A 125,964-nucleotide genomic window follows, 5' to 3' on the forward strand; every position below is an offset into this window, starting at 1 on the left:
GGGTTTCACTCCAACCCTGTTCCTGGAGTACTACCGTCCTGTAGGGTTTCACTCCAACCCTGTTCCTGGAGTACTACCGTCCTGTAGGGTTTCACTCCAACCCTGTTCCTGTAGTACTACCGTCCTGTAGGGTTTCACTCCAACCCTGTTCCTGGAGTACTACCGTCCTGTAGGGTTTCACTCCAACCCTGTTCCTGGAGTACTACCGTCCTGTAGGGTTTCACTCCAACCCTGTTCCTGGAGTACTACTGTCCTGTAGGGTTTCACTCCAACCCTGTTCCTGGAGTACTACCGTCCTGTAGGGTTTCACTCCAACCCTGTTCCTGGAGTACTACCGTCCTGTAGGGTTTCACTCCAACCCTGTTCCTGTAGTACTATCGTCCTGTAGGGTTTCACTCCAACCCTGTTCCTGTAGTACTACCGTCCTGTAGGGTTTCACTCCAACCCTGTTCCTGTAGTACTACCGTCCTGTAGGGTTTCACTCCAACCCTGTTCCTGGAGTACTATCGTCCTGTAGGGTTTCACTCCAACCCTGTTCCTGTAGTACTACCGTCCTGTAGGGTTTCACTCCAACCCTGTTCCTGTAGTACTACCGTCCTGTAGGGTTTCACTCCAACCCTGTTCCTGGAGTACTACCGTCCTGTAGGGTTTCACTCCAACCCTGTTCCTGGAGTACTACCGTCCTGTAGGGTTTCACTCCAACCCTGTTCCTGGAGTACTACCGTCCTGTAGGGTTTCACTCCAACCCTGTTCCTGGAGTACTACCGTCCTGTAGGGTTTCACTCCAACCCTGTTCCTGGAGTACTACCGTCCTGTAGGGTTTCACTCCAACCCTGTTCCTGTAGTACTACCGTCCTGTAGGGTTTCACTCCAACCCTGTTCCTGTAGTACTACTGTCCTGTAGGGTTTCACTCCAACCCTGTTCCTGTAGTACTACCCTCCTGTAGGGTTTCACTCCAACCCTGTTCCTGGAGTACTACCGTCCTGTAGGGTTTCACTCCAACCCTGTTCCTGGAGTACTACCGTCCTGTAGGGTTTCACTCCAACCCTGTTCCTGGAGTACTACCGTCCTGTAGGGTTTCACTCCAACCCTGTTCCTGGAGTACTACCGTCCTGTAGGGTTTCACTGCAACCCTGTTCCTGGAGTACTACCGTCCTGTAGGGTTTCACTCCAACCCTGTTCCTGGAGTACTACCGTCCTGTAGGGTTTCACTCCAACCCTGTTCCTGGAGTACTACCGTCCTGTAGGGTTTCACTCCAACCCTGTTCCTGGAGTACTACCGTCCTGTAGGGTTTCACTCCAACCCTGTTCCTGGAGTACTACCGTCCTGTAGGGTTTCACTCCAACCCTGTTCCTGGAGTACTACCGTCCAGTAGGGTTTCACTCCAACCCTGTTCCTGGAGTACTACCGTCCAGTAGGGTTTCACTCCAACCCTGTTCCTGGAGTACTACCGTCCTGTAGGGTTTCACTCCAACCCTGTTCCTGGAGTACTACCGTCCTGTAGGGTTTAACTCCAACCCTGTTCCTGGAGTACTACCGTCCTGTAGGGTTTCACTCCAACCCTGTTCCTGGAGTACTACCGTCCTGTAGGGTTTCACTCCAACCCTGTTCCTGGAGTACTACCGTCCTGTAGGGTTTCACTCCAACCCTGTTCCTGGAGTACTACCGTCCTGTAGGGTTTCACTCCAACCCTGTTCCTGGAGTACTACCGTCCTGTAGGGTTTCACTCCAACCCTGTTCCTGGAGTACTACCGTCCCGTAGGGTTTCACTCCAACCCTGTTCCTGGAGTACTACCGTCCCGTAGGGTTTCACTCCAACCCTGTTCCTGGAGTACTACCGTCCTGTAGGGTTTCACTCCAACCCTGTTCCTGTAGTACTACCGTCCTGTAGGGTTTCACTCCAACCCTGTTCCTGTAGTACTACCGTCCTGTAGGGTTTCACTCCAACCCTGTTCCTGGAGTACTACCGTCCTGTAGGGTTTCACTCCAACCCTGTTCCTGGAGTACTACCGTCCTGTAGGGTTTCACTCCAACCCTGTTCCTGGAGTACTACCGTCCTGTAGGGTTTCACTCCAACCCTGTTCCTGGAGTACTACCGTCCTGTAGGGTTTCACTCCAACCCTGTTCCTGGAGTACTACCGTCCTGTAGGGTTTCACTCCAACCCTGTTCCTGTAGTACTACCGTCCTGTAGGGTTTCACTCCAACCCTGTTCCTGTAGTACTACCGTCCTGTAGGGTTTCACTCCAACCCTGTTCCTGGAGTACTACCGTCCTGTAGGGTTTCACTCCAACCCTGTTCCTGGAGTACTACCGTCCCGTAGGGTTTCACTCCAACCCTGTTCCTGGAGTACTACCGTCCCGTAGGGTTTCACTCCAACCCTGTTCCTGGAGTACTACCGTCCCGTAGGGTTTCACTCCAACCCTGTTCCTGGAGTACTACCGTCCCGTAGGGTTTCACTCCAACCCTGTTCCTGGAGTACTACCGTCCCGTAGGGTTTCACTCCAACCCTGTTCCTGGAGTACTACCGTCCCGTAGGGTTTCACTCCAACCCTGTTCCTGGAGTACTACCGTCCCGTAGGGTTTCACTCCAACCCTGTTCCTGGAGTACTACCGTCCCGTAGGGTTTCACTCCAACCCTGTTCCTGGAGTACTACCGTCCCGTAGGGTTTCACTCCAACCCTGTTCCTGGAGTACTACCGTCCCGTAGGGTTTCACTCCAACCCTGTTCCTGGAGTACTACCGTCCCGTAGGGTTTCACTCCAACCCTGTTCCTGGAGTACTACCGTCCCGTAGGGTTTCACTCCAACCCTGTTCCTGGAGTACTACCGTCCCGTAGGGTTTCACTCCAACCCTGTTCCTGGAGTACTACCGTCCCGTAGGGTTTCACTCCAACCCTGTTCCTGGAGTACTACCGTCCCGTAGGGTTTCACTCCAACCCTGTTCCTGGAGTACTACCGTCCCGTAGGGTTTCACTCCAACCCTGTTCCTGGAGTACTACCGTCCCGTAGGGTTTCACTCCAACCCTGTTCCTGGAGTACTACCGTCCCGTAGGGTTTCACTCCAACCCTGTTCCTGGAGTACTACCGTCCTGTAGGGTTTCACTCCAACCCTGTTCCTGGAGTACTACCGTCCTGTAGGGTTTCACTCCAACCCTGTTCCTGGAGTACTACCGTCCTGTAGGGTTTCACTCCAACCCTGTTCCTGGAGTACTACCGTCCTGTAGGGTTTCACTCCAACCCTGTTCCTGGAGTACTACCGTCCTGTAGGGTTTCACTCCAACCCTGTTCCTGGAGTACTACCGTCCTGTAGGGTTTCACTCCAACCCTGTTCCTGGAGTACTACCGTCCTGTAGGGTTTCACTCCAACCCTGTTCCTGGAGTACTACCGTCCTGTAGGGTTTCACTCCAACCCTGTTCCTGGAGTACTACCGTCCTGTAGGGTTTCACTCCAACCCTGTTCCTGGAGTACTACCGTCCTGTAGGGTTTCACTCCAACCCTGTTCCTGGAGTACTACCGTCCTGTAGGGTTTCACTCCAACCCTGTTCCTGGAGTACTACCGTCCCGTAGGGTTTCACTCCAACCCTGTTCCTGGAGTACTACCGTCCCGTAGGGTTTCACTCCAACCCTGTTCCTGGAGTACTACCGTCCCGTAGGGTTTCACTCCAACCCTGTTCCTGGAGTACTACCGTCCCGTAGGGTTTCACTCCAACCCTGTTCCTGGAGTACTACCGTCCCGTAGGGTTTCACTCCAACCCTGTTCCTGGAGTACTACCGTCCCGTAGGGTTTCACTCCAACCCTGTTCCTGGAGTACTACCGTCCCGTAGGGTTTCACTCCAACCCTGTTCCTGGAGTACTACCGTCCCGTAGGGTTTCACTCCAACCCTGTTCCTGGAGTACTACCGTCCCGTAGGGTTTCACTCCAACCCTGTTCCTGGAGTACTACCGTCCCGTAGGGTTTCACTCCAACCCTGTTCCTGGAGTACTACCGTCCCGTAGGGTTTCACTCCAACCCTGTTCCTGGAGTACTACCGTCCCGTAGGGTTTCACTCCAACCCTGTTCCTGGAGTACTACCGTCCCGTAGGGTTTCACTCCAACCCTGTTCCTGGAGTACTACCGTCCCGTAGGGTTTCACTCCAACCCTGTTCCTGGAGTACTACCGTCCCGTAGGGTTTCACTCCAACCCTGTTCCTGGAGTACTACCGTCCCGTAGGGTTTCACTCCAACCCTGTTCCTGGAGTACTACCGTCCCGTAGGGTTTCACTCCAACCCTGTTCCTGGAGTACTACCGTCCCGTAGGGTTTCACTCCAACCCTGTTCCTGGAGTACTACCGTCCCGTAGGGTTTCACTCCAACCCTGTTCCTGGAGTACTACCGTCCCGTAGGGTTTCACTCCAACCCTGTTCCTGGAGTACTACCGTCCCGTAGGGTTTCACTCCAACCCTGTTCCTGGAGTACTACCGTCCCGTAGGGTTTCACTCCAACCCTGTTCCTGGAGTACTACCGTCCCGTAGGGTTTCACTCCAACCCTGTTCCTGGAGTACTACCGTCCCGTAGGGTTTCACTCCAACCCTGTTCCTGGAGTACTACCGTCCCGTAGGGTTTCACTCCAACCCTGTTCCTGGAGTACTACCGTCCCGTAGGGTTTCACTCCAACCCTGTTCCTGGAGTACTACCGTCCCGTAGGGTTTCACTCCAACCCTGTTCCTGGAGTACTACCGTCCCGTAGGGTTTCACTCCAACCCTGTTCCTGGAGTACTACCGTCCCGTAGGGTTTCACTCCAACCCTGTTCCTGGAGTACTACCGTCCCGTAGGGTTTCACTCCAACCCTGTTCCTGGAGTACTACCGTCCCGTAGGGTTTCACTCCAACCCTGTTCCTGGAGTACTACCGTCCCGTAGGGTTTCACTCCAACCCTGTTCCTGGAGTACTACCGTCCCGTAGGGTTTCACTCCAACCCTGTTCCTGGAGTACTACCGTCCCGTAGGGTTTCACTCCAACCCTGTTCCTGGAGTACTACCGTCCCGTAGGGTTTCACTCCAACCCTGTTCCTGGAGTACTACCGTCCTGTAGGGTTTAACTCCAACCCTGTTCCTGGAGTACTACCGTCCTGTAGGGTTTAACTCCAACCCCATTTGTAACCAACCCCATCCATTTTATAATCCAGCTAATTATTAGAATCAGGTGCGCTAGATTAGGGTTGGAATGTAAAACCCTACAGGATGGTAGCTCTCCAGGAACAGGGTTGGAGAGCCCTGTTATAAAATATGCATAAAATCCATCCTCCTATTACAATGTCTGCCTATGCCCACGCATTTTGTCTCAAGAAAATGTTATATTTTTAATACCCTCAAACACCAAGTTAGGCATACCTAATTTCAAAATAGTCCATAATCACTGTCAATGATGAATGCTAATTCTTGAAGTGTTACTGGTGAATCTGCATCTGCATGCCAATCGTTTGGTCTCAGTTTAATGGGAATAGCTTATGCATTTCCATCTTGTTGAATGACTGTTTCCTGATTTTAGAACAGATGGTAATAAACTATTAGCCTTCCTTGGGCAGCGCACAATTGGCCCAGCATCGTCTGGGTTTGGCCACGGTAGGCCGTCATTGAAAATAAGAATTTTTCTTAAGAACAATTTATTTAGAATTTTATTTATGTAAAATTATTGCAAATTAATTACGGTCTTTTGTTAGGAAGAAATGGTCTTCGCAACGAGCCAGGCGGCCTAAACTGCTCCATATACCCTGACTGAATGCAAGAGAAGAGTTAATATTGCCTGCTAACATGAATTTATTTGAACTAAATATGCAGGTTTAAAAAAAATATACTTCTGTGTATTGATTTTAAGCAGGGCATTGATGTTTATGGTTAAGTACATTAGTGCAACGACAGTGCTTTTTTTGCAAATGCACTTGTTAAATCATCACCCGTTTGGCGAAGTAGGCTGTGATTTGATGATAAATGAACAGGCACCGCATTGATTATATGCAACGCAGGACAAGCTAATTAAACTAGTAATATCATCCACCAGGTGTAGTTAACTAGTGATTATATTAAGATTGATTGTTTTTTATAAGATACGTTTAATGCTAGCTAGCAACTTACCTTGGCTCCTTGCTGCACTCGCGTAACAGGTGGTCAGCCTGCCACTCAGTTTCCTCGTGGACTGCAATGTAATCGGCCATAATCGGCGTCCAAAAATGCCGATTACCGATTGTTATGAAAACTTGAAATCGGGAATAACGATTTTAATCTGTCGACTTCTAGTCTCTAGTGGTGTCTCCTAACCAGCCTTGGGCCCCCAGTTGGCCATCTTAAGAGCGGGTGAGGTGGCGATGACGGGACTGGCTTCCCCTCTCACATCAAAACATACCTGCATACGAGAGACAGATGGATAGAGCGAGAGCATGATTAAGCCTTGTTTTTTTTATTCTAACATGGTCAGTCATCATAATCATCAGGAGGTGAAATGCAAAACTGACCTGGGATCATTAACTCTGGGACTACTACATCTCTGTCTGTATTTCAATGTAAAGCATCTCTTTAATAATACTTCCTGTTGACCTGACCTCTCACCTATGATCATGCTGTGCCCTCTGTCAGCCAGTTCACATGCGGGAGGGGTTCACCAACACAGTTGATATAACCTAGAGGATTTAGGGGGAGAGGGATGAAGTGAAGGAGAGAGACTGTTATTGTGTGTGTGTGTGGTCTCACCTGGTGTCCACACTAAGTGGCTACAGAGTACTTTATGCTGAAAAACAGACACACGAGGACAAATAATAGAAGATAATGTCATTATTAGACATACAGTTGAAGTTGGAAGTTTACATACACTTAGAACTCGTTTTTCAACCACTCCACAAATTTCTTGTTAACAAACTATAGTTTTGGCAAGTCGGTTAGGACATCTACTTTGTTCATGACACAAGTAATCTTTCCAAAAATTGTTTACAGACAGATTATTTCACTTATAATTCACTGTATCACAATTCCAGTGGGTCAGAAGTTTACATACACTAAGTTGACTGTGGCTTTAAACAGCTTGTAAAATTCCAGAAAATTATGTCATGGCTGTAGAAGCTTCTTATAGGCTAATTGGCATAATTTGAGTCAATTGTAGGTGTACCTGTGGATGTATTTCAAGGCCCATCTTCAAACTCTGTGCCTCTTTGCTTGACATCATGGGAACATTCAAAAGAAATCAGCCAAGACCTGACCATCTGTACAAACAATAGTACGTAAGTATAAACACCATGGGACCATGCAGCCGTCATACCGCTCAGGAAGGAGATGCGTTCTGTCTCCTAGAGATGAACGTACTTTGGTGCGAAAAGTGCAAATCAAACCGAGAACAGCAAAGGACCTTGTGAAGATGCTGGAGGAAACGGGTACAAAAGTATCTATATCCACAGTAAAACGAGTCTTATATCAACATAACCTGAAAGGCCACTCAGCAAGGAAGAAGCCACTGCTACAAAACCGCCATAAAAAAGCCAGACTACGGTTTGCAACTGCACATGGGGACAAAGATCGTACTTCTTGGAGAAATGTCCTCTGGTCTGATGAAACAAAAATGGAACTGTTTAGATAACATAATAACCATCGTTATGTTTGGAGGAAAAAGGGGGAGGCTTGCAAGCCGAAGAACACCATCCCAACCGGGAAGCATGGGGGTGTCAGCATCATGTTGTGGGGGTGCTTTGCTGCAGGAGGGACTGGTCACTTCACAAAATAGATGGCATCATGAGGCAGGAAAATGATGTGGATATATTGAAGTGATAAACTGAGTTTAAATGTATTTGGCTAAGGTTTTTAGTGCTAAGGCAAAAATAAAAATGTGCACGGGTGTTTGGACCATTCCGATATGCCTCAGCTGGTGAGTTGTCAGGTTCGCCTCTGTACTTGAAGGGTGATTATTCCAACTCTCTGTGAATTGCTGCAGATCTGCACGCAGACGAGGTAGGAACACATATCCCACACAGAAGAGGTGGATAGAATTCGACAGGTCAAGGTATACTTCTTCCTCCAAACTGTGCATGTGAGACAGGTTCCATGTACAACAAGACAGGCAGAGAGGAGAAAAAGAACACAGAGCAGTTTAATTACCTCTGGTGATGGACACTTTCGCCAGCAATAAAGCTTCCACGCCTGTTTCTTGGACAGTGAACATCTGGCAATATCTACATTTTCGACCCCTTGATCAGCTCACACTCTGAAAGTACAGAAAATATCTTATTTGTTGTAGATATGGAAACAATAACTGAGATATGACCGTTCAACCTAAAGCAGCAGATGTCATTTTCAGGACACGTCAATACAGCACAGAGAGCTGAACACCAGACTGGTATTGTGGTTGTTCATTAGGTGAAGGGAAATATGCAATACGTATATAATATACTGACCTTCCTTGAAAATCCATCTATACTGCCAAAGATGACAATGTTGACAATGTTGTATCTTGAAAAAAGTATTGGAATTAAAAGTGAAATGTTTAACCTATTATCCTGCTTTATTATTTATGTATTACCAGTTGACGAAGAACAACTCCCGTTTCATACATCATTGAAAATGTGTCTCGGAATAAAACAGTTAAAATAACTTCTTAGATTTGATGGAGACTTTATACGTCTTAGTACCTTCAATTTCTGATTTGTATCAATGTGGACGAGAGACATGGAACAGAGTATTTTTGCCGAGCAATGCAACGAAGCTGGATCATTCTGGCAATGATACCTGCACCATCTACACGCTGCAAAGACTCCCTAACTCTTGGCCATTGTACGATGGCCCATTGTTCTGAGACTTCCTTTGACCATTCTAAAGCCCGCATTGGCATCCTTGCCTTAATGGCGCTAACATTCTGGTCGAACTCTTCATCTGACATATCAGAATAGCATTCCCTGACAGACATATTGTGTTCTTTCATCCTTCTGTAAAAAAAGTTAACCCTTACACTGTCATGAAATTTGATTTATATATTGACTATGAAATAAGTAAGACATGGCCTGCGTATCAGTTCCCATAAAATAAAGTTAGATTAAATCAACTGACTATGGCGAGTGCAGGTGTTTGTAGTAAAATGCTTTTGGTTAGCTTGAGAATAATAAATGCATTATTTATCATTCTACGGTATGTATGTAATATAGTACAATGTTATGAACCGACACTGAATCGTAGGAGCTAACTACTAGCTAAAAGTTGGACGGATGAACGCCCAGTGCTGCTTACCTGAGATGCCATCATCACACAGTCCTTCTTCGTAGGTGTTGGATGGAAGAACGCCCAGTACTGCTTACCTGAGATGCCATCATCACACAGTCCTTCTTCGTAGGTGTTGGATGGAAGAACGCCCAGTGCTGCTTACCTGAGATGCCATCATCACACAGTCCTTCTTCGTAGGTGTTGGATGGAAGAACGCCCAGTACTGCTTACCTGAGATGCCATCATCACACAGTCCTTCTTCGTAGGTGTTGGATGGAAGAACAGCCAGTGCTGCTTACCTGAGATGCCATCATCACACAGTCCTTCTTCGTAGGTGTTGGACGGAAGAACAGCCAGTGCTGCTTACCTGAGATGCCATCATCACACAGTCCTTCTTCGTAGGTGTTGGATGGAAGAACGCCCAGTACTGCTTACCTGAGATGCCATCATCACACAGTCCTTCTTCGTAGGTGTTGGATGGAAGAACAGCCAGTGCTGCTTACCTGAGATGCCATCATCACACAGTCCTTCTTCGTAGGTGTTGGACGGAAGAACAGCCAGTGCTGCTTACCTGAGATGCCATCATCACACAGTCCTTCTTCGTAGGTGTTGGATGGAAGAACGCCCAGTACTGCTTACCTGAGATGCCATCATCACACAGTCCTTCTTCGTAGGTGTTGGATGGAAGAACAGCCAGTGCTGCTTACCTGAGATGCCATCATCACACAGTCCTTCTTCGTAGGTGTTGGACGGAAGAACAGCCAGTGCTGCTTACCTGAGATGCCATCATCACACAGTCCTTCTTTGTAGGTGTTGGATGGAAGAACAGCCAGTACTGCTTACCTGAGATGCCATCATCACACAGTCCTTCTTCGTAGGTGTTGGATGGAAGAACGCCCAGTGCTGCTTACCTGAGATGCCATCATCACACAGTCCTTCTTCGTAGGTGTTGGACGGAAGAACAGCCAGTGCTGCTTACCTGAGATGCCATCATCACACAGTCCTTCTTCGTAGGTGTTGGATGGAAGAACGCCCAGTGCTGCTTACCTGAGATGCCATCATCACAGTCCTTCTTCGTAGGTGTTGGATGGAAGAACGCCCAGTGCTGTTTACCTGAGATGCCATCATCACACAGTCCTTCTTCGTAGGTGTTGGATGGAAGAACGCCCAGTGCTGTTTACCTGAGATGCCATCATCACACAGTCCTTCTTCGTAGGTGTTGGATGGAAGAACGCCCAGTGCTGCTTACCTGAGATGCCATCATCACACAGTCCTTCTTCGTAGGTGTTGGATGGAAGAACGCCCAGTGCTGCTTACCTGAGATGCCATCATCACACAGTCCTTCTTCGTAGGTGTTGGATGGAAGAACGCCCAGTGCTGCTTACGTGAGATGCCATCATCACAGTCCTTCTTCGTAGGTGTTGGATGGAAGAACGCCCAGTGCTGTTTACCTGAGATGCCATCATCACACAGTCCTTCTTCGTAGGTGTTGGATGGAAGAACAGCCAGTACTGCTTACCTGAGATGCCATCATCACACAGTCCTTCTTCGTAGGTGTTGGATGGATGAATGCCCAGTGCTGCTTACCTGAGATGCCATCATCATCACACAGTCCTTCTTCGTAGGTGTTGGATGGAAGAACGCCCAGTACTGCTTACCTGAGATGCCATCATCACACAGTCCTTCTTCGTAGGTGTTGGATGGAAGAACGCCCAGTACTGCTTACCTGAGATGCCATCATCACACAGTCCTTCTTCGTAGGTGTTGGATGGAAGAACAGCCAGTGCTGCTTACCTGAGATGCCATCATCACACAGTCCTTCTTCGTAGGTGTTGGACGGAAGAACAGCCAGTGCTGCTTACCTGAGATGCCATCATCACACAGTCCTTCTTCGTAGGTGTTGGACGGAAGAACAGCCAGTGCTGCTTACCTGAGATGCCATCATCACACAGTCCTTCTTCGTAGGTGTTGGATGGAAGAACGCCCAGTGCTCCTTACCTGAGATGCCATCATCACACAGTCCTTCTTCGTAGGTGTTGGATGGAAGAACGCCCAGTGCTGCTTACCTGAGATGCCATCATCACACAGTCCTTCTTCGTAGGTGTTGGATGGAAGAACGCCCAGTACTGCTTACCTGAGATGCCATCATCACACAGTCCTTCTTCGTAGGTGTTGGATGGAAGAACAGCCAGTGCTGCTTACCTGAGATGCCATCATCACACAGTCCTTCTTCGTAGGTGTTGGACGGAAGAACAGCCAGTGCTGCTTACCTGAGATGCCATCATCACACAGTCCTTCTTCGTAGGTGTTGGATGGAAGAACAGCCAGTACTGCTTACCTGAGATGCCATCATCACACAGTCCTTCTTCGTAGGTGTTGGATGGAAGAACGCCCAGTGCTGCTTACCTGAGATGCCATCATCACAGTCCTTCTTCGTAGGTGTTGGATGGAAGAACGCCCAGTGCTGTTTACCTGAGATGCCATCATCACACAGTCCTTCTTCGTAGGTGTTGGATGGATGAATGCCCAGTGCTGCTTACCTGAGATGCCATCATCATCGCAGTCCTTCTTCGTAGGTGTTGGATGGATGAACGCCCAGTGCTGCTTACCTGAGATGCCATCATCACACAGTCCTTCTTCGTAGGTGTTGGATGGATGAATGCCCAGTGCTGCTTACCTGAGATGCCATCATCATCGCAGTCCTTCTTCGTAGGTGTTGGATGGATGAACGCCCAGTACTGCTTACTTGAGATGCCATCATCACACAGTCCTTCTTCGTAGGTGTTGGATGGATGAACGCCCAGTACTGCTTACTTGAGATGCCATCATCACAGTCCTTCTTCGTAGGTGTTGGATGGAAGAACGCCCAGTGCTGCTTACCTGAGATGCCATCATCACAGTCCTTCTTCGTAGGTGTTGGATGGAAGAACGCCCAGTGCTGTTTACCTGAGATGCCATCATCACACAGTCCTTCTTCGTAGGTGTTGGATGGAAGAACAGCCAGTACTGCTTACCTGAGATGCCATCATCACACAGTCCTTCTTCGTAGGTGTTGGATGGATGAATGCCCAGTGCTGCTTACCTGAGATGCCATCATCATCACACAGTCCTTCTTCGTAGGTGTTGGATGGAAGAACGCCCAGTACTGCTTACCTGAGATGCCATCATCACACAGTCCTTCTTCGTAGGTGTTGGATGGAAGAACAGCCAGTGCTGCTTACCTGAGATGCCATCATCACACAGTCCTTCTTCGTAGGTGTTGGACGGAAGAACAGCCAGTGCTGCTTACCTGAGATGCCATCATCACACAGTCCTTCTTCGTAGGTGTTGGATGGAAGAACGCCCAGTGCTCCTTACCTGAGATGCCATCATCACACAGTCCTTCTTCGTAGGTGTTGGATGGAAGAACGCCCAGTGCTGCTTACCTGAGATGCCATCATCACACAGTCCTTCTTCGTAGGTGTTGGATGGAAGAACGCCCAGTACTGCTTACCTGAGATGCCATCATCACACAGTCCTTCTTCGTAGGTGTTGGATGGAAGAACAGCCAGTGCTGCTTACCTGAGATGCCATCATCACACAGTCCTTCTTCGTAGGTGTTGGATGGAAGAACAGCCAGTACTGCTTACCTGAGATGCCATCATCACACAGTCCTTCTTCGTAGGTGTTGGATGGAAGAACGCCCAGTGCTGCTTACCTGAGATGCCATCATCACAGTCCTTCTTCGTAGGTGTTGGATGGAAGAACGCCCAGTGCTGTTTACCTGAGATGCCATCATCACACAGTCCTTCTTCGTAGGTGTTGGATGGATGAATGCCCAGTGCTGCTTACCTGAGATGCCATCATCATCGCAGTCCTTCTTCGTAGGTGTTGGATGGATGAACGCCCAGTGCTGCTTACCTGAGATGCCATCATCACACAGTCCTTCTTCGTAGGTGTTGGATGGATGAACGCCCAGTACTGCTTACTTGAGATGCCATCATCACACAGTCCTTCTTCGTAGGTGTTGGATGGATGAACGCCCAGTACTGCTTACTTGAGATGCCATCATCACAGTCCTTCTTCGTAGGTGTTGGATGGAAGAACGCCCAGTACTGCTTACCTGAGATGCCATCATCACACAGTCCTTCTTCGTAGGTGTTGGATGGATGAACGCCCAGTACTGCTTATGTAACGGATGTGAAATGGCTAGCTAGTTAGCGGGTACGCGCTAGTAGCGTTTCAATCAGTTACGTCACTTGCTCTGAAACCTAGATGTAGTGTTGCCCCTTGCTCTGCAAGGGCCGCGGCCTTTGTGGAGCGATGGGTAACGACGCTTCGTGGGCGACCGTTGTTGATGTGTGCAGAGGGTCCCTGGTTCGCGCCCGTTTCGGGGCAAGGGGACGGTTTAAAGTTATACTGTTACACTTACCTGAGATGCCATCATCACACAGTCCTTCTTCGTAGGTGTTGGACGGATGAACAGCCAGTGCTGCTTACCTGAGATGCCATCATCACAGTCCTTCTTCGTAGGTGTTGGCTGGAAGAACAGCCAGTGCTGCTTACCTGAGATGCCATCATCACACAGTCCTTCTTCGTAGGTGTTGGATGGAAGAACAGCCAGTGCTGCTTACCTGAGATGCCATCATCACAGTCCTTCTTCGTAGGTGTTGGATGGATGAACGCCCAGTACTGCTTACCTGAGATGCCATCATCACACAGTCCTTCTTCGTAGGTGTTCGCTGTGACTTCCTTTGTGTTGTAAAGAAAGGCTTAATAACAGTATTGGTTGTAGCCAAACTGACACAAAAAAATGGCCAAAAAGAGGTTTGTTTTGAAATAAATATTTTGAGAACAAAAAATGTTGGGGGAATAAAATGCATAAAGTTTTGCACTCTATTACAAAATATATATATATTTTTTTTTTAAACCTTGAAGCCTTGTTTTTGCTTTCAGAACAATTTTTTTTGATTGAAAATATAGTTTTGCTCTCGACAAAAAGGAAATCCATTTGTTTGTTGCAAGTTGGGGAGGGGGGCTAATAGCTGAACAATAGACTATTCAACCTTTACTAAAGAATAGTCTAATAGTCGAGCTAGATGTGAAAAAAAAACGTCCTATCACAGACCAGATTTGCCTTAAAACTTCTTATGGCTGCATCCCGCTACCGGGATCGATATGACAACAGCCAGTGAAAGTGCAGGGCGCCAAATTCAAACAACAGAAATCTCATAATTAAAATTCCTCAAACATACATGTCTTATATCATTTTAAAGTTAATCTTGTTGTTAATCCCACAAGTGTCCGATTTCAAATATGCTTTTTAGAGAAAGCACTACAAACGATTACGTTAGGTCACAAACCAAACCAAACCACAATAAGCACAGCCATTTTTCCAGCGAAATATAGCAGTCACAAAATGCAGAAATAGAGATAAAATTAATCACTAACCTTTGATTATCTTCATCAGATGACACTCATAGGACTTCATGTTACACAATACATGCATGTTTTGTTTGATAAAGTTCATATTAATATAAAAAAATCTGAGTTTATATTGGCACGTTCCAAAAACATCAAGTGATTTTGCATGGCCACATCGTTTCAACAGAAATACTCATCATAAATGTAGATGATAATACAGGTTATACACATGGAATTATAGATATACCTCTCCTTAATGCAACCGCTGTGTCAGATTTCAAAAAAACTTTACGTAAAAAGCAAATCATGCAATAATCTGAGACGGAGCTCAGAACAATAGTCAAATTAGCCGCCATGTTGGGGTCAACAGAAACCAGAAAATACATAAATGTTTCCTTACCTTTTGATGAACTTCATCAGAATGCAGTGCTAGGAATCCCAGGTCCACAATAAATGCTTGATTTGTTCGATAATGTCCGTTATTTATGTCCAATTAGCTACTTTGGTTAGCGCGTTTGGTAAACAATTCCAAAGTCACAAAGCGCGTCCACTATAACGTGATGAAATGTCCAAAAGTTCCATAACAGTCAGTAGAAACATGTCAAACGATGTACTGAATCAATCTTTAGAATGTTGTTAACATACATCTTGAATAACGTTCCAACCGGAGAATTAGATTGACTTCAGATGAGCGGTGGAACGGAGGTCCTCCTCATGTGAACGCGCATGTGAAAGCATGGTCAGCTCGTGGCAGTGATGACTAATTCCTGTCACCTTCGGCCCCCCTTCACATTAGTCATCAGACAAAGTTCTATTGACTGTTGACATCTAGTGGAAGCCGTAGGAAGTGAAAACTCATCAATATCTCGCTGTAATTTCAATGAGAGCTTGGTTGAAAATCTGCCACCTCAGAAAAAATTCAAACAGGAAGTGGAACTTCTCAGGTTTTTGCCTAACATATGAGTTCTGTTATACTCAGACATAATTCAAACAGTTTTAGAAACTTCAGAGTGTTTTCTATCCAATACTAATCATAATATGCATATATTAGCAACTGGGACTGAGGAGCAGGCCGTTTACTCTGGGCACCTTTCATCCAAGCTACTCAATACTGCCCCTGCAGCCATAAGAAGTTAACAACCAAGGGGGAGTTAGAGCACTGATTTATGTTTTTGGGTCCCAATGCACTACTGTCTCTAACTGACAATGACTGGGCAATATAAACCAAATAATAAACTGATAATTGTGTACGACTTCAAATGAAACAAGCAGGGAGCAGGTTTCGAACCCTCAACCTTCTTGCCCGAAATCGACTGCGCCAAAAGCCACAGAGACGATAGAGCGCGTCCTCGTGGTAGCTTGCTACTCAATGTCATAAAGTAATGACTTTTCAAAAAAGTTACCTTACGCGTTATGTTGGCTGACAATTTGTTAGCTACGCTGTCCTTACGAACCACATAGCTTATCAATACAGCAGTATGGACCGGTATGTTAGCTACGCTGTCCTTATGAACCACATAGCATATCATTACAGCAGTATGGACTGGTATGTTAGCTACACTGTCCTTATGAACCACATAGCATATCATTACAGCAGTATGGACCGGTATGTTAGCTACGCTGTCCTTATGAACCACATAGCATATCATTACAGCAGTATGGACCGGTATGTTAGCTAGCTACACTGTCCTTATGAACCACATAGCATATCATTACAGCAGTATGTACCGGTATGTTAGCTAGCTACACTGTCCTTATGAACCACATAGCATATCATTACAGCAGTATGGACCGGTATGTTAGCTACGCTGTCCTTACGAACCACATAGCATATCATTACAGCAGTATGTACCGGTATGTTAGCTACGCTGTCCTTATGAACCACATAGCATATCATTACAGCAGTATGGACCGGTATGTTAGCTAGCTACACTGTCCTTATGAACCACATAGCATATCATTACAGCAGTATGGACCGGTATGTTAGCTAGCTACGCTGTCCTTATGAACCACATAGCATATCATTACAGCAGTATGTACCGGTATGTTAGCTACACTGTCCTTATGAACCACATAGCATATCATTACAGCAGTATGTACCGGTATGTTAGCTACGCTGTCCTTATGAACCACATAGCATATCATCACAGCAGTATGGACCGGTATGTTAGCTACACTGTCCTTATGAACCACATAGCATATCATTACAGCAGTATGGACCGGTATGTTAGCTAGCTACGCTGTCCTTATGAACCACATAGCATATCATTACAGCAGTATGTACCGGTATGTTAGCTACACTGTCCTTATGAACCACATAGCATATCATTACAGCAGTATGGACCGGTATGTTAGCTACACTGTCCTTATGAACCACATAGCATATCATTACTGCAGTATGTACCGGTATGTTAGCTAGCTACGCTGTCCTTATGAACCACATAGCATATCATTACAGCAGTATGGACCGGTATGTTAGCTACGCTGTCCTTATGAACCACATAGCATATCATTACAGCAGTATGGACCGGTATGTTAGCTAGCTACGCTGTCCTTATGAACCACATAGCATATCATTACAGCAGTATGGACCGGTATGTTAGCTAGCTACGCTGTCCTTATGAACCACATAGCATATCATTACAGCAGTATGGACCGGTATGTTAGCTACGCTGTCCTTATGAACCACATAGCATATCATTACAGCAGTATGTACCGGTATGTTAGCTACACTGTCCTTATGAACCACATAGCATACCATTACAGCAGTATGGACCGGTATGTTAGCTAGCTACGCTGTCCTTATGAACCACATAGCATATCATTACAGCAGTATGTACCGGTATGTTAGCTAGCTACACTGTCCTTATGAACCACATAGCATATCATTACAGCAGTATGGACCGGTATGTTAGCTATCTACCTAACGTTAGTAGTTATACATCAAACTTGACAGTATATTAACTACAGGCTATCTACCTAACGTTAGTAGTTATACATCAAACTGCCAGTATATTAACTACAGGCTAACTACCTACACAACGTTTATTGACTTGATTATTCCCGTCATTCTTAGTTTAGCTAAATGGTCGTAGTGCATTCTCAATGAACATTCGGGTGCTTTTGTAAACTCGCTCTGGCTATCTACACCGATTTCAGAGCACTCTCTTCTGAGCACCAAAGAGCAGAATAATGAATTTACGAGCGCTCAACACCCGTTGAATATGGCCGGTGTCAGTAAACGTCGGCAAAAAAGCATAATTGAATTGTTTCCAGCAGCACAGTTAGTCACCAACACTCTAGATAACATAAAAACTGCCTAACCAGCTCTGCTAGGGCGAGTAAAATGGTCAGTGGTCTCATTTGTGTCGAAGTAGCTAGCAAGCTAGCCAACGTTAACTTGGGTGCTTGACTGCCATTGTAAGGCCAGAATGCTCAAATCAACCCTACAATGTGAGAGCAAAACGGTCTGAATTTACAAACTGTCAATCTGACAGCGCTCTGAATTTATGAGCGTCACGTTGCACAGCGCCATATTTTCCGTTCCATCCTTCACAAAAATACTGAACCTTTCTAATCTCATAGCGTCTACAGATTGTAAATGAAATATTTTTTTTGCTAAATAATTATTATATTATTGATTGATTGACTATGACTTTTCAAATCACCCAGTATTGCTATCTGCTGATTAGTTCTAGGTAAATGTTGTAATTCTTCAGCCATTCCTGGACCAAAAATGAGTTACATATGGACAATACCAAAATAAATTATCTAACGACTCTGCCTCCTCACAGCAAAATCTGCAGAGCTGGGAAGATTGTATCCCCCATATATATAACATTCTATTGGTTGCAAGAATTTTGTATAATTTAAATTGAAAAATTAAAAGTTTTGAATCCAGAGTTGTTTTCCGTGTCAATTCATAAACCATGTCCCATGGAATCATTACATTGAAAATCTCTAACCATCTATTTTGCAATTTTATATGGCACAGCTTTTCAATTTTTTGGTCCTTAAATGAAATTGGTATGTATTTTTATTTGTCACAATTTTCCTCAACCATTTTTGGTCTTTAATGCAGGGCTGACAGACAAGTTCCTTACTTTTTCCCCTTCCACTTGCGTCTTCCATTTTTGTGGTAATGCTGCAATTAGATGGTTGTAATTTTGGGTAGAGCAGACATTTCCATATGTCTGTGTTAGTTGCATGTGACAACTCCACCAGTCCTATTTATGATATAATTTAGAAAAATTATACTTAAAAAAATAACATTTTATCGCTAAATAAGTTTAGTTTTTTTATCAATTGGTGTATTTGAGTTAACCACAATATTTGTTGTATTATTTGTTCTGTCTTTTCAGGTGGATTAAACTGAAATTGCAACCAACTTTCTAAGGCTTGTTTAAAAAATAACAATATTTTGGAGATTTTGTTTTCAAATAACTGAAAGTGAGCAGTTGTAATCTGAATAAAGGGAAAAAGGCCATTCTTGAACATGGGGTGAGACATTCTTACTAGTTTACTGGAGAACCATTTTGGATTTAAGTACAACTTTTGTATGACTAATGCCTTTAGTGAGGGTCTAATGCTTTAATATTTAATCATTTCTGCCCTCCGAATTCATATTCGTTATATAAATATGCCCTTTTAATTTTGTCTGGCTTGCCATTCCAATGGTAAACTACACGGTGACGTACAGTCGTGGCTAAAAGTTGAGTTACACAAATATTAATTTTCAAAGTCTGCTGCCTCAGTTTGTAGGATGGCAATTTGCAAATACTCCAGAATGTTATGAAGAGTGATCAGATGAATTGCAATTAATTGCAAAGTCCCTCTTTGCCATGCAAATGAACTGAATCTCAAAAACATCTCCACTGCATTTCAGCCCTGCCACAAAAGGACCAGCTGACATGTCAGTGATTCTCTCGTTAACACGGGTGTGAGTGTTGACGAGGACAAGGCTGGAGATGATTGATTTCGAATAACAGACTGGAAGCTTCAAAAGGAGGGTGGTGCTTGGAATCATTGTTCTTCCTCTGTCAACCATGGTTACCTGCAAGGAAACACGTGCCGTTATCATTGCTTTGCACAGAAAGGGCTTCACAGGCAAGGATATTGCTGCCAGTAAGATTGCACCTAAATCAACCATTTATCGAATCATCAAGAACTTCAAGGAGAGCGGTTCAATTGTTGTGAAGAAGGCTTCAGGGCGCCCAAGAAAGTCCAGCAAGCGCCAGGACCGTCTCCAAAAGTTGATTCAGCTGCGGGATCGGGGCACCACCAGTACAGAACTTGCTCAGGAATGGCAGCAGGCAGGAGGTGTGAGTGCACGCACAGTGAGGCGAAGACTTTTGGAGGATGGCCTGGTGTCAAGAAGGGCAGCAAAGAAGCCACTTCTCTCTAGGAAAAACATCAGGGACAGACTGATATTCTGCAAAAGGTACAGGGATTGGACTGCTGAGGACTGGGGTAAAGTCATTTTCTCTGATGAATCCCCTTTCCAATTGTTTGGGGCATCCGGAAAAAAGCTTGTCCGGAGAAGACAAGGTGAGCGCTACCATCAGTCCTGTGTCATGCCAACAGTAAAGCATCCTGAGACCATTCATGTGTGGGGTTGCTTCTAAGCCAAGGGAGTGGGCTCACTCACAATTTTGCCTAAGAACACAGCCATGAATAAAGAATGGTGCCAACACATCCTCCGAGAGCAACTTCTCCCCACCATCCAGGAACTCTTTGGTGACGAACAATGCCTTTTCCAGCATGATGGAGCACCTTGCCATAAGGCAAAAGTGATAACAAAGTGGCTCGGGGAACAAAACATTGATATTTTGGGTCCATGGCCAGGAAACTCCCCAGACCTTAATCCCATTGAGAACTTGTGGTCAATCCTCAAGAGGCGGGTGGACAAACAAAAACCCACAAACTCCAAGCATTTATTATACAAGAATGGGCTGCCATCAGTCAGGATGTGGCCCAGAAGTTAATTGACAGCATGCCAGGGCGGATTGCAGAGGTCTTGAAAAAACACTGCAAATATTGACTCTTTACATAAACTTCATGTAATTGTCAATAAAAGCCTTTGACACTTATGAAATGCTTGTAATTATACTTCAGTATTCCATAGTAACATCTGACAAAAATATCTAAAGACACTGAAGCAGTAAACTTTGTGGAAATTAATAATTGTGTCATTCTCAAAACTTTTGGCCACGACTGTACAAGTTGCATTTTTCTTTAGTGATCCAATATGTAATTTGGTCATAATTTGGTTTTAATCCAAAATAGAAAACGTATCTAGATCCTCTGAGGCTGTGGAGGGATTCTAATTGTGGTTATAAAAGAAAACATGAATCATCAGCGTACAATGACACCTTAGTTTTTAAGCCCTGGATTTCTAATCCCTTAATATTATTGTTGGATCTAATTTTAACAGCTAACATTTCGATGGCAATAATAAATAGATATGACCTCTCCATCACGGTTGACAACTCCACAGTGTCGCCCTCCCAGAGTGGAAAGAACCTTGGTGTGACCCTGGACAACACCCTGTCGTTCTGTGCAAACATCAAAGTAGTGACCCGCTCCTGCAGGTTCATGCTCTATAACATCTGTAGAGTACGACCCTACCTCACACAGGAAGCAGTGACCCGCTCCTGCAGGTTCCTGCTCTATAACATCTGTAGAGTACGACCCTACCTCACACAGGAAGCAGTGACCCGCTCCTGCAGGTTCCTGCTCTATAACATCTGTAGAGTACGACCCTACCTCACACAGGAAGCAGTGACCCGCTCCTGCAGGTTCATGCTCTATAACATCTGTAGAGTACGACCCTACCTCACACAGGAAGCAGTGACCCGCTCCTGCAGGTTCATGCTCTATAACATCTGTAGAGTACGACCCTACCTCACACAGGAAGCAGTGACCCGCTCCTGCAGGTTCATGCTCTATAACATCTGTAGAGTACGACCCTACCTCACACAGGAAGGGGCGCTGGTCCTAATCCAGATACTTGTCCTCCATCCTCTGCAACTCACTGTTGGCTGGCCTCCCGGCTTGTGCCATTAAACCCTTTTGTGGAAATTCTAACCAGAAGAGACTGTAGATTCTTCAAACAACAACTTTATTATAAGATTTGCAAAAATCGAGCGGTTAACAATCCACTCAATGGTGCAGAGTTAAGAGCCAAACGAACAGAGTTGGCTCAGCTTTTATAGGAAAGTCTGACCTCTTTGTCTTATGTGGCAGTTAGCAGATGCGTGGAAACGGGTGGGGAACATAATGTATAAAAGGCGTTTAGCTTGTCTGTGCAGATTAAGATAGCTGACGTTGCCACAATTGTCTGTCCCTTCCTGCAAGTTTCCACACAGATGAGTTCCTGCAGATAGTACAAACGGGATGTCACATACTGTGGTCGCACCCTGCTCTTAACTGTACACCCAGACTTATGACTGAGTAAGACAAGCCTGCATCAGCAAAAAAAACACTAGCATATAACAATGGACAATTGTCTAAGTAAAACAGCATAGTATGTCTAAATGTAATTTTTCCACCACAACCCCTGCAACTTATCCAGAACGCAGCAGCCCGCCTGGTTTTCAACTTTCCCAAGTTTATGTCATCCCACTCCTCTCCACACTCCACTGGCTTCCAGTCGAAGCTCACATCCACTACAAGACCATGGTGCTTACCTACAGAGCAGAAAGAGGAACTGTCCCTCCCTACCTTCAGGCTATGCTTAAATCCTACACTCCAATCTGAGTACGCCGTTCTGCCACCTCGGGTCTCTTGGCCCTCCGACCCCAAGCTCTCCTCTGTCCTCGCACCCAAATGGTGGAAACTGCTTCCCTCTGAAGCTAAGACAGCAGAGTCCCTGCCCATCTTCCGAAAACATCTGAAACCCCTTCAAACAGTATCTTAAATAATCCTCCATCTGCTAAATTACTAACATTCAAATGTCTCTCTGTCTCTGTCTGCAGGTCCAGAGTGATTCCTGATGGTAGCTAAAGACTGAGAAGGCCTGACTATAACTACAACCTCTACCAGTGTCTTAACCAGCCACCTCAAACGGGTGTGTGTGACCTACCCTTCAGTGTGGGGGTGTTAGGACTATCCCTACTGCTCTGACAGCATGGCCCCAGCGGTGGGCGGTCCGGTGGGCTATACTCCTCCAGAGGGGGGCTGGGGCTGGGCGGTGGTGGTGGGAGCCTTCATCTCTATCGGCTTCTCCTATGCCTTCCCCAAGTCCATCACTGTCTTCTTCAAGGAGCTGGAGGCCACCTTTGACGCTACGCCCTCACAGGTCTCATGGATCTCCTCTATCATGCTGGCCTGCATGTACGGCGGAGGTGAGTAGAGGGGGCTGGTAGGGGAGGAATCTGATATCCCCAAAGGGGTTTCTGTTATTCTTCACTGAAACACAGAGACAGACACTGTCTTTATTAAAAACATAAAAAATACATAAAAATAGGGAGAGGGCGAGATGGGTGGGAGAGAGAGAGGGCGAGATGGGTGGGAGAGAGAGAGGGCGAGATGGGTGGGAGAGAGAGAGAGAGAGGGCGAGATGGGTGGGAGAGAGAGAGAGAGGGCGAGATGGGTGGGAGAGAGAGAGGGCGAGATGGGTGGGAGAGAGAGAGAGAGGGCGAGATGGGTGGGAGAGAGAGAGAGAGGGCGAGATGGGTGGGAGAGAGAGAGGGCGAGATGGGTGGGAGAGAGAGAGGGCGAGATGGGTGGGAGAGAGAGAGGGCGAGATGGGTGGGAGAGAGAGAGGGCGAGATGGGTGGGAGAGAGAGAGGGCGAGATGGGTGGGAGAGAGAGAGGGCGAGATGGGTGGGAGAGAGAGAGAGAGATGGGTGGGAGAGAGAGAGAGAGATGGGTGGGAGAGAGAGAGAGAGAGATGGGTGGGAGAGAGAGAGAGAGGGCGAGAGGGGGGGGAGAGAGAGAGAGAGGGCGAGATGGGTGGGAGAGAGAGAGAGAGGGCGAGATGGGTGGGAGAGAGAGAGGGTGGGAGAGAGAGAGAGAGGGCGAGATGGGTGGGAGAGAGAGAGAGAGGGCGAGATGGGTGGGAGAGAGAGAGAGAGGGCGAGATGGGTGGGAGAGAGAGAGAGAGGGCGAGATGGGTGGGAGAGAGAGAGAGAGGGCGAGATGGGTGGGAGAGAGAGAGAGAGGGCGAGATGGGTGGGAGAGAGAGAGAGAGGGCGAGATGGGTGGGAGAGAGAGAGAGTGCGAGATGGGTGGGAGAGAGAGAGAGAGAGGGCGAGATGGGTGGGAGAGAGAGAGAGAGGGCGAGATGGGTGGGAGAGAGAGAGAGAGGGCGAGATGGGTGGGAGAGAGAGAGAGAGGGCGAGATGGGTGGGAGAGAGAGAGAGAGAGATGGGTGGGAGAGAGAGAGAGAGATGGGTGGGAGAGAGAGAGAGAGATGGGTGGGAGAGAGAGAGAGAGAGATGGGTGGGAGAGAGAGAGAGAGAGATGGGTGGGAGAGAGAGAGATGGGTGGGAGAGAGAGAGAGAGAGATGGGTGGGAGAGAGAGAGATGGGTGGGAGAGAGAGAGAGATGGGTGAGAGGGCGAGATGGGTGGGAGAGAGAGAGGGCGAGATGGGTGGGGGAGAGAGAGAGGGCGAGATGGGTGGGAGAGAGAGAGGGCGAGATGGGTGGGGGAGAGAGAGAGGGCGAGATGGGTGGGAGAGAGAGAGGGCGAGATGGGTGGGGGAGAGAGAGGGCGAGATGGGTGGGGGAGAGAGAGGGCGAGATGGGTGGGGGAGAGAGAGGGCGAGATGGGTGGGGGAGAGAGAGGGCGAGATCTCAGAGAGAGGGTGTGATTGGTTCAGGGGGCTCCTCAATGTGCTTTACCCTATACACATTCTGTTCTGACCCCGTTCTGTTCTCTTTACACAAAGATGTGTACATATCACATTGTAGACTCACTCAACAGCTAGTGATCATGTGTTACAGGTGGATGGACAGGCATTATCATGTCATTTGTGTTGTGAACAGAGGAAGTCAAATAGATCTGTTCTGATATCTATATGGAGAACAGAGGAAGTCAAATAGATCTGTTCTGATATCTATAAGTAGAACAGAGGAAGTCAAATAGATCTGTTCTGATATCTATAAGTAGAACAGAGGAAGTCAAATAGATCTGTTCTGATATCTATAAGTAGAACAGAGGAAGTCAAATAGATCTGTTCTGATATCTATAAGTAGAACAGAGGAAGTCAAATAGATCTGTTCTGATATCTCAGCGTTCAACACCATAGTGCCCTCAAAGCTCATCACTAAGCTAAGGATCCTGGGACTAAACACCTCCCTCTGCAACTGGATCCTGGACTTCCTGACGGGCCGCCCCCAGGTGGTGAGGGTAGGTAACAACACGTCTGCCACACTGATCCTCAACACAGGGGCCCCTCGGGTGCGTGATCAGTCCCCTCCTGTACTCCCTGTTCACTCATGACTGCACGGCCAGGCACGACTCCAACACCATCATTAAGTTTGCCGATGACAACAGTGGTAGGCCTGATCACCGACAACGACCAGTCAGCCTATAGGGAGGAGGTCAGAGACCTGACTGTGTGGTGCAACAACCTCTCCCTCAACGTGATCAAGACAAAGGAGATGATTGTGGACTACAGGAGAAGGAGGACCGGGCACATCCCCATTAACACAGACGGGGCTGTAGTGGAGCAGGTTGAGAGCTTCAAGTTCCTTGGCGTCCACATCACCAACAAACTAACATGGTCCAAGCACACCAAGACAGTCGTGAAGAGGGCACGACAAAACCTATTACCCCTCAGGACACTGAAAAAATATTTGCCATGGGTCCTCAGATCCTCGAAAGGTTCTACAGCTGCACCATTGAGAGCATCCTGACTGGTTGTATCACCGCCTGGTACGGCAACAGCTCGGCCTCCGACTGCAAGGTACTACAGAGGGTAGTGCGTACGTCCTAGTACATCACCGGGGCCAAGCTTCCTGTCATCCAGGACCTCTATACCAGGCGGTGTCAGAGGAAGGCCCTAAAAAGACTCCAGCCACCCTAGTCATAGACTGTTCTCTCTGCTACCGCACCTCAAGCGGTACCGGAGCGCCAAGACTAGGTCCAAAAAGCTCCTAAACAGCTTCTACCCCCAAGCCATAAGACTCCTGAACAGCTAAACAAATGGCTACCCAGACTATTTGCATTGCCCCTCCCCCTCTGGAACGCTGCTGCTACTCTCTATTAACTATGCATAGGCACTTTAATAACTCTACCTACATGTACATATTACCTCAATTACCTGGACTAACTGGTGCCCCTACACATTGACATTGACTCTGCACCGGTACCCCCTGTATTATAGCCTTGCTATTGTTATTTTACTGCTGCTCTTTAATTATTTGTTAATTTTATTTTTTACTTTTTTTTAGGTGTTTTTCTTATGCATTGTTGGTTAAGGGCTTGTAAGTAAGCATTTCACTGTAAGGTCTACACCTGTTGTATTCGGCGAATGTGACAAATACAATTTGATTTGATATATAGTACCCGTCAAAAGTTTGGACACACCTACTCATTCCAAGTTTTTTCTTTTTATTATTTTCTACATTATAGAATGATAGTGAAGACATCAAAACTATGAAATAACACATATGGAATCATGTAGTAACCAAAAAAGTGTTAAACAAATCAAAATATATTTTATATTTGAGATTCTTCAAAGTAGCCACCCTTTGCCAAGAGTGTGCAAAACTGTCATTCTCTCAACCTGCTTCACAAGGTAGTCACCTGGAATGCATTTCAATGAACAGGTGGCCTTGTTAAAAGTACATTTGGAATTTCTTTCCTTAATGCGTTTGAGCTGTTTTGACAAGGTAGGGGTGGTATACAGTCGTGGCCAAAAGTTTTGAGTGACACAAATATTAATTTCCACAAAGTTTGCTGTTTCAGTGTCTTTAGATATTTTTGTCAGATGTTACTATGGAATACTGAAGTATAATTACAAGCATTTCATAAGTGTCAAAAGCTTTTATTGACAATTACATGAAGTTTATGCAAAGAGTCAATATTTGCAGTGGTGACCCTTATTTTTCAAGACCTATGCAATCCGCCCTGGCATGCTGTCAATTACCTTCTGGGCCACATCCTGACTGATGGCAGCCCATTCTTGCATAACAATGCTTGGAGTTTGTCTCAATTTGTGAGTTTTTGTTTGTCCACCTGCCTCTTGAGGATTGACCACAAGTTCTCAATGGGATTAAGGTTTGGGGAGTTTCCTGGCCATGGACCCAAAATATCAATGTTTTGTTCCCCGAGCCACTTATCACTTTTGCCTTATGGCAAGGTGCTCGATCATGCTGGAAAAGGCATTGTTCGTCACCAAACTGTTCCTGGATGGTTGGGAGAAGTTGCTCTCGGAGGATGTGTTGGTACCATTCTTCATTCATGGCTGTGTTCTTAGGCAAAATTGTGAGTGAGCCCACTCCCTTGTCTGAGAAGCAACCCCACACATGAATGGTCTCAGGATGCTTTACTGTTGGCATGACACAGGACTGATGGTAGCGCTCACCTTGTCTTCTCCGGACAAGCTTTTTTCCGGATGCCCCAAACAATTGGAAAGGGGATTCATCAGAGAAAATGACTTTACCCCAGTCCTCAGCAGTCCAATCCCTGTACCTTTTGCAGAATATCAGTCTGTCCCTGATGTTTTTCCTGGACAGAAGTGGCTTCTTTGCTGCCCTTCTTGACACCAGGCCATCCTCCAAAGGTCTTCGCCTCACTGTGCGTGCAGATGCCCTCACACCTGCCTGCTGCCATTCCTGAGCAAGTTCTGTACTGGTGGTGCCCCGATCCTGCAGCTGAATCAACTTTCGGAGACGGTCCTGGCGCTTGCTGGACTTTCTTGGGCGACCTGAAGCCTTCTTCACAACAATTGACCCGCTCTCCTTGAAGTTCTTAAATGGTTGATTTGGGTGCAATCTTACTGGCAGCAATATCCTTGCCTGTGAAGCCCTTTTTGTGCAAAGCAATGATGACGGCACATGTTTCCTTGCAGGTAACCATGGTTGACAGAGGAAGAACAATGATTCCAAGCACCACCCTCCTTCTGAAGCTTCCAGTCTGTTATTCGAACTCAATCAGCATGACAGAGTGATCTCCAGCCTTGTCCTTGTCAACAGTCACACGTGGGTTAACGAGAGAATCACTGACATGTCAGCTGGTCCTTTTGTGGCAGGGCTGAAATGCAGTGGAAATGTTTTTGAGATTCAGTTCATTTGCATGGCAAAGAGGGACTTTGCAATTAATTGCAATTCATCTGATCACTCTTCATAACATTCTGGAGTATATGCAAATTGCCATCATACAAACTGAGGCAGCAGACTTTGAAAATTAATATTTGTGTCATTCTCATAACTTTTGTCCACGACTGTACTAGGTCAGGATATTAATCCTCCATGTATATCTCACTAGGTCAGGGTATTTAAGCCTCCATATATCCACTAATTCCAATATAGCCATGACATTCATGATTTCCTTAACTTCTTATGGGTATGTGGGATGCTACCGTCCCACATCCGGTGAACTTGCAGAGCGCCAAATTCAAAAACAGAAATACTCATAATAAAAATTCATAAAACATACAAGTGTTATACATCGGCTTAAAGATTAACTTCTGTTTAATCCAACCGCGGTGTCAGATTTCAAAAAGGCTTTACGGCGAAAGCATACCATGCGATTATCTGAGGACAGCGCCCTGCACACAAAACATTACAAACAGTTACCAGCCACAAAAGGTGTCACAAAAGTCAGAAATAGCGATACAATTAATCACTTGTCTTTGATGATCTTCATAGGGTTACACTCACAAGACTCCCAGTTACACAATAAATGTTTGTTTTGTTCGATAAAGTCCCTCTTTATATCCAAAAACCTCTGTTTTGTTCAGTAATCCATTGGCTCAAAGGCAGTCACAACAGGCAGACGAAAAATCCAAATAGTATCAGTAAAGTTCGTAGAAACATGTCAAACGATGTTTATAATCAATCCTCAGGTTGTTTTTAGTCATAATAATCAATAATATTTCAACCGTACAATAGCTTCGTCAATATAAAGGAGAAAGGCTCGCACCAAACCGGTCTGGGGACTTTCCACTTTGACACAATGCCCACTTAACCCGAAAGCCATCCACACCAATGTGTCGGAGGAAACACTGTGCACTGCGCCCGGCCCCCCACAGGAGTTGCTAGTGCGCGACGGGACAAGGACATCCCTCCCCTAACACGGAGGGACGCTGGGCCAATTGTGCGTAGACCCATGGGTCTCCCGGTCGTGGCCGGCTGCGACAGAGCCTGGACTCGAACCAGGATCTCCTAGTGGCACAGCTAGCACTGTGATGCAGAGCCTTAGACCACTGGGCCACTCAGGAGGCCTAACATAAATATTTACATTCACTCCTGGACTAACTTGTTCCTAATATTATTCTCTCTTCTGTCCCTCTCCTCCCCCTTCTCCGTCTCCCTCCCCGTCTCTCCCCCTTCCCTGTCCTCTCATTTTTTCACCCCCCCCTATCTCCAGGACCAATTAGCAGTATCCTGGTGAACCGCTATGGCAGTCGACCAATCATGATGCTAGGGGGCTGTCTGTCAGGAAGTGGTTTGATAGCAGCTTCCTTCTGCAACACTGTGCAACAACTCTACTTGTGTGTCGGAGTCATTGGAGGTACCACCAACCCTGTTTTGTGTCTGTGGACATTTTTCTAATACAGTAGTTTACTCATCATTGCCTCCCTCTCTCTCCCTCCCTCCCTTTCCTCTCCCTCCCCCTCTCCCTCCCTTTCCTCCCCTCCCTCTCCCTCCCTTTCTCTCCCTTTCCTCCCTTTCCTCCCCTCCCTCTCTCCCTCCCTTTGATCCCCTCCCTCTCCCTCCCCTCCCTCTCTCTCTCCCTTCTCTCCCTCCTCCCTCCCCTCCTCCCCTCTTCCTCCTCCCTCTCTCCCTCCTCCCTCCCTTTCCTCCCCTCTCCCTCCTCCCTCCCTTTCCTCCCCTCTCCCTCCTCCCTCCCTTTCCCCTCCTCCCTCCCTTTCCCCTCCTCCCTCCCTTTCCTCCCCTCTCCCTCCTCCCTCCCTTTCCTCCCCTCTCCCTCCTCCCTCCCTATCCTCCCCTCTCCCTCCTCCCTCCCTTTCCTCCCCTCCCTCTCTCTCCCCTCCCTCTCTCTCCCCTCCCTCTCCCTCCCCTCCCTCTCTCTCCCTTTCCTCCCCTCCCTCTCTCTCCCTTTCCTCCCCTCCCTCTCTCTCCCTTTCCTCCCCTCCCTCTCTCTCCCTCCTCCCTCCCTTTCCTCCCCTCCCTCTCTCTCCCTCCCCTCCCTCTCTCCCTCTCCCTCCCCTCCCTCTCTCTCCCTCCCCTCTCTAGGTCTGGGTCTAGCGTTCAACCTGAACCCGGCGTTGACTATGATTGGTAAATACTTCTATAAGCGTCGTCCTATAGCTAATGGCATTGCCATGGCGGGCAGCCCAGTCTTCCTGTCCACGCTGGCTCCTCTTAACTCCTGGTTCTTTGACCAGTTTGGCTGGAGGGGCTCCTTCCTCATCCTAGGTGGTCTACTGCTCAACTGCTGTGTCGCCGGGGCCTTGATGAGACCCATCGGACCCAAACCTGCCGGACCCCAACTGTCGGAGAACGGGGCGGTGAAGAAGGCAGAGTTGAATCTGACGGTGATGCAGCGTGTCAATGCCGTGATCGACCTGACGCTGTTTAAACACCGCGGCTTCCTGCTGTATCTCCTTGGCAACGTCATCATGTTCTTTGGCCTGTTCACTCCCCTAGTCTTCCTCTCCAACTACGCTAAGAGTAAGGACATCAGTAAAGAAAAGGCTGCTCTGCTCCTCTCCATCCTCGCCTTTGTTGACATGTTCGCCCGTCCTTCTATGGGGCTGTTAGCCAACACCCGCTGGGTCCGACCCAGGATACAGTACTTCTTCGCTGCATCCGTGCTCTATAACGGGGTGTGTCACGTCTTGGCGCCGCTGTCCGTGGACTATGTAGGCTTCGTGGTGTATGCTGTGTTCTTTGGGTTTGCGTTCGGCTGGCTGTCAGCAGTTCTGTTTGAGACTCTGATGGACCTGGTCGGGGCCCAGAGGTTCTCCTCTGCCGTCGGACTGGTCACCATCGTGGAGTGTGGACCGGTACTGCTGGGACCGCCACTACTCAGTAAGTGTGTGTGTGTGAGAGAGAGAGAGCCATACTCTACCTATATCACAATGGACAAATTTCCCTTATTGTCATCATCAAGAAGTCTCTCTCTCTCCACCCTCTCTCTCTCCTCTCTCTCTCCTCTCTCTCTCTCTCCTCCCTCTTTCTCTCTCTTCCCTCTTTCTCTCTCTCTCCTCCCTCTTTCTCTCTCTCTTTCCTCTTTCTCTCTCTTTCCTCTTTCTCTCTCTCTCCTCCCTCTTTCTCTCTCTTCCCTCTTTCTCTCTCTCTCCTCCCTCTTTCTCTCTCTCTTTCCTCTTTCTCTCTCTTTCCTCTTTCTCTCTCTTTCCTCTTTCTCTCTCGTCTCTCTCTCTCGTCTCTCTCCTCTCTCTCTCTCCTCCCTCTCTCTCATCTCTCGCTCTCTCTCTCTCTCTCTCATATATTCAATTCAAGGGGCTTTATTGGCATGGGAAACATATATTAACATTGCCAAAGCAAGTGAGGTAGATAATATACAAAACTGAATTATCTCTCCTCTGACTTTCCCCCCTCCAGGTCGTTTCTATGACTTCTATGGTGACTACCAGTGGACCTACCTGTGTTGTGGTATCATCCTCATCATCTCCTCAGTCTTCCTCTTCGTAGGGATGGGCATCAACTACAAGCTGTTGGAGAGAGAGAAGGAGGAGGAGGAGAGGAGAGAGACGGAGCGGCCCAAGGAGGAGTGCAAAGCCATGCTGGAGGGAGAGAAGGAAAGGGGGGAGGAGAGTAGTGAAGCCACACCCATGACGGATGTTTCTAAGATGGATGAAGATACTGTTTAGCAGGGTAGGCAACTAAATTTAGCCGCGGTCGGGGGGCTGAAACATAATTTGAATAATTTGAACACTGTAAATTCACCACAACTAAGCCCAAAAATAGATAACATGATCATTTCATACCTTGATTACATTGAGACACAATTACAAATCTTTATTTTTATTCATGGGAATAGTTGGGAGCACATTTCCTAAATTTAAATATTTTTTTTTATCCCTTATTATTATTATTATTACTACTATTTCGGGGGGCCCAAAAAATCACTTTCTGGCTGGTTTTGGCCTCTGGGCCGCCTGTTACCAACCCCTGCTGTATAGAGACTGACCTGATCTGGACACACACCCTCTGGTTTAGGTACCTTTGGTAAACTGAGCCGAGTCCTCTACAGTAGACAAGCTATAACACGGAGGACTACTCTCTCTGAGCTCACATATACAACATCCAGTATCTAGCCCAGCTCTACACACTGTCCTCAGACCTGGACGGTCATGTCATCAGTCTTTGTGCTTCCCAGATCCAGTGTGCGGTACGATCAATTCACAGTATTATAGGTGATCAGATTGATTGACAGTGTTAAGTAATACCAGGTGTTGTTTTTGTAATGATTAGTAGAATGTAGAGACTGTAATTCTGTCATGATGTATATTCCTAGTTGAGGAGCAGAACGATGTGATTTGAACCTGTTTTCAGTTTAGCTGAGAAGCTTTTTTTAAGCACTTTGAACATCTTTTTGAAGACAGACACAACCTTTCTCGTGTGTGTTTTTAACTATTTTTGTCCCCACAAGAGTAGTAAAGGAACAGAAATGTGACCAACTGGGACATTTTGTTTGTCCTCACAAGGTCAAATGCTATTTCTAGGTGGTTTAGGGTTAAGGTTAGACTTGGTGTTAGAATGATGTTAAGGATTAGTTCTAGGGTTAGGAACTAGGGTTAGGAACTAGGGTTAGGAACTAGGGTTAGGAACTAGGGTTAGGGTAAGAGTACAGTTTAGGGAAAATAGGATTTTGAATGGGACTGAATTGTGTGTCCCCACAAAGTTAGCTCTGTGTGTGTGTGACTCTGTGACTCTCAGTCCTATGGGACTGATCCATATAATCTCTATTCAGACAGACAGGAACACAGATCGGCAGACAGGCAGGCAGACAGGCAGGCAGGTGTTTCTTTTAGTACTGTATCATATCAGCAGATACTGTATCAATATGTCCCAAACTGAACCCTATTCCCTATATAGTGCACTACTTTAGACCAGAGCCCTATTCCCTATATAGTGCACTACTTTAGACCAGAGCCCTATTCCCTATATAGTGCACTACTTTAGACCAGAGCCCTATTCCCTATATAGTGCACTAAGGTAAAGGGTATTATTTGAGAGGCCCTATGTCTGCAGATACAGTATGAGCGTTAATTCAGTAAGTCCTTCCATTCAAAAGTCTGGGGTAGTACCAGCTGTCGCCAGGAGAGGGCAGTCGAGTCTTTAGAACATTTAAAAGTCTGGGGTAGTACTGGCTGTCACCAGGAGAGGGCAGTAGAGTCTTTAGGACATTCTGAAGTCTGGGGTAGTACCAGCTGTCACCAGGAGAGGGCAGTAGAGTCTTTAGGACATTCTGAAGTCTCGGGTAGTACCGGCTGTCACCAGGAGAGGGCAGTAGAGTCTTTAGGACATTCTGAAGTCTGGGGTAGTACCGGCTGTCACCAGGAGAGGGCAGTAGTCTTTAGGACATTCTGAAGTCTGGGGTAGTACCGGCTGTCACCAGGAGAGGGCAGTAGTCTTTAGGACATTCTGAAGTCTGGGGTAGTACCGGCTGTCACCAGGAGAGGGCAGTAGTCTTTAGGACATTCTGAAGTCTCGGGTAGTACCAGCTGTTACCAGGAGAGGGCAGTAGAGTCTTTAGGACATTCTGAAGTCTCGGGTAGTACCAGCTGTTACCAGGAGAGGGTAGTAGTCTTTACAACAGTGTTCACGTTTTCTGAGTCAAAATCACTTTCACAGTCAAAAAGTAAGCTGAGATCTACAGCTCAGATTGTTTTTCCATAAATTACTTAAAAAATGTAACATTAACCTAATAAAAACAGTTCTGTAGGAATGAGGTTTGTGCAGTAGGCCTAATACATTATCACAGTATATTGGCTATATGCCTGTCCTGCCAATATTGTTATTCTTAGACCATATTATATTTCAAAACTCGAGCTTTGATAACATAGATCAGTTGGTGTAGCACTTGCGAGGCACTGCAGAGCATGAGTTGAAATATGCTTTTTTATTTTACTGCACTGATGGTACCTGCATCTGCCTCATGCACACATTCATGTTGTTCCTATGACCAGAGAAAGTGAAGTATTCATTGATATTAAAATAGAGACCACGAGCTGCTAATAATAATAATAAAACGCAGGGCTATCGATACACTTTGTTATTCATTGTTATTCATTCATTGCAGCTACAGCGCAAGCGGAAGTATGGAGAAGCGTGTTTTATGTTTTGTAATAGTGTTGAATAAAAACAGTTTTGACAGTGCTGAATAAACAAACTCAGCAGCTCTTTGCTATATTCTATGACGGTCTCTCTGTGGTCATGATTTTAAAATGTTTTACATTTTATGTAGGCTAGTAGCCTATCAAACTGCTGGGGCCAGGGTCCTGGAAGATCTGTAGGAACGGTTATTTGAGTTATCCGATTGGCCAGCGCAGTAAGCACGCTCAATTTAGCTACAGATCTCCCAGTCTGCAGGGTAGGCGGAGTTGATCTTTTCAGACAAATAAAATGGGAACACTTTGCCTAGCCGGTGCGCAGGGCTTCTGAATCAATGCACCTACCAACAACCGTGTAACACAAATAAAAAAGGAGAGCGAGCCTTTGTCTTTTCTACAGACATGCTTGATGATTTGACTAGGAATACCTTGAAGATCGATCAGTCAGTGACCGGTGCTTTAGAACATTCAGAAGTCTGGGGTAGTACCGGCTGTCACCAGGAGAGGGCAGTATAATATTTAGAACATTCAGAAGTCTGGGGTAGTACCGGCTGTCACCAGGAGAGGGCAGTATAATATTTAGAACATTCAGAAGGCTGGGGTAGTACCGGCTGTCACCAGGGGAGGGCAGTATAATATTTAGAACATTCAGAAGGCTGGGGTAGTACCGGCTGTCACCAGGAGAGGGCAGTATAATATTTAGAACATTCAGAAGGCTGGGGTAGTACCGGCTGTCACCAGGAGAGGGCAGTATAATATTTAGAACATTCAGAAGGCTGGGGTAGTACCGGCTGTCACCAGGGGAGGGCAGTATAATATTTAGAACATTCAGAAGGCTGGGGTAGTACCGGCTGTCACCAGGAGAGGGCAGTAAAGCCTTTAGGACATTATAACCTTCTCTCTGGGTTAGGTTGCCCAGGGGACAAAGATTTGTCCTCAATAATGTTTCAACCTTTCAGATTTTTGTCATTTCACTCCATCGATCAGCACTCCACATTGAAATGTTTTTAAAAACAGAATTAAATAATGTTTAACACTTGTGCCATGTGACAAATGATTACTTTAGCATTTCTTGTTCTCGGTCTTCCATGATATTGTGATGCAGCCTTTCTTTACTGTGTGTGTGATGTCATGTTTAAAGGAAGTGTTTCATCATGTTTTTCCTATTTGATTGGTGGTAATGAAGGAACAGTGTTGCTGCTTCAGTTGTAGTATGTAATAACTAGCTATTATCTGGTGCTTAATGAGGGATTTGGGCCCTGTTCAGATCCACTCAAACACTGCTTTGCCGCCTCCCCTCCCTTCCTTTCTGTCATTATGTGAGGAAGGATGAGGTACATATTTGAACTGAAGGAATATAAAGCTACTGTGGCTTGTGATGTCTTGAGGTGAGCCCTGGTTGTATAAAGACACCTGGAAGGTTGACAGGATTTAACAAGTCATACTCTTCCAGCAGTGTAGAGGAGTTTTGGTTCTTGTGATCAATGTTCCCTTAAAATAATTTAGGCGCTGGGCAAATTTAAGGTCTGCTTAGCACAAACTTGTTGAATGTTGTGAAAATTCTGTGCAACTTCCGGCACGTTTACTGTGTAAACTGAGGCTGTACCGGCTTTAAGTTACAGTTTCAGACAGTGGTCAAGTAGGCTACTGTGGCTATTTGATCATAATGTAGGTCTACCAGAGTGGCCTACCATCAAAACCATGGAGAAAATGAATACATCCCATAACATTTGAAAATAGCTGTTGTATCATTCAGCCCACAGTAGCAGCCAACGTGTGGTGTGTGTAGAGTACGGGTGGTTTGTGTAGAGTACGGGTGGTTTGTGTAGAGTACGGGTGGTTTGTGTAGAGTACGGGTGGTTTGTGTAGAGTACGGGTGGTTTGTGTAGAGTACGGGTGGTTTGTGTAGAGTACGGGTGGTGTGTGTAGAGTACGGGTGGTGTGTGTAGAGTACGGGTGGTGTGTGTAGAGTACGGGTGGTGTGTGTAGAGTACGGGTGGTTTGTGTAGAGTACGGGTGGTTTGTGTAGAGTACGGGTGGTTTGTGTAGAGTACGGGTGGTTTGTGTAGAGTACGAGTGGTGTGTCAGTGTAATAGTTCCTATTCCGGCGGGTTCGGCCTACAACAAAATCTCTTGCGTAGTTAGTTTTGTTTCGGTATGTTACATAGAAAGCGGTTAATATTTCATTGATTCTATCACAATTCCCACAGTAAAGGGAAACGTTGAGAGTGTTAATTACAGGGAGAAAACATTAGAAAGTTGAGTGAAGTTCAATCTCGTGCTTCATCTTAGACGGAACATTGCTTGTGATTTATAGTTGAACATCTCCGCAGCAGCAGATTGCCCTCTAGAGGAGAACAGTAGAAAACATGACTGTGAAAATAACAAACAATGCAGTGCTACTTTTTATGGCGAGGAAATGAATAAACCATTTTAAACACAACGCTGTCTCACGGTGTGTCAATACAAAACCACGTGTGTTTCTGATTTAATAAAGTCTATCGATATAAAAATACAGCAGACATGATATAGAACTCACCGATGAGTATCACCGATACTAAAACTAGCTTCATGTTCATCACCGATAGTAAAACTAGCTTCATGTTCATCACCGATAGTAAAACTAGCTTCATGTTCATCACCGATAGTAAAACTAGCTTCATGTTCATCACCGATAGTAAAACTAGCTTCATGTTCATCACCGATAGTAAAACTAGCTTCATGTTCATCACCGATAGTAAAACTAGCTTCATGTTCATCACCGATAGTAAAACTAGCTTCATGTTCATCACCGATTAGTAAAACTAGCTTCATGTTCATCACCGATAGTAAAACTAGCTTCATGTTCATCACCGATAGTAAAACTAGCTTCATGTTCATCACCGATAGTAAAACTAGCTTCATGTTCATCACCGATTAGTAAAACTAGCTTCATGTTCTTCTGTTTAAACTACTGGACATAGTGAAACCTTACCACTCAGAACATAGAACTGATCTCTCACAGAGCGCCTTCGGAAAGTATTCAGACCCCTTGACTTTTTCCACATTTTGTTATGTTACAGCCTTAATCTAAAATGGATTACATTTTTTTTTAAATCCTCAGCAATCTACACCCAATACCCCATTAATGATGAAGCGAAAATAGGTTTTTAGAAATTTTTGCAAATGTATTAATAATAAAGAACGGAAATACCTTATTTACAAAAGTATTCAGACCCTTTGCTATGAGATTTGAAATTGAGCTCAGGTGCATCCTGCTTCCATTGATCATCCTTGAGATGTTTCTACAACTTGATTGGAGACCACCTGTGTTAAATTCAGCCAGTTTGCGCTGTTCTGTGAAGGGAGTAGTACAGGGCGTTGTACAGTGCCCTCCGTAATACTGTACAAGTGCCCTCCGTAATACTGTACAAGTGCCCTCCGTAATACTGTACAAGTGCCCTCCGTAATACTGTACAAGTGCCCTCCGTAATACTGTACAAGTGCCCTCCGTAATACTGTACAAGTGCCCTCCGTAATACTGTACAAGTGCCCTCCGTAATACTGTACAAGTGCCCTCCGTAATACTGTACAAGTGCCCTCCGTAATACTGTACAAGTGCCCTCCGTAATACTGTACAAGTGCCCTCCGTAATACTGTACAAGTGCCCTCCGTAATACTGTACAAGTGCCCTCCGTAATACTGTACAAGTGCCCTCCGTAATACTGTACAAGTGCCCTCCGTAATACTGTACAAGTGCCCTCCGTAATACTGTACAAGTGCCCTCCGTAATACTGTACAAGTGCCCTCCGTAATACTGTACAAGTGCCCTCCGTAATACTGTACAAGTGCCCTCCGTAATACTGTACAAGTGCCCTCCGTAATACTGTACAAGTGCCCTCCGTAATACTGTACAAGTGCCCTCCGTAATACTGTACAAGTGCCCTCCGTAATACTGTACAAGTGCCCTCCGTAATACTGTACAAGTGCCCTCCGTAATACTGTACAAGTGCCCTCCGTAATACTGTACAAGTGCCCTCCGTAATACTGTACAAGTGCCCTCCGTAATACTGTACAAGTGCCCTCCGTAATACTGTACAAGTGCCCTCCGTAATACTGTACAAGTGCCCTCCGTAATACTGTACAAGTGCCCTCCGTAATACTGTACAAGTGCCCTCCGTAATACTGTACAAGTGCCCTCCGTAATACTGTACAAGTGCCCTCCGTAATACTGTACAAGTGCCCTCCGTAATACTGTACAAGTGCCCTCCGTAATACTGTACAAGTGCCCTCCGTAATACTGTACAAGTGCCCTCCGTAATACTGTACAAGTGCCCTCCGTAATACTGTACAGTGCCCTCCGTAATACTGTACAGTGCCCTCCGTAATACTGTACAGTGCCCTCCGTAATACTGTACAAGTGCCCTCCGTAATACTGTACAAGTGCCCTCCGTAATACTGTACAAGTGCCCTCCGTAATACTGTACAAGTGCCCTCCGTAATACTGTACAAGTGCCCTCCGTAATACTGTACAAGTGCCCTCCGTAATACTGTACAAGTGCCCTCCGTAATACTGTACAAGTGCCCTCCGTAATACTGTACAAGTGCCCTCCGTAATACTGTACAAGTGCCCTCCGTAATACTGTACAAGTGCCCTCCGTAATACTGTACAAGTGCCCTCCGTAATACTGTACAAGTGCCCTCCGTAATACTGTACAAGTGCCCTCCGTAATACTGTGCAGTGCCCTCCGCAATACTGTGCAGTGCCCTCCGCAATACTGTGCAGTGCCCTCCGCAATACTGTGCAGTGCCCTCCGCAATACTGTGCAGTGCCCTCCGCAATACTGTGCAGTGCCCTCCGCAATACTGTGCAGTGCCCTCCGCAATACTGTGCAGTGCCCTCCGCAATACTGTGCAGTGCCCTCCGCAATACTGTGCAGTGCCCTCCGCAATACTGTGCAGTGCCCTCCGTAATACTGTGCAGTGCCCTCCGCAATACTGTGCAGTGCCCTCCGTAATACTGTGCAGTGCCCTCCGTAATACTGTGCAGTGCCCTCCGTAATACTGTGCAGTGCCCTCCGTAATACTGTGCAGTGCCCTCCGTAATACTGTGCAGTGCCCTCCGTAATACTGTGCAGTGCCCTCCGTAATACTGTGCAGTGCCCTCCGTAATACTGTGCAGTGCCCTCCGTAATACTGTGCAGTGCCCTCCGTAATACTGTGCAGTGCCCTCCGTAATACTGTGCAGTGCCCTCCGTAATACTGTGCAGTGCCCTCCGTAATACTGTGCAGTGCCCTCCGTAATACTGTGCAGTGCCCTCCGTAATACTGTGCAGTGCCCTCCGTAATACTGTGCAGTGCCCTCCGTAATACTGTGCAGTGCCCTCCGTAATACTGTGCAGTGCCCTCCGCAATACTGTGCAGTGCCCTCCGCAATACTGTGCAGTGCCCTCCGCAATAATGTGCAGTGCCCTCCGCAATAATGTGCAGTGCCCTCCGCAATAATGTGCAGTGCCCTCCGCAATAATGTGCAGTGCCCTCCGCAATAATGTGCAGTGCCCTCCGCAATAATGTGCAGTGCCCTCCGCAATAATGTGCAGTGCCCTCCGCAATACTGTGCAGTGCCCTCCGCAATACTGTGCAGTGCCCTCCGCAATACTGTGCAGTGCCCTCCGCAATACTGTGCAGTGCCCTCCGCAATACTGTGCAGTGCCCTCCGCAATACTGTGCAGTGCCCTCCGCAATACTGTGCAGTGCCCTCCGCAATACTGTGCAGTGCCCTCCGCAATACTGTGCAGTGCCCTCCGCAATACTGTGCAGTGCCCTCCGCAATACTGTGCAGTGCCCTCCGCAATACTGTGCAGTGCCCTCCGCAATACTGTGCAGTGCCCTCCGCAATACTGTGCAGTGCCCTCCGCAATACTGTGCAGTGCCCTCCGCAATACTGTGCAGTGCCCTCCGTAATACTGTGCAGTGCCCTCCGTAATACTGTACAAGTGCCCTCCGTAATAATGTACAGTGCCCTCCGTAATAATTGGGACAGTGAACCGTTTTTCTTTTGGTTCTATATTACAAATATTTGGATTTGAAATCAAACAATTACTATGAGGTATATGTACAGATCGTCAGCTTTAATTTGAGGGTATTTTCCTCCATATCTGGTGAACCGTTTAGAAATTACAGCACATAGTCCCCCCATTTTAGGGGAGCAAAAGTATTGGGATGAATGTATGTGTATTAAAGTAGTAAAAAGTTAAGTATCTTGTCACATTCATAACATGCAATGAGTACATCAAGCTTGTGACTATACACATTTGTTTGATGTATTTGCTTTTTGTTTTGGTTGTGTTTCAGATCATTTTATTCTCAATAGAAATTAATGGTAAACAATGTATTGTAATTTTTATTGTAAATAAATAAGAATAGAATGTTTCAAAACACTTCTACATGCTACCATGATTACGGATAATCCTGATAAATCGTGAATAATGAGTGAGAAAGTTAGACGCACAAAGATCATACCCCCAAGACATGCTAACCTCTCACTATTACAATAACAGGGGAGGTTAGCATTTTATATCATACCCCCAAGACATGCTAACCTCTCACTATTACAATAACAGGGGAGGTTAGCATTTTATATCATACCCCCAAGACATGCTAAACTCTCACCATTACAATAACAGGGGAGGTTAGCATTTTATATCATACTCCCAAGACATGCTAACCTCTCACCATTACAATAACAGGGGAGGTTAGCATTTTATATCATACTCCCAAGACATGCTAACCTCTCACCATTACAATAACAGGGGAGGTTAGCATTTTATATCATACCCCCAAGACATGCTAACCTCTCACTATTACAATAACAGGGGAGGTTAGCATTTTATATCATACCCCCAAGACATGCTAAACTCTCACCATTACAATAACAGGGGAGGTTAGCATTTTATATCATAACCCCAAGACATGCTAAACTCTCACCATTACAATAACAGGGGAGGTTAGCATTTTATATCATAACCCCAAGACATGCTAACCTCTCACCATTACAATAACAGGGGAGGTTAGCATTTTATATCATACCCCCAAGACATGCTAACCTCTCACCATTACAATAACAGGGGAGGTTAGCATTTTATATCATACCCCCGAGACATGCTAACCTCTCACCATTACAATAACAGGGGAGGTTAGCATTTTATATCATACCCCCAAGACATGCTAACCTCTCACCATTACAATAACAGGGGAGGTTAGCATTTTATATCATAACCCCAAGACATGCTAACCTCTCACTATTACAATAATAGCATTTTTAGGGAGTTATATTTGTGCATCTAACTTTCTCAGTTGTAAAAATTGGACCACTTCCAACAAAAAGATACAGAAATAATAACAACTTCCTGTCGCTCCTCTTTGAACTATCCAGTCTGCTGAACAGAATAACAGTGTCTCTGTAACAATAAACCCATAGCATTTACAGTACAATGAAACATATCAACATTCATAGTTATTTATGAACTCTGGAAACAATCCAAACAGGACCATTTCATTCACACCGTAACATTCATTTACAGGGATGCAAACTAGTCACCTTTCGGCGAAATTCGCTGTTGTTAATACAAAATGTGTGACCTATGTGATTTGTATAGATCCGATGAGTAAAGTTTGGGAGGGTTGGATCACTACTGGCTGTAAGCGAACGAGTGATCCGCGTTTGGAGTAATACTGGCTGCTGTATCCAAGGCTCAGCCAACATACTGGCTGCTGTATCCAAGGCTCAGCCAACATACTGGCTGCTGTATCCAAGGCTCAGCCAATATACTGGCTGCTGTATCCAAGGCTCAGCCAACATACTGGCTGCTGTATCCAAGGCTCAGCCAACATACTGTCTGCTGTATCCAAGGCTCAGCCAACATACTGGCTGCTGTATCCAAGGCTCAGCCAATATACTGGCTGCTGTATCCAAGGCTCAGCCAACGTACTGGCTGCTGTATCCAAGGCTCAGCCAATGTACTGGCTGCTGTATCCAAGGCTCAGCCAATGTACTGGCTGCTGTATCCAAGGCTCAGCCAATATACTGGCTGCTGTATCCAAGGCTCAGCCAATATACTGGCTGCTGTATCCAAGGCTCAGCCAATATACTGGCTGCTGTATCCAAGGCTCAGCCAATGTACTGGCTGCTGTATCCAAGGCTCAGTCAATATACTGGCTGCTGTATCCAAGGCTCAGCCAATATACTGGCTGCTGTATCCAAGGCTCAGCCAATGTACTGGCTGCTGTATCCAAGGCTCAGTCAATATACTGGCTGCTGTATCCAAGGCTCAGTCAATATACTGGCTGCTGTATCCAAGGCTCAGCCAATGTACTGGCTGCTGTATCCAAGGCTCAGCCAATGTACTGGCTGCTGTATCCAAGGCTCAGCCAATATACTGGCTGCTGTATCCAAGGCTCAGCCAATATACTGGCTGCTGTATCCAAGGCTCAGCCAATATACTGGCTGCTGTATCCAAGGCTCAGCCAATATACTGGCTGCTGTATCCAAGGCTCAGCCAATGTACTGGCTGCTGTATCCAAGGCTCAGCCAATGTACTGGCTGCTGTATCCAAGGCTCAGCCAATGTACTGGCTGCTGTATCCAAGGCTCAGCCAATGTACTGGCTGCTGTATCCAAGGCTCAGCCAATGTACTGGCTGCTGTATCCAAGGCTCAGCCAATGTACTGGCTGCTGTATCCAAGGCTCAGCCAATGTACTGGCTGCTGTATCCAAGGCTCAGCCAATGTACTGGCTGCTGTATCCAAGGCTCAGCCAATGTACTGGCTGCTGTATCCAAGGCTCAGCCAATGTACTGGCTGCTGTATCCAAGGCTCAGCCAACATACTGGCTGCTGTATCCAAGGCTCAGCCAATATACTGGCTGCTGTATCCAAGGCTCAGCCAATATACTGGCTGCTGTATCCAAGGCTCAGCCAATATACTGGCTGCTGTATCCAAGGCTCAGCCAATGTACTGGCTGCTGTATCCAAGGCTCAGCCAACGTACTGGCTGCTGTATCCAAGGCTCAGCCAACGTACTGGCTGCTGTATCCAAGGCTCAGCCAACGTACTGGCTGCTGTATCCAAGGCTCAGCCAATGTACTGGCTGCTGTATCCAAGGCTCAGCCAATGTACTGGCTGCTGTATCCAAGGCTCAGCCAGAATGCAGCACCCGACTGAAGAGAGAAGAGACACCAACTGACTAGTTACAGCATCAGGGCGCTCTGGAAAGGCAGAGCAGCACGTCCCTGAACAATAACGAAGAGGTAGGTGAGAAGTCTGACCACGGAGACGGGGGTGAGAAGGTTACAGCAGCACGTCCCTGAACAATAGCGAAGAGGTAGGTGAGAAGTCTGACCACGGAGACGGGGGTGAGAAGGTTACAGCAGCACGTCCCTGAACGATAACGAAGAGGTAACGTTAGGTGAGAAGCCTGACCACGGAGACGGGGGTGAGAAGGTTACAGCAGCACGTCCCCTGAACGATAACGAAGAGGTAGGTGAGAAGTCTGACCACGGAGACGGGGGTGAGAAGGTTACAGCAGCACGTCCCTGAACGATAACGAAGAGGTAGGTGAGAAGTCTGACCACGGAGACGGGGGTGAGAAGGTTACAGCAGCACGTCCCTGAACAATAACGAAGAGGTAGGTGAGAAGTCTGACCACGGAGACGGGGGTGAGAAGGTTACAGCAGCACGTCCCTGAACAATAACGAAGAGGTAGGTGAGAAGTCTGACCACGGAGACGGGGGTGAGAAGGTTACAGCAGCACGTCCCTGAACGATAACGAAGAGGTAGGTGAGAAGTCTGACCACGGAGACGGGGGTGAGAAGGTTACAGCAGCACGTCCCTGAACGATAACGAAGAGGTAGGTGAGAAGTCTGACCACGGAGACGGGGGTGAGAAGGTTACAGCAGCACGTCCCTGAACAATAACGAAGAGGTAGGTGAGAAGTCTGACCACGGAGACGGGGGTGAGAAGGTTACAGCAGCACGTCCCTGAACAATAACGAAGAGGTAGGTGAGAAGTCTGACCACGGAGACGGGGGTGAGAAGGTTACAGCAGCACGTCCCTGAACGATAACGAAGAGGTAACGTTAGGTGAGAAGCCTGACCACGGAGACGGGGGTGAGAAGGTTACAGCAGCACGTCCCCTGAACGATAACGAAGAGGTAACGTTAGGTGAGAAGCCTGACCACGGAGACGGGGGTGAGAAGGTTACAGCAGCGCGTCCCCTGAACGATAACGAAGAGGTAGGTGAGAAGTCTGACCACGGGGACGGGGGTGAGAAGGTTACAGCAGCGCGTCCCCTGAACGATAACGAGGAGGTAGGTGAGAAGTCTGACCACGGAGACGGGGGTGAGAAGGTTACAGCAGCGCGTCCCCTGAACGATAACGAGGAGGTAAGGTGAGAAGTCTGACCACGGAGACGGGGGTGAGAAGGTTACAGCAGCACGTCCCTGAACGATAACGAAGAGGTAGGTGAGAAGTCTGACCACGGAGACGGGGGTGAGAAGGTTACAGCAGCACGTCCCTGAACGATAACGAAGAGGTAGGTGAGAAGTCTGACCACGGAGACGGGGGTGAGAAGGTTACAGCAGCACGTCCCTGAACAATAACGAAGAGGTAGGTGAGAAGTCTGACCACGGAGACGGGGGTGAGAAGGTGATGAAGCGGACTTCATGAGCTGTAACCGAAAAACAACGGACATTTGGAAAGTTTGAGGTGGGGGAGAAAGTGGTGGAACAAGTATTTTAAGTATCTTGTTAGCTTGATCGAATTCTCCCCTAGCTAGGCAGAGAGATGTTGAGCAAAATTAGCCAACTTCAAATGATCAAATAATTGAGTTTATGGTGTGAAAATTAGTTGCTAATGAAGTCAGACAGCTAATGTTACAACATCAGATGACCTGACATTAGTAACCTAAATATATTTTTGGGTCATTTTGTTATAGGCAGTTTTTAAAAGGACATGTAACTTTGGGTCATTTGACCAATATCGCTTGTTTGTTGATGGTGGTAGCAGCGCCTGGTCAGAGGTTTCTTAGCTCTTTCTACTTTCGGATCTGAATGGGTGTCTCGGATCCCAACCTTGCACGGGTCTGTTTTTCCACGGGTCTTTTCGGAAAGGGTCGGATCGTCCTCGGGTCCATTCAGAACTGGTTACTGTTTTTTAGTTGTTTTTTTTAAATGTAAGAATTTATGCATATCTGACCGGGTGGAAAACCATTGATCCATTTTGGAACAGGTCCAACTTTTTTAGAGTCTACTTCAGATTCACTGACTATGACTATTACAGCAAATTCCAAAACGTGGGTAGATGTCTGTACCACAATGAACAGTTGGCTGTGAGTAATTCTGAATTGAATGCTGGTAGAGATGGGGTATATCTATCTAATTCGTTGTCGCTAGAGCCGGAGGGGGGTGTGGTCTACCCTGGGGGCTCTATGACAATACTGAATAGTACAACAGTTACAATGGCTTCCTGCTCTTCCCTGTGTGAGGGGAGCACCATGCTGACATGCTGATGAATGGCTTCCTGCTCTTCCCTGTGTGGGGGGGGCACCATGCTGAAATGCTGATGAATGGCTTCCTGCTCTTCCCTGTGTGAGGGGGGCACCATGCTGACATGCTGATGAATGGCTTCCTGCTCTTCCCTGTGTGAGGGGGGCACCATGCTGACATGCTGATGAATGGCTTCCTGCTCTTCCCTGTGTGAGGGGGGCACCATGCTGACATGCTGATGAATGGCTTCCTGCTCTTCCCTGTGTGAGGGGGGCACCATGCTGACATGCTGATGAATGGCTTCCTGCTCTTCCCTGTGTGAGGGGAGCACCATGCTGACATGCTGATGAATGGCTTCCTGCTCTTCCCTGTGTGAGGGGAGCACCATGCTGACATGCTGATGAATGGCTTCCTGCTCTTCCCTGTGTGAGGGGAGCACCATGCTGAAATGCTGATGAATGGTTTCCTGCTCTTCCTTGTGTGAGGGGGGCACCATGCTGAAATGCTGATGAATGGCTTCCTGCTCTTCCCTGTGTGGGGGGAGCACCATGCTGAAATGCTGATGAATGGTTTCCTGCTCTTCCTTGTGTGAGGGGGGCACCATGCTGAAATGCTGATGAATGGCTTCCTGCTCTTCCCTGTGTGGGGGGGGCACCATGCTGAAATGCTGATGAATGGCTTCCTGCTCTTCCCTGTGTGAGGGGAGCACCATGCTGAAATGCTGATGAATGGCTTCCTGCTCTTCCCTGTGTGAGGGGAGCACCATGCTGAAATGCTGATGAATGGCTTCCTGCTCTTCCCTGTGTGAGGGGAGCACCATGCTGAAATGCTGATGAATGGCTTCCTGCTCTTCCCTGTGTGAGGGGGGCACCATGCTGAAATGCTGATGAATGGCTTCCTGCTCTTCCCTGTGTGAGGGGAGCACCATGCTGAAATGCTGATGAATGGCTTCCTGCTCTTCCCTGTGTGAGGGGGGCACCATGCTGAAATGCTGATGAATGGCTTCCTGCTCTTCCCTGTGTGAGGGGAGCACCATGCTGAAATGCTGATGAATGGCTTCCTGCTCTTCCCTGTGTGAGGGGAGCACCATGCTGAAATGCTGATGAATGGCTTCCTGCTCTTCCCTGTGTGAGGGGAGCACCATGCTGAAATGCTGATGAATGCAGGTTTCTGATGTTACACCTTTATCCAGATGCAGCGGTTAGAATAAATGCATCACTGTTGGTAAAATGTCAGTAATACGAAAAGAGAGTTTAGCTTTGTAAAGTGCTTTTTTTATTGGTTCTAGAGGAACATTTAGCGGCTTTAACTACAGTTCTGGGTTAGGGTTAGAACCACAGTTCTGGGTTAAGGTTAGAACCACAGTTCCGGGTTAGGGTTAGAACCACAGTTCTGGGTTAGGGTTAGAACCACAGTTCTGGGTTAGGGTTAGAACCACAGTTCTGGGTTAGGGTTAGAACCACAGTTCTGGGTTAAGGTTAGAACCACAGTTCTGGGTTAGGGTTAGAACCACAGTTCTGGGTTAGGGTTAGAACCACAGTTCTGGGTTAGGGTTAGAACCACAGTTCTGGGTTAGGGTTAGAACCACAGTTCTGGGTTAAAGCCCCTAAATGTTCCTCTAGATTGATTGATTGAATGTATTAGACCATTTTTTAAATACAGTTGAATTTTAAGAATGTGAAATGTCAGAATAATAGTGATTTATTTCAGCTTTTATTTCTTTCATCACATTCCCAATGTGTCAGAAGTTTATATACACTTTTAAATTGTTTAACTTGGGTCAAACGTTTCAGGTAGCCTTCCACAAGCTTCCCACAAGTTGGGTGAATTTTGGCCCATTCCTCCTGACAGAGCTGGCGTAACTGAGTCCAGTTTGTAGGCCTCCTTGCTCGCACAAGCTTTTTCAGTTCTGCCCACAAATTGTCTATAGGATTGAGGTCAGGGCTTTGTGATGGCCACTCCAATACCTTGACTGTGTTGTCCTTAAGCCATTTTGCCACAACTTTGGAAGTATGCTTGGGGTCATTGTCCATTTGGAAGACCCATTTGCAACCAAGCTTTAACTTCCTGACTGATGTCTTGAGATGTTGCTTCAATATATCCACATAATTTTCCTACCTCATGATGCCATCTTTTGTGAAGTGCACCAGTCCCTCCTGCAGCAAAGCACCCCTACAACATGATGCTGCCAACCCTGGGGTTGCAAGCCTCCCCCTTTTCCCTCCAAACATAACAATGATCATTATGGCCAAACAGTTCTATTTTTGTGTTCTCCAAAAAGTACGATCTTTGTCCCCATGTGCAGTTGCAAACCGTAATCTGGCTTTTTTATGGCGGTTTTGGAGCAGTGGCTTCTTCCTTGCTGAGCGGCCTTTCAGGTTATGTCAATATAGGTCTCATTTTACTGTGGATATAGATACTTTTGTACCTGTTTCCTCCAGCATCTTCACAAGGTCCTTTGCTGTTCTGGGATTGATTTGCACTTTTCACACCAAAGTACGTTCATCTCTAGGAGACAGAACGCGTCTCCTTCCTGAGCGGTATGACGGCTGCGTGGTCCCATGGTGTTTATGCCTGTGTACTATTGTTTGTACAGATGAACGTGGTACCTTCAGGCGTTTGGAAATTGCTCCCAAGGATGAACCATACTTGTGGAGGTCTACAAATTGGAGGTCTTGGCTGATTTATTTTGATTGTCCCATGATGTCAAGCAAAGAGGCACTGAATTTGAAGGTAGGCCTTGAAATACATCCACAGGTTCACCTCCAATTGACTCAAATCATGTCAAATCGTCTATAAGAAGCTTCTAAAGCCATGACATCATTTTCTGGAATTTTCCAAGCTGTTTAAAGGCACAGTCAAGTTAGTGTATGTAAACTTCTGACCCACTGGAATTGTCATACATTGAATTATAAGTGAAATAATCTGTAAACAATTTTTGGAAAAATTACTTGTTTCATGCACAAAGTAGATGTCCTACCCGACTTGCCAAAACTATAGTTTAATAAGACATTTGTGGAGTGGTTGAAAAACGAGTTTTAATGACTCCAACCTAAGTGTATGTAAACTTCCGACTTCAACTGTACATAAGGATGCTCCAGCTGGTGATGCATCCACATAAAATGTAAGAAAATCATCAAGGATAACACACAGTTTATTTCCATTGTGGTCCTTAACCAATAAAGAAGCACGTTACAAAGCTAAACTCTCTTTTTGTATTACTGACATTTTACCAACAGTGATGCATTTATTCTAACCGCTGCATCCAGATAAAGGTGTAACATATAGTTAGAGATTCACGACAAGTCAACGAGGACAAGCAAGGATATGAGTACATAAAGGGAGGGAGAGAGTGGAGGAGAGGGAGGATAAGTGGGGGGAGAGCAGAGGGAGAGAGTGAGTCCCAAACCTTCCATAACAAAGCCATCACCGACAGAGAGATGAACCTGGAGAAGAGTCCCCTAAACAAGCTGGTCCTGGGGCTCTGTTCACAAACACACCCCACAGAGCCCCAGGACAGGAACACAATTAGACCCAAGCAAATCATGAGAAAACAAAAAGATAATTACTTGACACATTGGAAGAATTATCAAAAAAATAAACTAGAATGTTATTTGCCCCCTAAACAGAGAGTACACAGTGGCAAAATACCTGACCACTGTGACTGACCCTAACTTAAGGAAAGCTTTGACTGTGTACAGACTCAGTGAGCATAGCCTTGCTATTGAGAAAGGCCGCCGTAGGCAGACATGGCTCTCAAGAGAAGACAGGCTATGTTCCCACTGCCCACAAAATGAGGTGGAAACTGAGCTGCACTTCCTAACCTACCAAATGTATGACCATATTAGAGAGACATATTTCCCTCAGATTACACAGATCCACAAAGAATTAGAAAACAAACCCGATTTCGATAAACTCCCATATCTACTGGGTGAAATACCACAGTGTGCCGTCACAGCAGCAAGATTTGTGACCTGTTGCCACAAGAAAAGGGCAACCAGTGAAGAACAAACATCATTGTAAATACAACCCATGTTAATTTATTTTCACTTTTGTACTTTAACCATTTGCACATCGTTACAACACTGTGTATATATACATAATATGGGGCGGCAGGTAGCCTAGTGGTTAGAGCGTTGGGCCAGTAACCAAAAGGTTGCTAGATCGAAGCCCTGGGCTGACAAGGTAAAAATCAGCCCCTGAACAAGGCAGTTAACCCACTGTTCCCCGGGCCCTGAGCAAGGCAGTTAACCCACTGTTCCCCGGGCCCTGAACAAGGCAGTTAACCCACTGTTCCTAGGCTGTCATTGTAAATAAGAATTTGTTCTTAACTGACTTGCCTAGTTAGAAGTTAAATAAATAGATAATATGACATTTGTAATGTCTTTATTCTTTTGTAACTTCTGTGAGTGTAATGTTTACTGTTCATTTTTATTGTTTATTTCACTTTTGTATATTATCTACTTCACTTGCTTTAGCAATGTTAACATGTGTTTCCCATGCCAATAAAGCCCCTTGAATTGAGTGGAGGGGAGGGAGAGAGAGGACAAGTGGAGTGGGGAGAGGGAGGATAGAGTGGAGTAGGAGGAGGGAGGATAGAGGGGAGCAGAGAGTGGAGTAGGGGAGAGAGGGGAGCAGAGAGTGGAGTTGGGGGAGAGAGCAACATATTTCACAAACTCACTTAGATTGTGGTCAAATTATACTGTAAAGATGTAAGGCCACAAAATGTGTGTGATGATGGTATTCCATATCAGTGAGTCACATGAGGCTGCTGAGGGGACAACGGCTCATAATAGCCGTAACGGCGTAAATGGAATGGCATCAAACACCTGCAAAACCATGTGTTTGATACCATTCCACCTATTCTGCTCCAGTCTTACAAAGAGCCTGTTCTCCCCAATTAAGGTACCACCAACCTCCTGTGCAGTGGGTGTACTATAGCAGGGTTGTATTTGCGGTGCTAGGGGCAGGGAATGTGTCTAGGCCTCGGGGGTAAAATGGCTATGGGGAGGTGTAGGGTTTGATTTTGGAATACAGAAAGACTAATTTTCTCATGTTCAAATCCCCAAATACATGATGTACCTGCCGTCACAAATGTATCCACAAGGGGGCGACATATAACCTATAGGCACTGGTAATAGGTTGGCCACTTCCCCTGGTTTCATCACAGCCCTGGTCATGGCTAGAAGGGATACAGCTTTTGTCAAATTAACGTCAAAAGTAGACATTTTGGCTAACACAGACTCTTTTCCAAAACTAAACCCAATTCTCCTAACCTGCTACGAAAAGTCTTCATCTGACAAAAGCTGTGTCCATCTAGTCAAAAACCCTCCGCTCCCCTCCCACTTTTGTTGGTCCGCGAGGAAGTCGCAAGATGGCTGACATCGCTTGGAAGTATGCTCCCTTCCTCAACATGAAGTCGTGAGTTTGGAAGTAAGCGAGGGAGGCACAATCAGGCGTTTGTTTTTATTTAAGTTATTTTATTTCTCCAAACAGGCCATTTCATTCCGCGTCGTGTCTATCCCAGAGTTGTTTTTGCGAGTTGACCCGCCGTCAGCCACGCCGGGTCCCATCTAGCTAAATTAGCTACAGCAGTTAACGTTAGCTTAAAGCTTACTGTAAGTTAGACGACTAACGTTAGCAAAATATGAATTAGCTATCACATTACCTAGCACTTGCAATTTGAACTAGTCTAACAAATAGTTGAGCTGTCAGGTTAACAATTTCGCGGTAGTCATGTTCGCTACCTAGATAATTCGCAGGGTTTCTTCGTGGGAATCAGGATTATAACTTTGGAGTTGGAAGCATCGCCCAAATCATAACATAACTATAGCTGGCCAGTCAGCTCCCAATAACATTTAAGGTGTTCGTTAGCTAGTTAGGAGTAGTTAACGAGCTAAACGTTAGTTGCTTTGCTGGTAGTTTAACGTTACCACTATACTGCTAGGGATGGACACACAATTGTACACACACGACCAAATGTAGAAGATTGGCTTGGCACATTAACGTTACAGCTAGCTAGCTACGTAAGTCAAGTTGCTAACCAACTTGGCTGCTGAAAAATTTGCTACCTTGCTAGCGAACTAGCTGTTGGAAAGTGAACATCCTGACCTGGCCAACTGGCTTCCTAGGCTACCTAGCCTTTGCAAGGTTGGTCACTCGTCGTGTCAGAGTTGGGGGGGTGGCAACTAGCTAGCGGCAACAACAGTCGTGTAGTCAGTCAGTTACACTGTCAGAGAGACAAGTTAGATAGCCACCTGGTTCTAGCTAGCTACGGTCTCGACACTCACATCCGCTATCACCACGGCGTTCCGAACGTACCCCGAGCCCTCCCCCGGCCAGACCCACCGGCTCAACAACACCGGGATGGGCGTGCAGGGCTTCCAGGAGTATCTGGAGAAACGGTGTCCCGGGGCTGCCATCCCCGTGGACCTCCTCAAACTAGGCCGTACTGCGGGGCGCCAGCACCCGCACCATCACCCCGGCCCTCTGCCCCCTCCACCACCGGCCCGGATACTCATCGATGCTGACTCCGGCCTGCAGCGTCTGTACGGCGGCTACCAGACTGACTGGGTGTGCGGCGGGGAGTGGAACGCCATGCTGGGATACCTGGCCGCTCTGTCCCAGGCTTGTATGTATCAGGGTGGGCTGGAGCTGGTCGTGGTGTTCAACGGAACCCTGGGGAAGGAGCGGTGGCCGGAGTGGGCGCGCAGGGCCCAGGGGCAACGCCAGACGGCCCAGCTCATCGTTAACCACGTCGGCAGTAAGGCCACCCCGCCTCCCCGCGCCTGGTTCCTGCCCCCTGCCTGCCTCAGTCACTGTGTCCGCCTCGCCATGTTCCGCTTCAGAGTGCGGGTGAGTAACGAGCAGTAGCTGACTAGTTAAGAATGATGATATAGCAGATAAACACTAAGCCACACTCTGGTTTCTGGTCTGATAATGAGGAGGACAGTGCTTGAATAGGGCTAAACCCCCCCCCCATCCCAGTCAAGTCAGTTGGTGCCACAGAGTGATGACACAGAGGTGATTGGGGGGGAGGGCTAGTATCTGCATCTCTATGGCTTTATTCGTTATCTATCAATTGTAGTGATTTAAGAGGGAACGGTCAAGAGGCAGTGCTTGAACCAGTTACTGGTAGTTAGAGGCAGGTCTCTACAGGTGACATTTTACAAGGACCACAATGAAAAATATTTGAGGTATTATTGTCATTTTGACGTTTTGTAAAAAAAAAAAAAAAAAAATGTCACCTGGAGAGGCCTGCCTCTCTACTACAGTCCCTGGTTCAAGCACTGCCTCTTGACTGTTCCCTCTTAAATAGGCCCTCATTGTAAATAAGATTTTGTTCTTAACTGAGTTGTCTAGTTAAAGGTTAAATAAAAAAATGTTTTCAAAGAATTACCAGTAATAACAAAATACAGGTTTTAAGAATACAAACAATATATTTTTATGATTGAGGCTGGGTTGGGTAAATCTATGTGAATCCGAGCTACTCCGTTGTCCTTTCTGTGCCACCACGTTTGCATACTACTGAAGCTGCGGGACAGCGAAGAAATTATTACAATTATTACCTGGGTGATTCTTTTTTTCTAGGGGCACTGGTGCTCCCAAATTCCAGGTAGCAACATATTTAAGAGCGTATGCCCCCAAAAATGGTAACACTGTAGAGCCCTGACAGGGTGAGTGCAGTGATGCAGAGGCCAATGCTAAACTCAATGTGATATTGGTTGAATGTTGACAGTGGACTGACTGACACCTGGATGAGTAGTGCACTATATATGGAATCTGCCCTGGTCAAAAGTAGTGCACTATATATGGAATCTGCCCTGGTCAAAAGTAGTGCACTAGCCTATACAGGGAATAGGGTGCCATTTGGATGCAACCAGGGGTTACAGATTGGAATGAAATTTACACAGCTGTGCACTGTATACTTGTAGTGTTGCACGGTATACTGAAACTTCAGTCCTTTTTAGATACCAAAAACCCCTGTTCGGAACTAGAATTTGTTACGTTCCGTACTTCTGTCAAATGTCTCGCATGAGTTTAGGAGATTAAGACTGTGTCAGCGTAGCTCCTTTTATAGCGCGAAGAGCAAAGTACCTGCTCTGCTTAGACCTACTCATTCATTGCTATAGCTGTCTGGGCTGCGTTGTTAGCTCATCAAAAGAGACCATGGCTCTCATGGGTGCTGTGTAAAACCATGGAGCTCTCCTAGAAGCTTGGGTGCTGTGTAAAACCATGGAGCTCTCCCAGAAGCTTGGGTGCTGTGTAAAACCATGGCCCTCTCCCAGAAGCTTGGGTGCTGTGTTAAACCATGGAGCTCTCCTAGAAGCTTGGGTGCTGTGTAAAACCATGGAGCTCTCCCAGAAGCTTGGGTGCTGTGTAAAACCATGGAGCTCTCCCAGAAGCTTGGGTGCTGTGTAAAACCATGGAGCTCTCCTAGAAGCTTGGGTGCTGTGTAAAACCATGGAGCTCTCCTAGAAGCTTGGGTGCTGTGTAAAACCATGGAGCTCTCCCAGAAGCTTGGGTGCTGTGTAAAACCATGGAGCTCTCCTAGAAGCTTGGGTGCTGTGTAAAACCATGGAGCTCTCCTAGAAGCTTGGGTGCTGTGTAAAACCATGGAGCTCTCCCAGAAGCTTGGGTGCTGTGTAAAACCATGGAGCTCTCCCAGAAGCTTGGGTGCTGTGTAAAACCATGGAGCTCTCCTAGAAGCTTGGGTGCTGTGTAAAACCATGGAGCTCTCCTAGAAGCTTGGGTGCTGTGTAAAACCATGGAGCTCTCCCAGAAGCTTGGGTGCTGTGTAAAACCATGGAGCTCTCCTAGAAGCTTGGGTGCTGTGTAAAACCATGGAGCTCTCCTAGAAGCTTGGGTGCTGTGTAAAACCATGGAGCTCTCCCAGAAGCTTGGGTGCTGTGTAAAACCATGGAGCTCTCCTAGAAGCTTGGGTGCTGTGTAAAACCATGGAGCTCTCCTAGAAGCTTGGGTGCTGTGTAAAACCATGGAGCTCTCCCAGAAGCTTGGGTGCTGTGTAAAACCCGTGAATTCAGACAAACGAGGTGTGATGTGTCTGCACTCAAAAAGATGTCGCATAACACGTGCTTCCTTTTATTTGATTATGTTCACTGCATCAGGTATTTGATTATGTTCACTGCATCAGGTATTTGATTATGTTCACTGCATCAGGTATTTGATTATGTTCACTGCATCAGGTATTTGATTATTTTCACTGCATCAGGTATTTGATTATGTTCACTGCATCAGGTATTTGATTATGTTCACTGCATCAGGTATTTGATTATGTTCACTGCATCAGGTATTTGATTATGTTCACTGCATCAGGTATTTGATTATTTCCACTGCATCAGGTATTTGATTATTTCCACTGCATCAGGTATTTGATTATTTCCACTGCATCAGGTATTTGATTATTTCCACTGCATCAGGTATTTGATTATTTCCACTGCATCAGGTATTTGATTATTTCCACTGCATCAGGTATTTGATTATGTTCACTGCATCAGGTATTTGATTATGTTCACTGCATCAGGTATTTGATTATTTTCACTGCATCAGGTATTTGATTATGTTCACTGCATCAGGTATTTGATTATGTTCACTGCATCAGGTATTTGATTATTTTCACTGCATCAGGTATTTGATTATTTCCACTGCATCAGGTATTTGATTATTTTCACTGCATCAGGTATTTGATTATGTTCACTGCATCAGGTATTTGATTATGTTCACTGCATCAGGTATTTGATTATGTTCACTGCATCAGGTATTTGATTATTTTCACTGCATCAGGTATTTGATTATTTTCACTGCATCAGGTATTTGATTATTTTCACTGCATCAGGTATTTGATTATTTTCACTGCATCAGGTATTTGATTATTTCCACTGCATCAGGTATTTGATTATTTCCACTGCATCAGGTATTTGATTATTTCCACTGCATCAGGTATTTGATTATTTCCACTGCATCAGGTATTTGATTATTTCCACTGCATCAGGTATTTGATTATTTCCACTGCATCAGGTATTTGATTATTTCCACTGCATCAGGTATTTGATTATTTCCACTGCATCAGGTATTTGATTATTTCCACTGCATCAGGTATTTGATTATTTTCACTGCATCAGGTATTTGATTATTTCCACTGCATCAGGTATTTGATTATTTCCACTGCATCAGGGATAGAGTACACAGACGTTTTGGTTTTGCAGCCTTCAGTGTGTAGGTTCAAATCTTTTTTTAAATTAAAAACGGCACACAGGTGAGCAACCGATGACTAGCAGGTGCTTCTAATCAGGGATGCCACTCATTTGCCAATCAAGGATGTGGCTTCTCTGGTCTACTTGTATACAAGTTAGTCACAAAGAAATACATAATTATAGGGTATGGGAGCGGGCATAAGTGCAATTGAGGGCCTCAGGTGTGAACCATTTGGATACATATTAAATGCATATCACTGATGCTGCACAGAAGTTAACACTCTTGAGTAATGCAACACGGCATGTAGAAACTGTTAATTACTGTTCGCAAAACAATGTCCATACAGGCTAGAACACTTTACAATGCAAGATGATACCGGTAGCGTCCAGCTTCAATTGTAGGCTAAATTTCCTTGCTAGCTTGCAGCTGAATTTACTACCCTAGTACTTTGTTTCAAATATGCAAACCATAACACACAATATGCTGATTGTGACCAAAAACGTTACTTCACTTGGTCTCCCTCGCCACCAAAAACTCATTCACTTGTTTATCTTCCTCACCTCCGTCTGGTTTCCACTAGATTCCGTAGCCAGTCAGATTCAACAACCACATTCTGCCTTGTGAATGACATCATTACTTAAAGAAACAGCCCACACCTTTATGTAATATTGCTTCTTCTATGCAAATGTTGTTGATCAGTAAAATGTTCTACTAGCAGTTGCCAATAAAATAAGTCCTATGTGGAAGGGATTGTTTGTCTCTAGCCCGACGATATCAGCCAAAACAAGCTGAACACCTCAATGTGTTCACACTCCTATTGAATATGTATTCACCTGCATTGGGAATAGACCTAGGCTACACTTCCGAGCAGCTAACCGATCGCTGCAGCTGTACATAGTCCATCTGTAAACTACCCACCCAATTTACCTACCTCACCCCCCATACTGCTTTTATTTATTTACTTTTCTGCTCTTTTGCACACCAGTATCTCTGCTAAATTGTAATTACTCGATTTATTGCCTACCTCATGCCTTTTGCACACATTGTATATAGATTGTATATAGATTCTTTTTTTCTACCATGTTATTGACTTGTTTATTGTTTACTCCATGTGTAACTCTGTGTTGTTGTCTGTTCACACTGCTATGCTTTATCTTGGCCAGGTCGCAGTTGTAAATGAGAACTTGTTCTCAACTAGCCTACCTGGTTAAATAAAGGTGAAATAAAAAAAATAAAAAAATAAAAAAATTTAGCCAGTTTATCAATAGACATTTACCATTCAAATTATTTCCTTTTGTATTAGATTTGTAAAAACAGCCAAATTGATTCATTAATGACTGTCTCTTGAAAATATTCATAATGTTCAAATGTAATGATATTGAACTCAAAAGATGTCCAACGATTGAACAGTAGCTGAGTTTATCTGGATCAAGTGCCAGTCAGTTCTGGTATGGGGACAACACTAATAGTTAGTGGAGAGTAGCACCGTAAATCAGCGTATTTAGGCCTGGTCGTGTTCATGCATAATACTGTTCTTGCTGGAGTGGTCTGCCAGTCTTCTACCCTCACTTCAACACAGGGACAAGAGGCTGGTCTTTGGTCTGCCAGTCTTCTACCCTCACTTCAACACAGGGACAAGAGGCTGGTCTTTGGTCACACACCTGGAACTAATCTTTTATATTTTAACAGCCCTATTTGACCAGATGTACCTTTATTTATCTAGGCAAGTCAGTTAAGAACAAATTCTTATTTTCAATGGCAGCCTAGGAACAGTGCCTTGTTCTGGGGCAGAACGACAGATTTTTACTTGTCAGCTCAGGGATTCGATCTAACAACCTTTCGGTTACTAGTCCAACGCTCTAACCACTAGGCTACCTGTTGCCCCAATACATGCATGATATCCCATATTCCACCTGTTGCTAAGGGTAACTACCTGGTTGTTAAGCATCACCATATGGTCAGATGAGGTTTGGCTGGGACCTGTTAGGGACCTGTTATGGTAATGAGTGCTGGGTGGGACCTGTTATGGTAATGAGTGCTGGGTGGGACCTGTTATGGTAATGAGTGCTGGGTGGGACCTGTTATGGTAATGAGTGCTGGGTGGGACCTGTTATGGTAATGAGTGCTGGGTGGGACCTGTTATGGTAATGAGTGCTGGGTGGGACCTGTTATGGTAATGAGTGCTGGGTGGGACCTGTTATGGTAATGAGTGCTGGGTGGGACCTGTTATGGTAATGAGTGCTGGGTGGGACCTGTTATGGTAATGAGTGCTGGGTGGGACCTGTTATGGTAATGAGTGCTGGGTGGGACCTGTTATGGTAATGAGTGCTGGGTGGGACCTGTTATGGTAATGAGTGCTGGGTGGGACCTGTTATGGTAATGAGTGCTGGGTGTGATAGGCTGGGGGCAAACTACTGGTGTACTTATTTTATCTTCTATACCATGGCACTTTGGTCAACGTTTCAGCCTGCTGGCCTTTCTACAGGGTTAGAGGAGCGTTTAAGATGTGTAATATTGTATACGGGTGTACGATATATCGGTGAACATATCTGAATCGGCCCATATTATCTAAGAATGCCAACGTCAGTATCGGCCGATGTCTAGTTTTATGCTCCAAGGTGCAAAACCGATGTCAACGCTGACGTGCATACCTACATAACATAAGTACAGGATGTAATGACGCCACATACATTTTTTTCGCTATACGTGCAACACAGCATTCCTAAACTAACCTAAAATGTCTGCTGTGTGGATCGAGCAGTCATTTGAAAGAGTAACAAAATTTCAGCGAGACAACTCAAAGGTGAAATCCATTAAAGCCAAGATAATGGAATTCATTGTCCTTGACAATCAACCTTTCTGTCGTGGGTGATGTTGGCTTTCGCCGAGTGGTCGAGCATCGGTACACACTACCAAATGCGCTATTTTTCAGATGTTGCCCTACCGGTGTTACACAGTAATGGCGTCACTGCTATTAGTTTCACGACATACATACTATGGAACGCCATTAGGGCCTTTGCGTGTCAAAAAAGATACAGTAGCACTGTCAAAGCTGTACAAAAAAGTCTGCAAACACCGGCCACGAATTATGTGTTTACAATACCACGTTGGTAATAAAGCATAATTTGTTCAACCGCAACTTCTGGGGTAGCTAGCTAGCTTTAGCTTGGTACCTAGCTAGCACCAATACAACCAGCCTGTAAACAATGACCAGTAGAAACTGCAGCCATTTTCATTATTCTTAGCAATGATTTAGGAATCCTTGTGAGTATTGTTGTTCACCTATTGAAATTGAACTTCAGTTTATGAAAATAAATAGCTAGCCAGCTACTTAACCCTGTTGCCCAAAGCTAACATTATAAGCAGCCAGCTAGCTTCATCTGGCTAGTGAGGCTCGACCGGACTTGGTTATGTTTTGTGAAGCTAGCCACAATAAGGATTAGGCACAATAGTGGAATTTGCGGTTTGCCTTCAAAATAAGTGTCATTGACAGTAATGCAAATTAATACAAATAGTAGAATTATGCCATACTTTTATTTTGAAGGCTAACTGCAAAGTCAACTATTGTGGCTTAACCTTATTGTGGCTAGCTTCATATAGATGGGTCCGACAACCATTAATCAAAGAAAAACTGTCTTATAAATTAGGGTTATTTTAGATGACACCTAGCTATATAGTTGGCTATAGCTACTACCTAACTATATAGCTACTGAAACAGATGCCGTGTTATTTGACAGGTCAAATAGTGTTATCTTTTTTGACATGCAAAGATCCAAACGGCGTTCCATAGAAACCTTGGTTGAGAACTGAACAAAGAAACAGCACAGCAAGTAAGTGAAATAAATGGGTTTTACTGGTGATGGGGACATATGTAAATGCCAACAAAATAACTTTTTGATCTGTGTGTGTGTGTAAAACCTTTATTTAACTGGGCAAGTCGGTTAAGAACAAATTCTTATTTACAATGACGGCCCGGACGACGCAGGGCCAATTGTGCGCTGCACTATGGGACTCCCAATCACGGCCTGATGTGATACAGCCTGGATTCGAACCAGGGACGCCTCTTGCAGTGCCTTAGACCGCTGCGTCCGTGTGTGTGTTAACTATTTAACTCTACTAGAATGCTTAAAAGGCCGCTAAAATTGTAAATATCGGTATTGTTTTTTTTTTTTTTTACAAGGAAAATATTGGATATCGGTATCGTCCAAAAATGTCATATCGGTGCATCGCTAATATTGTATTATCCAGGTTGTTCAGACGTTGGAGGACCACCACCAGGAGGTGCTGTCCCTCTACAGGGACTTTGGTTTCTGCGGCCTGATCGCCCAGGACTCAGAGTTTGCTCTCTGCAACGTGCCCGCCTACTTCTCATCGCATGCCCTCAAACTGTCCTGGAACGGCAAGAACCTGACCACCCACCAGTACCTGCTCTCTGAAGCTGCCAGACAGCTGGGTCTGAAGACACAACACCTGCCCTGCTTCGCTGCACTGCTGGGTAGGTACCTTCAGAAAGTATTCATACCCCTTGACTTATTCTACATTTTGTGTTAAAGCCTGAATTCCAAGTTGATAAAATATTTTTTCTCTCTCACCGATCTACACACAATACCCCACAATAACAAAGTGAAACATGTTTTTAGAAATGTTAACAAATGTATTCAAAATTAAATACAGAAATATTGTATTTACATATCCACACCCCAGAGTCAACACTTTGTAGAAGCACCCTTGGCAAATAAAAGATCCCAGAAATGTTCCATTACGCACAAAAAGCTTATTTCTCTAAAATGTTCTTAACACATCCATCCAGCTGACATGTGTGCCATATCAAGAAGCTGATTAAATAGCATGATCATTACACAGGTGCACCTTGTGCTGGGTACAATAAAAGGCCACTCTAAAATGTGCAGTTTTGTCACACAAAACACAAATGCCACAGATGTCTCAAGGAGCATGCAATTGGCATGCTGACTGCAGGAATGTCCACCAGAGCTGTTGCCAGAGATTTGAATGTTCATTTCTCTACCAAAAGGGAAAGGGGATACCTAGTCAGTTGCTACCGGTAGCCTGTATGGTTAACGCTTTTCAGAAAATGGAATGTGGCCCCTTGAAAGCACCTCGGCTACAGAAGGTTTGTTTGTCTGGTTGTTAGGGTAGGCTACACTCCTTTTAAATGCCAACATGAAACCTCTATGAACAGACATTTGATTTGTCTGTAAAGGAATGCCGCTTCTGAAGCAGGACTGAAGTCCGGCACTAGGCAACCAGAACTGTCAATCAAATAATCTCTCCTAAAATAGAACTTTGAAGTTTGTTAAATACTGTGACTTAGTAGAAATAAAACACATCGAGCTACTCTACCATAAAACAGCACAGCAGCACATCAATCAGCAATGTTTGTTGTCAGGGAAACAATACAGAACATTTTACGCCAGATCAGAATTCTGTCTGAAAAGGTACAGATCTGATGCAGCACTTAAAAAAAAAAAAATGTCTGAAAAGTTAACAATTGTTGCTATCGACATGTTTCTGTAGCTGCGTTTTGTAAAGGGTTGTGGTAGAATAACTTAATTACCCGGTTGTAGCCATTAAACAACATTCTGCATTGTAAATTGATGTGAAATGTTATTTTTTTTCTTAGTTTTAACACAAAACCGATAAACAATGGCCGTTTAAACATTAAGCAAAATTGTAAATTTGTCACATCCATAGTGATAGCTGACATTAGCAATTAAACTAGCTAACAGCAAAAGAGGTTAGGAAGTCAACTGCATGGTAATGCAAGCAGATTGTGTACAACAGGTATTCCCAAACTGGGGTACGTGCAATGCCGTCGGCGGTACACCAAATAAAAATGTGATTCACATTTAAAAATGTAAAATAGATTTTTTAAATTCCTTCACGGTTTCAAACACTACATTTATATTTTCCAACTATACATTGGGGTGTTTTTTTTTCTTGCCTGAGTAGCCTCGTTTCACTGCCAAAAATAAAATTAAACCATCTAATTGACAGCGATATAACACAATGTCAAATACAGGTAGCCTAGTAAAATAATTAACATCCAATCACATTAACCGTTACTCTCTCGCGGGAAACCTTCTCTTGCGCAGACATTTAGAAACGAAACATGACAATTTGAAAAACAAGCCACAGGAGTTTTTGGAGCGGGAATAAAGATGACTTTCGAGTAGTAAGACATGTATAAAAGCAACAGATACCATTAATGAGAAGGGGCTAGGAGCGTCTTATATGGTGAGCTACCGAGTGGCTAGGACAGGCAAGCCCCATACTATTGTGGAGGACTTAATTCTTCCTGTTGCCGCGGATATGGCTGGGACAATGCTGGGGGAAAAGGCCCAAAAAACTATACAGACAATAACCTCATCAAACAACACTGTTTCACGACACATCAGTGACATGGCAGGAGATGTTTTGAAACAATTACTGCTTCGCATACAAGCCAGTGAATTATATGCGTTACAGCTGGATGAGTCAACAGACGTGGCGGGCCTGGCACAGCTCCTGGTATATGTCCGTTAGGTTTATGGGGGGTCAATTAAGGAAGACATCCTCTTCTGGAAACCAGGAGAGGATATTTTTTTAAATTACTGGACTGCTTTGTGACATCAAATGGACTTTGGTGGTCACGATGTGTTGGTATCTGTACTGATAGCGCGACAGGGAGACATAGTGGAGTTGTAACACGTGTGCAAGCAGTTGCTCCCGACGCCACTTGGGTACACTGCAGCATCCACCGAGAGGCTCTTGCTGCCGACGCCACTTGGGTACACTGCAGCATCCACCGAGAGGCTCTTGCTGCCGACGCCACTTGGGTACACTGCAGCATCCACCGAGAGGCTCTTGCTGCCGACGCCACTTGGGTACACTGCAGCATCCACCGAGAGGCTCTTGCTGCCGACGCCACTTGGGTACACTGCAGCATCCACCGAGAGGCTCTTGCTGCCGACGCCACTTGGGTACACTGCAGCATCCACCGAGAGGCTCTTGCTGCCGACGCCACTTGGGTACACTGCAGCATCCACCGAGAGGCTCTTGCTGCCGACGCCACTTGGGTACACTGCAGCATCCACCGAGAGGCTCTTGCTGCCGACGCCACTTGGGTACACTGCAGCATCCACCGAGAGGCTCTTGCTGCCGACGCCACTTGGGTACACTGCAGCATCCACCGAGAGGCTCTTGCTGCCGACGCCACTTGGGTACACTGCAGCATCCACCGAGAGGCTCTTGCTGCCGACGCCACTTGGGTACACTGCAGCATCCACCGAGAGGCTCTTGCTGCCGACGCCACTTGGGTACACTGCAGCATCCACCGAGAGGCTCTTGCTGCCGACGCCACTTGGGTACACTGCAGCATCCACCGAGAGGCTCTTGCTGCCGACGCCACTTGGGTACACTGCAGCATCCACCGAGAGGCTCTTGCTGCCGACGCCACTTGGGTACACTGCAGCATCCACCGAGAGGCTCTTGCTGCCGACGCCACTTGGGTACACTGCAGCATCCACCGAGAGGCTCTTGCTGCCGACGCCACTTGGGTACACTGCAGCATCCACCGAGAGGCTCTTGCTGCCGACGCCACTTGGGTACACTGCAGCATCCACCGAGAGGCTCTTGCTGCCGACGCCACTTGGGTACACTGCAGCATCCACCGAGAGGCTCTTGCTGCCGACGCCACTTGGGTACACTGCAGCATCCACCGAGAGGCTCTTGCTGCCGACGCCACTTGGGTACACTGCAGCATCCACCGAGAGGCTCTTGCTGCCGACGCCACTTGGGTACACTGCAGCATCCACCGAGAGGCTCTTGCTGCCGACGCCACTTGGGTACACTGCAGCATCCACCGAGAGGCTCTTGCTGCCGACGCCACTTGGGTACACTGCAGCATCCACCGAGAGGCTCTTGCTGCCGACGCCACTTGGGTACACTGCAGCATCCACCGAGAGGCTCTTGCTGCCGACGCCACTTGGGTACACTGCAGCATCCACCGAGAGGCTCTTGCTGCCGACGCCACTTGGGTACACTGCAGCATCCACCGAGAGGCTCTTGCTGCCGACGCCACTTGGGTACACTGCAGCATCCACCGAGAGGCTCTTGCTGCCAAGGGAATGCCTGACAGCTTGAAAGACGTTTTGGACACTACAGTGAAAATGGTTTACTTTGTTAAAGCAAGGCCCCTGAACTCTCGTGTATTTTCCGCACTATGCAATGATATGGGCAGTGACCATGAAATGTTTTTACAATATACAGAAGTATGCTGGTTATCAAGGGGCAAAGTATTGACACGTTGTTTTGAATTGAGAGACAAGCTTAGTTTTCTTTACTAACCATAATTTTCACTTGTTTGACCGCTTGCACGATGATGAGTTTCTCACACGACTCTTATGGTTTTTTTCTTGCCTGAATGATCTGAATCTAGGATTTCAGGGACTCCGAAACGGAGGCTATGGTTCAGAAGTTGGAGCTCTTCACTGTCTGCATTAAGGACAACACAGGTCTTTCCATCATTGTATGATTTTTTCTGTGTGCAAATGAACTCAAGCTTACGGACAACGTCAAATCTGATACAGCGAAGCACCTGAGTTGGGTGCGCAGTTACGCAGGTACTTTCCCAAAACGGATGACACAAACAACTGGATTCATTATCCCTTTCATGCTCTGCCTCCAGTCCACTTACTGATATCTGAACAAGAGGCTCATCGAAATTGCAACAAGTGGCTCTGTGAAAATTCAATTTAATCAGAAGCCCCTGCCAGATTTCTGGATTGGGCTGTGCTCAGAGTATCCTTCTTTGGCAAATCGCGCTTTTAAGACACCGATGCCCTTTGCAGCAACGTACCTATGTGAGAGTGGATTCTCGACCCTCACTAGCATGAACTAAATACAGGCACAGACTGTGTGTGAAATGATTTGACTGAGACTCTCTCCAATACAACCCAACATTGCAGAGTTATGTGCATCCTTTCAAGCACACCCTTCTCATTAACCTGTGGCGAGTTATTCACCATTTTTGATGAAGAAATAAAGTTTTATATGTAAGATAGTTAAATAAAGAGCAAAATTATTTATTATTAATTGTGCCCTGGTCCTGTAAGAGCACTTTGTAACTTCCTACGAGCCGGGTTGTAACAACTCTTATGTTTAATAAATGTATAGTGCAGTGGTCAAATCGAACTTTATTTGTCACATGCGCCAAATACAAGAGTAGACGTTACCGTGAAATACTTACTTACAAGCACTTACAATGCAGTTCAAGAAGAGTTAAGAAAATATTTTCTTGAGTACACAAAAATAAAAAAGTAACACAATAACAATAATGAGGTTATATACAGGGGGCACCTAATGAGGTTATATACAGGGGGCACCTAATGAGGTTATATACAGGGGGCACCTAATGAGGTTATATACAGGGGGCACCTAATGAGGTTATATACAGGGGGCACCTAATGAGGTTATATACAGGGGGCACCTAATGAGGTTATATACAGGGGGCACCTAATGAGGTTATATACAGGGGGCACCTAATGAGGTTATATACAGGGGGCACCTAATGAGGTTATATACAGGGGGCACCTAATGAGGTTATATACAGGGGGCACCTAATGAGGTTATATACAGGGGGCACCTAATGAGGTTATATACAGGGGGCACCTAATGAGGTTATATACAGGGGGCACCTAATGAGGTTATATACAGGGGGCCACCTATAATGAGGTTATATACAGGGGGTACCTAATGATGTTATATACAGGGGGCACCTAATGAGGTTATATACAGGGGGCACCTAATGAGGTTATATACAGGGGGCACCTAATGAGGTTATATACAGGGGGCACCTAATGAGGTTATATACAGGGGGCACCTAATGAGGTTATATACAGGGGGTACCGAGTCAATGTGGAGGCTATATACAGGGGGTACCGGTACCGAGTCAGTGTGGAGGCTATATACTGGTTAGTTGAGGTAATTTGTACATGTAGGTGGGGGTGAAGTGACTATGCATAGATAATAAACAGCGAGTAGCAGCAGTTTACAAAAGGGAGGGGGGCGGTCAATGTAAATTGTCCGGTAGCGATTTTATTAATTGTTCAGCAGTCTTATGGCTTGGGGGTAGAAGCTGTTGAGAAGCCTTTTGGTCATAGACTTTGTGCTCCGGTACCGCTTGCCGTGCGGTAGCAGGGAAAACAGTCTATGACTTTGGTGACTGGAGTCTCTGACAATTTTATGGGCCTTTCTCTGACACCGCCTATTATATAGGTCCTGAATGGCAGGAAGCTTGGCCCCAGTGATGTACTGGGCTGCTCGCACTACCCTCTGTAGTGCCTTACGGTCAGATGCCGAGCAGTTAGCCTACCAGGCGGTGATGCAACCGGTCAGGATGATCTCGATGGTGCAGCTGTAGAACTTTTTGAGGATCTGGGGACCCATGCCAAGTCTTTTCAGTCTCCTGAGGGGGAAAAGGTTTTGTTGTGCCCTCTTCACGACTGTCTTGGTGTGCTTGGACCATGTTAGTTTGTTGGTGATATGGCAAGCAAGGAACTTGAACCTCTCGACCCGCTCCACTACAGCCCCGTCAATGTTAATGGGGGCCTGTTCGGGCCACCTTTTCAGCTCCTTAGTCTTGCTCACATTGAGGGAGAGGTTGTTGTCCTGGCACCACACTGCTAGTTCTCTGACCACGTCCGTATAGGCTGTCTCATCGTTGTCGGTAAACAGGTCTACCAAAGTTGTGTCGTCAGCTAACTTAATGTTGGAGTCGTGCTTGGTCACGCAGTCGTGGGTGAACAGGGAATACAGGAGGGGACTAAGTACATACCCCTGAGGGGCCCCAGTGTTAACGGTCAGCGTGGAGGGTGTGTTGTTGCCTTTTCTTACCACCTGGGTGTGGCCCGTCAGGAAATCCAGGATCCAGTTGCAGAGGGAGGTGTTTTGTCCCAGAGTCCTTACCTTAGTTATGAGCTTTGTGGGGTTCAACACTATGGTGTTGAACGCTGAGCTGTAGTCAATGAATAGCATTCTCACATAGGGGTTCCTTTTGTCCAAGTGGGAAAGGGTGGAGTGCATCTGTGGATCTGTTGGGGTGGTATGCAAATTGGTGTGGGTCTAGGGTGTCCGGGAGGATGCTGTTGATGTGAGCCATGACCAGCCTTTCAAAGCACTTCATGGCTACAGACGTGAGTGCCATGGGGCGGTAGTCATTTAGGCAGGTTTCCTTCACTTCCTTGGGTACAGAGACTATGGTGGTCTGCTTGAAACATGTAGGTATTACAGTTTTGGTCAGGGAGAGGTTAAAAATGTCATTGAAGACACTTGCCAGTTGGTCCGCGCATGCTTTGAGTACACGTCCTGGTAATCCGTCCGGCCCAGCGGCTTTGAACGTAGACCTATATAAAGGTTTTGTTCACATCGGTACCGATAGCGTTATCACACAGTCATCCAGAACAGCTGGTGCTCTCATGCATGTGCTTCAGTATTGCTTGCCTCGAAGCGAGCATAAAAGGCATTTAGTTCGTCTGGTAGGCTCACATCACTGGACAGCTCGCGTCTGGGTTTCCCTTTGTCGTCCGTAATAGTTTTCAAGCCATGCCACGTACGACGAGCATCAGAGCCGGTGTAGTAGGATTCCGGTGGTTCGTCTGAGGGCATAGCAGGTTGTCTTATAAGCGTCTGGATTAGTCTCCCGCTCCTTGAAAGCAGCAGCTTTAGTTTGATGCGGATGTTGCCTGTAATCCATGGCTTCTGGTTGGGATATGTACGTACAATCACTGTGGGGACGAGTCACTGGTACTTCCTGATTTAATTTTTGCTTGTAAGCAGGAATCAGGAGGATAGAATTATGGTCAGATTTGCCAAATGTGGGGTGGGGGGGAGAGCTTTGCATCTCTGTGTGTGGAGTACAGGTTGTCTAGGATTCTGTTTTCTCTGGTTGCACACGTGACATGCTGGTAAAAATGTTGTAAAACTGATTTAAGTTTGCCTGCATTAAAGACCCCAGCCACTCAGAGCGCCACTTCTGGGTGAGCATTTTCTTCTTTGCTTATGACCTTATAGAGTTGGTTGAGAGCGGTCTTAGTTCCAGCTTCGTTTTGTGGTGGTAAATAGACAGCTAGGAATAATATAGATGAGAACTCTCTTGGTAGATAGTGTGGTCTACAGCTTATCATAGAGTACCTTATGATAAGCTGTACCTTATCTCAAGCGAGCAATACCTCGAGACTTCTTTCATATTAGACATCGCGCACCAGCTGTTATTGATAAATTCACACCCCCACCCCTCGTCTTACCAGACGTAGCTTCTTTGTTCTGCTGGTGCATGTAAATCCCGCTAGCGCTCTTGTCTTTTTCTTCGTTCAGCCACGTCTTGGTGAAACAGATGTTAGTTTTTAATGTCCCGTTGGTAGGATAATCTTAATCGTAGGTCATCAATTTTATTATCCAATGATTGCACGTTAGCAAGAAGAACGGATGGAAGTGGGAGTTTACTCGCTCGCCTACGGATTCTCAGAAGGATGCCCGATCTGCGGCCCCTTTTCCTGCGTCTTTTCTTCGTGTATCTGGGCCTGTTCCAGTGAAGCAGTATATCCTTCTCGTCGGACTCGTTAAAGGTCTCTTCCAGTCCGTGTTGAGTAATCGCTGTTCTGATGTCCAGAAGTTATTTTCGGTCATAAGAGACGGTGGTAGCAGCAACATTATGTACAAAATAAGTGAGAAAATAAGTTACGCAAAAACTAACAAAACAGCACAATTGGTTGGGAGAATGTAAAACATCAACCGTGTTCTTCGGCGCCATCTTGTATAAAAACACCAACCGTTTCTGAGTCAAGATCACCTCTGCAGTCAAAAGCCAAGCTGAGAGCTACTGCTCAGATTTATATATATATATATTTTTTACATTAACCTCACACAAACAGTTTTGTAGGAATGAGGTTTGGGCAGTAGGCCTAATACATTATCACAGCATATGATTGGCCTGCCAATTTTGTTAATCAGACCATATTATATATAAACTCGCGCTTTGATAACAAAATAGATCAGTTGGTTTAGCACTTGAGGCACTGTGGAGCATAAATTAAAATATTTAGCTTTTTATTTCACTGGACTGATGGTATCTGCATCTGATGGTCAAATCATGTCTATCTTCAGGTCGGAGTTCTAGAAAGATGCTAGAGTTTCCAACTTGGATTTCCGAGTTGGATGACTGTTCAACACGATTTTTCCCAGCCGCCTCTCACGGTCCCTGCTCTCTCCTTCCTTTCCACCTGATGGCGAAACTCGAGTCGCACTGCATCTGCCTCATGCGCACAGTCATGTTGTTCCTATGACCAAGGAAAGTTTTACATTTTCCTTAATGTTAAAATTGATACGACGAGCTGCTATTAATAATAAAACGCAGGGCTATCGATGCTTGGGGGGGTACGCTGACCCTGGTGCTAGAGGGGGTACGCTGACCCTGGTGCTAGAGGGGGTACGCTGACCCTGGTGCTAGAGGGGGTACGCTGACCCTGGTGCTAGAGGGGGTACGCTGACCCTGGTGCTAGAGGGGGTACGCTGACCCTGGTGCTAGAGGGGGTACGCTTGACCCTGGTGCTAGAGGGGGTACGCTTGACCCTGGTGCTAGAGGGGGTACGCTTGACCCTGGTGCTAGAGGGGGTACGCTTGACCCTGGTGCTAGAGGGGGTACGCTTGACCCTGGTGCTAGGGGGGGTACGCTTGACCCTGGTGCTAGGGGGGGTACGCTTGACCCTGGTGCTAGGGGGGGTACGCTTGACCCTGGTGCTAGGGGGGGTACGCTTGACCCTGGTGCTAGGGGGGGTACGCTTGACCCTGGTGCTAGGGGGGGTACGCTTGACCCTGGTGCTAGGGGGGGTACGCTTGACCCTGGTGCTAGGGGGGGTACGCTTGACCCTGGTGCTAGAGGGGGTACGCTTGACCCTGGTGCTAGAGGGGGTACGCAGCTGGAGGTTGACTGTTTGAAGGGGTACGGGACTATAAAAAGTTTGGGAACCACTGGGGTACAATATGCATAAAACAGTATTCAACGGTTTGCAGTGAGGGACTTCCAATGTGTCAAGCCTACGAGAGGCTAGCTAGCTGAGCTAGAAAAACAAGTATTCAGTCAAGAGCTAGCTAGTTGTCTGTTCTGAAAGAGTTAGCTACAGACGTAGGATTAACAGCTCACCTTGCACTACCAGATCAAATGTAAATATTGCTGTCATGTCTACCTCTGATAAGCCCAGTAAAGCAATAAAAAAATCAAGAATTCCAGAAAAATGTGAAAAAAATGCCCATATTAACATATTTAGCCAAAGAAGCAAGGTTCATGAAATTGTTAACTTGCTAGCAACAGAAAGCAGTCATATACTGGTTCTTTGACACTCACTTAGACAATTCCTTTCAAAAAGATGTAGCTATATATGGTTGTAACATCTACAGAAGATACAGGAATGCCAATGGAGGTATTGCTGTTTATATTCCGGGTACTGATAGGCCAATGGAGGTATTGCTGTTTATATTCCGGGTACTGATAGGCCAATGGAGGTATTGCTGTTTATATTCCGGGTACTGATAGGCCAATGGAGGTATTGCTGTTTATATTCCGGGTACTGATAGGCCAATGGAGGTATTGCTGTTTATATTCCGGGTACTGATAGGCCAATGGAGGTATTGCTGTTTATATTCCGGGTACTGATAGGCCAATGGAGGTATTGCTGTTTATATTCCGGGTACTGATAGGCCAATGGAGGTATTGCTGTTTATATTCCGGGTACTGATAGGCCAATGGAGGTATTGCTGTTTATATTCCGGGTACTGATAGGCCAATGGAGGTATTGCTGTTTATATTCCGGGTACTGATAGGCCAATGGAGGTATTGCTGTTTATATTCCGGGTACTGATAGGCCAATGGAGGTATTGCTGTTTATATTCCGGGTACTGATAGGCCAATGGAGGTATTGCTGTTTATATTCCGGGTACTGATAGGCCAATGGAGGTATTGCTGTTTATATTCCGGGTACTGATAGGCCAATGGAGGTATTGCTGTTTATATTCCGGGTACTGATAGGCCAATGGAGGTATTGCTGTTTATATTCCGGGTACTGATAGGCCAATGGAGGTATTGCTGTTTATATTCCGGGTACTGATAGGCCAATGGAGGTATTGCTGTTTATATTCCGGGTACTGATAGGCCAATGGAGGTATTGCTGTTTATATTCCGGGTACTGATAGGCATTCTCCCATAAAGAAACTGCCTTAACTGTCAAATCCCCATGGATAGATGATGAATTGATAAACTGTATGGCTGAGAGGGATGAGGCTAAGGGAATGACATGTCTGGCAACACAGCAGATTGGCAAAGATACAATACATTGACAAATGACTTAACAAAAATTACTATACTATGGAACAAGTATCAATTTAAAGAATGATAGTAAAAAGCTCTTGAGTAACTTAAATGAAATTCTAGGCAGAAAAGCTCCATCCTTCATTGATGCAGATCACCTTAACTTTCCTAAAATGTCTGTTCATCTTTAATCGATTAACTGCCATCCCTGAGACGCAACCAAACACACCTTTTACATTTTGTTGTTTACTAGCGGTCTCTTTCTCCCCCCTCCCCCAATAGGGAACCATATTCTCCCTGATGAGGACCTGGCTGCCTTCCACTGGAGCCTTTTAGGACCACAACACCCCCTGGCCTCACTCAAGGTATAACCCTGACCTCTAACCCCTCCACTGGAGTCTGACCACTGACCCCTGACCTCTATCCCTCTAGGTGCGTGCCCACCAGTTGGTGCTGCCTCCCTGTGAGGTGGTTATCAAGGCGGTGTCAGAGTATGTCTCCTCCATTAAAGACCTGGGGAACCTCGACGCTGTCGCCAGGGACGTCTTCAAACAATCACAGGTACACACTTAAATACTTTGTTTGGATCAATAAATCACATGACTGTCCAGAAGGATTAAAATGTGTAGAGCCTGTGGTCTAGTGCTAATGTCCTTGCTCTAGACACATGTACTCTTCTCCCCACCGGAGACCGGGGTTCAATCCCCACTCCACCCTGTCTACCCCTCTGATTTCATAACTGTTTAAATAAGATGCATGGATACAGAAAGCACCTTCTCCATACATCTAGACTGACCATACCAGCTGAAACAGAGCAGTACCTTCTCCATACAGCTAGACTGACCATACCAGCTGAAACAGAGCAGTACCTTCTCCTCCATACAGCTAGACTGACCATAACAGCTGAAACAGAGCAGTACCTTCTCCTCCATACAGCTAGACTTACCATACCAGCTGAAACAGAGCAGTACCTTCTCCTCCATACAGCTAGACTGACCATAACAGCTGAAACAGAGCAGTACCTTCTCCTCCATACAGCTAGACTGACCATAACAGCTGAAACAGAGCAGTACCTTCTCCATACAGCTAGACTGACCATACCAGCTGAAACAGAGCAGTACCTTCTCCATACAGCTAGACTGACCATAACAGCTGAAACAGAGCAGTACCTTCTCCATACAGCTAGACTGACCATAACAGCTGAAACAGAGCAGTACCTTCTCCTCCATACAGCTAGACTGACCATACCAGCTGAAACAGAGCAGTACCTTCTCCATACAGCTAGACTGACCATACCAGCTGAAACAGAGCAGTACCTTCTTTATACAGCTAGACTGACCATAACAGCTGAAACAGAGCAGTACCTTCTCCTCCATACAGCTAGACTTACCATACCAGCTGAAACAGAGCAGTACCTTCTCCATACAGCTAGACTGACCATAACAGCTGAAACAGAGCAGTACCTTCTCCATACAGCTAGACTGACCATACCAGCTGAAACAGAGCAGTACCTTCTCCATACAGCTAGACTGACCATAACAGCTGAAACAGAGCAGTACCTTCTCCATACAGCTAGACTGACCATAACAGCTGAAACAGAGCAGTACCTTCTCCTCCATACAGCTAGACTGACCATAACAGCTGAAACAGAGCAGTACCTTCTCCATACAGCTAGACTGACCATACCAGCTGAAACAGAGCAGTACCTTCTCCTCCATACAGCTAGACTGACCATACCAGCTGAAACAGAGCAGTACCTTCTCCTCCATACAGCTAGACTGACCATACCAGCTGAAACAGAGCAGTACCTTCTCCATACAGCTAGACTGACCATAACAGCTGACACAGAGCAGTACCTTCTCCTCCATACTGCTAGACTGACCATAACAGCTGAAACAGAGCAGTACCTTCTCCTCCATACAGCTAGACTGACCATACCAGCTGAAACAGAGCAGTACCTTCTCCTCCATACAGCTAGACTGACCATAACAGCTGAAACAGAGCAGTACCTTCTCCTCCATACAGCTAGACTGACCATAACAGCTGAAACAGAGCAGTACCTTCTCCATACAGCTAGACTGACCATAACAGCTGAAACAGAGCAGTACCTTCTCCATACATCTAGACTGACCATAACAGCTGAAACAGAGCAGTACCTTCTCCATACAGCTAGACTGACCATACCAGCTGAAACAGAGCAGTACCTTCTCCTCCATACAGCTAGACTGACCATACCAGCTGAAACAGAGCAGTACCTTCTCCTCCATACAGCTAGACTGACCATAACAGGTGAAACAGAGCAGTACCTTCTCCTCCATACAGCTAGACTGACCATAACAGCTGAAACAGAGCAGTACCTTCTCCATACAGCTAGACTGACCATACCAGCTGAAACAGAGCAGTACCTTCTCCTCCATACAGCTAGACTGACCATAACAGCTGAAACAGAGCAGTACCTTCTCCATACAGCTAGACTGACCATAACAGCTGAAACAGAGCAGTACCTTCTCCTCCATACAGCTAGACTGACCATACCAGCTGAAACAGAGCAGTACCTTCTCCATACAGCTAGACTGACCATACCAGCTGAAACAGAGCAGTACCTTCTCCATACAGCTAGACTGACCATACCAGCTGAAACAGAGCAGTACCTTCTCCATACAGCTAGACTGACCATACCAGCTGAAACAGAGCAGTGCCTTCTCCTCCATACAGCTAGACTGACCATAACAGCTGAAACAGAGCAGTACCTTCTCCTCCATACAGCTAGACTGACCATACCAGCTGAAACAGAGCAGTACCTTCTCCATACAGCTAGACTGACCATAACAGCTGAAACAGAGCAGTACCTTCTTCTCCATACAGCTAGACTGACCATAACAGCTGAAACAGAGCAGTACCTTCTCCATACATCTAGACTGACCATACCAGCTGAAACAGAGCAGTACCTTCTCCATACAGCTAGACTGACCATACCAGCTGAAACAGAGCAGTACCTTCTCCATACAGCTAGACTGACCATACCAGCTGAAACAGAGCAGTACCTTCTCCTCCATACAGCTAGACTGACCATACCAGCTGAAACAGAGCAGTACCTTCTTCTCCATACAGCTAGACTGACCATACCAGCTGAAACAGAGCAGTACCTTCTCCATACAGCTAGACTGACCATAACAGCTGAAACAGAGCAGTACCTTCTCCTCCATACAGCTAGACTGACCATAACAGCTGAAACAGAGCAGTACCTTCTCCATACAGCTAGACTGACCATAACAGCTGAAACAGAGCAGTACCTTCTCCTCCATACAGCTAGACTGACCATACCAGCTGAAACAGAGCAGTACCTTCTTCTCCATACAGCTAGACTGACCATACCAGCTGAAACAGAGCAGTACCTTCTCCTCCATACAGCTAGACTGACCATACCAGCTGAAACAGAGCAGTACCTTCTCCATACAGCTAGACTGACCATACCAGCTGAAACAGAGCAGTACCTTCTCCATACAGCTAGACTGACCATAACAGCTGAAACAGAGCAGTACCTTCTCCATACAGCTAGACTGACCATAACAGCTGAAACAGAGCAGTACCTTCTCCATACAGCTAGACTGACCATAACAGCTGAAACAGACAGTACCTTCTCCTCCATACAGCTAGACTGACCATACCAGCTGAAACAGAGCAGTAACTTCTCCTCCATACAGCTAGACTGACCATACCAGCTGAAACAGAGCAGTACCTTCTCCATACAGCTAGACTGACCATACCAGCTGAAACAGAGCAGTACCTTCTCCATATAGCTAGACTGACCATAACAGCTGAAACAGAGCAGTACCTTCTCCATACAACTAGCCTGACCATACCAGCTGAAACAGAGCAGTACCTTCTCCATACAACTAGCCTGACCATACCAGCTGAAACAGAGCAGTACCTTCTCCATACAACTAGCCTGACCATACCAGCTGAAACAGAGCAGTACCTTCTTCTCCATACAGCTAGACTGACCATACCAGCTGAAACAGAGCAGTACCTTCTCCATACAACTAGCCTGACCATAACAGCTGAAACAGAGCAGTACCTTCTCCATACAGCTAGACTGACCATAACAGCTGAAACAGAGCAGTACCTTCTCCATACAGCTAGACTGACCATAACAGCTGAAACAGAGCAGTACCTTCTCCATACATCTAGACTGACCATAACAGCTGAAACAGAGCAGTACCTTCTCCATACATCTAGACTGACCATAACAGCTGAAACAGAGCAGTACCTTCTCCATACAGCTAGACTGACCATACCAGCTGAAACAGAGCAGTACCTTCTCCTCCATACAGCTAGACTGACCATACCAGCTGAAACAGAGCAGTACCTTCTCCTCCATACAGCTAGACTGACCATAACAGGTGAAACAGAGCAGTACCTTCTCCTCCATACAGCTAGACTGACCATAACAGCTGAAACAGAGCAGTACCTTCTCCATACAGCTAGACTGACCATACCAGCTGAAACAGAGCAGTACCTTCTCCTCCATACAGCTAGACTGACCATAACAGCTGAAACAGAGCAGTACCTTCTCCATACAGCTAGACTGACCATAACAGCTGAAACAGAGCAGTACCTTCTCCTCCATACAGCTAGACTGACCATACCAGCTGAAACAGAGCAGTACCTTCTCCATACAGCTAGACTGACCATACCAGCTGAAACAGAGCAGTACCTTCTCCATACAGCTAGACTGACCATACCAGCTGAAACAGAGCAGTGCCTTCTCCTCCATACAGCTAGACTGACCATAACAGCTGAAACAGAGCAGTACCTTCTCCTCCATACAGCTAGACTGACCATACCAGCTGAAACAGAGCAGTACCTTCTCCATACAGCTAGACTGACCATAACAGCTGAAACAGAGCAGTACCTTCTTCTCCATACAGCTAGACTGACCATAACAGCTGAAACAGAGCAGTACCTTCTCCATACATCTAGACTGACCATACCAGCTGAAACAGAGCAGTACCTTCTCCATACAGCTAGACTGACCATACCAGCTGAAACAGAGCAGTACCTTCTCCATACAGCTAGACTGACCATACCAGCTGAAACAGAGCAGTACCTTCTCCATACAGCTAGACTGACCATACCAGCTGAAACAGAGCAGTACCTTCTTCTCCATACAGCTAGACTGACCATACCAGCTGAAACAGAGCAGTACCTTCTCCATACAGCTAGACTGACCATAACAGCTGAAACAGAGCAGTACCTTCTCCTCCATACAGCTAGACTGACCATAACAGCTGAAACAGAGCAGTACCTTCTCCATACAGCTAGACTGACCATAACAGCTGAAACAGAGCAGTACCTTCTCCATACAGCTAGACTGACCATAACAGCTGAAACAGAGCAGTACCTTCTCCTCCATACAGCTAGACTGACCATACCAGCTGAAACAGAGCAGTACCTTCTTCTCCATACAGCTAGACTGACCATACCAGCTGAAACAGAGCAGTACCTTCTCCTCCATACAGCTAGACTGACCATACCAGCTGAAACAGAGCAGTACCTTCTCCATACAGCTAGACTGACCATAACAGCTGAAACAGAGCAGTACCTTCTCCATACAGCTAGACTGACCATAACAGCTGAAACAGAGCAGTACCTTCTCCATACAGCTAGACTGACCATAACAGCTGAAACAGAGCAGTACCTTCTCCATACAGCTAGACTGACCATAACAGCTGAAACAGACAGTACCTTCTCCTCCATACAGCTAGACTGACCATACCAGCTGAAACAGAGCAGTAACTTCTCCTCCATACAGCTAGACTGACCATACCAGCTGAAACAGAGCAGTACCTTCTCCTCCATACAGCTAGACTGACCATACCAGCTGAAACAGAGCAGTAACTTCTCCTCCATACAGCTAGACTGACCATACCAGCTGAAACAGAGCAGTACCTTCTCCATATAGCTAGACTGACCATAACAGCTGAAACAGAGCAGTACCTTCTCCATACAACTAGCCTGACCATACCAGCTGAAACAGAGCAGTACCTTCTCCATACAACTAGCCTGACCATACCAGCTGAAACAGAGCAGTACCTTCTCCATACAACTAGCCTGACCATACCAGCTGAAACAGAGCAGTACCTTCTTCTCCATACAGCTAGACTGACCATACCAGCTGAAACAGAGCAGTACCTTCTCCATACAACTAGCCTGACCATACCAGCTGAAACAGAGCAGTACCTTCTCCATACAACTAGCCTGACCATACCAGCTGAAACAGAGCAGTACCTTCTCCTCCATACAACTAGCCTGACCATACCAGCTGAAACAGAGCAGTACCTTCTCCATATAGCTAGACTGACCATACCAGCTGAAACAGAGCAGTACCTTCTCCATACAGCTAGACTGACCATACCAGCTGAAACAGAGCAGTAACTTCTCCTCCATACAGCTAGACTGACCATACCAGCTGAAACAGAGCAGTAACTTCTCCTCCATACAGCTAGACTGACCATACCAGCTGAAACAGAGCAGTACCTTCTCCTCCATACAGCTAGACTGACCATACCAGCTGAAACAGAGCAGTACCTTCTCCATACAACTAGCCTGACCATACCAGCTGAAACAGAGCAGTACCTTCTCCTCCATACAACTAGCCTGACCATAACAGCTGAAACAGAGCAGTACCTTCTCCTCCATACAGCTAGACTGACCATAACAGCTGAAACAGAGCAGTACCTTCTCCATACAGCTAGACTGACCATAACAGCTGAAACAGAGCAGTACCTTCTCCTCCATACAGCTAGACTGACCATACCAGCTGAAACAGAGCAGTACCTTCTCCATACAGCTAGACTGACCATACCAGCTGAAACAGAGCAGTACCTTCTCCATACAGCTAGACTGACCATACCAGCTGAAACAGAGCAGTGCCTTCTCCTCCATACAGCTAGACTGACCATAACAGCTGAAACAGAGCAGTACCTTCTCCTCCATACAGCTAGACTGACCATACCAGCTGAAACAGAGCAGTACCTTCTCCATACAGCTAGACTGACCATAACAGCTGAAACAGAGCAGTACCTTCTTCTCCATACAGCTAGACTGACCATAACAGCTGAAACAGAGCAGTACCTTCTCCATACATCTAGACTGACCATACCAGCTGAAACAGAGCAGTACCTTCTCCATACAGCTAGACTGACCATACCAGCTGAAACAGAGCAGTACCTTCTCCATACAGCTAGACTGACCATACCAGCTGAAACAGAGCAGTACCTTCTCCATACAGCTAGACTGACCATACCAGCTGAAACAGAGCAGTACCTTCTTCTCCATACAGCTAGACTGACCATACCAGCTGAAACAGAGCAGTACCTTCTCCATACAGCTAGACTGACCATAACAGCTGAAACAGAGCAGTACCTTCTCCTCCATACAGCTAGACTGACCATAACAGCTGAAACAGAGCAGTACCTTCTCCATACAGCTAGACTGACCATAACAGCTGAAACAGAGCAGTACCTTCTCCTCCATACAGCTAGACTGACCATACCAGCTGAAACAGAGCAGTACCTTCTTCTCCATACAGCTAGACTGACCATACCAGCTGAAACAGAGCAGTACCTTCTCCTCCATACAGCTAGACTGACCATACCAGCTGAAACAGAGCAGTACCTTCTCCATACAGCTAGACTGACCATAACAGCTGAAACAGAGCAGTACCTTCTCCTAGACTGACCATAACAGCTGAAACAGAGCAGTACCTTCTCCTAGACTGACCATAACAGCTGAAACAGAGCAGTACCTTCTCCTAGACTGACCATAACAGCTGAAACAGAGCAGTACCTTCTCCTCCACACAGCTAGACTGACCATAACAGCTGAAACAGAGCAGTACCTTCTCCTCCATACAGCTAGACTGACCATACCAGCTGAAACAGAGCAGTACCTTCTCCTCCATACAGCTAGACTGACCATACCAGCTGAAACAGAGCAGTAACTTCTCCTCCATACAGCTAGACTGACCATACCAGCTGAAACAGAGCAGTACCTTCTCCATATAGCTAGACTGACCATAACAGCTGAAACAGAGCAGTACCTTCTCCATACAACTAGCCTGACCATACCAGCTGAAACAGAGCAGTACCTTCTCCATACAACTAGCCTGACCATACCAGCTGAAACAGAGCAGTACCTTCTCCATACAACTAGCCTGACCATACCAGCTGAAACAGAGCAGTACCTTCTTCTCCATACAGCTAGACTGACCATACCAGCTGAAACAGAGCAGTACCTTCTCCATACAACTAGCCTGACCATACCAGCTGAAACAGAGCAGTACCTTCTCCATACAACTAGCCTGACCATACCAGCTGAAACAGAGCAGTACCTTCTCCTCCATACAACTAGCCTGACCATACCAGCTGAAACAGAGCAGTACCTTCTCCATATAGCTAGACTGACCATACCAGCTGAAACAGAGCAGTACCTTCTCCATACAGCTAGACTGACCATACCAGCTGAAACAGAGCAGTAACTTCTCCTCCATACAGCTAGACTGACCATACCAGCTGAAACAGAGCAGTAACTTCTCCTCCATACAGCTAGACTGACCATACCAGCTGAAACAGAGCAGTACCTTCTCCTCCATACAGCTAGACTGACCATACCAGCTGAAACAGAGCAGTACCTTCTTCTCCATACAGCTAGACTGACCATAACAGCTGAAACAGAGCACTACCTTCTCCATACAGCTAGACTGACCATACCAGCTGAAACAGAGCAGTACCTTCTCCATACAGCTAGACTGACCATACCAGCTGAAACAGAGCAGTACCTTCTCCATACAACTAGCCTGACCATACCAGCTGAAACAGAGCAGTACCTTCTCCTCCATACAACTAGCCTGACCATACCAGCTGAAACAGAGCAGTAACTTCTCCTCCATACAGCTAGACTGACCATACCAGCTGAAACAGAGCAGTACCCTGCTAGCTGCTTAGCCTTTGTCCTATGCAGGCTTGCAATCTGTAGGCCATGTACCTTAAGTAGAGACTGCCAAATATCAGTACCACTAGCTTTCTATCTTTCTGTCACCCCTCCTTTCTTTCTCTCACATTCTCTCTAGTCTCGTATGGAGGATAAGGTGGAGCGTTTTAAGAAGGCTGTGGAGTATTTCTCATCTGCCTCTAAACCCCGCCCACTCTCCATGGGACCCTCCCCCTACCTTTGTGAGTAACTCTGCCATTGGCTAAAGCCATCTTACTCAAACCTCTCCTCGGGGACCTCCAGCAGTTCCATGTATTTGGTCTATTCCAGAGATGGCACACCTGATTGAACTTGTCAACTAATGTTCCAGCCCCTGACTAGTTGAATCAGCTGGTCCCAACAGCATCGAGATGTCTGTGGGTTCTTGAGTAGAGTACTGAGAAGCACTGGGCTAAGGCACCTGCCAGTCATATCTACTGTAGTCTGAAAACAAGTGCTTTTCCTCTGAAATCGTTAGGCTTGCTTAACTGGATGTGTCAATTTGTCTTTCTGTGTGTGGTGCCAGGGTTTGGTCCGGCTCCTTTTGGCAGTCTTCCTGGCCACATGGGGGCAATGCAGCCTGGAACGAACCAGGTAGGAGTCACATCTCTGATCCTTCAGAAAGTATTCATACACTTTTATTTATTCCTCATTTAGTTGTTACAACCGAAGTTAAAAATTAATTTAAAAAATGTCTCACAGATCTACACACAATACCCCATAATGACAAAGTCAAAATAAGTTTATAGAAATGTTTGTTCATTTATTGAAAACAAAATACAGATAATGAATTTACATACATATTCACACCCCCTAGGCAATACTTTGTAGAAACAGCTTTCAGTCATCTTGGGTATATCAGCTTTGTACATCTGGATTTGTGGATTTTCTCAAGCTATGTTAAATTAGATGGGGAGTGGCGGTGAACAGCAATCTTCAAGTCTTTCCACAGATTTTCAATTGGATTCAAGTCTGGGCTTTGGCTGGGCCATTCAAGGGCATTATCATTATTGTTCTGAAGCTGGTCCAGCATTGCTTTGGCTGTATGCTTGGGGTCATTGTCATGTTGGAACATACATCTTCGCCCCAGTCTAAGGTCGTTTGCACTCTGAAGCAAGTTGTCATCAAGGATTTGCCTGTATTTGGCTCCATTCATTTCCCCTCTATCTTTACCAGTCTATAAGTCCCTGACGCTGAAAAGCATCCCCATAGCATGATGCTGCCACCACCGTACACGGTAGGGATGGTGTTAGACGGGTGACAGAAATAGCGCTTTGCATTGAGGCCGAAAAGTTATTTTTTTATTAAATTTTTGTCTTATCAGACCACAATCTTTCGCCTTATGCTTTAAGTCCTTCACATGCCTTCACATGACAGGCAGGCTGTCATGTGCCTTTTTCTCAGGAGTGGCTTCTGTCTGGCCACTCTCCACTTAAATCCTTCTGACAGGTTTTTTTTTCTATCTCAGCCAATGAACTCTGTCAGAGTGGTAATTGGGTTCTTGGTCATCTCCCTGACCAAGGTCCTTGCCCGTTTGGTCCGATAGCCAGCTCTAGGCAGTCTGGGTAGGAGCAACAACGACTCAGCTGTGAAATGGTAGGCCACACTAGCTCACAGAACGGGACCGTGTAGCACGTAAAAAATGGTCTGTCCTCGGTCACTGCCGAGTTCCAAACTGCAAAGCAACGTCAGCTTGTCAGTTCTGGAAGCAACGTCAGCACATTAACTGTTTGTCGGGAGATTCATGAAATGGTTTTCCATGGCAGAGCAGCTGCACACAAGCCAATGATCACCATGCGCAATTCCAAGTGTTGGCTGGAGTGGTGTAAAGCGCACCGCCATTGGACTCTGGAGTGATGAATCACCGTTGGACTCCCGAGCAGTGGAAAGGCGTTCTCTGGAGTGATGAATCACGCATCACTATCTGGCAGTCGGACGGACCAGTCTGGGTTTGGGCTACCTGCCCCAATGCATAATGCCAACTAAAGTTTGGAGGAGGAATAATGGTCTGGGGCTGTTTTTCATGGTTTGGGCTAGGCCCCATAGTTCCAATGAAGGGAATTTGATTTGATTTTGATTTGAAATCTTAACACTACAGCATACAAAAACATTCTAGACAATTCTGTGCTTCCAACTTTGTGGCAACAGTTTGGGGAAGGCCTTTTCCTGTTTCAGCATGACAATGCCCCCGTGCACAAAGCGAGGTCCATACAGAAATAGTTTGTCGATCGTTGTGGAAGAACTTGACTGGCCTGCGCAGAGCCCTGAACTTAACCCCAATCGAACACCTTTGGGATGAATTGGAACGCGACCTGCGAGCCAGGCCTAATTTCCCAACATCCGTGCCGATCTCACTAATGCTCGTGGCTGAAGGGAAGCAAGTCCCTGCAGAAATGTTCCAGCATCTAGTGAAAAACCTTCCCAGAAGAGTGGAGGCTGTTTATAACAGCAAAGGGGAACCAACTCCATGTTAATGCCTGTGATTTTGGAATGAGATGTTCGACGAGCAGGTGTCCCCACACTTTTGGTCATGTAGTGTATACGCCTCATCACAATTCTGTCTAGGAGCTCTATGGCCTTGGACTTGGACTTCATGGTATGGTTTCTGCTCTGACATGCACTGTCAACTGTGGGACCTTAACCTCTCTGGTACAAGTGGAACGCTAGCCAGTGAAATTGCAGGGCACCAAATTCAAAACAACAAATCTCAGAATTAAAATTCCTCAAACATACAAGTATTATACACCATTTTAAAGATAAACTTCTCGTTAATCCAGCCACCGTGTCTGATTTCAAAAAGGCTTTACGGCGAAAGCACACCTTGCGATTATGTTAGGTCAGCACCTAGTCACAGAAAACCATACAGTCATTTTCCAGCCAAGGAGAGGGCTCACAAAAGTCAGAAATAGCGATTTAATGAATTACTAACCTTTGATCTTCATCAGATGGCACTCATAGGACTTCATGTTACAGAATACATGTGTGTTTTGTTCGATAAAGTTTATATTTATATCCAAAAATATCAGTTTGCATTGGCGTTATGTTCAGAAATGCATTGTCTCAAACAAACATCCGGTGAAAGTGCAGAGAGCAAATCAAATAACAGAAATACTCATAAACATTGATAAAAGATACAAGTGTTAAACATACGAATAAAGATAAACTTTTCCTTAATGGAACCGCTGTGTCAGATTTCAAAGCACACTTTGCGATTATGTTAGGTCAACGCCTAGCTACAGAAACCCATACAGCCATTTTCCAGCCAAGAAGAGGGCTCACAAAAGTCAGAAATAGCATTAAAATGAATCACTTACCTTAGATCTTCATCTGGTGGCACTCCCAGGTCTCCATGTTAGACAATAAATGTTTGTTTTGTTCAATGATGTCCCTCTTTATGACCAAAAACATCCTTTCCAGTAATCCGAATCTACAAGTCCAGACGGAAAGTTTTTTTTTAAGTACAATAAAAGTGAGTAGAAACATGCCAAACGATGTTTAAAATCAATTCTCTGGTTGTTTTTGTCATAAATAATCAATAATATTTCAACCGGACAAAAGCTTCGTCAATAGGAAAGGACAAACAAAGGCGCGTTCCCGATCAGGCGCATAGCTGATGTCTGGAGATTTCCACTGGCCTCTCATTGAAAGTGTTGTGTATCCCTCATTTTTCAGAGTAAAAGCCTGAAACAATGCCTAAAGACTGGCCACATGTAGAGGAAGCCATAGAGCTCGTGAACTGGAAAAACAGCCTTTCAAAATAATAGTACTTCCTGGTTGGATTTTCCTCTGGTTTTTGCCTGCCATATCAGTTCTGTTATACTCAGACATTATTTTAACAGTTTTGGAAACTTTAGTGTTTTCTATCCAAATCTACTAATTATATGCCTGAGTAGCAGGCAGTTTAATTTGGGCACGCTTTTTATCCAAAATCCCGAATGCTGCCCCCTACCCTAGTGAAGTTAAATAAACCTGTGTTTTTGTTTCTAAATAATGTCCAAACATTGGAATTTGCCACAGGTGGACTCCAAGTTGTAGTGACATCTCAAGGATGATCAAAATAAATTGGATGCACCTGAGCTCAATTTCATATCAAAGGGGTGTGAATACTTATGTCAATTAGACTTCTGTTCATGGGTTCTAATTTGAAAAATACTTTGTTAATTTACAATTTTACAGAGCTCTAAAATAGTATCATACACTGCAGTTGAAGAAAATGGGAAAGTAATTCAGCTTTGAAAGTTGTTAAACTTGTAACCACACTTTGGAGGATGTCCCTTGAACATTCGGGTACATGGACTGGAGAGCTCTTCTTTGTCTACACCCATTCAGCATCGTTCACACCCTCTTAAGCCTTAGCCCCACTCATCTCTTTAAGGATTCACATGTGAGGCCGTGTGCTAAACAGAGTGAGTAGTGTAGTAAACAACCAAAGATTTCAAGACTTAAAGTAGTAGCCTACAATAAGGAAAGATTTCAGGTAAAAAATCCTAATCTGACTAAGTCAGTTTCACAGAGAGACAGACAGACAAGAAAAAGTATGTGAACCCTTTGGAAATACCTTGATTTCTGCATAAATTGGTCATAAAATTTGATCTGATCTTCATCTGTGTCCATTGTTATGACCTAGTCTGCTGAAACTAATAACAAACACAATTATACGTTTTCATGTCTTTATTGAACACTGTGTAAACATTCACAGTGCAGGGTGGGAAAAGTATGTGAACCCTTGGATTTAACTGGTTGACCCTCCTTTGGCAGCAATACCTCAACCAAACCTTTTCTGTAATTGTGGATCAGACCTGCACAACGGTCAGGAGGAATATTGGACCATTCCTTTTTACAAAACTGTTTCAGTTCAACAATATTCTTGGGATGTCTGAACTGCTCTCTTGAGGTCATGCCACAGCATCTCAATCGGGTTGAGGTCACGACTCTGACTGGGCCACTCCAGAAGGTTGAGGTCAGGACTCTGACTGGGCCACTCCAGAAGGTTGAGGTCAGGACTCTGACTGGGCCACTCCAGAAGGTTGAGGTCAGGACTCTGACTGGGCCACTCCAGAAGGTTGAGGTCAGGACTCTGACTGGGCCACACCAGAGGGGGTATTTTCTTCTGCTGAAGCCATTCTGTTGATTTACTTCTGTGTTTTGGGTCGTTGTCCTGTTGCATCACCCAACGTCTGTTGAGCTTCAATTGGAGGACAGAAAGCCTTACATTCTCCTGCAAAATGTCTTGATAAACTTAGCCAAATACATTTAAATTCAGTTTTTCACAATTCCTGAAAATTAATCCTAGTAAAAAATCCCTGTCTTAGATCAGTTAGGATCACCACTTTATTTTAAGAATGTGAAATGTCAGAATAATAGTAGAGTGATTTATTTCAGCTTTTATTTCTTTCATCACATTCCCAGTGGGTCAGAAGTTTACATACACTCAATTAGTATTTGGTAGCATTGCCTTTAAATTGTTTAACTTGGGTCAAACGTTTCGGGTAGCCTTCCACAAGCTTCCCACAATAAGTTGGGTGAATTTTGGCCCATTCCTCCTGACAGAGCTGGTGTAACTGAGTCGGGTTTGTAGGCCTCCTTGCTCGCACACGCTTTTTCAGTTCTGCCCACATATTTTCTATAGGATTGAGGTCAGGGCTTTGTGATGGCCACTCCAATACCTCGACTTTGTTGTCCTTAAGCCATTTTGCCACAACTTTGGAAGTATGCTTGGGGTCATTGTTCATTTGGAAGACCCATTTGCGACCAAGCTTTAACTTCCTGACTGATGTCTTGAGATCCACATAGTTTTCCTCCCTCATGATGCCATCTATTTTGTGAAGTGACCAGTCCCTCCTGCAGCAAAGCACCCCCACAACATGATGCTGCCACCCCCATGCTTCACGGTTGGGATGGTGTTCTTCGGTTTGCAAGCCTCCCCCTTTTCCCTCCAAACATAACGATGGTCATTATGGCCAAACAGTTCTATTTTTGTTTCATCCGACCAGAGGACATTTCTCAAAAAAGTACGATCTTTGTCCCCATGTGCAGTTGCAAACCGTAGTCAGTTTTTTTTTATGCCGGTTTTGGAGCAGTTGCTTCTTCCTTGCTGAGCGGCCTTTCAGGTTATGTTGATATAGGACTCGTTTTACTGTGGATATAGATATTTTTGTACCTGTTTCCTCCAGCATCTTCACAAGGTCCTTTGCTGCTTTTCTGGGATTGATTTGCACTTTTCGCACCAAAGTACGATCATCTCTAGGGGACAGAACGCGTCTCCCTCCTGAGCGGTATGACGGCTGCGTGGTCCCATGGTGTTTTATACATGCGTACTATTGTTTGTACAGATTAACGTGTTACCTTCAGGCATTTGGAAATTGCTCCCAAGGATGAACCAGACTTGTGGAGGTCTACAATTTTTTTTTCTGGGGTCTTGGCTGATTTTATTTTGATTTTCCCATGATGTTAAGCAAAGAGGCACTGAGTTTGAAGGTAGGCCTTGAAATACATTCACAGGTACACCTCCAATTGACTCAGGCTAACTGACATCATTTATCTGAAGCCATAGCATTTTCTGGAATGTTCCAAGCTGTGTAAAGGCACAGTCAACTTAGTGTATGTAGACTTCTGACCCACTGGAATTGTGATACAGTGAATTATAAGTGTAAAACTGTCTGTAAACAATTGTTGGAAAAATTACTTGTCATGCACACAGATTAACCCTAACCAACTTAACAAAAATATAGTTTGTTAACAAGACATTTGTGGAGTGGTTGAAAAATGAGTTTTAATGACTCCAACCTAAGTGTATGTAAACTTCTGACTTCAACTGTATACTTGTGCTGGTGGGAACATGTCTTTGTTCAGGTGTCTGACCTGGGTGAATAAACTTGGTTTGAGCTCTGGGTCGTCTGTCAGTTTTTACCCTGTAGAACTTAACACTGCTAAATTAACTAGTGTAGCCCACAGCCATTTGGCATAGCCACACCCCAGGGCCTAACATATGGACAACTCAGAGTATGCTTTTCTGTTCTTCTGAAATAGACTACATTTTCTTCATATGTTTCTTTAGACCTGTCTAAAATAAATCATGGACTTATTGTGAAGGTGTAGGCTATATTATATGGGACACTGTAAAGTCCATGTTGAATAAGAGCACCTCCTCCCAGCTGCCTACTGCATTGAGGCTAGGAAACACTTATCACTGATAAATCCACTATAATTGAGAATTTCAATAAGCATTTTTCTACAGCTGGCCATGCTTTCCACCTGGCTACCCCTACCCCGGTCAACAGCACTGCACCCCTCACTGCAACTTGCCCAAGCCTCCCCATTTTTCCTTCACCCAAATCCAGATAGCTGATGTTCTGAAAGTTCTGCAAAATCTGGACCCCTACAAATCAACCGGGCTAGACAATCTGGACCCTCTCTTCCTAAAATTATCCGCCGACATTGTTGCAACCCCTATTACTAGCCTGTTCAACCTCTCTTTCGTATCGTCTGAGATTACATTTTACATTTACATTTAAGTCATTTAGCAGACGCTCTTATCCAGAGCGACTTACAAGTTGGTGCATTCACCTTATGATATCCAGTGGAACAACCACTTTACAATAGTGCATCTAACTCTTTTAAGGGGGGGGGGGGGGTTAGAAGGATTACTTTATCCTATCCTAGGTATTCCTTAAAGAGGTGGTGTTTCAGGTGTTTCCGGAAGGTGGTGATTGACTCCGCTGACCTGGCGTCGTGGGGGAGTTTGTTCCACCATTGGGGTGCCAGAGCAGCGAACAGTTTTGACTGGGCTGAGCGGGAGCTGTACTTCCTCAGTGGTAGGGAGGCGAGCAGGCCAGAGGTGGATGAACGCAGTGCCCTTGTTTGGGTGTAGGGCCTGATCAGAGCCTGAAGGTACGGAGGTGCCGTTCCCCTCACAGCTCCGTAGGCAAGCACCATGGTCTTGTAGCGGATGCGAGCTTCAACTGGAAGCCAGTGGAGAGAGCGGAGGAGCGGGGTGACGTGAGAGAACTTGGGAAGGTTGAACACCAGACGGGCTGCGGCGTTCTGGATGAGTTGTAGGGGTTTAATAGCACAGGCAGGGAGCCCAGCCAACAGCGAGTTGCAGTAATCCAGACGGGAGATGACAAGTGCCTGGATTAGGACCTGCGCCGCTTCCTGTGTGAGGCAGGGTCGTACTCTGCGAATGTTGTAGAGCATGAACCTACAGGAACGGGTCACCGCCTTGATGTTAGTTGAGAACGACAGCGTGTTGTCCAGGATCACGCCAAGGTTCTTAGCACTCTGGGAGGAGGACACAATGGAGTTGTCAACCGTGATGGCGAGATCATGGAACGGGCAGTCCTTCCCCGGGAGGAAGAGCAGCTCCGTCTTGCCGAGGTTCAGCTTGAGGTGGTGATCCGTCATCCACACTGATATGTCTGCCAGACATGCAGAGATGCGATTCGCCACCTGGTTATCAGAAGGGGGAAAGGAGAAGATTAATTGTGTGTCGTCTGCATAGCAATGATAGGAGAGACCATGTGAGGATATGACAGAGCCAAGTGACTTGGTGTATAGCGAGAATAGGAGAGGGCCTAGAACAGAGCCCTGGGGGACACCAGTGGTGAGAGCACGTGGTGCGGAGACAGATTCTCGCCACGCCACCTGGTAGGAGCGACCTGTCAGGTAGGACGCAATCCAAGCGTGGGCCGCGCCGGAGATGCCCAACTCGGAGAGGGTGGAGAGGAGGATCTGATGGTTCACTGTATCAAAGGCAGCCGATAGGTCTAGAAGGATGAGAGCAGAGGAGAGAGAGTTAGCTTTAGCAGTGCGGAGCGCCTCCGTGACACAGAGAAGAGCAGTCTCAGTTGAATGACTAGTCTTGAAACCTGACTGATTTGGATCAAGAAGGTCATTCTGAGAGAGATAGCAGGAGAGCTGGCCAAGGACGGCACGTTCAAGAGTTTTGGAGAGAAAAGAAAGAAGGGATACTGGTCTGTAGTTGTTGACATCGGAGGGATCGAGTGCAGGTTTTTTCAGCAGGGGTGCAACTCTCGCTCTCTTGAAGGCGGAAGGGACGTAGCCAGCGGTCAAGGATGAGTTGATGAGCGAGGTGAGGTAAGGGAGAAGGTCTCCGGAAATGGCCTGGAGAAGAGAGGAGGGGATAGGGTCAAGCGGGCAGGTTGTTGGGCGGCCGGCCGTCACAAGACGCGAGATTTCATCTGGAGAGAGAGGGGAGAAAGAGGTCAAAGCACAGGGTAGGGCAGTGTGAGCAGAACCAGCGGTGTCGTTTGACTTAGCAAACGAGGATCGGATGTCGTCGACCTTCTTTTCAAAATGGTTGACGAAGTCATCCGCAGAGAGGGAGGAGGAGGGGGGGAGGGGGAGGAGGATTCAGGAGGGAGGAGAAGGTGGCAAAGAGCTTCCTAGGGTTAGAGGCAGATGCTTGGAATTTAGAGTGGTAGAAAGTGGCTTTAGCAGCAGAGACAGAAGAGGAGAATGTAGAGAGGAGGGAGTGAAAGGATGCCAGGTCCGCAGGGAGGCGAGTTTTCCTCCATTTCCGCTCGGCTGCCCGGAGCCCTGTTCTGTGAGCTCGCAATGAGTCGTCGAGCCACGGAGCAGGAGGGGAGGACCGAGCCGGCCTGGAGGATAGGGGACATAGAGAGTTAAAGGATGCAGAAAGGGAGGAGAGGAGGGTTGAGGAGGCAGAATCAGGAGATAGGTTGGAGAAGGTTTGAGCAGAGGGAAGAGATGATAGGATGGAAGAGGAGAGAGTAGCGGGGGAGAGAGAGCGAAGGTTGGGACGGCGCGATACCATCCGAGTAGGGGCAGTGTGGGAAGTGTTGGATGAGAGCGAGAGGGAAAAGGATACAAGGTAGTGGTCGGAGACTTGGAGGGGAGTTGCAATGAGATTAGTGGAAGAACAGCATCTAGTAAAGATGAGGTCAAGCGTATTGCCTGCCTTGTGAGTAGGGGGGGAAGGTGAGAGGGTGAGGTCAAAAGAGGAGAGGAGTGGAAAGAAGGAGGCAGAGAGGAATGAGTCAAAGGTAGACGTGGGGAGGTTAAAGTCACCCAGTACTGTGAGAGGTGAGCCATCCTCAGGAAAGGAACTTATCAAGGCGTCAAGCTCATTGATGAACTCTCCAAGGGAACCTGGGGGGCGATAAATGATAAGGATGTTAAGCTTGAAAGGGCTGGTAACTGTGACAGCATGGAATTCAAAGGAGGCGATAGACAGATGGGTCAGGGGAGAAAGAGAGAATGTCCACTTGGGAGAGATGAGGATCCCAGTGCCACCACCCCGCTGACCAGAAGCTCTCGGGGTGTGCGAGAACACGTGGGCAGACGAGGAGAGAGCAGTAGGAGTAGCAGTGTTATCTGTGGTAATCCATGTTTCCGTCAGTGCCAAGAAGTCGATGGACTGGAGGGAAGCATAGGCTGAGATGAACTCTGCCTTGTTGGCCGCAGATCGGCAGGTCCAGAGGCTGCCGGAGACCTGGAACTCCACGTGGGTCGTGCGCGCTGGGACCACCAGGTTAGAGTGGCGGCGGCCACGCGGTGTGAAGCGTTTGTATGGTCTGTGCAGAGAGGAGAGAAGAGGGATAGACAGACACATAGTTGACAGGCTACAGAAGAGGCTACGCTAATGCAAAGGAGATTGGAATGACAAGTGGACTACACGTCTCGAATGTTCAGAAAGTTAAGCTACGTTGCAAAAAATCTTATTGACTAAAATGATAGTGCTGCTGGCTGGTGGAGTAGGCTAGCTAGCAGTGGCTGCGTTGTTAGTTTGTTAGTTTGTTAGACTTAGTTTGAAAGTGTAGCTGGCTAGGTAGCCTCGGTAACTGGCTAGGTAACCTTGACAATTACTCTAAACTACACAATTATCTTGGATACAAAGACAGCAAAGACAACTATGTAGCTAGCTAACACTACACTAATCAAGTCGTTCCGTTGTAATGTAATAGTTTCTACAGTGCTGCAATTCGGTAGACGGTAGACGTTGGCTAGCTGCTGGCTTGCTAGCAGTGTTGCCTACGTTAGGACGAAAATAGCTGGCTAGCTAACCTCGGTAATTACGATAATTACTCTAAACTACACAATTACCTTGGATACAAAGACAGCAACGACAACTATGTAGCTAGCTAACACTACACTAATCAAGTCGTTCCGTTGTAATGTAGAAACTAATGTAATAGTTTCTACAGTGCTGCTATTCGGTAGACGGTAGACGTTGGCTAGCTGCTAGCTGCTGGCTAGCTAGCAGTGTTGACTAGGACGAAAATAGCTGACTAGCTAACCTCGGTAATTACGATAATACTCTAAACTACACAATTATCTTTGATACAAAGACGGCTATGTAGCTAGCTAAGATCAGACAAGTCAAACCGTTGTACTGTAATGAAATGTAATACTACCTGCGGAGCGAAATGCGAAATCCCCAAAGATCCCCAAAGACTTTCAACCTGCTGCTGTCATATCCCTCTTCAAAGGGGAGACACTCTAGAACCAAACTGCTACAGACCTACAGTGGGGAGAAGTATTTGATACACTGCCGATTTTGCAGGTTTTCCTACTTACAAAGCATGTAGAGGTCTGTAATTTTTATCATAGGTACACTTCAACTGTGAGAGACGGAATCTAAAACAAAAATCCAGAAAATCACATTGTATGATTTTTAAGTAATTAATTTGCATTTTATAGCATGACATAAGTATTTGATACATCAGAAAAGCAGAACTTAATATTTGGTACAGAAACCTTTGTTTGCAATTACAGAGATCATACGTTTCCTGTCGTTCTTGACCAGGTTTGCACACACTGCAGCAGGGATTTTGGCCCACTCCTCCATACAGACCTTCTCCAGATCCTTCAGGTTTCGGGGCTGTCACTGGGCAATACGGACTGTCAGCTCCCTCCAAAGATTATCTATTGGGTTCAGGTCTGGAGACTGGCTAGGCCACTCCAGGACCTTGAGATGCTTCTTACGGAGCCACTCCTTAGTTGCCCTGGCTGTGTGTTTCGGGTCGTTGTCATGCTGGAAGACCCAGCCACGACCCATCTTCAATGCTCTTACTGAGGGAAGGAGGTTGTTGGCCAAGATCTCGCGATACATGGCCCCATCCATCCTCCCCTCAATACGGTGCAGTCGTCCTGTCCCCTTTGCAGAAAAGCATCCCCAAAGAATGATGTTTCCACCTCCATGCTTCACGGTTTGGATGGTGTTCTTGGGGTTCTTCCTCCAAACACGGCGAGTGGAGTTTAGACCAAGAAGCTCTATTTTTGTCTCATCAGACCACATGACCTTCTCCCATTCCTGGTAAACCCAGGGAGTTCTTTCAGAACAGGGCAGAACGCTTCAGGAAGCAGTGCTTTGACAGTGGACAAGTAAGTCAGCTAGCAAGACATTGTTGTCACTTAATAACAGGTGATGATCAGCAGAAATAAGGGAGTACTATCTCTCCTAGTAGTGTTTCTCTTTCAAACAATCCCCTTGTACACAGCTAGTAGCTAGCTAGCTAATGTTAGCCATAGCTAGCTAGCTAATGTTAGCCATAGCTAGCTAGCTAATGTTAGCCATAGCTAGCTAGCTAATGTTAGCCATAGCTAGCTAGCTAATGTTAGCCATAGTAACAGTACATATGAAGATGTACAAACAGCCCTACTGTACATTTTACTGTATAAATGTTTGTTGAAAACAAGTCTGTTGGAACTGTTAAAATACAAGTAGTTTTTTTTTCTGAACTGGAATAAACTAATTGAAGTAAGATGCTTTTTGAGGCAAACACTCTCACACAGTTCTGGGAAGCTCATCTACAGCAGGAAACGGCCTCCTGCCTGACTGAGAAAGCAGTAGATGTTCTGATCCAGTTTGGCACCACATAACCTATGTGAGTCAGGGTTTTCAACTCTGGCATACTTAAACAACAAGTACAGAAACAGACTCAATACTGGACATGACCTGAGGGTTGCACTGTCTCAAACTGAGCCCAGAATAGACATGCTTGTTGAAAAGTTCAACCAGCCACACACCTCATTAGGACTGTGTGTGTTCTGTTATACATCTGTGTGATGTGATCAATCCGTTTTTTTCTAGTTCAGAATGTAAATCATTTGTGGTATTTTAACAGCAACAATTCGAACCTAGACAGATATGTCAGTGTTTTTAATGGGGGAAAATAAACATGAATGGCTATATACAGTATATGGGTATTACATTGCCCTTATGTCAGCCTAAAACAAATAACATTGTAATGTACCATATTTATGTATAGTTGCATGTTTTCATAAGCTTGGGTCCTATAAAAACACACATTTGTATTTGGGTCCCAGGCTGAAAAAGTTTAAGAATCCCTGAGCTAAATGGGTCTCTATTGTCTAGACATGTTCATGTAATACAATAGATGGCTGTAATCACCCCCAGACACACCTGGCTAACTTGATGGGTCATGTAATCATCTGGTGAAGTCTTTTGTTTAAACATGTAGCTAGCTAGGTAGCTAGCTAGCTAAACAATGAACCAGGTATAGCTAAAGGTAGCTAAAGCTAACCAACTAGGTTCAATGTTAGCTGGCAAATATTTAGGCTATAAATATCAATGAAAATGGATATCTGATTAGAATAATGTTACTACACAGATCATACATGTAACTTTAGCTAGCGTGTCAGCAAACTAATGTTCTCCAGCTGGCTAACAGCTTTAACTTGCAGTGAAAATGACTTTCTGACTGAATTGGATGAACTCTTCACAACAGACTGGAACCATTTAACTCCGTTCTGTTTGTAGCTACGTCTTGTTTGGCCGGCGTTGCCAAGTCACTATGTTTCACGCTGACCATGGCGTGTGCAGAAAGTAACCCACCACAACTTTTTCCAAATCAAATTTTATTTGTCACATGCGGCAAATACAACAGGCATTGTAAAAAGTGTTTACAAAAAATAAACTGAAAACAAAAAAAAATACAATAAAATAACAGTAGCGAGGCTATATACAGGGGGTACCGGTACAGAGTCAGTGTGGAGGCTATATACAGGGGGTACCGGTACAGAGTCAATGTGGAGGCTATATACAGGGGGTACCGGTACAGAGTCAATGTGGAGGCTATATACAGGGGGTACCGGTACAGAGTCAATGTGGAGGCTATATACAGGGTTTTACGGTACAGAGTCAATGTGGAGGCTATATACAGGGGGTACCGGTACAGAGTCAATGTGGAGGCTATATACAGGGTACAGGGGGTACCGGTACAGAGTCAATGTGGAGGCTATATACAGGGGGTACCGGTACAGAGTCAGTGTGGAGGCTATATACAGGGGGTACCGGTACAGAGTCAATGTGGAGGCTATATACAGGGTTTTACGGTACAGAGTCAATGTGGAGGCTATATACAGGGGGTACCGGTACAGAGTCAATGTGGAGGCTATATACAGGGTACAGGGGGTACCGGTACAGAGTCAATGTGGAGGCTATATACAGGGGGTACCGGTACAGAGTCAGTGTGGAGGCTATATAGAGGGGGTACCGGTACAGAGTCAATGTGGAGGCTATATACAGGGGGTACCGGTACAGAGTCAATGTGGAGGCTATATACAGGGGGTACTGGTACAGAGTCAATGTGGAGGCTATATACAGGGTTTTACGGTACAGAGTCAATGTGGAGGCTATATACAGGGGGTACCGGTACAGAGTCAATGTGGAGGCTATATACAGGGTACAGGGGGTACCGGTACAGAGTCAATGTGGAGGCTATATACAGGGGGTACCGGTACAGAGTCAATGTGGAGGCTATATACAGGGGGTACCGGTACAGAGTCAGTGGAGGCTATATACAGGGGATACCGGTACAGAGTCAATGTGGAGGCTATATACAGGGGGTACCGGTACAGAGTCAATGTGGAGGCTATATACAGGGGGTACCGGTACAGAGTCAATGTGGAGGCTATATACAGGGGGTACCGGTACAGAGTCAATGTGGAGGCTATATACAGGGGGTACCGGTACAGAGTCCATGTGGAGGCTATATACAGGGTTTTACGGTACAGAGTCAATGTGGAGGCTATATACAGGGGGTACCGGTACAGAGTCAATGTGGAGGCTATATACAGGGTACAGGGGGTACCGGTACAGAGTCAATGTGGAGGCTATATACAGGGGGTACCGGTACAGAGTCAGTGTGGAGGCTATATACAGGGGGTACCGGTACAGAGTCAATGTGGAGGCTATATACAGGGGGTACCGGTACAGAGTCAATGTGGAGGCTATATACAGGGGGTACCGGTACAGAGTCAATGTGGAGGCTATATACAGGGTTTTACGGTACAGAGTCAATGTGGAGGCTATATACAGGGGGTACCGGTACAGAGTCAATGTGGAGGCTATATACAGGGTACAGGGGGTACCGGTACAGAGTCAATGTGGAGGCTATATACAGGGGGTACCGGTACAGAGTCAATGTGGAGGCTATATACAGGGGGTACCGGTACAGAGTCAGTGGAGGCTATATACAGGGGATACCGGTACAGAGTCAATGTGGAGGCTATATACAGGGGGTACCGGTACAGAGTCAATGTGGAGGCTATATACAGGGGGTACCGGTACAGAGTCAATGTGGAGGCTATATACAGGGGGTACCGGTACAGAGTCAATGTGGAGGCTATATACAGGGGGTACCGGTACAGAGTCAATGTGGAGGCTATATACAGGGTTTTACGGTACAGAGTCAATGTGGAGGCTATATACAGGGGGTACCGGTACAGAGTCAATGTGGAGGCTATATACAGGGTACAGGGGGTACCGGTACAGAGTCAATGTGGAGGCTATATACAGGGGGTACCGGTACAGAGTCAATGTGGAGGCTATATACAGGGGGTACCGGTACAGAGTCAATGTGGAGGCTATATACAGGGGGTACCTGTACAGAGTCAATGTGGAGGCTACATACAGGGGGTACCTGTACAGAGTCAATGTGGAGGCCATATACAGGGTGTTACGGTACAGAGTCAATGTGGAGGCTATATACAGGGGGTACCGGTACAGAGTCAATGTGGAGGCTATATACAGGGGGTACCGGTACAGAGTCAATGTGGAGGCTATATACAGGGGGTACCGGTACAGAGTCAATGTGGAGGCTATATACAGGGGGTACCGGTAGAGTCGACGTAATTGCGGTAATATGTAGGTAGGCGTAAAGTGACTATGCATGGGTAATAAACAGAGTAGCAGCAGTGTAAAACAATTGGGGTTGGGGACACTGCAAATAGTCCGGGTAGCCATTTTATTAGCTGGTCAGGAGTCTTATGGCTTGGGGGTAGAAGCTGTTTGGACCTAGACTTGGTTCTCCAGTACCGCTTGCTGTGCGGTAGCAGAGAGCACAGTCTATGACTAGGGCAGCTGGAGTCTATGGCAATTTTTTGGGCCTTCTTCTGACACCACCTGGTATAGAGGTCCTGGATGGCAGGAAGCTTGGCACCAGTGATGTACTGGGCAGTACGCACTACCCTCTGTAGTGCCTTGCGGTCGGAGGCCGAGCAGTTGCCTTACCAGGCGGTGATACAACCAGTCAGGATGCTCTCGATGGTGCAGCTGTAGAACTTTTTGAGGATCTGGGGACCCATGCCAAATATTTTCAGTCTCCTGAGGGGGAATAGGTTTTGTCGTGCCCTCTTCACGACTGTCTTGGTGTGTTTGGACCATGATCGTTTGTTGATGTGGACACCAAGGAACTTGAAGCTAGGACTGATTTGTCAACAGCACCTGCTAATTTCAGGGCATCAATGATGTTGAAAAAAAGTAGCAACTTTTTCAGTTCTCGATGGCTAACGTTATATCGTTCTGTGGTAGAAAGGACTATCAACACATACTGAGCAGCTCACGTTATAGACCGAAGCATGCGACATGGCGGACCAATCCAAACTCTTCTCCCAGCATGTCCTGCCCAGGCATTAGCTCAGCCAAGGTTCCTGTCTTTTTCCGTGGCTAAACCAACTAGGCTCGTAATTTAACAATTGTATTTCTTATTTACAGTTGGAATACAACTTTGTTATTAAGGAACATGAAAGTTCACATGTTCTAGAAGGCATTTCTGCCAAAAAAAGCTTTTTGATCAAAAAATGTTTTGCCTGTCCTGTGAAGTAGTGATGTGCAAAATACGACTAGTTTCCTGAAACGGGTCACATTTAGTCTTTCTCTCTGGCTCGCGGTCGTGCGCTCTCTCTGTGGGTGATTTTCAAAATGCATACTTGGCAAATCGTAACACGGTAGGGTCGGTGTATAAGTCCAAATCAAAGTATGCGAGACGGAGCACGGAGGGCACTTTTCGAATGTGTGCTCTGTGTGTACATATTTTTAAGCATGCATCGATGCAAACTTCAACAGAAAGAACGCAAAGAAATATGACGTAACCACATAAAAAGTTATGCTAATTTTCTTGAAATCAATGGTGGCCATTATTTGAGCTGAAGTGAGAGAAAATACACTCCAACCTGGGAATGAAATGTTGCCTGTTCACATCTCATATGTCGCCTCACTACACTATTTGATCTTGATACGTTAATAAATACATTCTGTGTTAATTTTGGCATGGTTTACCTGCCTACAATACCCACTGTAGTGTGCGTAGGTCTCAAGCCCAAGGTAAATCATTAGAGCTAACTGGCTAGCTACTACTGTTAGCGAGCCCGATGGCCATGAAGAATCTACTGTACCTTGCGTAACATTAGTTCTAGATCATTTTTTCCTGTGTAACTAGCTAGCTGGCTTACGATTACGGTTCATATATCTAGCTGATAATTATGAAGTAAAATGTTTGATTTTTGTTTATCTTGTTTTGTCTATTGTTGCCATTGTCCTGGCTGCGAGAAGGGTCATTGAATGGGGAGGTGCAGCGTGAGGTAATACAGTAGGGGGAGTGCTGCTCAGCGTGAGGTAATACAGTAGGGGGAGTGCTGCTCAGCGTGAGGTAATACAGTAGAGGGAGTGCTGCTCAGCGTGAGGTAATACAGTAGGGGGAGTGCTGCTCAGCGTGAGGTAATACAGTAGGGGGAGTGCTGCTCAGCGTGAGGTAATACAGTAGAGGGAGTGCTGCTCAGCGTGAGGTAATACAGTAGGGGGAGTGCTGCTCAACGTGAGGTAATACAGTAGGGGGAGTGCTGCTCAGCGTGAGGTAATACAGTAGGAGGAGTGCTGCTCAGCGTGAGGTAATACAGTAGGGGGAGTGCTGCTCAGCGTGAGGTAATACAGTAGGGGGAGTGCTGCTCAGCGTGAGGTAATACAGTAGGGGGAGTGCTGCTCAGAGTGAGGTAATACAGTAGGGGGAGTGCTGCTCAGAGTGAGGTAATACAGTAGGGGGAGTGCTGCTCAGCGTGAGGTAATACAGTAGGGGGAGTGCTGCTCAGCGTGAGGTAATACAGTAGGGGGAGTGCTGCTCAGCGTGAGGTAATACAGTAGGGGGAGTGCTGCTCAGCGTGAGGTAATACAGTAGGGGGAGTGCTGCTCAGCGTGAGGTAATACAGTAGGGGGAGTGCTGCTTAGAGTGAGGTAATACAGTAGAGGGAGTGCTGCTCAGCGTGAGGTAATACAGTAGAGGGAGTGCTGCTCGGCGTGAGGTAATACAGTAGGGGAGTGCTGCTCAGCGTGAGGTAATACAGTAGGGGGAGTGCTGCTCAGCGTGAGGTAATACAGTAGGGGGAGTGCTGCTCAGCGTGAGGTAATACAGTAGAGGGAGTGCTGCTCAGCGTGAGGTAATACAGTAGGGGGAGTGCTGCTCAGCGTGAGGTAATACAGTAGGGGGAGTGCTGCTCAGCGTGAGGTAATACAGTAGGGGGAGTGCTGCTCAGCGTGAGGTAATACAGTAGAGGGAGTGCTGCTCAGCGTGAGGTAATACAGTAGGGGGAGTGCTGCTCAGCGTGAGGTAATACAGTAGGGGGAGTGCTGCTCAGCGTGAGGTAATACAGTAGGGGGAGTGCTGCTCAGAGTGAGGTAATACAGTAGGGGGAGTGCTGCTCAGAGTGAGGTAATACAGTAGGGGGAGTGCTGCTCAGCGTGAGGTAATACAGTAGGGGGAGTGCTGCTCAGCGTGAGGTAATACAGTAGGGGGAGTGCTGCTCAGCGTGAGGTAATACAGTAGGGGGAGTGCTGCTCAGCGTGAGGTAATACAGTAGAGGGAGTGCTGCTCAGCGTGAGGTAATACAGTAGGGGGGAGTGCTGCTCAGCGTGAGGTAATACAGTAGAGGGAGTGCTGCTCAGCGTGAGGTAATACAGTAGGGGGAGTGCTGCTCAGCGTGAGGTAATACAGTAGGGGGAGTGCTGCTCAGCGTGAGGTAATACAGTAGGGGGAGTGCTGCTCAGCGTGAGGTAATACAGTAGGGGGAGTGCTGCTCAGTGTGAGGTAATACAGTAGAGGGAGTGCTGCTCAGCGTGAGGTAATACAGTAGAGGGAGTGCTGCTCAGCGTGAGGTAATACAGTAGGGGGGAGTGCTGCTCAGCGTGAGGTAATACAGTAGGAGGAGTGCTGCTCAGCGTGAGGTAATACAGTAGGGGGAGTGCTGCTCAGCGTGAGGTAATACAGTAGGGGGAGTGCTGCTCAGCGTGAGGTAATACAGTAGGGGGAGTGCTGCTCAGCGTGAGGTAATACAGTAGGGGGAGTGCTGCTCAGCGTGAGGTAATACAGTAGGGGGAGTGCTGCTCGGCGTGAGGTAATACAGTAGGGAGAGTGCTGCTCGGCGTGAGGTAATACAGTAGGGGGAGTGCTGCTCGGCGTGAGGTAATACAGTAGGGGGAGTGCTGCTCGGCGTGAGGTAATACAGTAGAGGGAGTGCTGCTCAACGTGAGGTAATACAGTAGGGGGAGTGCTGCTCAGCGTGAGGTAATACAGTAGGGGGAGTGCTGCTCAGCGTGAGGTAATACAGTAGGGGGAGTGCTGCTCAGCGTGAGGTAATACAGTAGGGGGAGTGCTGCTCAGCGTGAGGTAATACAGTAGGGGGAGTGCTGCTCAGCGTGAGGTAATACAGTAGGGGGAGTGCTGCTCAGCGTGAGGTAATACAGTAGAGGGAGTGCTGCTCAGCGTGAGGTAATACAGTAGGGGGAGTGCTGCTCAGCGTGAGGTAATACAGTAGGGGGAGTGCTGCTCAGCGTGAGGTAATACAGTAGAGGGAGTGCTGCTCAGCGTGAGGTAATACAGTAGGGGGAGTGCTGCTCAGCGTGAGGTAATACAGTAGGGGGAGTGCTGCTCAGCGTGAGGTAATACAGTAGGGGGAGTGCTGCTCAGCGTGAGGTAATACAGTAGAGGGAGTGCTGCTCAGCGTGAGGTAATACAGTAGGGGGAGTGCTGCTCAGCGTGAGGTAATACAGTAGGGGGAGTGCTGCTCAGCGTGAGGTAATACAGTAGAGGGAGTGCTGCTCAGCGTGAGGTAATACAGTAGGGGGAGTGCTGCTCAGCGTGAGGTAATACAGTAGGGGGAGTGCTGCTCAGCGTGAGGTAATACAGTAGGGGGAGTGCTGCTCAGCGTGAGGTAATACAGTAGGGGGAGTGCTGCTCAGCGTGAGGTAATATAGTAGGGGGAGTGCTGCTCAGCGTGAGGTAATACAGTAGAGGGAGTGCTGCTCAGCGTGAGGTAATACAGTAGGGGGAGTGCTGCTCAGCGTGAGGTAATACAGTAGGGGGAGTGCTGCTCAGAGTGAGGTAATACAGTAGGGGGAGTGCTGCTCAGCGTGAGGTAATACAGTAGGGGGAGTGCTGCTCAGCGTGAGGTAATACAGTAGGGGGAGTGCTGCTCAGCGTGAGGTAATACAGTAGAGGGAGTGCTGCTCAGCGTGAGGTAATACAGTAGGGGGAGTGCTGCTCAGCGTGAGGTAATACAGTAGGGGGAGTGCTGCTCAGCGTGAGGTAATACAGTAGGCGGAGTGCTGCTCAGGGTGAGGTAATACAGTAGGGGGAGTGCTGCTCTAATGTCATGTTTTATGTGTTCTCCACACTCTCGTCCTCACAAGAACATACTGAAGAGAACGTGGTGGGATGAGTGTGGAGCACGATAGTATGCATATTAAGAAATACCGTGTGTTTCCTCCCCAGGGGGTAAAATCACCCTATCGGAATGCTCCGTGTGGACCAGGCCACACCTCTCTGTTCCAGAACCTCCCCCCCCTGCCGGACTGCAACGATTCGCTGTCTGGGACAATGGGCTACACGGATTGGTCGGCTCCATATGACCATGGAGGAAGTAGATTAACGAATCACCACACGTCCGCTCCCTCTGGCCCCTCCCACTCGCCATCATCTTCCTCCGATGGAGACGAACCAAACGACAACAGCCAGTAAGACACCTGTTACACACACACCTGTTACACTTACACACATACACCTGTTACACACACACCTGTTGCTTATGGAAGTCCATCGTATCCGATGATGACTTCTACTTCTGAGTTAACAGTGAATTCTTTGGTAACTGTATAGTCCAATCCAAGATCCACAAACTTTATTTCAGGTGGGGTATGTGCAGTCTGTGTTGGCGGGGGCAGGCATGGTCGTATGTCTCCTGAGCTGTTTTAGCTGTCTCTGTGCTCCTCCCACCTCTGTACACCGCTCTGGCAGAGCTGTCGTCAGGTGGAACGGTAGGCAGCAGCATCCTCCAGGTCTGTGGGTTTGATGTTGCACTTCTTCAGCAACGTTTTTAGCTGTTCCTTGTAGAGCTTCATCTGCCCCCCTGCAGACCGTCGGCCAAGATGTAGCTGCCGTCAGGTGGAACAGATGTAGCTGGCCAAACAGGATCTTCCGCGGCAAGCGCTCCTGAGACATGCTAATGACATGTTGGGTGACCATGGCCTCCGTACTCGTACAGTTGGTGTTGGGTGACCATGGCCTCCGTACTCGTACAGTTGGTGTTGGGTGACCATGGCCTCCGTACTCGTACAGTTGGTGTTGGGTGACCATGGCCTCCGTACTCGTACAGTTGGTGTTGGGTGACCATGGCCTCCGTACTCGTACAGTTGGTGCTGAGTGACCGTGGCCTCCATACTCTTACAGTTGGTGTTGGGTGACCATGGCCTCCGTACTCTTACAGTTGGTGCTGAGTGACCATGGCCTCCACACTGTTACAGTTGGTGCTGGGTGACCATGGCCTCCGTACTCTTACAGTTGGTGCTGGGTGACCATGGTCTCTATACTCTTACAGTTGGTGCTGGGTGACCATGGTCTCTATACTCTTACAGTTGGTGCTGGGTGACCATGGCCTCCATACTCTTACAGTTGGTGCTGAGTGACCACGGCCTCCGTACTGTTACAGTTGGTGTTGGGTGACCATGGCCTCCGTACTCTTACAGTTGGTGCTGGGTGACCATGGTCTCTATACTCTTACAGTTGGTGCTGGGTGACCATGGTCTCTATACTCTTACAGTTGGTGCTGGGTGACCATGGCCTCCATACTCTTACAGTTGGTGCTGGGTGACCATGGCCTCTATACTCGTACAGTTGGTGCTGGGTGACCATGGCCTCCGTACTCTTACAGTTGGTGTTGGGTGACCGTGGCCTCCATACTCTTACAGTTGGTGCTGGGTGACCATGGCCTCTATACTCTTACAGTTGGTGCTGGGTGACCATGGCCTCTATACTCTTACAGTTGGTGCTGGGTGACCATGGTCTCTATACTCTTACAGTTGGTGTTGGGTGACCATGGCCTCCATACTCTTACAGTTGGTGCTGGGTGACCATGGCCTCCATACTCTTACAGTTGGTGTTGGGTGACCATGGCCTCCATACTCTTACAGTTGGTGCTGGGTGACCATGGCCTCCATACTCTTACAGTTGGTGCTGGGTGACCATGGCCTCTATACTCTTACAGTTGGTGCTGGGTGACCATGGCCTCTATACTCTTACAGTTGGTGCTGGGTGACCATGGTCTCTATACTCTTACAGTTGGTGCTGGGTGACCATGGCCTCTATACTCTAACAGTTGGTGCTGGGTGACCATGGCCTCTATACTCTTACAGTTGGTGCTGGGTGACCATGGCCTCCATACTCTCTCAGTTGGTCTTAGCAAGTATTTCTATATGGGGTACACTGTTGTACCAGGTGATTCCCCGGATGCGCTGCTGGCATCTTATTTGGAATCGCCCAAGCTGCTTATTGTGGTGTCTGTAAGTGACCCAGGCTTCACAGCTGTAAAGAAGTGTGGTGATGCAGACGGCTTGACAGACAGAGGCTTTGGTGTGGAGGTGGAGATCCCTGTTTTGGAAGACCCTGTGTCTGAGTTTCCCGAAGGCAGCTGATGCTTGATCTTATTTTGAATTTCGAGATCGATGCTGCAGTCCTCCAAGAGGATGCTGCACAGGTATTTGATAGACGGGACTATTGCCAGTGATGTGTTCATTGGTGAAGACCGGCATGGTGGGTGGAGGGCTGGATCGCCATTGGCAGACCCTCTGTCTTGGTGGTGTTGATAGACAATCCCATCCTGCTATAGACCCTCACAGCCGCTACAAGGACAGACTGAAGGTCTTCCGGAGTGTGGGCCACGAGAGCACAGTCCTCAGCATACTGCAGCTCAAGAACCCGCTCCGTGCTGTCCTCAAGCTCCTTGTGGAGAAGCTGGGTGACACATAGGCGGAAGATGTTGAAGAGTACCGGCGCCAGCACACACCCCTGCTTACTACAAAGGTCACTGACTCCTGCCCTCTAACGGCCATCCGAGCCATCATCCCATCATGGAACTGGCAAAGGATGTTGACAAATTTGTCTAGACAGACACATTTGAGTAGAATGCCCCATAGTAGTTCCCTGCTCACAGTGTCGAAGGCCTTGGAGAGGTCGGCGAAGGCCATGAAAAGGTCCTGATGTTGTTCACGGCACTTCTCCTGGAGTTTTCCTGCCGTGAATATCATGTCGACCGTACTCCTGTTCTTTCTGAAGCCACATTGTGACTCTGGCAGCAGTTCCTCTGTGATGTTGTTCACCAGCCTGTGTAGCATCACCTTGGCCAGGACCTTTGCCGGCAACAGCCAGAAGGGATATCCACCGGCTTTTGTTGCAGATGGACTTGTCACCCTTGTTCTTACAGATGGTGACAATGTTTGCATCTGGCCACTGTTGGGGGACGATCTCCTGGTCCCAAACCTCAGTGATGTACTGGTGGAGCGTTCTGTTGCAGAAGTGACCTCCCTTAAGTAGCTCTGCCGGGTTGCTGTCATTGCCAGGAGTCTTGTTGTTCTTGAGGGAACGGATAGCTGATAACACCTCTTGGAAGGTTGGTGAACGGTTGAGGTCTTGAATCGGTGGACGGACAGGCAGTTCTTCCAGGATGGACTGGTCTATAGGAGAGCACTGATTGAGTAGTGCTTCAAAGTGTTCAGCCCACCTCATCAGGATCTGGTTGTGGTGCTCAGCCCACCTCATCAGGATCTGGTTGTGGTGCTCAGCTCACTGCCTGATTGAGCACTGAGATAATAGATGCCCACTTCTGGTCCATGAGGTCCTCTGTGTTCAGAAGAGGCCCAGTCTTCTGGTCCATGGGGTGCGCTACTCAGAAGATGCTCAGTCTTCTGGTCCATGGGGTCCTTTGTGTTCAGAAGAGGCTCAGTCTTCTGGTCCATGGGGTCCTCAACTCAGAAGATGCTCAGTCTTCTGGTCCATGGGGTCCTCTACTCAGAAGATGCTCAGTCTTCTGGTCCATGGGGTCCTCTGCTCAGAAGATGCTCAGTCTTCTGGTCCATGGGGTCCTCTACTCAGAAGATGCTCAGTTTTCTGGTCCATGTGGTCCTCTGTGTTCAGAAGAGGCTCAGTTTTCTGGTCCATGTGGTCCTCTACTCAGAAGAGGCCCAGTCTTCTGGTCCATGTGGTCCTCTACTCAGAAGAGGCCCAGTCTTCTGGTCCATGGGGTCCTCTGTGTTCAGAAGAGGCTTAGTCTCCCTCAGCCTTTCAGCGAGAGAGCGACGAAACTCTTCCCTTACTGCAGCTTTCTCAAGCTGGATACAGTGCAGACGCCTCTTACTGGACTTCTGCTAGCGTTGGGGGGATGTATTCTCACCTGGAGTTTAGCCAGTACCACACAGTGATCTGTCCAGCATCCTGCACCCCTCATGGCACGTGTCAGCAGGACGTCATTAGTGTCAGAACGTCTCACTATGACATGGTCAATCAGGGGCCAGTGTTTGGAGCGTGTGGGTATCCATGCTGTTTTATATTTGTTCTTCTGCTGGAACAAGGTGTTAGTGACAATGAGATCGTGCTCAGCACAGAGTTAGCAGTGTCATGCCGTTCTCATTGACCTGGCCAACACCATGCTTACCCAGCAGTCCGCTCCATATCCTGTTGTTCTGTCCCACCCTAGCGTTGAAGTCACCCAGCAGAAAGATCTTGTCATTCCTGGGGATGTGGTGAAGAGCCTCATCTAGTGACTGGTAGATCAGTCCTTTGCCTCATTTTCAGATGGTAACGTTGGTGCACTAGACGTGTCACATGCACCCTGCGGTTGCCCCCCCCCACACACACACGTTACTTACACACACACCCACTCATAGGTTATTCATGAAGGTCTGTATGCTGTGACGTTACCACTGTTACTATAACATTGTTTTAGTCTTAGTTAGCACCAACTCTCTCCCTCTCTTCCCCGCACTAACCCTCTCTACTAACCCCCTCTTCTTCCCCGCACTAACCCTCTCTACTAACCCCCTCTTCTTCCCCTCACTAACCATCTCTCCCTCTCTACTAACCCTCTCTTCTTCCCCTCACTAACCATCTCTCCCTCTCTACTAACCCCCTCTTCTTCCCCGCACTAACCCTCTCTACTAACCCCCTCTTCTTCCCCTCACTAACCATCTCTCCCTCTCTACTAACCCTCTCTTCTTCCCCTCACTAACCATCTCTCCCTCTCTACTAACCCCCTCTTCTTCCCCTCACTAACCATCTCTCCCTCTCTACTAACCCCCTCTTCTTCCCCTCACTAACCCTCTCTTCTTCCCCTCACTAACCCTCTCTACTAACCCCCTCTTCTTCCCCGCACTAACCCTCTCTACTAACCCCCTCTTCTTCCCCGCACTAACCCTCTCTACTAACCCCCTCTTCTTCCCCTCACTAACCCTCTCTACTAACCCCCTCTTCTTCCCCGCACTAACCCTCTACTAACCCCCTCTTCTTCCCCGCACTAACCCTCTCTACTAACCCCCTCTTCTTCCCCGCACTAACCCTCTCTCCCTCTCTACTAACCCCCTCTTCTTCCCCTCACTAACCATATCTCCCTCTCTACTAACCCCCTCTTCTTCCCCTCACTAACCATCTCTCCCTCTCTACTAACCCCCTCTTCTTCCCCTCACTAACCATCTCTCCCTCTCTACTAACCCCCTCTTCTTCCCCGCACTAACCCTCTCTACTAACCCTCTCTTCTTCCCCTCACTAACCCTCTCTACTAACCCCTTCTTCTTCCCCGCACTAACCCTCTCTACTAACCCCCTCTTCTTCCCCTCACTAACCCTCTCTACTAACCCTCTCTTCTTCCCCTCACTAACCCTCTCTACTAACCCCCTCTTCTTCCCCGCACTAACCCTCTCTACTAACCCCCTCTTCTTCCCCGCACTAACCCTCTCTACTAACCCCCTCTTCTTCCCCGCACTAACCCTCTCTACTAACCCTCTCTTCTTCCCCTCACTAACCCTCTCTACTAACCCCTTCTTCTTCCCCGCACTAACCCTCTCCACTAACCCCCTCTTCTTCCCCTCACTAACCCTCTCTACTAACCCCCTCTTCTTCCCCTCACTAACCCTCTCTACTAACCCCCTCTTCTTCCCCGCACTAACCCTCTCTACTAACCCCCTCTTCTTCCCCGCACTAACCCTCTCTACTAACCCCCTCTTCTTCCCCTCACTAACCCTCTCTACTAACCCCCTCTTCTTCCCCTCACTAACCATCTCTCCCTCTCTACTAACCTCCTCTCTCCCTCTTTTCACTCTTTCAGCCATCTGACAGACAAGTCCTCCGGGTGGGACGATCCGTCCGGTCGGGGGGGTGGAGGGGATGGTTCCCACGGTAACGGGAGCGGGTCCCACGGTAACGGGAGCAGGTCCAACATTCCATCGCTGTTGTCAATGGCGACGCGGAGTCACATGGACATAACCACGCCCCCTCTGCCTCAAGTCAGCGCTGAGGTGTTGAGAGTAGCAGAACACAGACACCGCAGAGGACTGATGTATCCAGAGATATACCACATACTGACCAAGGTAACACAGAGGACTGATGTATCCACAGATATACCACATACTGACCAAGGTAACACAGAGGACTGATGTATCCACAGATATACCACATACTGACCAAGGTAACACAGAGGACTGATGTATCCACAGATATACCACATACTGACCAAGGTAACACAGAGGACTGATGTATCCACAGATATACCACATACTGACCAAGGTAACAGACACAGAGGACTGATGTATCCACAGATATACCACATACTGACCAAGGTAACAGACACAGAGGACTGATGTATCCACAGATATACCACATACTGACCAAGGTAACACAGAGGACTGATGTATCCACAGATATACCACATACTGACCAAGGTAACACAGAGGACTGATGTATCCACAGATATACCACATACTGACCAAGGTAACACAGAGGACTGATGTATCCACAGATATACCACATACTGACCAAGGTAACACAGAGGACTGATGTATCCACAGATATACCACATACTGACCAAGGTAACAGACACAGAGGACTGATGTATCCACAGATATACCACATACTGACCAAGGTAACACAGAGGACTGATGTATCCACAGATATACCACATACTGACCAAGGTAACACAGAGGACTGATGTATCCACAGATATACCACATACTGACCAAGGTAACACAGAGGACTGATGTATCCACAGATATACCACATACTGACCAAGGTAACAGACACAGAGGACTGATGTATCCACAGATATACCACATACTGACCAAGGTAACAGACACAGAGGACTGATGTATCCACAGATATACCACATACTGACCAAGGTAACAGACACAGAGGACTGATGTATCCACAGATATACCACATACTGACCAAGGTAACAGACACAGAGGACTGATGTATCCACAGATATACCACATACTGACCAAGGTAACAGACACAGAGGACTAATGTATCCACAGATATACCACATACTGACCAAGGTAACAGACACAGAGGACTGATGTATCCACAGATATACCACATACTGACCAAGGTAACAGACACAGAGGACTGATGTATCCACAGATATACCACATACTGACCAAGGTAACACAGAGGACTGATGTATCCACAGATATACCACATACTGACCAAGGTAACAGACACAGAGGACTGATGTATCCACAGATATACCACATACTGACCAAGGTAACACAGAGGACTGATGTATCCACAGATATACCACATACTGACCAAGGTAACACAGAGGACTGATGTATCCACAGATATACCACATACTGACCAAGGTAACAGACACAGAGGACTGATGTATCCACAGATATACCACATACTGACCAAGGTAACAGACACAGAGGACTGATGTATCCACAGATATACCACATACTGACCAAGGTAACACAGAGGACTGATGTATCCACAGATATACCACATACTGACCAAGGTAACACAGAGGACTGATGTATCCACAGATATACCACATACTGACCAAGGTAACAGACACAGAGGACTGATGTATCCACAGATATACCACATACTGACCAAGGTAACACAGAGGACTGATGTATCCACAGATATACCACATACTGACCAAGGTAACACAGAGGACTGATGTATCCACAGATATACCACATACTGACCAAGGTAACAGACACAGAGGACTGATGTATCCACAGATATACCACATACTGACCAAGGTAACAGACACAGAGGACTGATGTATCCACAGATATACCACATACTGACCAAGGTAACAGACACAGAGGACTGATGTATCCACAGATATACCACATACTGACCAAGGTAACACAGAGGACTGATGTATCCACAGATATACCACATACTGACCAAGGTAACAGACACAGAGGACTGATGTATCCACAGATATACCACATACTGACCAAGGTAACACAGAGGACTGATGTATCCACAGATATACCACATACTGACCAAGGTAACAGACACAGAGGACTGATGTATCCACAGATATACCACATACTGACCAAGGTAACAGACACAGAGGACTGATGTATCCACAGATATACCACATACTGACAAGGTAACAGACACAGAGGACTGATGTATCCACAGATATACCACATACTGACCAAGGTAACAGACACAGAGGACTGATGTATCCACAGATATACCACATACTGACCAAGGTAACGCAGAGGACTGATGTATCCACAGATATACCACATACTGACCAAGGTAACACAGAGGACTGATGTATCCACAGATATACCACATACTGACCAAGGTAACAGACACAGAGGACTGATGTATCCACAGATATACCACATACTGACCAAGGTAACAGACACAGAGGACTGATGTATCCACAGATATACCACATACTGACCAAGGTAACAGACACAGAGGACTGATGTATCCACAGATATACCACATACTGACAAGGTAACAGACACAGAGGACTGATGTATCCACAGATATACCACATACTGACCAAGGTAACAGACACAGAGGACTGATGTATCCACAGATATACCACATACTGACCAAGGTAACGCAGAGGACTGATGTATCCACAGATATACCACATACTGACCAAGGTAACACAGAGGACTGATGTATCCACAGATATACCACATACTGACCAAGGTAACACAGAGGACTGATGTATCCACAGATATACCACATACTGACCAAGGTAACACAGAGGACTGATGTATCCACAGATATACCACATACTGACCAAGGTAACAGACACAGAGGACTGATGTATCCACAGATATACCACATACTGACCAAGGTAACGCAGAGGACTGATATATCCACAGATATACCACATACTGACCAAGGTAACACAGAGGACTGATGTATCCACAGATATACCACATACTGACCAAGGTAACAGACACAGAGGACTGATGTATCCACAGATATACCACATACTGACCAAGGTAACAGACACAGAGGACTGATGTATCCACAGATATACCACATACTGACCAAGGTAACGCAGAGGACTGATATATCCACAGATATACCACATACTGACCAAGGTAACACAGAGGACTGATGTATCCACAGATATACCACATACTGACCAAGGTAACAGACACAGAGGACTGATGTATCCACAGATATACCACATACTGACCAAGGTAACACAGAGGACTGATGTATCCACAGATATACCACATACTGACCAAGGTAACACAGAGGACTGATGTATCCACAGATATACCACATACTGACCAAGGTAACACAGAGGACTGAGGGATGAGAGAATGAGGGAGCATCACTAAGATCACACAGGACACCAGATAGAACAGACTGACCCTAGCCCCCTGGCACATAGACTATTGCAGCATAGATACTGGAGACTGAGACGGGGGGGTCGGGACACTGTGGCCTCGTCCAAAGTTACCCCCGGACAGGGCCAATCAGGCAGGATATAACCCCACCCACTTTGCCAAAGCACAGACCATCAACTTACTACCCTGAGACAAGGCCAAGTATAGCCCACGATGATCTCCACTGCACAAGCCAGAGGGGCGCAAGACCGGACAGGAAGATCACGTCAGTGACTCAACCCATTCAAGTAGAGTATAGTGGGAAAAAGCCTGGCAAGATGTGATGCACCCCTCCTAGGGACAGCATGGAAGAGCACTAGTAAGCCAGTGACTCAGCCCCCATAATAGGGTCAGAGGCAGAGAATCCCAGTGGAGAGAGGGGAGCCGGGCCAGGCAGAGACAGCAAGGGACTGAGTCTCTCACATGGGTAGGCAGACCATTCCATAAAAATGTAGCTTTGTAGGAGAAAGCCCTGCCTCCAGCTTAGAAATTCTCGGGACAATAAGGAGGCCTGCGTCTTGTGACCGTACGTGTTGATACAGTGCATGCGGAAAGTATTCAGACCCCTCAACTCCAAATTTCATTACATTACAGCCTTATTCTAAAATTGATTACATTTTTTCCCCCCTCAACACAATAATGACAAATCAGAAACTGTATATAATGTATATAAAATAAACTGAAATATCACATTTAGTATTCAGACCCTTTACTCAGTACTTTGTTGAAGCACCTTTGGCAGCGATTACAGCCTTGCGTCGTCTTGAGTATGACGCTACAAGCTTGGCACACCTGTATTTGGGAATTTTTCCCATTCTTCTCTGCAGATCCTCTCAAGCTCTGTCAAGTTGGATGGGGAGCGTCGCTGCACAACTATTTTCAGATCTCCAGAGACGTTCAGTCGGGTTGAAGTCCAGGCTCTGGCTGGGCGACTCAAGGACATTCAGAGACTTGTCCCGAAGCCACTCCTGCGTTGTCTTGGCTGTCTGCTTCGGGTTACTGTCCTGTTGAAAGGTGAACCTTCACCCCAGTCTGAGGTCCTGAGCGCTTTCATCTAGGATCTCTCTGTACTTTGCTCAGTCCGTCTTTCCCTTGATCCTGACTAGTCTCCCAGTCCCTGCTGCTGAAAAACATCCCCACAGCATGATGCTGCCACCACCATGCTTCACCGTAGGGACGGTGCCCAGTTTCCTCCAGACTTGAGGCTTGACATTCAGGCCAAAGAGTTCCATCTTAGTTTCATCAGACCAGAGAATCTTGTTTCTCATGGTCTGAGAGTCCTTTAGGTGCCCTTTGGCAAACTCCAAGCGGAATGTCATGTGCCTTTTACTGAGGACTGGCTTGTGTCTAGCCACTCTACTATAACGGCCTGATTGAGGGAGTGCTGCAGAGATGGTTGTCCTTCTGGAAGATTCTCCCATCTCCACAGAGGAACTCTGGAGCTCTATCAGAGTGACGACCCCGATTGCTCAGTTTGGCCGGGCTGCCAGCTCTAGGAAGAGTCTTGGTGGTTACAAACTTCTTCCATTTAAGAATGATGGAGGCCACTGTGTTCTTGACCTTCAATGCTGCAGAAATTTTGGTACACTTCCACAGATCTGTGCCTCGACACAATCCTGTCTCGGAGCTCTACGGACAATTATTTTGACCTCATGGCTTGGTTTTTGCTCTGACATGCACTGTCAACTGTGGAACCTTATGTAAACAGGTGTGTGCCTTTCCAAATCATGTACAATTTACCACAGGTGGACTCCAATCAAGTTGTAGAAACATCTCAAGGATAATCGATGGATCAGGGGCGACAGGTAGCCTAGTGGTTAGAGCGTTGGACTAGTAACCAAAAGGTTGCAAGATCGAATCCCCGAGCTGACAAGGTACAAATCTGTCGTTCTGCCCCTGAACAAGGCAGTTAACCCACTGTTCCTAGGCCGTCATTGTAAATAAGAATTTGTTCTTAACTGACTTGCCTCGTTAAATAAAGGTAAAATAAAATGGAAACAGGATGCACCTGAGCTCAATTTCAAGTCTCATAGCAAAGGGGCTGAATTCTTACAGTACCAGTCAAAGATTTGGACACACCTCCTCATTCAAGGGTTTTTCTTAATTTTATTTTTTTGAGATTGTAGAATAGTAGTGAAAACATCAACTATGAAATAACACATATGGAATCATGTAATAACCAAAAAAGTGTTAAACAAATCAAAATATATTTGAGATTCTTCAAATAGCCACCCTTTGCCTTGATGACAGACACACTCTTGGTATTCTCTCAACCAGCTTCACCTGGAATGCTTTTCTAACAGTCTTGAAGGAGTTCCCACATATGCTGAGCACTTGTTGGCTGCTTTTCCTTCACTCTGCGGTCCCAACTCATCCCAAACCATCTCAATTGGGTTGAGGTCAAGTGATTGTGGAGGCCAGGTCATCTGATGCAGCACTCCATCACTCTCCGTCTTGGTCAAATAGCCCTTAAACAGCCTGGATAAGTGTTGGGTCATTGTCCTGTTAAAAAACAAATGATAGCGCAAACCAGATGGGATGGCGTATCACTGCAGAATACTATGGTAGCAATGCTGGTTAAGTGTGCCTTGAATTCTAAGTAAATCAGTTCACCAGCAAAGCACCATCACACCTCCTCCTCCATGCTTCATGGTGGGAACCACACATGCGGAGATCATCCGTTCACCTACTCTGCGTCTCACAAAGACACGGCGTTTGGAACCAAAAATCTCACATTTGGACTCGTCAGACCAAAGGACAGATTTCCACCGGTCTAATGTCCTTTGCTCGTATGTCTTTGACCAAGCAAGTCTCTTCTTATTATTGGTGTCCTTTAGTAGTGGTTTCTTTTGCAGCAATTCGACCATGAAGGCCTGATTCACGCAGTCTCCTCTGAACAGTTGATGTTGAGATGTGTCTGTTACTTGAACTCTGTGAAGCATTTATTTAGGCTCCAATCTGAGGTGCATTTAACTCTAATGAAGTTACACTTGAAGAATCTTTCAAAGTTCTTGACATTTGACATTGACTGACCTTCATGTCTTAAAATAATGATGGACTGTTGTTTCTCTCTGTTTATTTGAGTTGTTCTAGCCATAATATGGACTTGGTCTTTTACCAAATAGGGATATCTTCTGTATACCACCCCTACCTCGTCACAACAAATGAGTGGCTCAAACACATTAAGAAGGAAAGAAATTCCACAAATTAACTTTTGACAAGGGACACCTGTTAATTGAAATGCATTCCAGGTGACTACCTCATGAAGCTGGTTGAGAGAATGCCAAGAGTGTGCAAAGCTGTCAAGGCAAAGGGTTGGCTACTTCGAAGAATCTCAAATATAAAATATATTTTGATTTGTTTAACACTTTTTTGGTTATTACATGATTCCATATGTTATTTCATAGTTTGGTTGTCTTCACTATTATTCTACAATGTAGAAAATAGTAAAAATAAAGAATAACCCTTGAATGAGTAGGTGTGTCCAAACTTTTGACTGGTCCTGTATATACAGTTGAAGTCAGAAGTTTACATGCACCTTAGCCAAATACATTCAAACTCAGTTTTTCACCATTCCTGACATTTAATCCTAGTAAAAATTCCCTGTCTTAGGTCAGTTAGGATCACCACTTCATTTTATGAATGTGAAATGTCAGAATAATAGCAGAGTGATTTATTTCAGCTTTTATTTATTTCATCACTTTCTCAGTGGGTCAGAAGTTTACATACACTCAATTAGTATTTGGTAGCATTGCCTTTAAATTGTTTAACTTGGGTCAAACGTTTCGGGTAGCCTTCCACAAGCTTCCCACAATAAGTTGGGTGAATTTTGGCCCATTCCTCCTGACAGAACTGGTGTAAATGAGTCGGGTTTGTAGGCCTCCTTGCTCGCACACGCTTTTTCAGTTCTGCCCACAAATTTTCTATAGGATTGAGGTCAGGACTTTGTGATGGCCACTCCAATACCTTGACTTTGTTGTCCTTAAGCCATTTTGCCATAACTTTGGAAGTATGCGTGGGGTCATTGTCCATTTGGAAGACCCATTTGCGACCAAGCTTTAACTTCCTGACTGATGTCTTGAGATGTAGCTTCAAAATATCCACATAATTTTCCTACAGTCCCTCCTAGAGCAGAGCACCCCCACAACATGATGCTGCCACCCCCGTGCTTCACGGTTGGGATGGTGTTCTTCAGCTTGCAAGCCTCCGCCTTTTTCCTCCAAACATAACGATGGTCATTATGACCAAACAGTTCTATTTTTGTTTCATCAGACCAGAGGACATTTCTCCAAAAAGTACGATCTTTGTCCCCATGTGCAGTTGCAAACCGTAGTCTGGCTTTTTTATGGTGGTTTTGGAGCAGTGGCTTCTTCCTTGCTGAGCGGCCTTTCAGGTTATGTCGATATAGGACTCGTTTTACTGTGGATATAGATACTTTGTACCTGTTTCCTCCAGCATCTTCACAAGGTCCTTTGCTGTTCTCGGTTTGATTTGCACTTTTCGCACCAAAGTACGTTCATCTCTAGGACAGACAGACAGACAGAACGCGTCTCCTTCCTGAGCGGTATGACGGCTGCGTGGTCCCATGGTGATTAACGTGGTACCTTCCTGCGTTTGGAAATTGCTCCCAAGGATGTACCAGACTTGTGGAGGTCTACAATTTTTTTTTTCTGAGGTCTTAGCTGATTTCTTTTGATTTTCCCATGATGTCAAGCAAAGAGGCACTGAGTTTGAAGGTAGGCCTTGAAATACATCCACAGGTACACCTCCAATTGACTCAAATGATGTCAATTAGCCTATCAGAAGCTTCTAAAGCCATGACATCATTTTCTGGATTTTTCCAAGCTGTTTAAAGGCACAGTCAACTTAGTGTATGTAAACTTCTGACCCACTGGAATTGTGAAACAGTGAATTATAAGTGAAATAATCTGTCTGTAAACAATTGTTGGAAAAATTACTTGTGTTATGCACAAATTAGATGTCCTAACCGACTTGCCATTTGACATTTGTGGAGTGGTTGAAAAATTAGTTTTAGTGTATGTAAACTTCTGTCTTCACCTGTAAATGAGCTATTTATAATTATAAAATTATATTATAAAAATTAACCTGTTTTTTCTTTGTCATTATCTGGTGTTTAGATTGAGGGGTGAAAACATTATTTCATACATTTTAGATTAATGCTGTAACAAAATGTGGAAAAAGTGAAGGGGTCTGAATACTTTCCGAATGCACTGTATATTATGTTGGGAAAAGTCTGTTTTTAAGTTCCTCTGTCGATCTAACTTTCAGCTCTGAACAATTTGCACATTCAGATAAAAGTTGTTAATGTCATCACCCCTTTTGAGTTTCTTTGCTCATTGATTTTACCCCCCCAGTGTTTTTTCCACACAATTATTTTTAAAATAATTGAATGAGTTTCCTGGCAACAATGGATATTATATTCCTTCTCTTTTAGCCAGGTAAATACTGACCGTCTTTTCTTATCATCTGCTAAGCCATTACAATTTTAATTGGCTATACTTTTTTCACCATTTACCATAATGCGATACAATTTTCAATTCTATTGATCATAATAAATGTTTGTAAACCATTAAAAAGTACCATACTGATTGAGTGTCCATATAGCGGTACCATGGTATTTGCACTGCTACTGAGTAAAGCTCCAGTTGTTCTCTACTATTCCACCCGCTAAATGCTCCCCCCATCCCAATTTGGGTTGTCGTCCCAGTGACTGGCTGTCCACCCCTGTCCACCTGGATCCCAGGTCGTCCCAGTGACTGGCAGACCACCCCTGTCCACCTGTATCCCAGGTCGTCCCAGTGACTGGCAGACCACCCCTGTCCACCTGTATCCCAGGTCGTCCCAGTGTCTGGCAGACCACCCCTGTCCACCTGTATCCCAGGTCGTCCCAGTGACTGGCAGACCACCTGGATCCCAGGGACTCTGAGAGATCGGGCCCCGTCCTTTAAAAAGAGCCCACTGTGCCACCCACAGAACAGAAGCAGATTAACTGCCAAAGGCGTTTCCAACACCCTCACCTCGATTGTATTGTATACAGTTATTTCAGGCTCTGACCACGTTTATCTTTGTCTTGGCTGCATATACGCTACTTATAGTAGGCCTATAAAAAAGGAGGACTTCTCCTTAATGCGAGGGTCGAGCTCAAGTAGTTTGCATGCCCAGAGAGACAAGCGCAACCTGCCGTTAACTCGTTTTGGGGGCAGGCTACTGTTGGGGGTCCCGGCTTAGAAGACAGAGCCTGGCCAAGTGGTGGTTTACAGCCCGCTGAGACAGAAGGATGAGGGAGGGAGCTAGTTGGCGGGTGGGGTTAAAGCTGGGCTGAATGACCAGAGGTAGGTTGCTGTAGTAACCTAGACTCCAGTGGAGGAGGTGAGTGCCGAGTCTGTGGGGAATACTAAGCTTTCTGACTGAGGAGAAGGTGGTGAGTACCGGGTCTGTGGGGAACGGTAAGATTTCTGGCTGAGGTGGTGAGTACCGAATCTGTGGGGAACGGTAAGCATGCTGGCGGGGCTGAGGAGGAGGAGGAGGTGGTGAGTACCGAGTCTGTGGGGAACGGTAAGCATGCTGGCGGGGCTGAGGAGGAGGAGGTGGTGAGTACCGGGTCTGTGGGGAACGGTAAGCATGCTGGCGGGGCTGAGGAGGAGGTGGTGGTGGTGAGTACCGAGTCTGTGGGGAACGGTAAGCATGCTGGCGGGGCTGAGGAGGAGGAGGTGAGTACCGAGTCTGTGGTGAACGGTAAGCATGCTGGCGGGGCTGAGGAGGTGGTGGTGAGTACCGAGTCTGTGGTGAACGGTAAGCATGCTGGCGGGGCTGAGGAGGAGGTGGTGAGTACCGAGTCTGGTGAACGGTAAGCATGCTGGCGGGGCTGAGGAGGAGGAGGTGAGTACCGAGTCTGTGGTGAACGGTAAGCATGCTGGCGGGGCTGAGGAGGTGGTGGTGAGTACCGGGTCTGTGGGGAACGGTAAGCATGCTGGCGGGGCTGAGGAGGTGGTGAGTACCGAGTCTGTGGTGAACGGTAAGCATGCTGGCGGGGCTGAGGAGGTGGTGGTGGTGGTGAGTACCGAGTCTGTGGGGAACGGTAAGCATGCTGGCGGGGCTGAGGAGGAGGAGGTGGTGGTGAGTACCGGGTCTGTGGTGAACGGTAAGCATGCTGGCGGGGCGGTGTAAGTAATTAAGGTGATTGGAGGGTCTGGTGGAAGGGGCGTAGGTGCTGAGCCATGGCACAAATCTTGTCAACTTTCTCTCTTCAAAGGAGGTGTGTAAGGGTAGGTTGTTAGTAGTTAGAGCTAAATCAATAACCTTGTCTTTGCTTTCAGAAATGTGTATGCACCTGTTACAGGGCGGGTAAGGCTGTCTAAAGACAGGAATACTGAGGACACTTAGCGCTGGACGAGGTGCTTGTGTTGGGGGGGTGGTACTGTATTATTGACTTTACTAAAGACAGGAATATTGAGGAGCTGCATTTGGGCTCAGCAGGGTTGTTGAACGATGTTCTGAATCAGTTCCGTCTAGGTGACACATGGAGAACTAAGTATCCTACCTCAAAGCAGTATACGTGGGTGAAGGTGGTTGTGGGTAGGATGAGCGCAGCTCGTTTGGATCATATCTATACAGAAGAATGAGAGCAATAGGCTCTCCCTAGTGTCATCCGGAGGTGGCTCCTCTCCCAAGTGTCATCCGGAGGTGGCTCCTCTCCCTAGTGTCATCCGGAGGTGGCTCCTCTCCCAAGTGTCATCCGGAGGTGGCTCCTCTCCCTAGTGTCATCCGGAGGTGGCTCCTCTCCCCAGTGTCATCCGGAGGTGGCTCATCTCCCTAGTGTCATCCGGAGGTGGCTCCTCTCCCTAGCGTCATCCGGAGGTGGCTCCTCTCCCTAGCGTCATCCGGAGGTGGCTCCTCTCCCTAGCGTCATCCGGAGGTGGCTCCTCTCCCTAGCGTCATCCGGAGGTGGCTCCTCTCCCTAGCGTCATCCGGAGGTGGCTCCTCTCCCTAGCGTCATCCGGAGGTGGCTCCTCTCCCTAGCGTCATCCGGAGGTGGCTCCTCTCCCTAGTGTCATCCGGAGGTGGCTCCTCTCCCTAGCGTCATCCGGAGGTGGCTCCTCTCCCTAGTGTCATCCGGAGGTGGCTCCTCTCCCTAGTGTCATCCGGAGGTGGCTCCTCTCCCTAGTGTCATCCGGAGGTGGCTCCTCTCCCTAGTGTCATCCGGAGGTGGCTCCTCTCCCTAGTGTCATCCGGAGGTGGCTCCTCTCCCTAGTGTCATCCGGAGGTGGCTCCTCTCCCTAGTGTCATCCGGAGGTGGCTCCTCTCCCTAGCGTCATCCGGAGGTGGCCCCTCTCCCTAGCGTCATCCGGAGGTGGCCCCTCTCCCTAGCGTCATCCGGAGGTGGCCCCTCTCCCTAGCGTCATCCGGAGGTGGCCCCTCTCCCTAGCGTCATCCGGAGGTGGCCCCTCTCCCTAGCGTCATCCGGAGGTGGCCCCTCTCCCTAGCGTCATCCGGAGGTGGCCCCTCTCCCTAGCGTCATCCGGAGGTGGCCCCTCTCCCTAGCGTCATCCGGAGGTGGCCCCTCTCCCTAGCGTCATCCGGAGGTGGCCCCTCTCCCTAGCGTCATCCGGAGGTGGCCCCTCTCCCTAGCGTCATCCGGAGGTGGCCCCTCTCCCTAGCGTCATCCGGAGGTGGCCCCTCTCCCTAGCGTCATCCGGAGGTGGCTCCTCTCCCTAGCGTCATCCGGAGGTGGCTCCTCTCCCTAGCGTCATCCGGAGGTGGCTCCTCTCCCTAGCGTCATCCGGAGGTGGCTCCTCTCCCTAGTGTCATCCGGAGGTGGCTCCTCTCCCTAGTGTCATCCGGAGGTGGCTGTTCTCAAACTGCTGTAATGATATGCTATGTGGTTCATAAGGACAGCGTAGCTAACATACCGGTACATACTGCTGTAATGATATGCTATGTGGTTCATAAGGACAGCGTAGCTAGCTAACATACCGGTCCATACTGCTGTAATGATATGCTATGTGATTCATAAGGACAGTGTAGCTAACATACCGGTCCATACTGCTGTAATGATATGCTATGTGGTTCATAAGGACAGTGTAGCTAGCTAACATACCGGTCCATACTGCTGTAATGATATGCTATGTGGTTCATAAGGACAGTGTAGCTAACATACCGGTCCATCCTGCTGTAATGATATGCTATGTGGTTCATAAGGACAGTGTAGCTAACATACCGGTCCATACTGCTGTAATGATATGCTATGTGGTTCATAAGGACAGTGTAGCTAACATACCGGTCCATACTGCTGTAATGATATGCTATGTGGTTCATAAGGACAGTGTAGCTAACATACCGGTCCATACTGCTGTAATGATATGCTATGTGGTTCATAAGGACAGTGTAGCTAACATACCGGTCCCATACTGCTGTAATGATATGCTATGTGGTTCATAAGGACAGTGTAGCTAGCTAACATACCGGTCCACTACTGCTTGTAATGATATGCTATAGTGGTCATAAGGACAGCTGTAGCTAACATACCGCGTTCCATACTGCTGTAATGATATGCTATGTTGTTCATAAGGACAGCTTTAGCTAACATACGGTTCCCATACTGCTGTAAGATATTGCTATGTGGAGTTTCATAAGGACAGTGTAGCTAACATACCGGTCCATACTGCGTAATGATATTGCTATGTGTTTCATTAAGGACAGCGTAGCTAACATACGAGTACATACTGCCTGTAATGATATGCTATGTGGTTCATAAGGACAGTGTAGCTAGCCTAACCATACCGGTCCATACTGTGTAATGAATGCGATGTGTTCATAAGACAGCGTAGCTAGCTAAACATACCGGTCCAACTGCTGTAATGATATGCTAGTGGTTCATAAGGACAGTTAGATAGCTAACATACCGGTACATACTGCTGTAATGATATGCTATGTATGGTTCATAAGGACAGTGTAGCTATGCTTAAATACCGGTCCATACTGCTGTAATGATAATGCTATGTGATTCTAAGGACAGCGTAGCGAAAACCGGTATCCATACTGCTGTTAATGATATGCTATGGGTTCATAGGACAGCGTTAGCAACATACCGGTCCATCGCTGTAAATGATATGCTATGTGGTTCATAAGGACAGTGTAGCAACATTACCTGGTCCTATACTGCTGTAATGATTATGCTAGTGTTTCAAAGGACAGCGTAGCTAAAATACCCGGTACCTTACTGCTGTATGATTGCTATGTGGTCATAAGGACAGTGTAGCTAGCTAAATACGGTACATTTAATGCTGTAATGATATGCTATGTGGTTAAAAGGACAGTGTAGCTAACATACCGGTCAATACTGCTGTAATGAATGGCTATGTGGTTTCTAAGGACAGTGTAGCTAACAATACAGTCCATACTGCTGTAATGATATGCTAAGTGGTTCATAAGGACCAGTGTAGCTAGCTAACATACCGGTCCATAGATTACCTCCACACACACTGATGCTATCTGTTTATTATATATCACTTACCCCTACCTACATGTACATATTACCTCCACTACCAACACTGATGCTAATCTGTTTATATATATCACTTTACCCCTACCTACATGTACATATTACCTCCACTACCAACACTGATGCTAATCTGTTTAATATATCACTTTACCCTACCTACATTTACATATTACCTCCACTACCAACCTGATGCTAATCTGTTTATAATATATCACTTTACCCTCTACCTACATATTACCTCCACTACCAACACTGATGCTAATCTGTTTATATATATCACTTTACCCCTACCTACATGTACATATTACCTCCACTACCAACACTGATGCTAATCTGTTTATAATATATCACTTTACCCTTACCTACTATTTACCTCCACTACCAACACTGATGCTAATCTGTTTAATATATATCACTTTACCCCTACCTACATATTACCTCCACTACCAACACTGATGCTAATCTGTATATTATATATCACTTTACCCTACCTACATGTACATATTACCTCCACTACCAACACTGATGCTAATCTGTTTATTATATATCACTTTACCCCTACCTACATGTAATATTACCTCCACTACCACACTGATGCTAATCTGTTTATAATATATCACTTTACCCTTACTACATATTACCTCCACTACCAACACTGATGCTAATCTGTTTAATATATATCACTTTACCCCTACCTACATGTACTATTACCTCCACTACCAACATGATGCTAATCTGTTTATAATATATCCTTTACCTTACCTACATATTACCTCCACTACAACACTGATGCTAATCTGTATTATTATCACTTTACCCCTACCTACATGTACATTTACCTCCACTACCAACGCTGATGCTAATCTGTTTAATATATATCACTTTACCCCTACCTACATATTACCTCCACTACCAACACTGATGCTAATCTGTTTATAATATATCACTTTACCCCTACCTACAATATTACCTCCACTACCAACGACTGATGCTAATCTGTTTAATATATATCACTTTACCCCTACCTACATATTACCTCCACTACCAACACTGATGCTAATCTGTTTATTATATACTTTACCCCTACCTACATGTACATATCCTCCACTACCAACACTGATGCTAATCTGTTTATTATATATCACTTTACCCCACCTAACATATTACCTCCACTACCAACACTGATGCTAATCTGTTTATTATATATCACTTTACCCCTACCATGACATATTACCTCCACTACCAACACTGATGCTAATCTGTTTATTATATATCACTTTACCCTACCTACATGTACATATTACCTCCACTACCAACACTGATGCTAATCTGTTTTAATATAATCACTTTACCCCTACCTACATGTACATTTACCTCCACTACCAACACTGATGCTAATCTGTTTATAATATATCACTTTACCCTTACCTACATATTACCTCCACTACCAACACTGATGCTAATCTGTATATTATTATCACTTTACCCTACCTACATGTACATATTACCTCCACTACCAACTCGATGCTAATCTGTTTAATATATATCACTTTACCCCTACCTACATATTACTCCACTACCAACACTGATGCTAATCTGTTTATTATATCACTTTACCCCTACCTCATGTACATATTACCTCCACTACCACACTGATGCTAATCTGTTTATTTATATCACTTTACCTCTACCTACTATATTACCTCCACTACCAACACTGATGCTAATCTGTTTATTATATATCACTTTACCCCTACCTACATGTCATATTACCTCCACTACCAACACTGATGCTAATCGTTTATTATATATCACTTTACCCCTACCTACATGTACATATTACCTCCACTACCAACACTGATGCTAATCTTTTTATAATATATCACTTTACCCCTACTACATATTACCTCCACTACCAACACTGATGCTAATCTGTTAATATATATCACACTTTACCCCTACCTACATTTACCTCCACTACCAACACTGATGCTAATCTGTTTATTATATATCACTTTACCCCTACCTACATGTACATATTACCTCCACTACCAACACTGATGCTAATCTGTTTATAATTATATCACTTTACCCTTACCTACATATTACCTCCACTACCACACTGATGCTAATCTGTATATTATATATCACTTTACCCCTACCTACAGTACATATACCTCCACTACCAACGCTGATGCTATCTGTTTATATATATCACTTTACCCCTACCTACATTTACCTCCACTACCAACACTGATGCTAATCTTTTTATTATATATCACTTTACCCCTACCTACATGTACATATTACCTCCACTACCAACACTGATGCTAATCTGTTTATTATATATCACTTTACCCTACCTACATATTACCTCCACTACCAACACTGATGCTAATCTGTTTATTATATATCACTTAACCTCTCTACCTACATATTACCTCCACTACCAACACTGATGCTAATCTGTTTAATATATATCACTTTACCCCTACCTACATGTACATATTACCTCCACTACCACACACTGATGCTAATCTGTTTATATAACTTTACCCCTCCTACATGTAAATATTACCTCCACTACCAACACTGATGCTAATCTGTTTATTATATATCACTTTACCTCTACCTACATATTACCTCCACTACCAACACTGATGCTAATCTGTTTAATATATATCACTTTACCCTTACCTACATATTACCTCCACTACCAACACTGATGCTAATCTGTTTATAATATATCACTTTACCCCTACCTACACATTACCTCCACTACCTGGTACCCCTGCACATTGACTCTGCATTTTTGGGAAAGGGCTCGTAAGCATTTTACAGTCAAGTCTACACCGTTGTATTTGGTGCATGTGACAAATAACATTTGATTTGCCTTGATTTGCGTGGGGCCAGTCAAGTTGAAATAGGCTTTACGATGTCGTCACCATGGATACCTGATGGTAATATGGGTGTTGTTACCTTGAGTTCCTGTAGTTGGTCTGGTTCGTAGAGCTGGTTAGAGACTGCCTGGGCCAGGAAGGCATCTAACTCATGTCTCTGTAGAATACCACCACCTGGCCACTGCATCATATACCTGAAGAACATCACACACACCTGTTAACACACACCTATTATCACACACACACACACACACCTATTATCACACACACACACGTCTAACACATCTCTGTGGAATCCTACCACCTGGACACTGAATCATATACCTGTACAGAAAGACAGTCTCACCTGAGCACGCAGCACATGAGCAGAAGGTGTTGTGGGACCTGAGCAGGGTTGAGTAGGGCAGGACAGTCAGAGCGGAGACAGGCTAGGAAAGCTCTGGTCCTCCGGAGCGATCTTCACTGGCTCTACCAAGCCACAGCCTCCGCAGGTTAGGACAGGTCCACTCTCTGAAGCACAGCGCTGGAACCAGCTCCGGGGTCAGGGCCGACTTCGACTTCCCACTGGACCACTCCTTCACTATCACTGGAGGAACTGCAGGAGGAGACAATGAGAAGAACACATTCTCTTTTACAATAACAACCTAACCAACAAGATAAACAAATGAGCTGTGCAACAAAGCAGACAGGTGACCGGGCTAGACAAAGCAGACAGCTGACCGGGCTAGACAAAGCAGACAGGTGACCGGGCTAGACAAAGCAGACAGGTGACCGGCTAGAAAAGCAGACAGTGACCGGGCTAGACAAAGCAGACAGGTGACCGGCTAACAAGCAGACAGGTGACCGGGCTAGACAAAGCAGACAGTGACCGGGCTAGACAAAGCAGACAGGTGACCGGGCTAGACAAAGCAGACAGGTGACCGGGCTAGACAAAGCAGACAGGTGACCGGGCTAGACAAAGCAGACAGGTGACCGGGCTAGACAAAGCAGACAGGTGACCGGGCTAGACAAACAGACAGGTGACGGGCTAGACAAAGCAGACAGGTGACCGGGCTAGACAAAGCAGACAGGTGACCGGGCTAGACAAAGCAGACAGGTGACCGGGCTAGACAAAGCAGACAGGTGACCGGGCTAGACAAAGCAGACAGGTGACCGGGCTAGACAAAGCAGACAGGTGACCGGCTAGACAAAGCAGACAGGTACCGGGCTAGACAAAGCAGACAGGGGACCGGGGCTAGACAAAGCAGACAGGTGACCGGCTAGACAAGCAGACAGTGAACGGGCTAGACAAAGCAGACAGTGACCGGCTAGACAAAGCAGACAGGTGACCGGGCTAGACAGAGCGACAGTGACGGGCTAGACAAGAGCAGGACAGGTGACCGGGCTAGACAAAGCAGACAGGTGACCGGCTAGACAAAAGCAGGAAGAGGTGACCGGCTAGACAAAGCAGACAGGTGACCGGGCTAGACAAAGCAGACAGGTGACCGGGCTGACAAAGACACAGGGTGACCGGGCTAGACAAAGCAGACAGGTGACCGGACGTGGCAGACAAAGCAGACAGGTGACCGGGCTAGACAAAGCAGCAAGGTGACCTGGCTAGACAAAGCAGACAGGTGGACCGGGCTAGACAAAGCAGACAGGTGACGGCTAGACAAAGCAGACAGGTGACCGGGCTAGACAAAGCAGACAGGTGACCGGGCTAGACAAAGCAGGAACAGGTGACCGGATTAGACATTAAGCGGAAGGGTGACCGGGGCTAGGACAAAGAGACCCATTAGGGGTAAGAGGTTAGGAAGTTGAAGTATAGGAGCGGGAGGAGGAAAGGGGTAAGTAGGGGAGAGGTAAGGGGAAAGAAAGGAGGGGGAGAGGTAGGGT

The 125,964-nt window shown here is 46.6% G+C and overlaps 2 protein-coding genes across 4 annotated transcripts in view; both read left to right on the forward strand.

Annotated features, from left to right (window-relative positions):
- Positions 1-34,140, forward strand: part of LOC120061536 (monocarboxylate transporter 1-like) — a 55,863-nt gene extending 21,723 nt beyond the window's left edge. For all 3 annotated transcript variants that reach the window (XM_039011452.1, XM_039011451.1, XM_039011453.1), the window contains exons 2-5: positions 22,594-22,962; positions 29,160-29,303; positions 29,990-30,787; positions 31,322-34,140. In XM_039011452.1, coding sequence (XP_038867380.1) covers positions 22,746-22,962; positions 29,160-29,303; positions 29,990-30,787; positions 31,322-31,590 — 1,428 coding nt within the window. In that variant the 5' untranslated portion in view covers positions 22,594-22,745 and the 3' untranslated portion in view covers positions 31,591-34,140. The remainder of the gene's footprint in view (positions 1-22,593; positions 22,963-29,159; positions 29,304-29,989; positions 30,788-31,321) is intronic.
- Positions 34,141-50,264: 16,124 nt separating this feature from the next.
- LOC120061720 (constitutive coactivator of PPAR-gamma-like protein 2) lies at positions 50,265-117,855 on the forward strand. Its single transcript, XM_039011617.1, has 11 exons — positions 50,265-52,430; positions 60,039-60,285; positions 71,431-71,513; positions 71,581-71,709; positions 80,281-80,383; positions 80,707-80,774; positions 101,228-101,469; positions 107,103-107,358; positions 116,432-116,560; positions 117,186-117,512; positions 117,619-117,855. Exons 1-11 carry the CDS (start codon positions 51,942-51,944, stop codon positions 117,853-117,855), a joined length of 2,310 nt encoding a protein of 769 aa, XP_038867545.1. The 5' UTR covers positions 50,265-51,941.
- The last annotated feature ends 8,109 nt before the right edge of the window (positions 117,856-125,964 follow it).

This window comes from Salvelinus namaycush, chromosome 16 (assembly GCF_016432855.1).
Source record: "Salvelinus namaycush isolate Seneca chromosome 16, SaNama_1.0, whole genome shotgun sequence".
NCBI lineage: Eukaryota > Metazoa > Chordata > Actinopteri > Salmoniformes > Salmonidae > Salvelinus > Salvelinus namaycush.

Bases quoted from the DNA above. Each gene is read 5' to 3' on its own strand.
- LOC120061720 (XM_039011617.1), top strand. From the start codon at position 51,942: ATGGGCGTGCAGGGCTTCCAGGAGTATCTGGAGAAACGGTGTCCCGGG. The intron at 60,286-71,430 runs GTAGGTACCTTC...CTCCCCCAATAG, and splicing joins CTGCTTCGCTGCACTGCTGG to GGAACCATATTCTCCCTGAT. The intron at 80,775-101,227 runs GTAGGAGTCACA...TTTCCTCCCCAG, and splicing joins TGCAGCCTGGAACGAACCAG to GGGGTAAAATCACCCTATCG.